Source organism: Oenanthe melanoleuca, chromosome 4 (assembly GCF_029582105.1).
Source record: "Oenanthe melanoleuca isolate GR-GAL-2019-014 chromosome 4, OMel1.0, whole genome shotgun sequence".
Classification (NCBI taxonomy): domain Eukaryota; kingdom Metazoa; phylum Chordata; class Aves; order Passeriformes; family Muscicapidae; genus Oenanthe; species Oenanthe melanoleuca.
Window position 1 is genome coordinate 45581332 of NC_079337.1, and position 110934 is coordinate 45692265.

Here is a 110934-nt window from a genome sequence, read left to right on the forward strand (position 1 = left end):
AATATGACATGAAGTTTTATTCTCATTATACAGTATGCATATAACTCCTAGAAGTGATTCAAGCAGAGATGGTACATTCCCAGACTATACCAGCTTTATCATGAGAACAGAATGGGAAGTGAATTATAGTTTCTTCAGTTATAATATCTTAATTAGATACATGTGACAAAATGATTTTTATGTGGAAAACTTAAAATGCTGACTTGTTCCACTTACCACTTATACTGCCACACTTTATATTTTCACATTTAACGTTTTCACATAAACTGGTAACATTTTCAGTAATCCCTACTGAATCTCCTTAATTGCTATATGGAAGAAAAGCAAAAATGTTACTTCAGAAAGAACTGGTGTAGCACTATATTTCAATTAAAGTTCAAATCTTTCCATCTAGGACCAATGAAATTTGTTTAATGACAATGTAATTGGACTTTGTTCTGGTAACAAACAATACCTGTCAGGAAAGTGCTGTCAGTATCCTGGTGGTGTGTGGTGCTCAAGAACATCCTTTCCTGGCTGCTTTTTGAAGACCTCAGAAGAGCAATAAGAAGTAAATATTTTCTTTCACTTTTACTTCTAGGTCTATACAACCTTGGTCCAGTGAATATTTGCAGACTGTTCTTGTTTGTTCTAAAATGTAAGGAGAAATAGAGATGCTGAATTGCTTGGAACAACTGCACAAAATGTGAAAGGGCTGCAACAGAGGGGTATGAGGAAGGCTGCATGTGAATATAACATGAGCAAGAATGAGAGAGAGAAATTACAGTTGTTTTCTTTCTGGACAGCTACTGTGGGAAGGCAGATAATTCAGGTGCAGTCTATAGGAGTAATTTAACAGAAATGAACAAAAAAAACCTGGCTTTTGATTTCTTGGTTCCTCAAAAATTGCTGAAAGCTGTGGGAGGCAAGTTATTGCAATTTGATTTGATTTTTGTGCAGGAATGGCCACACATTCTTTAGCAATTTATTTCTTGTATCTTTCCCTGAATTCAACACTAGTGGAATAAGTAATTTTCCCTTGAATATATTAGCTCAGTTACTGACTTCCTGCTCTAAATATATACAAATAAAAACTCACTGACAATTATAAGTATGAATTGACTCAAATTCTAATATAATTTTAATTTGAAATGTGAGTTTCAGCACCCAGTAACTTGTTTCCTTGCCAACAGTAACTATGATCTCTTGCTGACAGCTTGTGTGTCTGTGTATAGAAATACAATGTGAGTCTTCAGTAACAAAGCAATAAAGAAATCAAAATGGATAGACAGATCAAATTATACTCCACTCTGAACATAACTGAAGCAATCTGCTCTTATGCATCAGGCCTTGATTATAACTCTAATTCCTTCTCCACATAGTCTGTCTCCTAAATTAATGTGTCAATTCAAGTTCTCTTTAGTCTTGTCCTACATTTGATTAAAAAAGGAAAAAAGTCACATCTGGGCTATATAATTTTAGAATAGGCACCATGGTGACCTTGATTGACCTTATTTTTTGTTTTAGAAATATGCGTATCACATAGTCAAATGAGCTAAAGACCCATTTTCTAAGAGAACTTAGAAATGAGAACGTAATGTCAGTGGAAACAGAGTGAGCCTGATCTGAAATCAGTGTGTAACATTCAATCATACAAGAGGGTAGGGAGAACAGGAGGCATGCATAATCCAGCAGATGTGGTTAGTGGCATGCAATATTCAAAAATGTCTCTGCAAGTAGTATGGATACAGTATCCTCACTTACCACACTTCCCCTTGCCTTACAGTATATAGGAAAGAATGTGCAGCTTAGTGTAATGATCAGTCTGTATACAGGGGAGAATTTATATATGTCAATTGTGAGCCAAACCTGCACAACTGCACTGCTCCAACATGGTAAAAGTTCCACTGGGATGTAGTCTGCTATGCCTTAAAATTCCTGATTTAGACACTTGAAATCCTGAGCTTCCCATTCCAGGATCATAAAAGGTTTTCTGTATAAAAATTCAAATAATTGCTTTCATGATCCTCAGAAAATAAATGCTATCCACACATGTGAAGGTGGGGAGGCATATCTTCAAAAGCTGTGAAGAAGATTTTGTTTGTGGATGTTTATAGGGGAATGGTTGAGGCATTTGTTTTTGTTTTCCTCCTCTAAAGAGTCTAAACAGACTTATATGGCTTACAAAGAAGAAGTACAAGCAAGTCCAAAACAGATGTCAGGTCCCAGTTTTCCCAAACATTCAGCTTTTGTCATTGCTGTAGTGTGTGGATTCCTATGGGATTTAGGCCTCCAAAACATGTTTCTTTACTGATGAGCCCTTCATGCACTGAAAAAGTTCTGTCTTTTCGTTTTTGAATAACTTTAACCTTAGCAAGAAATTAGTTCATTAATAAATGAAGGGGAATTAATTATGGATTGAGAATGGCAAAGATTGAGATTCTCTGCAAAATTTCTTTGTCGAATGTGCACACAAACTAGAAACAAGAAAAGGTCATACAGAAATAATTTCAGGGGATGACAAGGGAGCAAGTGAGGAAACACTTGAAGAAGCAGAGCCTGGGGGGCTTGCTGCTCTGGAGAATTTATGGCATTCTGTTGTGTTCAGGGTGAACACAACCTGTCACTTGCTTGAAAATGGGAGAAAAACGCACCTGTTTGTACTGATTAGTACAAAGTGAGAGTACAGAAGATAGGGATCGAGGCAGCAAGATAATCATGAGCCTTCCATACACTTAACTTCTGCTTCTAGAAGTGTAACAGAATTGTAGCAAAAGCCATCTCTCTGAATATATAAAACCATTTTAGCAGGAAGTGTTATGATTCTCATAAAAAATGCTTTTTATTAGGCATGTTTTGAATTGTTCTTTTGAAAGTACAGTAGAAAATCAGTGGCTGTACAGACTGCAGCAGATGAAATTTGGATTTAATTTCAGAGTTTTATCTCATTCTATGAAATCAGCTGACAAAAATTATTTCACATTTACTTGAAAAGAGTAATACCACATGTTCCAAAAAGAAGTGCTGAAGGACTACCAGAAGTATTAAAAATAACAATATGTCAAACAATATAGTTATTTAATGACCTGTTTACGGTCTAGCAATTTAACAGCATAAGTAACATCTTTTTATGGAAATGGTAAAACATATCCATGAGTTCCAAACATTCAAAGTAACTAGTAGAGAAACCATTGATTTTGAGTCAAAGGACTGGATATTACGGGAAAAAAAAAAAAAAAAGAGGAATAAAAAAAAGAAAAAAAAAGTGACAATATGGAAGGATAACTCTAAAAATGGGTGAAATAATTTTGTGATTACTATAGACACAGTAAAATATAACTTATCACTCCCAAGAGTGTCTTTAAAAAGGAAAAAATATGCACAAGGGAATGAAAGAAAACCTGTCCAGAAACAGCCTTCTCTATTTTGCGGTTTTGGCCTTAGGGTTTGTATTATTTATTATGTTAATTCCACAGGCTTCAGAGAGCTTTGTTTCCCAGAATCGGAATGCCTTGAAAATATATCTTTGGAGAAAACTGTGAAGTTTCCCTCCTCCAAACTATCTCAATTAAAGATTTCATCATGGAATCTGTCCTTACGTGGTTACAGATGAATCAGGCTTTGCTGGAGATTGAATTACCACATACATAATCAGCTTAAGGTGAAGAAGAGCAGCAGAAATAGATGGAGTGACATATGGGAAAAGATAAAATGGCGTTAAAAAATGCATAGCTTGGCTTCAGAAATGACTTCATCTGTGATGGGCTTTGACGATACTTTGAAGCTATTGGGAAAAGTGTGAAATAAAAATAAGGAAAAAAAATGGTGTGAAACTTAGAGTATTTTTGTTTACACCAAGATTGAATTCAGCCATATGTTTTCTGTAGAGGTGGCTGTACATTCCTTTCAGGCTATATCCACTAGATTTTGTGCTCTGTGAATAAAGACGGTATACTGACCTAATATTTCACTAGCTCTTTGCCATCCATATCTCTGCCCAGATCACATTTTTATAGGATGTGGAAGATTGTTATGGTCATTCAACAGATAGGAAGGCTTCCAGTGTGACTGCAGGCAGTATCCCAATGCAGGCTTGTGCACCTGCAGAGCCCAGTGGAAAGCCATGCCAAGACTATGAAATATAGTATACTCGAAGGACTGCAATTACCTAAATTGGCTTGTAAAACTTTACTCCAGAAGGGTGTGGCAGGGCAGGGAGTTGAACCTGCTTGGCTCCTCACTTCCCATGTTGATGCTACTGTGTCATACTTCCTCCCTCGAGTTAGACGCATGATTTTATTTGGGGCATGACATGATGGGAGATATTGCTGTGGTATGGAAGCAATCCTATCCTATGAACAGAAATATCACTCAATTAAGCACTTTTACAAACAGGAATAAGTACGCAGTTAGTCTTGTGTTTTCTTCTCAGTGATGCCTGGTGGTCACCTTTCCACTGTGGCAGTTTTAGTTAAGAGTTGGCTTCCTGGGAGCTGGATGTCTTTTCCTGTTAGTTGGCTGTTGCTTGTTAATGAGTGAGCTGCTGCTTCACGTTTGCCGCTTTCTTTTCACAGCTCTCATCTTGTTTCTCCAGTTGACATGTCAGTAGACTCCCTGACAACATCAAGTATCCCCTTGTGTTACCTCTGCTTCTCTTGCTGCTCTTTCCTGTGCCTGGCATTTTGGTTCTTGTTCATCAGGTTTATTGTTTGGAACAAAAGTCTGCATATCTGTGCTGCTTATATTTCTGAGTTTTTATTGAGCTGTTTATGTTCTGTTGTATTGTTTGCCTTAAGATCTAGAATTTTACTAAAGACAGGTGGGCTATTTTAAATTTTTTGTTGCATATTTATTGTACATAGTAAGGCAATGGGTAATTCTGGGTATGCTGTGGTGGTTAAACTATGTATGCTTTATTTGTGCAAATGCTTTGGACATTTTTAGAGTTTATGTTCCTAACCAGCTCTCTGTGAATTTTATTTGTTAATGGTGTTAACAAAGACTTAAGACTGGACTTTATAATCTATTTCAGAAATGCAATATAGGTAACATAATTAGGCTTCTTGATAAGGAAGCAAGTTCTGTTTTCAATTGAAATATATAGGTTAATTATCATGGAATGTAGATCAGAGACACAGCGCAACAAGACTTTGTTTTTCAAATTGTGATCTTCAGATGTCAATATGTATTTTTCTATTGACTGTGCCAATGAACGAATGAATGGTGTATTTTACAAAATCACACTTTAAAGTAGGCTGCTAGTAGTGTCAAATCTTTTAGAAAAAGAATTGAAGCCAGAGTATTTGCCTCAGTGGAGAGCATTAGTCGTGCATTGATGGGCTCCTCTAAAATTTTCTATCTGTGTCACACTGTTCCATTTTTGTCAAAAAGGGCTCTCTGCTTGCCCTCTGGAAGGTGTCCTAAAATTATGACTGCTTCATGTATGCTTATAATTATTTCTGTTCTGAGGAACAGAATAACTCTTAGGCGACTAAACAGCTTTTGCCTTTACATGCATGAACCGTGCTTGAGATGAAATGGTAGCAGCATGAGAGAAAATGCCCTGGGATGTAGTGATTTCTTTTTTCATTTATTCGAATTTCATTAGTACTGTATGTGTACTTTATTGTATTGCCATTATGTATAGTAATAATATGACAGCAATAGCTCATACTAAATTATTACAAAGCCCTGGCTTACAAGGGGTCTGCAGTAGCACTGACTGTTGCTTTCCTGATCACCAGCACATGACTAAAAGGTTAAAATCATGTGACATCCAAAACCAATGCAGCTGGTGGGACCTGGATGATAAAGCCATCTTTGCTCGTCTGAGCCTCAGTTTTGAATTAGGCACTAAGCCAAAAGGAACCTTCTGACTTGTGCTGGAGGCCAGGGTGTTTTTTATCTGGAGTCAGTGGGTAGAAGCCCATGACTTGGACATTGAATAGCTGTGTCCCTCTTACCTTTTCATGTCTGTTTTCACAATTCAGACTGCTTGGCTCTTCCCATCCTATGCAGACTAATATGTCAGCTGTTCTTTTGTGCTCTTCCAGAGCTTTACCAAGACTCAGGCACTGTCAAAGCTGTCTGCAGTCATTTGTGTGGGAGGTGTGTGAGGGGACTTACGCATTAACTGTGCTGAAATAATTACTGCATTTGACTTGACTAATAAGTGGTATTTTTTGCCAAGAAAAAATTCTGGACAGGGGATAGAGGAATATTTTACTCATTAAATTCTTTACTCACTAATTCCATGAAAATGAAAATATATAATGCTTTGATGTAAAGAACCAATTACTTCTAAAAGATGTAGGAAGCACTATTTATGAAATAGTCACCATTTATTACGATTTTTTTTGTGCAAAGTTTAAACTCAGAATACTGAAGTCTTTGGAGAATAAAATGTTAAGTAATTCTGCAGTCTTATTTTTTTTTAGATGCTGCAGTTTCCCTGTGTTGCCATGGTAACATACTTTCTGTATAATTGCCAGGCCGCCTTACAGTGATGCAAATAAGTAAAGAAGTTGTCACATGGCATGACCTAGACTTATATTTGAGTGGAGATTTACTGCCCACAGAGCAGCAATAACACCAAAGATATCTGTCACCTGCAGGATAAGGAATTACATGTTGCTGAAGTGCTGCAGAAACAAATGGCAGTGAATGTGAAGTGCTGGGACTTGCTGTTACGCAGAAGGACTAGAAGCCCTCCCCCAAGCCTGCTCCTGCTGAGCTTATTTTTCTTATGGTTTACATGAGTAAAGGATAAGAACTTTTACAGCTAACACCAGCCCCAACCATGTTATTTAGGAATTTAATTTGTCTTGGAGATACAAGAAGTCTGGAGTAAAAAGATGTGCAGAATAAGAGTTATAGCTCTTTACGATAAACATGGCCTCTTCTCTGAGATGAATTAGTCCTGGGATGCAAAGAACTCCTCTCAAAAGGAGGGAAAAAAGGAGAGAATTGTGAAATGGGGAGGAGAAAGAGGAAACCAAAAGGGAACAAAGGCATTAACAAGTTTTCCTTAGTTTCTGTTTGATGAAGGCAGCGCTTACATCTTGCACACTTTCTTCAGGATATTTTTGATGTGAACCACAAATCCCTGGGAATACCCACCCCCTTTTCTTGGCCAAACTTTCTGCCCTCAGTCCTCACTGTATCGTGATGTGTTGCTCCAAAAGGAAGAAAGAACTGGGGTTATATCCGGTAATATCTTAGTGATGAGCCCGGGGCATTTCTGACAAGCAGTCTGAGAGTACTCATCACCATATTCAGCTCAGGATAAAAATAAGTTTCTTAAAATACAAATTTTAAAACATAAAAGTCAGAAAAGAAATAAAAACCCCCAAACCAATAAACCATCACAGAGTGCAGTTCTGCCTCAATCTTGGCACTGCAAGAATTCCCTAGTTGCTCCAAATTACTCATTGTTAGGGCACAGTAACTAGCTCAAATGTTCTGTATACCATTTGCTCAGAGGTTTTCCTCTCTTATTGGACCTCTTTGTTCTTTTTTTAAAATGGATTTTGCTAAAGCTCCCTCTTTCACTGCCTCAGCATTTCTGCTAGGATAGGTGCTGGGGGGATTATCCTATTTTGTTGGGGGTTTTTGCAGTTCTTTCTGAAAGAGGTTCTTTTGGTCTTTGTTAAAACTATATTTCCCCTAGAGTAAGTTTCTCTCATTGTGTTCAGTAGACTTTCTTCTTGGTTTTCTTATGCATGGCTGTGAACTCCTTCTCTTGTGAGGCTGCTTGAACACCAGTAGTAAGAATGATGGTTTCTTATCCCTTGCTACCAGGGGTTAGGTTTATTTTCTCTTTCTCTCCAAATTTGCCTTCTAATTAATTAGAGTTGTATCACACAGATATTTCCACCATGTTCCTTAATTAGTCTTCCTGGCTTCTGGCTCTTCAAATTATTTTAAGTCTGTAAGAGAACTTCATCTTCCTAGATTAGGAGGAAGATTCATTGCTCACGCACAACTGAGAGTTTGTGACTTCCAGCTTTGCATTATCTTCTTTCTCAGAGACCGTATGTGGCAAAATAGTGAAAATAAAAAATCTGACATCTCCTGCTTTCTAGGAAAAGGTCATGCCATTGCAATATGTATCATTGTAATTGTGAGTTATTATGGATACATTATAACTGTTTTCTCCCTAAGAGAGCAGATGTAGAATAAAAAACTAGAAGTGCAAACTAGGGGAGCTACTATACATAAAACTACAGGATAGATTCAAATTACATGTAGCCCACAGCCACATGGGAAGCATAATAATATTTTTTCCTCTTCTTCCCTGCCCGCCCCTTCCTTTTTTTTTTTTTCCCTTGAGGAGAAAAGTATGGTAATTGAACAGCTGTATTTCAAATCATGATTGGATTTCAAGAGTCACTTTTTGTTTTCACAGTATAGTTGCTCTTCGTACTTTTTGCAGGAATGGATTATGGATTGAGCTGGAATGGCAGAATGCAAAAAACAATGTCTGAGCATATATATTATGAGAATATATGTTATACATCCCTTCTATTCAGAAACTGTGAAAACATCACAATAAACATTCTGAGCATGCAAACTGAAGTCCATAGACTTATCACTGACACTCAGGACAGGAAAATTCAATTAATTCTCCGAATAAAAATGACCATGACCATATTAATTCTCTATTAAGCTTGCTTTAAAACTCTGGTTATTTTAAATGTAAGAGTTACAAAAAAAAAAATAGTCTCTGAAGTTTCTGTACATGCCACCATTTAATCAGGAAAATCACTGCAATTCAGAACTGTACTCATTATAATATTTTACACACCCCATTAAAAAGAATGTGTAAGTTGTTTGAAGGCAGAATGATTTTGTTATTGTCTCTATAATGTCAGGTTGGTCTACTGCTTGTACCCAATGCTAATAAAGATAATAGTCTGTAATTGCTATGTTCAATAAAAATCTTGTAAATGGGAACACATTAAATTATTGTGTGAACCTCAGTAAGGTAGATGAAGATTTTCTTATGAGTCTGTTGGGGAAAAAAACAAGTATTTCAAATATAACACAGGAATTTTAAATTGCAAGCTAAGTTTCTTTCCTTTCCTTTCTTATTATATTCTGTTTTGCCCTTTTTCACATTCTTTCTTTTTCATTGTCCATCCTCTGTTGTTCAAATGAGCCAGTGGTACTTAAAATCCCAAGGGAAAATATGAGACATTTTCAACTTATGCCAGCTCTTATTTCATCCTCAAAACTCTAGCAAAGAAATACTCTTCTGTCCCCACTATTTCTGAAATAAAAAACCAGAACAAAACAACCTGTTAATTATTTTTTTACTTTGTTAAAGCAGCTTAAATTTCTATTAGGCATAGCACTGAAAATAATGAAGGAAAGCTATGGATTTCAATTTTGAAAATAGCATAGTTTTTTAGATATCTTTCTATGGGACTTAAGTGTATGAGATCCACTCTAAGAACAGAGTGTGCAGGTACACACACAAAAAGTAATTGTGTACATTTATCTCCCACATCACTCTGGTTCTGCCATTTTTATGACATGAAAACAGAACAGAAATCCAGAACCTCAGTTCTTTCCCTGCTGTTCCTATCAAGGTGCTATTTAGTCTTGGGCATATCACAATGACAGATTGTTTCCATGCTTGTAACCCCTTCTTCAAACTGAGCAGGAAACTATTTCTTACTAAGTCATCTCCCTGGGGTGTGCTAAGGATTAATTGCTGTAAGTGCAGTTCCTGGAACACATAAAGTTCCCTATAAGTATCCATCATTAAATGTTCTATCACTTCAAGTACTTAACTGTATTAGTTTTTCTTACTTAAGTAGCCCCAGTGATATCAGTTTCTATTAATTATTTTTACTATTTTCCATTATCCTTAAACACAAGCTAAATAAATGGCTTTTGCTGTGGAAAAGGAAATTCACCAGACAGCTGCTTTCTTCTGTATTTAAAATATACATACTTCTGTCTTTTTTCATTACTTTATTCACTTACATTTATCTTTGCCAATAAACTTTTTACTCCAGTGATTTTCTGACTCATATTATTTGTATTAGGGGAAGTAGTTTAAAATGTGGGAAGCAGAATATTTGCACAATCCAGTAGCAGAGAAATTAATAAGAAGAGAATCAAAAAGCATCACACATCCTTGCAACTTGCAGAGGTTTCTGTACCTGTTTGAAGAATGAGAAAGGAAGATGTGGCAATGAAGATTTCATGAACCTATGACTTGAGCTGGCAGGTAAAAAATAGGTATGTTTTTTAAACAAATTTCATTAAATGCTAATTAATTTAGCATCCAGTTAAAATTTTGCATAGAAAGTTGTTCTTAAAACTCACTCGTCATCCACCATTTTTCTATTCCTTTTATTCACTAGAGGCCTACCTCCTCTCTTCATGTGTAGTCTTACATATGCAGACAAAAATTTTCTGTCCTGGAGTCCTATTGGCAGAGGGCTCCATTCTCTGATTTCCTATTAGCATTTCAAGTGTATGTACAAAGGTGTCTAAACATAATTAATACATTTTCCAGAACTAAGTCAACTCGTCCTCTTGTCTCCACTCCTTCCACTAAAGAGTGCAGTGACTTCCTCCATTAAGTAAACAGAGTTTAAACAACTCATTTGGTTTAGTCTGCAAAAACAAATAGGTAGAGAGACCTAATGTGATGGTCTAAATTAATTCCTCACCAACAACAAAGGTACCTCATTCTTTCTGCTTGTGTCATTGCTTTTCTGTCTTCAGGATTTTCTTTGTTTCATTCTCATTAGCCATTAATTTTGTAGTATTAGCAATGTCAGGATAACTCCAAATTTAGGAGTCTTCTCTCTCTCTACTTATTTAAAATAATAATAAAAAATAAATTCATTGATAAGTGTCGTCATGAAGCTGGTTAATTACTTAGGACATTCATGGCTAGAGCAAAATAACCCTGGTTCCTGCTGTGTATGAAATGTTCCAACCAAGATGTACTCCATATCTTCCTTGTCTTAAGAAGCATTTATGAGGGCTAGAAACTAATTAAGGCTGAATTCCAGATATGTCAGAACAAGTTCCTTAGCTGGGGGACACATGCAGTTCTATTGACTTCACATTCTTATCTGTAGCCTTAAATTTGAGTACCTCGCTGAATCAGAATAAACTTTGAAGATGCTAAAAGGGGAAAAAAAAGTCCATTTGCTTTAAATGAAAGAATATACAAGATACATTTTGATTTTTGATTTTGGGAAATATATGCAATCTTTTCCCACTACAAAGAATAAAAACCTCAACATATTGAATTTGCCAAGTGCCAACAGGATATTAAGGACTTATTACTTTCCAATTTAAAATCTGCCTTTGATTTGTCTTAGTTCAAAGCCTTAGAGCTGTAATAAATTTCTGAATGACCTTATCTGGTTTCTGATATGTCCTTGGCAAGGACACATATTTGAAGCAAATTAAAATCTTGGACATTCTATAGGAGAACACTTATCCTGGGATTCTGTAAATAAATATCTTGCTTATGAATTTAAACTAGCCTATACTCATGTATCAACCTATTCATATCTCAGAATATGACAAAATATTGAGCATATGACGCTGCCCAGAAACTGATATCACAGGTGTTTGGTACAGCAAAGAACACAATCCACATTTTTTTGTACAAGCAGTGATACATTACTATGCAGCCAATGCTCAACAGGAGAACTTCCACACTCCCAAACAATCATATGAAATGATTAGATGATTTCAGCAGTTTTCCTCACCCCCTGGAGGGGAAACATAACACTGGGGGGTTTTGTGCATTTTCTCTCTTTTTTTTTTTTTTTTTTTCCATCCAAGAGGATCCTGCATTGTAGAAAGGGAAATCGTCATCTGGCTCCAAGCAGTAAAAAATGCAAAGGTGATCAAGTCTGGCAAGAATGACCTGGGTGAAAATAGCCAGAGTGCCTCATTTACTGCATGCTAAGATGGTTGCACCAGGAAAGTACTAATTACAGGTGTGCAAGATGGAAACATCTATGTCCTTCATGCCTCTTGGAAATCTCATGCTTTGCCTGGTTCTGACCATTCTCATCCCGTTTTGACCATTCTCATCCCACACCAAGAGTCTTAGTTGCTCAGAAAAGAGCCTGAAATTATCCTTTCAAATTTGTCTGCAATTCTTCCATGACACCCTAAAAGTTGCACTATATGTACAATTTTACTGCTCTCAGATCATCTTCTAAGAGTGTGGATATGGTTTTCTGGTGGCAGGCTAGAGGTTGATTAAAAGAGCATGCAATTCACTGTTCTTCAACAAAATATTAAGGTACAGTTTTAGTGGCAACTCTCAGATCTCTGGCTAAATTAGGTTTTCCAGTAGGAACCTCTATAGATTCCAAATATGTTCATACATATTAGCAGAAGTTAAATATGTGAGATAAAGATTTTGGCATCATAAATTAGAATTGATACATTCTTTTTGACTTTAGAGTTTGAGCTTGTGTCCTTATGCAAGTTTATTAAAGAATATTCCATTGATTTTGAAGGCCACTGTAATAGGGTGATCTGCTCTCTGTACATGTAACAGCATCTGGGACCAGTCAAACCTGTTAAGGACCTGCTATTTCTAAGAAATCAAATTCTGTGTGTGTGTATGTGCCTTGGCTGGGATGGTGTAAGAAAGAAAATACAGGTTTTCTAATGCTGTGGTTATATGCACATTGAAAGGCATGTTAAAATCAGGACAAAACTTATAATGACTTACCCTTTAAAGTACTTTATGCATAAATTGGGGTCAAAGACAATGAGTTATTTGGATTCTATCTAATGTAACTTTTTTGGTTTTTTAAGCATTATATGTTTTGATGTTAGAAACTTTTTTCCTCTCATGACTTACTCATCATAGTGGTTCACTAACTGATGACAATGATCGTATATCATCCTTTAGGCACTGAGTGACTCTGGAAATGTGGATTTCCTGGCTTCTCCTCAAGAGAACTATATATTGAAAAGACCAAATAAAGAAGATGGGAGAATCGTTCTTAATGGTAGATTTCTTAGGATATCAGTAGGAGAGAAATTATGATTATGGAACTTAGGGTTGACTTCCCAAATAGCTTTGTCCTCACAAAGGTCTCTGAAACTCTCCCTCTCAGGCAGTAATTATTTGCATTAGGAGTCTGAGATACATCTACCAATAGCCTGATAGCCTCGAAAGGCCCAATGCACTCGATTGTTTGCATCAACAAGGAAGTGCAAACAGATTACATGTGATCAGCCATTAGGCTAAAAATTCCTAAAAGCAAGCAAAAACCTCAGGTGACTATTGCTTTTCCATAAATAATGTAGAAAGATTGTGAACCACTGGGGTTTGGTTATGGTCCGACTATTTACTAAGTTTACTAAAAATGGATGTCATGACACCTTTTGGGCACACAATCCATTCTGGAAAATTTATATTTTTCAGATCCTTTTGCTCTTGGATGCACTGGAAGGTGTCCTATCTATGGCTTTTCTTGTCACAATAGATGAGAAAGGCTCTTACTCTTCATGGGTTTTTTACGCAGTCTGTTGTCTAAAAATAAGTTTGCTGCTTGTATCTTGATAGAAAGCTTTTCTCAATCTTGTACTCGCTTCACAAATGTGGGGCAAATACAGCAAATTCAAGATAAAGCCAGAAGCATACACATTCAGATTGAAAATTAATCCTCTTTCTGCAAGGTATGGAGTCCTTGCCTCAAGCTGACAATTAATTGAGTCAATAGACACATAGAATCAGAGAATATTCTGAGCTGGAAGGGACCCACAAGGGTCATCGAGTCCAACTCTTGCCCCTGCCTGGACCATCCCCAAGTCCCACCATGTGCCTGACAGTGCTGTCCTAACACTTCTTGGACTCTGCCAAGCTGCTGCTGTCACTCCTTCCCTGGGGAGCCTGTTCCAGTGCCCAACACCTCTTTGAGTGAAAAACCTTCTCCTGTTATCTGACCTAAACCTCCCCTGGCTCAGCTTCGTGCTGTTTGCTCGAGTCCTGTCACTGGTGTCACGAGAAAGAAGAGATCAGTGCCTGCCTCTCCTCTTCCCCTCACAAGGAAGGAGGAAACTGAGATGAAGTCTCCCCTCAGTCTCATCTTCTTCAGTGACCTCAGCTGTCCCCCATACAGCCTCCCCTTAGGATCTACCTGGGCTGAAAAGAAAGTTCACTGTGGCTAATCAGCGGTTAATGAGAAACAAGTTTTTCAAATAAGAAGTAAAAATTGTGACCTGATAGGTAAATTCCTTTATACACTAGAGTTTGTGAACATATAATTAAACACTTATTCAACTGGGGGCTTGATTTATGGCAGACCAACTCAGGAATACACAATCAAGTTCTAGTCTTGCCTATTTAATTGATTGATGAGAAAGTAACTTGTAATTTAATAAAACTGAAGGCAACAAATGTTTTTAAAGTGTTATTATTTGTCTTGGGATATGGATTATAAAATATGCAGGTTGACCCTCATTTCTTGCTGGATTTCAAGACCCAGGCTGCTTTTCATGCATGGCTTCCTTTTTTTTCGCCCTCCATACTAAATCTCAGTCTTCCTTTTTCAACAGAGGTTCAGCATATTCAGGCTTGAAGTCTCATACACTGTGAGCACTCAGACTGCTTTATTGTGTATTTTTCCCAGAAAAAAAAAAAAAAAAAAAGACTGCTAATGTCAACTCCCTTCTCTGTATCTGTGAATATTTTGCTGCTATTCTTTCTTGGAGTCTCCATACCCACTGTTTTCCATTTCAACATCTAGAGAAATTTTTTAAGGGAATAAATAGCAAGGAGAAAAATCATTACCATTCTTAATTTTTTAAGATATTTGTAAATGTTAACTAAAATCCTTTGTGCAAGTATTTTATTATTTCTTTATGTAAGGTTATGACCATTGAAGAAATTGTTCAGTCAAAAAAACCTCAGAGCAGAAACCATATATCTGCTGGTGACACAAAACTTACTGTGTTTTGAAAGTGAACTCAGCACAGTATCACTAGGACATCATTGAAGAATGTTGCTGTATATTGTTCAGTTACAGGTAATAAATATAAATATGGTATCTAGAAAGAAGTAGCTGAATGATATACTGTATTTATTCTTGATCTTAGAGAAAAGTACAGAATATATTGTCACTGTCTTTGCCTTTTGAAAGGGATTTGGTGCTGAGGCGTTATTTTTACTTTGAAAACTTTCTTTGAACAAATTTCAGTGTTAAAAATCCATGCTGGTAGAGGACAGCCCTCATGCTGGCTGCTCTCCTAAATCAGAATGGCTGAGTGTGCCCCATATGTCTTGGCAGTGAGGTACCTTACAGTACTACCAGAGCAGTTGTGGATGCCCCATCCCTGGAGGTGCTCAAGGCCAGGTTGGATAGAGCTGTGAGCAACTTTGTCTGGAGGAAAATGTTTCTCCCGTGGCAGACGGGTTGGAACTAGATGATCTTTAAGGTCCCTTCCAACCCAAGACATTTTTTTGGTTCCATAATATGCTAGAGCTCAATGAAAAATTAGCAGCAGAAGCATCTCTGGTGGGAGGTGGGAGAAGTGGGAAGGTTGAGTAGGAAAATGCAACAATGCAATTTCAAGATGAAGTTAAAAAGCATTTTCAGGGAAATATCCAAACAGGGAGAGCAATAAAATTTCCAGCATGATGGTAGCAAGGATTAGCATTGCCTAGCAGCTATTCATTTTAGTATTACATGGGAATTATAGCTGTGTGGCAATCCATGCACAGGAAACAATTAGTGCATAAAAATAACATAAATACAAAAAAGGTGGTTGAAATCCTGTGTAACTTCAGAAACCATTCTTTGTCTAACTAGCTTAATTGAATCAGCTATTAATAATGCAGTGATCTTCTGGGAGATTCAGTCCATAGAAATTATTTACTCGATATGCCCAGAAAGCAGTGTCCAAAAGGATAAGCAAAGTTTCACACTACAGAGGTTTCTTTCTACTTCTGTATTTATGGCTCTTCACTGAAAAGGAAGCAGCAGGTACATGCTGGGATCTTACTTTTGATGTGAGATTCAAGGTAGGGCTGGATAGACATCACATCCCAAGAAAGTTTTTCAGTTTCAAATTGACCCATGTATCTAAATCTATTTATTAGTTGTATTTTCAAATCTTCAGGAATAAATCTTTCTTTTGTCAAAATGTATGTATGCAATAGTAGATATTGTTAGGTCCAACAAATCTCTTGTAAATAAAAATCTTGGCTGACAATATACTTGTAAGTTCAGCTGAGCCTGCCAAATAGCTGATGGCTGACACAAAGGCCAGTTCTGCTCCTCCTTATGCCTCCCAGTTAAACACTTTCCTTTCTGGGTTCCAGTACAGCCTCACCATGATGTTAATTTATTAATGTTCAATGCTTAATTTCAATGTTCAATGGCTAATTTATTCAGGGACCTGAGCTGACAGAAATTATGGTACAATTGTGGAATTTGGGGTTTGAAACTGATTCATTGCAAGTGGACAAATGCTAAGGAAATAGTATAAGAAGAATGTTGGGACCACTTGATTGCAGCTGGGGTTTAGTTTCCTTTAGCTGTAATATGAAACTGCCTCTTACTTGCATATAAAAACATATGCACATATGTACATAGATACAAATTAAGAGATTATAAAGAAACAGTAAAGAAACAGCTGTGTCAGTAGAACTGGACATGGGATGGACATAGCTTCTCTGCCTTTATATTTACTAACATCTGTTGTCAACTCCCTTTTGCTGTTTTCTTCCTCTTCTCCCCTAGGACTGGCACATTTCCAAGTGGTATGGACCAGACATTAGGTCAATGTCCTAAGACAATCCATCTCTGTACAGTCTGGGGAAAGAGGGAGCCCTGTGCCATTGACAGAAGAGATGGCTACTGCAGAAAGGCAGATGCTTGAGGACTGTGACTGTAGCCATGGTTCTGTGCAGTGAGTTACTGAGCATTCCTATCGTGCCTCTATTTTGTTAACAGGAGGTCCAGAAACTGACATCAAATATTGGTCTCCTGACTACCAGAATTACTGAATTGATAGCTTGTTATCTGTCCCTGTTTTGGACCATAACATCTCACTTGCTATGTCAGTGTCCTTAAATGTGGACACTTGCCTGCCTGGTTTTATTTAGCAATAGAGACATAGCTTATGTGATTAAGAGAAAAATCTCCAGGGGAAAATGCTCTACATATCCCACAGCAGTAATTTAATCCCAGTCCTTTTAAGCAATAATCACCTTTCATACTCCCTCTAATGAGTCAAGTATTTCAGTGTGCAGGACTAGGTTGAAGGATCCATTCCCTGTGTCTTGTGATTGGTATGAGTAGGTCTTGGCTCTGCAGGCATGAGGTCTCAGCTGTCATTACATGAAGGGGCTGGGCTCTTGGCTGAGAAATTAAGTCACTGCCAAGCCCAATTTATGTAGAGAAAGAAAATGTTGCCCAGCTATTAGTCAATAAACCTGATACTGGCCTTCAAATTACATTTACTATCACATCTGTGAATCTGGCCGAAGTTTTGGATCAGATAATGGAGTGTGTTTCCACACTTATTTTCCTTCCACCAAATCAGCTACTGAAAGAAAATGGAATTTTATCTGAGTCATTGCATGATAAACACTCAGGTCACATGCTGGCACCCTTGCATTCTAGGTGCCTCTAGTATCTAGGATCAACCAGCAATCCTACTGCAGTTAAATTAATAATGAGGATGTGACCTCAAAAAAAACCCCCAAAATCATCTGGACTCTCATGAGTATTCGGAAATGCAATTTTTTGAGATAAAGGCCCTGCTAAATACTGAAAGTGCTTAAAACTTTTCAATGAGTGTTAAAGTTAGTATGTTGTCTCTTGTTCCCCTTGTAAACCTCTTGGACAGGATTTCATGGAGAAGCAGACTTTGGTTTAATTGAAACACATCAGAAGGCAGTGTTCTGGTGTTTTAATTACAACAGAAGGAAAAAACAGCAATAGCAAAAAGTACTTGAGTAGTAATTTCAGCAGGTACATTGGCAGTACTAAGAAATCTCATTCTTGCTTATCATTGTCAACAGGGGGGACATTGTTTCTTCAGCTTTTTCCAGTGAATCACCAGATTATCACAAATCAGTCTCCAGGTGCTACTGAAATAGCATGAATTGGAGAGATGAGCAATTTTCTGATGTGCTCTTTATCTGTTCATTTTAAAATCTGTTCATTTAAAATGGCTTTTTCCAGTGGATAATATGGGAAATTAACTTTCTGTGTCCTCCTGTTGCCACCATAGACACATTATTTCTGGGGAGCAATATCTTCCAGACATACAGACTGCAGAGATTTCCACCACTGCACGTCAGCACAAAGACTGCAGAGTGAATGATTATTAAGTGTCCATAAAAAAAGGATGTTCATTTGGAACAGGGAGTAAATTGAGCTGAGACATGTGAGAGGACAGGATTTCTATCCATTTTCTTTAAGATGCCCAAGCACTTATCCTTGATGAGAGTGAGCTCAGACTGGTCACCATGGTTGAATGTTAAGCACTGAGGGCATGCTCCAGTTTGGTGAAGGTTTTAATTGCAACTAAGCATAAAGACTCAAAATATTTTTTATGTCTCCAGATTCTTTTAAGAGCTAGAATTAAAATCTGAAAGGGAAAAAGTGATCTTCTTTTCCAAGCTCTTAAAGAAAAATATGTATTTTTGGGTAAAGAAAGAAAACACTTGTTCCTTGTACAACTTACCAAGTGTACTTCACCCATACACTTCTGCATAGCAATCTTTGTATCAGAGCTGTCTCAAATATATTTGAAAAAACTGTGTTCTCAGTTAGAAAGCCATAGGATGTCAAGCTGGGTTCCACTGAATTGAGATGTTTTATTACAAGTTCCTTTCATCCTTTTTGAAATAAATATTTCAAGGAAATAAATGATAGCTAATGCCAATAATTCAACATTCCTATGTTCCCATCTCTTCTCTGATGTTGAAACTGAAGCCTCATTTTACAATCAAAGTAGTGTCTTTTGAGTAAGACAAGGACAGAGGGCATGCTATGGATGTATTTGAGAGCAGCTGAAAAAGTCAATAAATTCAAATAAAGTCTCCTTCCTTCCTCATTCTGGTACCCAGACATTTACTTGACTCAACTATAGCTATTGTGAAGTGTCAATCACAAATGTTAAAATGAGATTATTGGAAATGCTTGTTTAAATCTCTTGACTACAAGCAGGCAAAAATAATCCAGGCTGTGATTTTATAGCGCAGTGTTAAAATTTGATTATATTTAACTCAGACTATTTACCCAGTGTAACTCATGTGATCTCTGCACAAAAAGCAGTCATTTATATGTGCAGTAGTGCCTCTGAGATGGAAGCAAATATTGCATATTAGGGCTGAAATGTGCAGTCCATATCACAAGAATTACTGGCAGAAACACTTATGATATGGAATAGCAGTCATGTCTCTTGAAACCACGCAGAAAATATTTCTGTTGATCATGATGACTGAATTTATTAAATGGCTTTTCAGTCTGATTAAATAAATTAATACTAAAGGGAACTTTATTGTGGAAGGTCCTAAATGAACACAATTTACTACTGTAGTTGGTTTCAAATATATCTGACATATTTGTGTCCCTGGCTTGATGAAATTCAAGATTTTTTTTTTTACTCTTGTTTATTTAAACGTTTATTTGGACTGTAATGCTTATTAAACATGTGAATGCACCACAAAAAAATCTTAGAGGGCAATAGCAGAACTATAGCTATAAATTCAGAGGAAGAAAAATATAGCAATGCCTTAGGTTGCCTCTTCCCACACTTATTTTAATGACTAATTATTTAACACACTAATTCAACTGTACATAAAATCATATGTCCCGCATCTTAATACTTTGAAATATATATATATAATATATATAATGATATAATGATATAATCCCTTTGAAACGGCTGGAGAGACATTTGCTTTATATTCTAAAATGAATTTTTATGAAACTTCAACATGCAAATGAGAAGTTGGGTTAACAGCTCTTTTAAATAGTCTAGTGAAATAGCTTTAAAAACCAGTGATTGCTTTGCAAAAACCTCTACACAGCACAGTTTGCATTTTCATGCAACACTTTCCTGTCTCATGTTGCATAAGCCACTGGATTTTGAACTTTTTCTCCAAAAAATGTTTTGTGTGGCTGGTGTGTCAGCCACCTTTGACAATAGGAGCAGCACAAGAAATTCATACACACTTTATTTTACAGTGCATATGATTTGAAGTAATACATTGATTAAAAGGATTTGCACCAATTGGGAATGGAGTGTGTCACCTATAGGCAGAAACTTGGGCATTAAGTTCAAGTAAGGATTTACAGATTTTGGTGTTTCTACTTTGCCAGCTACTTATACACTTTCTGCTCTGCCAAAAGCAGAATGGATGCTGAGCTCTTCTGTTCAATTGGAGCAAGTGTCCTTGAAAATCCAAAATATCCACCCACCACTCTTCAACCAAACTAGACAAATATGAAGCATATGGGGAAAAGAAAGAGTAACTTAACTTTTCTCTATTTTTTCCCCAGGCAAATTCTTCAGAAATCTCAGTGAGAAGTGCAGAATAATAAAAACCCTGTGTGTGTGGTGTTTTTTTTTTTCTTGTTTGTTCTTGGGTTTTGTTTTGGTTTTTTTTTCCTCCAGAACATATGCCTTCTGGAAATAGCTTTGAAGGAAAATACCTTGATAGCAATATCCCTGAATCTTCTCATAATCTGCATCCTGTTTGGCCATTCCTTTTGTTTCTGCATAGCAGCCTATGGTCCCATAACTGAGATGGAGTTACTTCTGTTGGTATATGTGATTGTTCTGTATGTGGGTAGGCAAGTTCCCAAAGTGTCACACAAAAGTAGGACAGTGACTGGGGTGCCCTTATGGGAGCAGTGGGTCAGAATGTATTTGGCAGATAAATATCTGCCTAGAATGTAAGAACCAAGTGCCTCAGTATTTTCTGAAAATAGAAAACAGCTTGATTTTTAAAGTAGTTGTAAGCTCAGGAGAAGATGTAAGGTGTAAGTTGTTCTGGACTCTGTTTGAGCTCTCCCTCTTTCTGCATGCCCTGTGTGTTGAGGTATGGAACATGAGGTCTGGATTCTGCTTAAGTCCTAGTTTGGATACAGCCTCAATTGCCTTTCTCACCACAGGGTGCCTGGACCTAGGGACTGTGCACACACCAATGTCTGGAAAAATGAGGGACAGGCCAGACATGACAAGTCCATTTTCCTCCTGGATGCCCTATGTGAAGTGACAACAGCACATGCAGAAGGCAAATTTATTCTCCAGAATACTACTCCTCTGGCTGTAAAGTACATGAATAAAGTGATTTCTAGATATGTTTGCACTTCACTTTTAGAAATAAAGATATTCTAGTGAATAAAGGATGAATTTCTCACAGTTATGTCCCTTCAAAGTGAACCACCATTGGCAAAGCTCTGGTGAGGAAATACAAAATTGTCTTCAATATATGAATGTAAGTCAATTCTCACCAATTTATTACTGTTTAAATGGGAGCTATATCCTTCTGTCTTTAGAAAGGCCTGTAAAATCAAATGGTACAATTAAAGTAACAGGACACATTCCCTGGTTGATTGCAATCATGATAAGGCTTGGACATTATGGTTTTAATTTGTAAAGTCCATGGGTTCCTTCTCTAAGTGTCTGAGAAATGGAAATGTGAAGTGTTGGCAGGCTTTCACTCACTCTGTATCTCCATGGGGGGATTTTAGAGGTCTGCAAATTGGAAAGTTTGAAACCAAAGTGCATTAGGTCATTATATAAAAGGAGGGAGAGGAGGATGATAAAAACACATATTTCAAAGCCTTATTTGGAGCTCTTGGCCCTTTATTGGAAACATAAAAATATTCAGGTTAAAACAGAGATCACTCCATCTTCATAGTGGTCCAGTCTGCACTTGTAAAATGAAAGAGAGAATGTGCAGAGAGCCAGAGACTTGCCTGGCAGGTAAGGGAGGAAGAGGAAGGGAAAGAAATGCTGGACACTGGCTGACTAGTAGTTTCAGCCTATGCACAAACAGCCTGGATATTGCTGAGACTTAGTTGCACTCTAGTTGCTGTATAATTAATTCATTTAAGCCTGGAAAAATGTCTTTGTCATTTAAAATATATATAAACTTCTCCATCCATTAGGATGCAGCATTTTGAGGTGTGTGCATTTTTGAAAGCTTGGACACTTTACTGAATCTCCAGGTGGACAGCTTCCATTCTGCAGGTCAGTATCAAATCAAACCCCCCTCCCTGGCACAGTGCTGTCCTGGAAATGCCTTTCTGCAATAACTAAGGCAGCTTCTGCTGGGCATAGCATGACTCAGACATCAGCAGTCCCTCTCCTGGCCAAGTGTGTGAACAACTATTCATTGAGCTCCAGGAGACATCCTTTTTTTCTTTTTTTTTTTTTTTTTCTTTTTTTTTTCCCCTTTTTCCTCCCGACACTTAATTGCTTTTTGCTGCAGAAAATCATATATTCTAACTTCGAGTTTTATGAACATCCTAGTACATTTATCTCTGTAATTTGTCCTTTAAAATAGGAGAATTGTCTTTTTTGATTTTTACAAAATCATAAAATAACATTTTGCATTTGGATAAGGACGTGGAAGTGAATTGACAGAAGTCATAAGCTCTTCTGTTAACTGTATCCCATAGTAATAACAGCCCAAAGTAAGAGAAAACTGTTTCTTATTTTTATTTATACTTACCTATTTTTCTTCTTTAACTAATCAAGGTTAAAAACAAGGCTGTAGAATTCACTGGGGAATGAATCCCCTTGTGAAACAAAGGAAAAAGGGCAGACTCCTGACCATTGAGACTGGCTTTGACAGATGACCACACTGTAAGAAATACACAAATGTTCAATTCAGCTTTAATATAGCAACACAACAGTTTTCAATCCAGCTAGCAAACAAACTTTTTTGGTGGACTAAATACTTCTGTCTCTCTTCCACCTGAGTAAAACTGACTTCTCTGTGCCAAAAAGCATTTTTGTTCTCTATTTTCTAGTTTCAATGACATAAATTCTCTGTCCAGGTATCTCTGAATCTCTGGTTTCTACTTTTAGCCTTAGATATCAAAGTTCCTAAATGAATTCATGAGATCATTTTCTTTCCTTATTATGGTCTTCTATTAACCTTTCTCATTTCTCTGAGATTTATTATCTAATCTTTGCTTGCCAGTGGCTGGAATACATTTGCCCTTTGCTCTTGAGAGTTCTGGGTACAGCAAGAAGGATATGGATTCTAATCACATTCACTCTTAAATGACTTTGCTAACATTTTTCATTCATTTTTTACCTTCCATCCCTTTTGGGATGGAAATTAACAATGCATATCTGCTTAATCAAAATCAGGCCTAATCAATCACAGTTTTTTAATGTGTAGGTATAGATGCACACACATCTATGTCATGGTTCATTCTCTCTAATAGGGAAATAACAAATTTGATCAGTAGCATATCATATAAATTACTGTGATGCTGTAGGGTCAGTAATTTTTACTATACAGTAAAATTATAATGAGATGCTATATTATTAATTTTTTTTTAACAAAGACTTTGACAGTTTAGTAAAAATACTTTCCTGTTCAGCAGAAAATCTCCAAACTTGATCTTCATCCATGCATACATTTGCAAGAGCCTTGAGACACCTCACTTATTTCTGTCTTCTGTCAGCATGCATCTTACTCTTCTGAGTTATTCAGAATATATGTTTTTGTAAAATATACAACTGTGATGTCACTGAATCCATATTGAGCCTCCGGGGGAAAATGCTAATCTTACAAAACAAGGGAAAGAACTGTAACTTGTTCTCTATGTCTTTTGGAAGAAGGTAGAGTTTGTTTCAAGCAGCTAAGAAATCTCGAAAAAAAAACCAAACCAACAACAAACCAACAAAAAAAAAAAAAAAAAAAAAAAAAAAAAAACAATGAAAAAACAACTCAGAAAACAAAACAAACAAAAAAAAGAGTAAATTTTGTGTTTAGAAGTTCTAGAGCAGACATGGTAACATATTGAAATACTATATCTTTTATATAACCATAGTGAGCTGACATAGTAAGGTTGCTTGGAAAAGGGCAGGTTTCATATGTAAGGAATCAGTATACACATTATTTGTTTGAAAATAAAATTTTCTGCAATACAGCTCCATCCAAAAACTGGACAGTGCTGGTATTTAAATATCTGTGCAATAGATGCTACCACTGTTGCCAAAATAACACTCATCAGCAGTGTCTGTAGGTGCATACAATAAAGTGTTCTCCTCAGTTTTGTACCATATTTGTTATAAAATTGTTGCTATCATTAATTTGATTTTTTCTTCTGTCACCAAGCAATAGTGCTGTAACATTCAAGATGTACAGAAGTAAAATAACTCACTCTGCTCCTGCCTATAGCTTTCTCAGTCAACACTGTCTTTCAGTAAAAAATATAGTTGAAGATGATGAGGGGTTTCCAGTATTTTCAGAGTTTAACCAAACAATAAGAAATATATCCCAAAACAACAAGCATCCAGAAAAATTATGCTGAAACAGCTCTTTGCTCCCTTTTTCCTAACAACAGTTTTGTTTTTCTCTCTCACAGTCTCCTGTTTTAGCTGTTCCCTTTTGCTAGAAACCCTCTATTTTCATGGGTACATCTATTTGAGATCTGTGGTTACCCACCTCTTTTGTCCTTCAGCAGCCACATCTCTTTTTTGCTTTGATGTTTCCTAAAGACACCTTGTCAGAGCTTCCTACCTCTTTTTGCCCCTCTTTATTTAGCTTTCACTGTAGTAGGCACAAGGAAAAACTCTTGACTTTCTTCTGTAATGCAAGTTATCCTGTCGTTTCCATGGCCCTTTTGGACAGATGTTCCATGTTTCAATTACTTCTTCTGGAACATCCATTTAAAAGTTGATCATTACTGTTTGTGACAAGACCACATAAGCATCCTATACTGAGGTAATAAAACTTTATTTCTCCTGCAAAAATCTTCCTGGTGTGGCCTAGGATCACAATTGCTTTACAGTGCCACTTTAAACCAGTGATTCAGAAGCACCTCTCTTCTCTGTTTCTGACTAAGGAACACTGAATTTAGCAACCATATAAAAGAAGCTCCTTGCAGACATGGGACACACTGTGTGCTGAAGATCCTGACACAGCTGGAGCATCCACCAGACACAGCACCTGAGGGGTACCCTGCATATATGGGCCCCTGCACATGATCTTTTGACAATCTCCCTGCATCCATGTTCCTGTTCATAGTGCAATAGCAGTGGTCACTTTCCCCTGAGTAGGTTTTGAGGGTCTTGAGGAATCTTTCACTTCTGTGAGCACAATGAAAGCTCTTCCTTTCTCTTTCTTGGCTCTTTTTGTGCACAGATTTATTCCTGTTCCCCTTGCCTTTAATGTTTCATGCCTTATGAAAAGAATATAGCCATTCACAAGGTCTCAACTATTCCAGGCCATAAATGTTTCCTTTTGAGCTGCTGCCCTTAAGGTCTTTGAACTCCCCCCAGTCCAGCATTAATTTTCCTGGGTTACTTCTCTTGAGTTAATTAGTTCTCTGTGCTCACTGCCCACATCTGTGATTTGTTTTAGAGGTTTCCTTACTTGCTCAGAAAAGGATTTCTTCTTTCTGCATGTGAGTGAAATGTAAAAATGGTCTTCAGTATTCTGCAGGATTATTAATTCAGGAAGATGAAAATCATGCCATTCTCTATGGGGAAACCTATTATTATATCACCATTAAGTACTGATTAAATATACATTGTCCTTGTATAAATATATTATGTTAATAGTCTTTCCATGATCTTATAATACTTCAGGATTATTCTAAAACTAATAATGTAGAAAATTCCTTTTTTTTTTTTTTTTTTTTTTTTTTAGCTGATAAGGTGTTAATTTTCCCCTACATCCTCAGTCCATCAGATCACAGAAAAGAGATTGTGGACCATATGCAAAACTTTAGATCTTAAATATGTTTCATAAGTACTGTGTGAAAATCATTAGTTTTTTGGGGGACTCATCCTGATACATCCAATATAGAGCAACCTGCAGACAATCTGGGTTTATAGCACTAAAGCCGTGGAGTTACCTGTTCACCCTGCTGTCTCAAAGGTGTGAACATTATCAAGCAACTCTTGTTGCTCCTATTGCCAAATTCCACACTGTTAACAGAATCTGAGCTGCTTTGAAGCTTCCTCACACTTCTTTCCCAAAAAATTGCAGTATATTACAGTAATTGCAGTATACAGATGCTTTCACTCAAACACAGGTATTTAAGTGGAATAATGTGCTAGTTCCTTCCATTCTTCTGTGAAATGCATCCAAAGGACTCACCTTCAAATCAGTGTCTGAAGTGAAAACCCTTGGAAAAAATTATGGGTCCTGTAGAAATCATGAGAATTAGTTGGGGTTTTAACACTACAGCTTGTTTTGCCAGGTGATTGGAATGCAGAGATTCATAAAAAACTTGAGGAAACACAGCAACCATATGCAACTAGTGTCATATGATTATGTTTTACAAAGTGCATTTTGACAGAGTTGAAGTAGAAAACATAAAATAATGAAAACTGCAAACAAGCAGTCTTTGTTTAAATAATATGTTTGAGCAGTATTCAGGATCAACTTAAATTTACTCTTTCATTTTCAGACAAATAAAACCATATTGTGTCATTTGAGAAGACTTACATGGCTTTACAAGAACTGCTTATAATTTTTGGGACTTGTTCTCAATGTGGCTGGCGTATTAGTAAAGTACAAAATTCTTTATTGCCAAAAAATTTTTTTCAGTTTAAGGGATGGAACACCAAAGACTCATTTTACATTTAAAATAATGTTCACAAAATTAAAAGTAATCATAACAATTAGCTTTGAAATAGAAATTTTCCCAGCGTTTTGATGATGTAACACAGGAGCAACTTGAAGCTTGTGATATTTTTCTTAAAATGGAATAGGCTGGTAAAAAATGCAGGAAGAAAATCACCCTGAAAAAGAAAGACAATTAGATAAATAAATTATATTTAAATAATTAAAAAAAAAATCTTTATAGTCTCTTTGAATAGCTTGATCTATTTGACTTTTTTTTCTTTTAATGCATAACATGAATTAATTAGAGGAAGCACTCTGTTTATACTGAATTAAAGATAGACCTGCTGCTGTGCAGAAAGAAAAAAAAAGTATCCCTCATTTCCTGAATGTACTCATGGGGGACTGGATTGAGTCCCTCATGAGTAAAAACTAGAGAAAAAAAAACCTTCTCTGTAATCCAAACTACTCCAATGAAAGTACACGAAAGCTCCAAGTCTGCCAAATTGGGCTGCAGATACATCTCTAATACAAACAGTGCACAAAGACTATCTTGCATGTTTTCTTCAATTTCTTGAATCTAAGCTGTTGGTGGCTTTTGGTAGACTGATTTCTTTTTTTTTAGCTACAGATTTTAGGAGGCTTTAGGTTCAGAGAAATAGAAAGGTCCTTATACAAACAGAACCTCTGCTAGTCCTTTAAATTTTCAAAAAATAAATAGGACTCCATTCAGCTACAACTTTTTTTTTCCTTGAAGAGAAACTGATTGGGAATTGCAACGGCCACATACACTTTTTTTTTTCCTTTTGTGGAAATAATTCTGTTGGGTAAATACCTAATTTAAAAAATACACAGTCAAGGATATGATGATATGAGATTCCTGGTGAACTGTTGCCTGTGGAAAATGGGAAGCAAAAGGGAGGAGTGGAAATTCTGTGAGGACTGTAAAGCTGGAAGTTTAAGCTGTGAGACTTGGTAAATTAAATTTAAAAATTTCTCTTTTCTTCCATGCTCTTCAATCTCTTACATCTCAGATCTCTGTCCTTCTGCCTCTGGTGTTTGTGACAACAGATTGAGATGCTTAGGGAGAGTCAGCACTGGAGCATCTTGCCCCAGCTAACAATCATATTTGTGACATCTGGCCATGCTCATGTCTTCTTTTCAGTACTGTGGCAATTTGGGGTTAGCTAAAAGCTTCCTTCATCAAATGTGCCCTGCACTCCCCAGGTAGGGTGGGGAAGGAGATGTCCCTGTGCATCCACAGCATTCCTTAGGGCTTCCCAGGAAAAAGTGACTTGCAATGCACCAAATCAAGCCTCTGAAGCCAGGTGGCACAGTGAGGAAACTGTGAGAGAGAAAAGGGGAACCCAAACAGGGAACAGGGGCCTGTTGCCACGTTCCCAAAATGTGGCATGAAACTTTCCACCCACACCAGGGACTACTGGCCAGGCCAAGGTGAAAGCCTGTCCAGGTTCTTAGAGAGACAACAGAGACCCTCAGAACGAGCTCAGGGCAGAAAGCCAGGTACCACAGAATCAGTTAAAAAGGACACAACAAGCTCTCTTCTCAAATAATCTTGGTGATGTTTAATGAACTCTTACCCCAGGCACGCCTTTTTGTATGGCTAGCTTGAATAGCACCATGCAGAGCTTTGGTTTAACACAGCTCTTACTCTGTAGACAGCAGCATATTATTTTTATTGCAGATGCTCTCTTGTGTCCAGCAGTTGGTACCTAGACTCTCACAAATACAATACTGTGTTGACATAAACTATCTGCCATGTGCAGCTATTTATACATTCTCACTACATCCGTGAGATATGAGGGCAGCTGTTTTTACTTGAAAATCCCTTGGCACTTACCAGGAGTTTTGACTCAGCTTTGCTGAAATGAATATTAAAATCCAGCCCAGATTTCTCCCCCTTTGGAGCATGGATGGCTACTGCAGACTCACATATGAAAGAGAAAGCATGTTTTGGATTCCCTTAGTGAGTCATTCCCTCTTTCACTGGTGATTCATTGCTTGAAAGGAGAGGAAGGTAAATCAGGGCTATTTATATGAACTGTCCATTTATCTGGTTATTTATTTATTTTAGCCCGGGGCATTCTCAAAGCAATGGAATGCAGCCGTGCTGACAGGGGCCGAGCTCTGAAGCTTTTTCTCAGGCTCTGGGCTGTACTTGGCATTTGCATGTTTGAAGTGAGGAGAGATGAGATGCTGAACCTTCATCCACACACAGATCTCTTGCTCTTAAGCAAGGAAGAGTGAAGGAAGGGCTCATACTGCCAGCCTAGGTGCATGCTAGGAGAAATCTTTGGGTAATTTAGCCTCCTCCAGCAGGACAGGCTGAGAGCCCATCTACCCACATCCTCAGGTCCTGGGGTGGTTCTCATCTGCCCAGCTTGGAAGTTTCCTGATCTCTCTAGCTGTTGGTGCAGCAAGGGGCAGTTTAGGAAACAGCAGGCACTGAAATCCAGCAGTTTGTTTATGCAATTGTCTATATTGTGATTTAATTGTCTCCTGCATAATATGTCATCTGCAGTGTGCTGAAAAGCTAAATTCTTCTTTTAAATGCATAAAAATACTGTAATGGCAGTTAATTAACCCAGATATATATATCTCCATGCTTCTGCAAAATGTGAGGAGACTGCTATAGACTACAGCTACACCCCTAAGCAATTATGTGGTTTATTTTTTTTCCTAAAAACATGGGACATAGCACAACATTCTCCTAGACCCCATCAATGAAGAAGCTACATTTGTGTTAACTCAAGTATGGAGCAATGTGATTTTTTTTGTTGTTGTTGTTCTTGCTGAAGCTAAGCAAGACATTTTATGTTAGAACTCTCTTTCAATTATGTGTTGTTACTGATAGAAGAACACCTCTGTGTGTGTTTTAGCTAACATAAGTCAAAGACAGGAGGAAACTCTTTGAAGTCCTGGGAGGCAGAATAATTTTTAAAATGCAAACTTTTTGCCACCCAAGATAATGTAGTCTTGGATCAGCAACTAAAGCTTTCATGACTAGGAGCAGCTCTTGAACAGACTGCTAACTGTATTCTGGCCATTTTTTTTATGCAGCACCGAAATAAGGTCAAAGGACAAAATATTTTTTTAATAAGGAATTTAGAAAAGCATCTGTTTTTTAAAATTTAAAAGGGCTCTCAGTAGGAATAAACACCCCATGATTATTTTCTGCTCAAAACCTGGCACTGCCAGAACTGCCAGTTTCAGCAATTTTCAGGCAATCTGAGGGTCTGTATTGTGCTTCTTGTTCTAGAGTGAATTGTGCTTATTTACAAAAGACAGTACTTTTTGAACCAGATTATCTGAAAAGTTCATCCCTTAGTCCCTTTGTTTGACATACTATACTCAATTTAGCTTTCTGCTTATTTTAACTGATCTTTCATGTTACTGAATCCTCAGAAGCAGAATTTAAGTAATTCAATAGACATTTTAAACATAGAAATATCACTGCTCAATTGTGTCATCTGCCTACAGTCTGCATTATGGTGCAGGTAAGAGACGTGCAGAAACACATTCTCTAAGAACAGCTCTGAGGCTGATCCTGTGGTCATTGATAAATTCATGTGCTTCAAACATTATTTAGGATGGCCACTAACAGCTAGTGACAAGGGGAGATGAGCCCTTTGCAGAAACAAAGATAACCACAGACAAATGAATCCTCGTATTACCAGGCTGCAAAGTCAGCACATGGCAAATATTTAGGCCACACAAAGTGGCAGAAGTCTAGTGTCTTTCCTTTCTTTCTATTCCTGGAAAAAGGGTTGATTATAACTGGCCCTACATTTGTAAAATTTTCTCTGATTATCAATTGTATTGTAGCAATACAAGGATTTGGTTTTGAGATTTAAAATACCTTCAAAGTGAAACTCAAAGTAGTTCTATGCTGGAGCACTGATCTTTAGAAACTAAATATATTTCTATCTTTCTAGTAAACAAGTTCTACTTGGCTCACACTGGAAACATCATAGATCTGTGTTGCTTTACCTTAAAAACATCTTCAGAGTCCAAGAAATACTTGAGTGAACAACTGAAAGATAAACTGTATTTATACAAATAACACAAATCTAATTATATTTACATAGCAATTCAACATATATTTTATTTTCAGCATTCTGTCTTGTCTACCCAAGCAAAGATCTCATTTTGCTGTAAACTCATTTTTGGCCATAAAGCAGAAAACAGAGATTTGCAGATGAAGAATAATGTTGCTTTTATAAAAGCAGATCTCCCCTTTCTCTCAACTCAGACCGAGAGTGATTAACCAGTTCTATTTCCATGAGCTTTCCTATCCCAGCTGGTAAATGTGTTACATTGTCCTCTGTTGCTTGTCTTACATTTCTCCCAGCAAGGATGATGAGTTTCACTACTCCTGATAGACAGCAAAGACTCCCTGCTCTTTCTGTAGATATCTTTGTATTTGGGAAAACAAAAAATCCTCATGTGGCATTTAAGATCCAAATCTGGGAGAAGTATAATCCTGGGAAAAAAAGAAACATTCATCAATATTTAAGGTGGGAAAGATCTTTTCAATTTCCTGTTCTGCTGAACTTCTCAGTGCACATTGGAAAGCAACTTAAAGCTGATTACACACAGCTGAAATAAAGCTGGCACTGGCCCTTTGCTTTTGCTCTTCAGTCAGGAAGACTGTATGATAGCTAGAGCTTCCAAACAGGCACAGAAACTCTTCCCAATCTCTAAATGACACAGTCAAATTGAAATCTCTGAGTTGCTCAGACCCTTACAATGGTGGGCACTGCATAAAGTTGTAAGATTTTTTGTGCTTCCTTGTTATACTAGCATCTAGTGTTGGATGGTGCATCTCAAAATAATTTCAACTCTGAGAAATTTGGGTTGCAATTTTGCATAAGGAGGAGCTTTGGACACCTGAGTCTTCTTACAGAGATCTGATTTCCATCATCATTTTATGGGGTTCCTGAAAAAAGCCAGCTTCTTCCTTCTTTTTTCTCAGACTAGCAGTCCTGTATCAGCATGATGAGCCAGTCTAGGTAAAAAACTAATTCCCTCCACAATCTTTTATTTCATCATTATTTACAGAATAACATCCATAAAATTACATAGAAATTATGTCTTGGATAAATCTCGAACCTTTGAAATGATATTTAACTACTTAATAAATAGAAATAGAAATTTTAAGAGGATGAAACAGTCTATCAGGAAATTATTATCATATTGAAATAGGTTTTATGCCTTTTTAGAGATAAAAATATTTATAAAAAGCATAATTTATGCTAAAAAGATCCACTGCATATCACATACAAAAATTTCTGATATATCACTTCAATTTTCACACATATGCATCACTTCATTTAACTCCAGTGATTATTGTTTATATCCTTACAGCTCAGAGTGCTGCTGGCCTAGATATAAGGGTGGGGATTATTCTCAAGCAGTACAAAGTAAATGCTGATTACCTCAATCTGCCAATTTTTTTCTGGAAATGTTATACTGCAGAATGTACACCAGATCAGAATTAAGTTCTATTTTGCATTACTTGATTATGTCCATGACAGAAAATGATTACTGTGATCTCCCTAGTGGCTACAAAATGGAGGTATTGTTTCTGAGTAATTTATTTTGTCTGAAGGATGGTGTAATTCTGTCATATAACTGATTCTTTTAAGCACAATTTTAAAGGAAGCATTCAATCTAGTGTTTTGCAGGCTGGATAATGACTAGGCCTTGGCTTAACCTCTCCTGTGTCTCTATTACCTCCAAACTCTAAGAAGTGCTTATGAAATGTTACATACCTACCCTGCTATTCAATTTGTGCTCACAGAGGAAGTCATTCCAATCTCACAGAAGAATTCTGAAACACCATTTATCAGTGTGTGCAGAGTTTCAAGATCCTTGGCAAGGGGGATAATAGGATTGTAAGGTCCTTTGTTTATTTCTCACATTTTTAAAATATCGAAATAGGGATTGAATTCTATTTATATATTGCAGCGAATATAGCACAAAAGAAACAAAACCTTTCAAGTAAAATATTTTATTTATACTTTCAAAGTAACAATTTGTAGACCTGCTGCCTTTCTGTGGACTATTTTAAGCCCTATTTAAACTGAGGGCATGACTCCCCACCTTGCAGGGTGCTTGCATCAGGACTCAGGGGAGCCTCACAAACCCAGGTGATGTGCTGGATACCTGGTATCACTTAGAGTTAATTGAAATTCAATAATGAATGACAGCATTCAATACCATACCACAAATAATAATGCAGAAGGGAAGAAGGGCTCCCTTCTGGCTGTGCACCTGAGGGGGCTCAAGTGCATTTTTTCTAACCACCTAGAGCTAATACATTTAATATTTTTGCAACATAACCCAACAAAACAACAGCACCCCAGCAATACCACAGTTTTCTCTCCAAATACTTTCCAGTTCACTGGCAATACAGATTGTAAGTTTGTGAGCCTAGCAGAAAAACCCTTCTATCTGTTAGTAATTACATTGCCTCTGATTTTTCGTGTTGTCACAGTAGTTTGTCCCTGTACTCAGCTTTCCTGTGATTTGAGATGCCTCACAGGGCTGTCCAACTTGTTTAAAATGGGTTTGAGGGGTTATTTTAAAATTTCAGAGTTGAAGCATGAAGCTATGGTAAATCTCAAAGAACATCACAGGTTATAACTGTGATTAGAGCCAAAAACCCAGCACATTTTTCTTGGGAAAGTCTATGAGCACAAGCTCATTATAAATGCATTCCTACCCCATGTGGCCTTTGAAGAATGACAATATCCTATCACAGCAACAAGGAGCCACTGCGACTGCTCTCCTTAATGAATGTGTTTTTCTATCTTTGATGCAACTTACATATGAAAATTAGATTACAGCTTCACTATTATTATTACTGGAAGTGTGTTTTGAGAAGGATTGTCATGAATATCTGTGGAAAAAAACCAATTCTGCTTGGATTACATAATGTATTTCATACAAGAACAAATCATGAAGACTCTTCAGTTTCAGTGGTTCTTTTTATCCCCCTCCATTTTGATATCTGTGAAGTCACTTTTTCTTAGGACAAGTAGTTAAAACTTGTTTTCTTTACTGTGAGGGTTGATTCTGCATCTAGTATCAGTTGTTAATTCCAAATACGTGGGAGTTACAGGGAGATCCAAATAAGACTTTAGATTGACCATAGATACCTAACTGGCAATGAACAGAGCACATTTTCACATCTGCACAGGGAAAGATAAGACCTTTGTGTCTTAGACACAGCATGGGTTAGGTGGCTGCTGAAAGAGTTTCTCAGATTTCAGTTTTTGCTCCTGTGTCTTCATCTTTGTCATTATCCACCATTTGGGTTGTCATTTTACTAGTTATTCTAAAACAAAGCTGTTCAGCTCATTCCCTCTCTTAGTCTTTCTCCAAGTTACAAAATATCTCAAAGTTGGAAGGAACAAATTGTCTTGATAGCCCAAGTGTTTTTCTTCTTTTGTTTCCTATCCTCTACTGTGGAGTCATTAACCACAAAAGGAGAAGGAAACAAGGACAACTCCAATTGCAAACTGCAACATTTAGGAAGCAGGAACACCCCAATTCTATGGGTAACCTAAGAAATTTCTTTCTCCTTCTCTCCTATTTCTCTCCCCTCACCCCTCTCTCCACACCCCCACACCGCCCCCCCCAAATTCCCTTCCATGTCTGTTCATCCTGTTTCATATGTTCACATTGGAACTAGTATTGATTCAGGACAAAACTGCATCAGAATAATTTCAGTTAAACACAATAAGCGGGCCAGTGACATTAAGAGAGGATAATTGAGTTGGTGCTTTGGGCAGTTAAAGATTGAAAGGAAAGGAGATAGATAAGGATTGGTTTAAAAAGAAAAAGAAAGATGAAATATTATTGCCAGCGTTATTTAATTATTTCCGAATTAAAAATGCAAAATGAGGGTACGCTAAATATAAACCCTTATCTTTAATTATCAAGCCTGTCCTGTTCTACTTGTACTGAAAAACCTGAAATCAATGGAATGAATCCCAGCAGCGATCCAGTTACTACCAGAGAAGGACTGCATATACGAAAGGAGGGCAACGTGCTTTAAAAGACAATACCACAGAAAGTAATGCAATTTAAAGGGGGGAAAAAGGAAAAAAAAATACAAGCGAGGCTCGTTTCCTTGTCAGCCTGCATCCTGAGCTCACATTAAAAGACAGACTTTTCTTCTCTCTGCATTCCAATTAGACTGTGCCAATGGGCAAGTGGGGAAGGGAATGTTAATGAGGGAGCCGGGGAGCGGGCTGGGAGCCGGGGCTGGCGGCTCCCCGCTCCCGCCGCAGTCCGGGCAGCGCGGCGCGGCTCCGGGGCTGCTCCCGGCGAGCGCACACCGACCGGGGCGGCTGGGAGGGAGGGCTACGGAGATGTCTGGTACCGGGCTGGGGAGCGCTTTCCGCCCCGTTTCTCCTTCGCGCCCCGGCGACTCTGCCGCGCCCTCCGAGACGGCAGAAGCCGCCCCGGGCCGGTGTCGGTGCCGGTGTCGGTGCCGGTGTCGGTGTCAGTGTCAGTGTCGGTGCCGGTGTCGGTGCCGGTGTCAGTGTCAGTGTCAGTGTCGGTGTCAGTGTCGGTGCCGGTGTCGGTGCCGGTGTCAGTGTCAGTGTCAGTGTCGGTGTCGGTGTCAGTGTCGGTGCCGGTGTCGGTGCCGCCCTGGGCGGGGACCCCGCGCCCTCTGTGCCCCGCGCCCCGGTACGCGCGGGCACGCGGGCGCGATCCCGCCGCTCGGTCCCGGCACCGGCCCCGGCCCCGCGTTCCCCGCCGCCGCCGCCCCGCGTTCCCCGCCGCCTGCCCCGCCGGCCGGCGGCACCCGCCTCCCCTCCCTCCGCCGCTCGCTCCCTCCCTCTCCCCTCCCTCTGTCCCTCCCGCCTCGGCCCGCTGCTCCCAGGTAGGGTCCCCGGGGGTCCCCGGCCGCCGCAGCTCGTGTCCCCGGGGCTGCCCCCCGCCCCGGGCCGGCGCTGTGCCGAGCCGCTGCCCAACGCGCCGGGCGCTCGGCGGCGGGGGCGGCTCGCCCGCGGTCCCCGCACCGAGCCCCGGCGAATGGCATGACTGTGCCTCCCGCCCGCCCCCGCCCCCCGGCTGCGGTGTGCCGTGCTGAGCGAGGGGTGGTTAAACCCCCATCCTCCCATACATACGGTTCTCGTTTTTTTTTTTTTTTTTGTTCCTTTTCGTCTCGGGGCTTTCACATCACGGAACAGGAAAGCATCTGATGCGCCGGCTCACATGCCACTTCTGATCATACGTTGCCTCCTTGCACAGAGCAGGATCGTTGGGAAAGATGGAGATACAATAAGTTGCTAGTACTGAAAAGTGCTGCGGAAATCCAGTGGTTTCCTTTCTCCAGTGAAGTGACATATTTTCCTCGGGTTAAGTTGAAAGCACTGCTTGGCGGAGACTGACTGTGGCTGAGAGTGGGTTTGTGTTTTTCTTGCACCGTTAGGTTTTGCGAGGAGCAGCGATGAAGAGGAAGCTGGCACTCTCCGAGATGCAGTTGGTTCTTCTCGTTTTATTGGTGTGGCTACCAACAAGGTGAGAGGATATTTAGTTTGGTTGTGTCGGTGCGAACATGTATGTTACAATCTGCAAAGGGTGAGCTTGTGTGAGGGGTTATAAAAGTATAGTATGTAGTAACGTAATAAAAAATCTTGCTTAGCTGTTTGAATGCAGTATTGCACAGTTTCTAGAGCAAATGCAGTAGAATGTAGTTTAAGGACCATAAAAGCCTGATCTCTTGTCCTCCAACGGTTTGTGAATTGATGCTTTATTTCACCATTAAAATAACAATTTCTTTAAATGCTTTTTTGGATCTTAAAGATTTGAGTTACTGTATCCCTGTGATTCTGTACCTTACAAAATGGAGAAATAGATTATCACGAAGTCACACTGCAAATCACTGTCTTTAAAATAATGCTTATGTATTTATCAATATGGACATGCCTTTTTTTTTCTTGATTTTTTTTTTTTTTGGTCAAACATAATAGAATTCAAAACGATGCTTAAGCTTTAAACCTCTAGGTGGAGATAGCATACAACTTCACAATCACATATAATAAAACAATAGCATCATTTATTAATCAACTTTTCTTATGTCATTTAAAGTTCTTAATTTCTAAAGGGACAGCATAAGAGAAAGTAATTTTCATTACAGTATACTTTTGTGTTTCTCACAGTTCCTAAACATGTAATTAATTGTAGTTTGTAACTTTGTTTAGTTCTGGCTGCAGTGGGTCTTGTCCTAATATGGTAAAGATTTTATGCTATATAATGCAAGTTTCCTAAGATTTAGCGACTCTCCAATATTTTTGTTTGTTTCCCAGCGAGCAAAATATTTTCTGAAACTATGTTTTCTATTTCCCTTTCTACCTAACCATGGTGCAGTATTAGTTGAGTCACAGTGGGCCAGATCCTGCAAACCCTACTCAAGTGAGTAATTTTACTGACGTCAAAGAGACTATATGCGTTATTAAAGACTTTGTGCCTAAGTAAAGTTTGCAGGATGCGACTCTAATTTGATGTAATTGTACTGATCTAATTTTTTTATGTGGAATCTTGATTTCAAAAACTATTGTATCTCAAAGAGGAAGCTTAAAAATGGCAGAGACGTATTTTGGTAGTCCATGAGTATAATGATACATTTTACAAAAAGGAACCATCCAGTAATTGCAACTAAGAAAAAACTGACACATGAGTAAAATCACACATGACATTTTCATGGGTTCTTTATAAGTTATCTGATTTGGGTCGATTCTATGGTTTATATGATGGAAAGCACAGACTGCAATGATTTACATTTAAATACTTCTTTATGCTATTGAACTGGGGACCAACATACAGCCTTGTCTTTAATCATTTTATATCTTGCTTTAGAGAAAATATCACCCAAACCTACTTTTGATTTGGAGGAGGAGGAGGAAAACATGCTTGCTATAATGGCATTCAGAATGTCTTCATTTCGAGACGATTAATACTCAAACATTAGGATTAAAAATTTAGGTAGCTGGAAAAGGTGTTAATGATAATGTGTGTAGCATATGATGCTTTACTTCCTTGATACCAACATGCTGATTTTAAGTAGATAACACTGATGAGCTCATGTATTTCACATGCACAGTGCTTAAAATTGTTGGCACGGTAACATTTGCATGTGTAAGGCTTTCTGCGTGTCAGGGTTTCCCTGGCACAAACCCTTTTGGTCTGGGGGCCCAGGTTCTGGAGGACTGTGGAGCTGGCTGGGCAGCAGGTTCCTATTCCAGCCCCTAGCATGTTCCACAGAGATTTGATCCATAAAGGCTGTAATGCCTCTTTCTTTATTGGGGAAGTTTGGAACAATCACCGAGCTACAGATTCTTCTTGATGCTACATTTATGATTCCTTTTTCCATCCAACTTTTATAAGGCTTTTCTGCATCTGATGGAATATCAGCTAGTGCTTTTTATGACAAAGCAGCATTTTAGAAAGATGAAGGCTGTCCACAGCTATCCTGCAGCTTGCTAGTCAGCACTGGTGTTCCCTCCCACCAACTGCTGGCGTCAGAGGACTCCCTGAGCATGATCGCTGGAGTTTTCCCTCATGTTCGTTCTTCTGGTCATGTACATTACATGACCATTGGGTGGAGGCAAATCCACAGGATTTATCCACAGATAGAGTGTACCTAGGTGAGGACAGATAAGACAGAGCTGGAAGGAGGTGGGTTTGTGCATGGGGTCCTGGGTTATCAGTCCAGGAGTGACATGTCACCAAAGCCTGGGAAGCTCTTCCAGGGTTTTGCACCAGCACAGCCTCCACTAATGATGTTGGTGGAGCTTGAAGTAGCACTCACAGTAATGCAACGATGCCTGCAAGTAGAGGCTACTGGAAAATAGCTTCCTGGATATTTTAAATAGTATGCTGTTGACCCTTATATGTCTGAACTTGTTATGTATAAATTGTGTATTCATATACTATGAAATGCACCTTTCCTGTTGAAATGCAGCAAGTAAAGGCCAGCCTGAAAAAATATGCATGTTGAGTGTATGTTAAAACATACTTAGCACCTTCTAAAATGTAAAATATCTATTTAGATCAGTGCTGGCTGACTCCCTGGAAGACGAAGCTAAGAATAACATCACCATCTTTACAAGAATTCTAGACAGACTTCTGGATGGTTATGATAATCGCCTCAGACCTGGATTAGGAGGTAATAAAACCAATTAAAGATTGATTTTAAAAAAATCAATTTTAATGTTCAGATTTTATGCAGTGATATTCTTCCTTCGGGGCTTTTTTTTCCCCTAACAACTGGTATGTATCTTGATAAATTATTTATAACTACATTCACCCAGATGAATCATTTGAAGTTTGAGGAAGATAACATCTATGAATGGAAAGAAGGCACTTTCACACATTTATCTTAAGTAAAAAAAAAAAAAAAGCCTGGTGTTTTAACATAGTAAAACAGAATGTGAACAAAAATAACATCTAAAAACATCTAAAGCTGTTATTCCGGTCAGGGAATTTTGGTTGAACAGGGAATGCAGGCTTAATTCCCTGCAATGCGATAGATGTGTGTTTTCAGAAATCTGCACAAGTGTTTTGTGTGATGTGTATAAATTCCACATTTTAGATTCGTTCCTTGGCCCAGTAAATTCAGTGAAAATGTTGTGATTTTGACTTCTTTGGAATTAAGGTGTCACTGGTAATATGCATTTCATTTCTGGGCACTTTGCACTTTTTTGGGCATTTGGAAAAAAATACAGGAAAAGAGAATATTGGAGGACAGAAGTCACTGCACTCTTGTGCCATGACTGTCAGTTATTTTTCAAAATGTCAGTTCACATTTTGATTTTAAAGCTGCATGCCATCTTATGTCAGTATGTGTTATATAGGCAAGAAATTTAAATAATTTTTGTGTTGTTGAAAATATTACTGCATACAGAAAAATCTCTATGGCATAGGGAGGGGCTGAATAGCTTAGTTTTGACAATATTTTATCTACTATTGTTGTTTATGTGTATTTATGCTATCTAACATGACATGTATGATTCAAATATACACTTCTACTGCTACTACTATGAACAGTTTCAGTAATTGTAATTTTCAACCTGGAGACTGTTTCAGCTTGATGAAACTAATTCTAGTGCAAAATCCTTGGGAGCCATTCCTGTTCCTGTTGATTTCAGGAAGAACAGGCCCAAAGCTAGAGGCATGCTCCAACTCCTATGGAAATTACAATAACAACTCTGATCAAATTAGGCATTAGTTAAAGCTCAGAGTTTTTATCCAGCACTATTCCATCCTGACCTGTGGCTCTGCTGCTGTTCTGGTCCTGGAGAATTGTGGCTTGCATCTGACACAGCAGAAAGTGGGAGCTGACACTGACTGAAACAGTTTTCTCATTAAACATTACTTTTAACCTAGGATGCCTTTTAATTTCCATTTCTGGCCTCTGTACAGTGGAGGCTTTTGAAATATTTTATATTTAAAGACTTTTTAATTTGGATGATACGTGGGACCTATAGCACTGTTGATGTGAGAATTTATATAGTCATGTTTTACTTGGAGTTTTGATTTTTTTGCAAAATACTTAAATTTAAGAATTTAGGCATAGTATACACATACAATGACTTGCAGAAACATTTCGTATCACCAAGCTCATGTTGAATTGGCAGGGCTTTTAAAATTATGCATTTTATTAGAAAAATAATCAAAGTTTTCTTGCTTACAAGGAATGAGTCATTTAATGACAGCAGTCTGCAGTTCCTTTGCATATCAAGTATTTTTTTAATATTGAAATTATATTGTTGAGAAAATGAAATAAAGAAAAAATCGAATGGATTTTTCTTTTATATTTTTCATTAAATTTGCTTCAAAATAACCTCCCTCTTTTTCTTTATGAAGCCTCATAGATAATTAAAACATACTCTGAGAGCAAAAAAATTAAAGAATTAACATCTGTTTTATATTGGTATACATGGCAATCAACCCATGCAGAATATGTGTGAAATGAAACTGTTTCATGCATATTAAACCGTGGTGATTCATGACACATTAATCTTAATCTTCAAGAATACTTCAGTTGTGGATCAATGGATTCTTACAGTTTAAAAGAACACATGTAAATGGCAATTGTGATAATTCATGATACAAAACATACCAAACAAGCCTTTTATAAATAGTGCTTAGTAATTAGGTACTTTAATAATTATAGAATTTTCTAGCAGTTTATTAATTTTTCTATATTGACCTATAGTCTGAAAAGAGAACTGGAAATAATTAGCCTTCTGTTTTTTTTTTTTTTTAACACTACGTGCCTAGTAAGCCCTGGGAATTTCTAAAAGTATTTTTGCAGGAGATTATTGCATTCTGACCATGCCACACATCATTAATTTAAGATTCCTAGTCTCAGTTATGTTTCACTTCCATTTGTATGAATCTGAAAGAGCTCATTTGAAACCAGGCACAGCAGTTTGCATTACTGTGCACGTATCACTACTATGACTGGGATCACAGTTTGGCCTTACATGCTGCAACAGAAATAGTCCTGGGTCTGAGATGAATGCTTCTAAAGTCATCTGAAAGCAAGAGCTGCTCGTCAGCCCACTTTCATTTGCTGTGAAACACATTTTCAGAGATGTCTTACAGCAAGAATTTAGATCATTGTAAACAACTGCTCCTTTAGTAATGAGATGTTTTGGGTTAATACTGGTGTTTTATCTAGTTATTGACCAAGAGAAGGGAAATGTATAGACTTCTTGAAAGACTGTATATTAAATTTAGCTAAGTAAATGTCTGGTTGGCAGGTAGTTCCTGAATTAAAGGATAGATTTTTAATTCATTTTACTGGGAGGCTTGGTGTGAGTACTGACAGTATGTAACTTGGTGCTTTACTGATGCACTTCAAAACTGAGTACTATTTTCTACAGATTGTTGAGGAAGGTTTAACTTTTACTGGTGGTACACCAGTAAACAACTTTTGGCTATTGGCTATTGACTGTTCTAGCAGCTTGGATCCTTGAGGGATGTGTGAACACTACAGTGAGGAAATAATCTGCAAAATGGGTGTGGGCAGGGGGAAGATGCCACTGCACCATCCCCTGAAGGCAGAGGCACCTCATATGGCAGATATATACCCCAACCTACTGCATTGATATGGATAATCATGGGTTTATTCAAGGGCAGATAATCTTTTCTCTGTACTCATTTTATGCTAAGCACAGGAACGCAGCTGGAACACTCTTGACTGCACTTTCAGCTCTGAAATGAACTATTTTACCCAAACATTGCATGCCATTTCTGTTTAGCCATCAAAATAAATTACAAGTTTGACTTCAAAACAAATTTGCTGTATCATTAACATTAATTTGTATGAAATATAGCCGTGCAAATGGCAAGTCATGCAGACCTTAATTGTTTATGATTTTCTACAAATCATGAAGGTATTTTCTTCTTTTTATTTGCTGTAAGTTTGCAAGATAATTAGGGTAACATTTTTTCATAAATCCTTTGCTTTTTATTAGCTTGTTGAAAAGGAAATCCAATCATTAATAAGCACTAGAAATAAGCAAGGAACCAAAATATCTGGAAGTGTTTGAATTATCTGTCTGCTCTCCTCTGCCCCATGAACAGACATGATCATGCTGGATATTCAGTATTCTATCTCCATAAGTTATTCAGACTTCTTTACTTTCTGACATCTGAAATTGGCCTTTTCAACTGCTGTAGAACTTCTCTCTTTTCTACTCTCTGAAACTTATAAAACATAACTGAATAGAAAACTTAAATGTTGGAGAAAAAACCAAACCGAAGTTACAAGGACAGAGGACTGGATTTCATATTCTAAAGTTTCAAGTGCCATATTGACATTGATAAGATCTATGGAAACGTCAAGATCCTTTTGCAAACTGTGGTATGTCTAACCAGCTTCAGGAATGGCATTCTTATTGTAACCAAATAGTTGAATACTGGTTGTTAAAAAAAAGGAGGAAGATAAGACAGTAGGCAGGTGCAAATTAAATGCACTGTGATTCCACTTTGAAGGAACCATCTCTACTTTCAAACGTTCTGATTGCTTTAAGGAAGCATCTGCATTGCATTTCTCATACAGAGACAAAACCCTCTTTTTTCCCAACATTTTCTAAACCAATTGAAGAGGAAAACTGAAGAGAATGGAGGGAGTTTTTGTGGACTATTTCTATCAGAGAGATGGTCAGCAATGAGCACTTGCAGGCATGATCTTTCATCTTCATTGCATAGGATCAGTGTAGTGGTGTAGAATATCAGACTTGGTGATTTAAAGTTGTGTGATATGCTCACCAATATGAGCATGAGGAAAAACCATTTTTCCACAGATTATCTTTGTCTCCTGCCCAGATCAGGAGAGCTGCATGCATGTGTGTGTGTGTGTGTGTGTGTGTGTGTGTGTGTGTGTGTGTATGTGTGTGTGTGTGTGTTTGTGTGTGTGTTTATCAAATAGCTGGAGGTTTTCAGTTGCCAGGAAACAGGCCATGGCCATATGCTGATAATCTAGAATATGTTGAATTTAGGGCACTGTATTTATACATTGCTATGATTCAGAGTTTTTAATGGGCTTTAGAAGAGTTTGTAGCTATAGCAATCCCTAGCTGGGGGACCCTAGCTTGGTTAGTCCCTGAGCCAAACCTAAGAGATATTTGTCAGCCCCAAATACGCTTAATGCAAATTCAAAGTATTGTAAAGGAAGGTTCTCTGACTATTTTTTTTTTGCAGAACACTAGAAAGCTTTCACTACTGTTTGTAAAGGGGAAAAGTTCAAGTCCCCACCTCAGTTCTGGTTGCTTCCTTAGACTTTCTTTGCTCCAGGTTCATCTTTTGGAAATGGTAGCATCTCTCTGCCAGTGCTAGTGCAAAGCAATCCAGAGAAGCACTTGCATCTTCTAAAAGCCCACAGTCTTTGTAGCTATGCTGGGACACAAAGGGGTAAGATGCTGTATGCTCCTCTTTTGGGCATACCTGGAAGGGCCACATGGAATCTGGCCATAACAGTTCTTTCAGAGGAGTCAGCAAGAAACTCAGGTTAATTTATGTTAGAGCTGTGGATAATGTATGTTGGCAAAAAGCATTCCTTGTAAAAAATGGAAAAGCAATAGGGAGGAGGATATGATAATCTCATTAATAACTTATCCAGGGCATCCAGTGCTAAATCCAAAAACAGAACTAACTCAGTAGCTATAAGCATTCCAGAGAATGATTCATTAGGAAAGTAGAAGGATAAAAAAACCCACAGAAACCTCTTTGATACTAAAGAACAAACCAGAAAAAATATCTAGTGTAGGATAGGGACTGAGAAGCTAGACAGAGGTTATTTGGTTATTTATTTATGGAAAGTCTGTGAATAAATCAACAGTGAAGACATAAAAACAAAATTAATGCTACAGCTGTGCAGAATAGTGCAACTGGGGAAAGTGTTGCATGATGCAGAGCAAAAAATTCAGAGAATCACAAAATAAGCTGAGTTGGAATGATCCACAAGGATCATTGAGCCCTCCTCCTGGGCCTGCACAGCATCATCCCAAAGAATCAAATGCTCTGCCTCAGATGAGTTACCAGAAGTGCAGGTACTTTACAGTAGTTATATATGCCTACAGAGGAGCTAGTCTGGGAGGCTCTCCCAGTTCACTCAACATGCATATTTAGTACTCTTTTTTTTATTTAGTACTCTTTTTTTTTTTTTTTTTTTTTTTTTCTCTCCTGGCAAAGCATCAGCATTTGCTTCTAATGCTAGAATTACTGCTGACGACACCAAGGCTGAATTAGAGCTTTGCTTACTTTTGTCTCATCTGCAAGGAAGCCGTGGAAGCAGATCCTGCAGATTTCTGTGCAGCTCACTGGTGCTCATTGTAAATCAGACTGGTGGGGTGGTTACATCTTCCAGCCAGATTTGGTGGACAAAGACATCAAAGCCATCATCTTTTCTCTGTGATGCAGTTATTCTGGGTTATTTAGGAAATGGTGGAGAAGCATGATATCCAAGGTATTTTACTGTTGACTGCTTTCCACTAAGACGTTTTATCATATTAAATCTTGCAATGATGTTTTTTCTATCTGAAATATACAACTGCTTCTCATTCAGGCTGACTAGTTTAAATAGCTAAGTACCAAAGGAATGCAATATTGTAGTTCCAAAGTTTTTATTACCCTTGTGTAATGATACAATTTGCATTAAGCCACCTGAATTGGAAATATAATTATTATTAAATGATCTAACTCTAAAACATTTTCAGAAATATTTAAGCGCATTAGAAATTCATCCAGGATAACTTTGGGGACTTTAATGGATTTAATGGATTTTTACTAGTGGATTTTAACCAAGCAAAAAGTGAATTTAAAATGTAGTAATCAATGTATATCTTGCTTACAATGAAAAAAATTATTAGTCAATCTGTAGAAATGAAGAGATTTTGTAACACAAAATTGATAGTATTCTGGGTTACACTAAAAGATCCTTTAATGTTTACTGCTGTGATACATGGAGTGCTCAGTTTTGTATATTCTTTTTATAGGAGACACACAGAAAATTACATTTCAAATATTTTCTTAAATAAGATATACCAAAAAAAGAGTGGTAATTATGAATGTAATCTATAGAGATCTCTTATTCACTTATATAATCACCTAAAGATATTGTGAAAATTTTGGTGAAGAGCTATTAAACTAGTTTATAATAAAGAAGTAATGGTCTTTGACATTTTGAGTTTAGATGTATAGGATGCAGAAAATGTTTGGAATACACTGCCCTTCACAAAGATGAAAAAATGGACCTTAAGAATATGTTTGATTTAAGGAAAAATGGCAATTATATCATACTGTGATATGACTAGCATCACTAGTGATGTTGATTTCTGCTTGTGTGACAACTAATGTTTAAGCAGATAGTCATGCATAACTTTCGAGACAATTAATTGGCAAGTTTTGAAATTTTATTTTCAATGAAAACTAAAAACTTGAGATTAAATAGACAAGGATAACTCCTTCAGCTTAATTGAGTAGGAAAGGTTGGGATTTCTGTAAACTTTTTTCTTGAGCCCTCTAATGACAAATATACATTTAAATATATTTTCTGTTTTTTAGCATCCCTAAAGAAAAAACTGCCAGGAGGCATTGATTTTGCATAGCACAACAGGCTTGTACTGCATTCAAGGCCTGATTGTGGCAAACTGTGTAACAATGCTGTCTGTCCAAAAAAAATAATTATTTTCTTCCCCTCCTTAGTTTTATTAGGCAAACTCATCTATAGGTCAATGCTGATGATGCAGAGATAATGGCTGCTCAGAGTTGTGGTGGTTTCCATATTTGTGGAGATCCTCACAATTTGACAGAATATGACCTGGGCAATTTGCTGTGTCTTCAGAGATTGCTCTGCTTTGGACTTTCCAAAGGCCCTTTTTAAACTCAGTTCTTCTAAGATTCTTTAGCTGAATTCTTACAGCCAGCAAGACATTGAAATAATGGCTGAAGCTTTCCATCTTACTTGGAAAAGGTGAAAAAAAATTAGCGTGTTAGATCTTGAAGACATAGCTGAGGGAAAAAGTCTGTGTAAATGAAAAGTTTAAACTGCTTCAGAACAGCAGGATGCACAGTGTTGTACAACTCTTGAGCATGTTATTCATAAGGACCCCACTGAAAAATATAAGATTTTGGGCAGGCAGGCTCTGCAAAAATGAAGAGGAAATAGCCTTGTTTATGGTCTTTGCCACATTTTTCCTATAATCACCTTATGCTGAAGTCCTGAGAAGGTTAAATATGTGAAAAGACAGTGTTTTAAAGGACAGGCACTGTATTGAATCCCTCTCAGTTTACTCTGGCAGTGTACAGGGAGCTGAGAAGCTGCACAGCACTGTGTATCCTGGAGACCAGCACCTCCTCAGGAAGCACCCAGGAACCCCTAATCACTGCCCTGCTGAAGTGCCCTGAGACACCATCCAAAGTTCCTCCTGCTTTATCCTTCTGGTTTTATACTGCCTTTTTCTTTTCTAAATACCTATTTTGTCCATTCTTATAAAAAATGCCCAACTGTCTTTTTTGATTTGATGAATTTACTTGATCCCATCTAAGCACAGTGTTACTCAGGTCCAGGTGAGACCTGCCATGTAGATGCAGCTGTGTAGTTTTTTTTTCTTTTCCAAGGCTGGAAACCCAGCCTTGGCTCACCCTCCTCCCAGGTACAGCTGCTGACATCCAGCTGCCTGGAAGATTTCCAGTGAAACTGGATGGGGGAGGTTGGAATGGTGGTAGGTAGAAAGCAAAGATTATCCTTTACCCACAGATTGTGTGGCCTTCCTTTTGTGCCAGCACAGTTCTCTGGTGTTGTTGACTGGTCTGAGACAGATCTGTTCCTTCTGGCAGGACTCCTGACTACATATTTCTGTTTCTCTTTTCTTGCAATGCTACCATTTCATGACTGTCTTTAAGAATAACCTTTTCAATGCACAGTCAAGTGCATCAAATTTTTAGAATTAATAGTGTGAAGAGAGAGAGAGAGAAGTGTGTAATTAGAAAGGATCATGCATAAGGACATTGTATATTAAAAAAAACACATTTCTTTTTTTTTTTTTTTGGCAGTATTTTAATCTGTTTTAATTGTCAGTATTAGTGGCTACAATTAATATTCAACAGTAGCTTCTAAATACTTCAAATAACATATATGAAGTAGAAAAAAAAGCTGTTTTTCAGCGACCTAGCATTAGGGTAATACAAGCCAAGGTGAGAAACCACTATGAGCAAGAAATATGAGAAAGGGAAGGAGGACAGAATAAAAGATGATGAGTTAAGAAGAGAGGTAAAATTGTCTTACTAACCACTGACCACTTTTAAACAACTGGCAGATTTAAGCATTTGTATGATATTTTTTTCAGATATCCTTTGGAAACTCGAAAGTAGAATAGATAATAAATTTTATCATTATGGTATATGCATACATTTAAATTTCTGATATTAGTGTTGGTTCAACAATGAGTCATCTATCTCAAGAAACAGCTACAGAGAATGTGTTGCTGTACTATTCACCGAATTTCTAAATTAAAGCATCAGCAGATTTTGAATTAATACTGTCAAAAGTCTAATAAATTTTAATTATAAGAATCAAAGTACTTTAATATGCCAAGATTAGTCTTTAAAAATATTTTTATATCTGTTTTTTTCCATGTTAGTACTCTAATGAAATTAATCACAACCTAAAGGAAATTTTGTTTACCACTGCCACCCTATTAATAGTTTGCTTTATCATGCAGAGTATTTCACCACTAGTTTGTGGAAATTGTGTATAAATCAGAAAAATATGATTCTGCTAACCTTCCAGAAGTGGTGTTGCTATTTGGGAACCATTTATGTGATTTCTGTGTAGCACACGGCTCCTGATTTACATTCCTTAATTCCTTGCCATATGTTGAGGGCTGTTTAATAATTAGGGCATTTAACACTGTGAAAGCAATGTAAATCAATTCCCCTCTTACCTGGGATTATTGAGCACATCAGAGGACATTAAAGACTTTAGTGAAGTTGTGCAGCTGCAGAGATTGGATCTGGTCTGACCAAATTGCATTCATTTTTATATGCATTCATATTTGGTCCTCCCCATGCATTTCTTTCATTGAACTAGTAGAGATCACATGTCCTTATCTGCAATTTGTTTGGGAAAACCTGGGTGTCCCATGTTCCATCTGCTTAGTCTGTGTTTTTTTACAGACTGCAAATAAAGTATTTTATAATTGTGCACTGTTATGACTAATAGAGTTGATTGAAGGTAAAATTCAGTGCTATTCACATTCACCATTCACATTCACATATGGTTCAATAGAAATCAGTTAAAAACTGATGTATGCTGTAAAATTTTATAGACTGCTTGCATTTATGGTCTTTGATGTGAAAGTAGTTTCCTGGAGTTACCTATCTTCATTTAGCACTTACTTCTGTTTTAATTTTAAAAATTGCATACTCTCTACCCCTTACATACCTAGATGACATGAAAGCAATGCATCTTCTGGCTGAATGATTGCCCTGAATGCTGCTAGTATTTTGTTCATCTCATTTGTTTGGTGCTGATTCTCTCATCCAAGAGAGGTAATTGACTTCCTACTCGTTCCCTCCTTTTTTTTTCTTGTATCCATTCTCAGTTGATCTAAGACAACAGGATCCTCACACCAGTCCTATCAGGAAACTGGGAGATATCAGAGCTTATTGTTATTATTTCCATTCTTTCACGTATGTAAGCCTCTCAGCACAAAATCAGAGAGCAGAAAAGAAATGGAAGAGGTGAGAAAGTCTGTGTTTATATTCAAGAATATAGAGGTGGTTTGAAGGGACAATTCCTACCCTTAATACAGCAGCATAATGTTCTAGATATTTCATTCTGAGTGACAGTCTAAAGGCTTCTGTGGATGCCTGTTTATTCTCACTAGTTGAAATTAGAATCTAAAGGCTCACTGGAGAAGCAGCTGCAGAGAGTTATATTGTGGTGTACATAAATGAGAAAACCAAAGGTTTTAGTCTTAGATGCAATGCTGTGTTTATATAACCCCTCTGCTGTCCTAAGGCAGTCCTTCTATAGCTGAAATGCTGTGGATTGTTTGTGTCAATAGTTTTATCTGAGCATCAAACAGATCTTTTTACCAGATCTCTAAATGTGAACTTTTGGTACTGCATCATCTCATGCAGTTTCTGAAAGGAAAAGGGAAGAGACTTCTACCTGGGAAAATAAATAAACAAATAAATAAATAATTAAAGATTAGAAGAGAGAAACAGAAATGCCTGTTGTTTGAGATAAGGAAATGGTCACATTTTTAATAATCCTTTTCCATTTGCTGGGTGCTAAAAGCTATCAGAGAATTCTTTATGTTTTTACTAGACATTTTGTCTTTAGTGACCATTAAAAGAAAAAAAAATAGGACAGATAATCTGGTTTGCTACTGCATATTTTTAAAATTTTAAAAATATTTTAAAAATATTTTTAAAATAATTGATTATTTAAAAATAATATCTGTAGTAGATATTACCTGCATTTTCATAGTTTTGGCTTAGAAGAATATGCACTTTTAGAAACTGGATTCTGATTAAACTCATATTAGGCATTATTTCAAGTAAAAAAAACCCACCCTATTTTTAAATTTATGCCTGTAAAAAGCATTTTTACATGCTGTTAATTTAATATTAAAAGCCCGAACTATTAGTTTAATATTAAAAGGAGATTCCAGTCCCAAATATATTGCCTTTCCACATATAGAAGCCTAGTGGATTCTCAAAGTTCTGTGGACAGCCAGAGGCAAATTCTCCTGTCACAGACAAAAATAAAAGACAAATTTGAGGCCGCTTAATCCAAGCTCTGGGACTATCCTGGGAGTATGTTTTAGAGGAGATTCTGGGAAACACTGTTATCTGTAAAGCTTGGGGACATTCAAGTGACTCAGCTGTGGGACTTCTGAGTGCTCCAGTACACTTCCTGTAGACACTTCACACAGCCTTAGACTAAAACCTTTTTTACTATTAACTGGATAACAGAAGAATAACTGACAACTCTATCACATGCTAAAATGGGACTTAAAAATTGCTGCATTGCTGTCCATGCCAGTGTTTTTTGCTTATTTGGGAGATGCTTGTTTAAGTATTAAAATGATTCCCTGTTGGATAAAGCCATGAACTCCTTGTCTGTCAGGACTCCTGTTTAGCAGGAAGCTTATTACCCATGACCATCCCCAGAGCTGGCATGCCAAGCAAAAAATGTTAAGAACAAAAAATAAAGGACAGCTTGGCAGCCAGTCTGATTTGTGCTGTGTCTTGACACTGTAACCCTTCTCCTTCCTTCCCTGTGTTTCAGCAGCTGTGAGGCTCAGGAAAGTGTGAGAAAAGCTTCTGTCTACATGTTCTTAAGCATGCTAGGTATTTAGGGTGTTAACATGCACAAAACCTATGGCTGATTTTAGTAATTCCTTTGGTTAGCTTTTTTGAGAATATAGAGTAGTCTGGATAAACATTAATTTCCTGTACTTCATAGATATTTTACCTGGCTTGAAATAGGAACTGCTGCCTGGTTGATAGAAGGATTAGGACACTGTCTAATTTCTTTTTTTTTTTTTTTTTGATAGTGTGTCACAGTCTTCTGAAATACTATTATAGAATTTCATACAGAGTTACCTATTAAAAATGTATTTGAGGATCCTGCTGCAAAAAAATGCATTAAAAGTGCCCACTAATATGCAGCTCTATTAAATAAAGGCACTACCTCCTTTTACCATTGGTTCCTGTCATGCTTGAATGCAAAGTACAAGGCTTGCAAAAGATAAAAGAGCTGCAGCTCCATTTTTAATGACTATACAATCCAGGACTATAATACCCAGACACTAAGCACAGACATTAAAATTAATCTGTCTGAAAGGATCTTCATTTTCAATGCTTTCTTATGTCTGTTGATCTGCAGAGGGCCTCCATCAGCCTTTGGGACTTTGGAACATGTGATTTTCATACTTTGTTCTGATAGCAGCAAGCCTTGGGAAGATGCAGCTTCTGGTGATGTGAGTGCTTGCCCCAGAACAAGCAGGACAGTCCTTCCCAGAGCTTCATCACAGTTTCTGTCAGCTCCAGGGTGGCTGCTTATTGCTGTGGCTGACATCAGAGACAGACAAAATCCAAAGGCTTCTGCTGAAGCTGGTAGTCACTGGGGGAAGGCTTTCTCACTGACTTCAGTGTGCTCTGGCATGACACCCAAATTCCTCATTAAATAATTAACAAGGCTAATAAGCACTGTGACAGAGTCTGTTTCAGGTTAGAAAAAATGGTGTGTAGCCCAAGAATGAAATGCTCTATGTATATCTATGTATATCTATGTATATCTATGTATTAACACAGTTTCCTGGCCATCCCACTGAATTCTGTGGCCATTTTACAGGTGCTTGATGCAGAAGACTTCTGATGTTCTTCCAGGAAATTATGAGAATTTAGGGGTTAATGTTTAGAATGTGGGAAGGTCCTGAAGGGCAGTGTCCTTTCATGACTTGTACTTTCACTGGCTAGTTGATACGTTGCATATTTAATATGTATCTGAACAAAAGTGGCTTCTGAAATCTAACTTGGATAAAATCTAGGATGAGAGAATTTGATTAGAAAAGCAGCTGGGCTATGTGGTGGGCAAGCAAATAAGCTCTCAAAAAAAAAAAAAAGAAGTTTTTGAAAGGTCAATAGCCACTATACAATAGAAGTACTTCTTAAGAAACCCAGACTTTGCTGTGCTATGACTACAAAGAGAAGCTGGAAGCTTCTACTTTTTAAAAATGATACTGCTGTTAGTAGATGTGGTTTGAAATGCAGGAGGGACTGTCAGAGCGAGTGTATTAAATGGGATGATTTATAAATGCTATGACTTGGAATAAAGTACAGAGATTAAATCTGAAATTAGCCTAGAAGTGTAATGCAGCAGAATTTGCCAAGGTGTTCCATGACTCTAAGTACTGAGGTCAAAAAATTCAAACATTTAAAAAAAAGAAGAGAGATAAAGACTTCAGAGTATAAGTTTCTACAATCTGAAATAAATTTGGGAATTTTTCTGCCTTACCTGCATGTTACGGTTTTCTTTCTAATGGCACAAAACTCTAGGCAGAGAAGACAGAAATATGGTCTCATGAGAATAATATCTTTGCCCTCCCTACTTGTGTGATGACACCAATTCAGGTCAGTTCAAATAATTACTGCTCTACTTTCTCAAAGTCTGCTCCCTTCCAGACTTCCAGACTTGAGTGCTCTTTTTGTCTTCCTCTGTCTCATTCTTTAGAGAGTGTTGGGGCAGTCTGGCTCGTTTTAGCTCTGTCATGCTCATCCAGTTGATCCAAACAATGCAGTAGTCCTATCTATTACTCAGCCTGGTGATTATAGACACTCCTCATCCTGATGGAAGCTGTAGTGTCTAAAGGAACGAGGTTTAGTGCTGATGTTCTGCTTTTCATCTGTGTGATGTGGTTTTGGTTTGCTGCCAAATCTGTTGTGTGTTAGCTAAGTTCCTTTTACTTCAGGATTTAAGTAGCCTCAGCAAGATCACATTTCTTCCAACCAAACTCAACTATGTTTTCAATTTCACATTTCTATTGAACATTTTATGCAGCTTTAACTACAAATTCCTCACATTGGTAGTTTATTTTGGAGTTGAATGCTTTAAAATTGTTTTTCTCTTTTTTTTTTTTTTTTTCTTTTTGTTTTTCCTTCATGGTGTATGAGGATGTAATGAAAAGGGAAGAAAGGGAGATTTGGTCGATTTCATGATACTCTTATGAGGACAAGTTTTGTGTTGCTCATGTGTTTAGATTGTCCTTCCCAATGATTTAATTTACTTCTTTTCCACATTTTGTCTCTCACTTTTTAAATTGTACCATAGTGAACACTACTGTTCATAATTACCCAGTTATCACAAGTATTTATACAACCAAAGTGTCCATATTGTATTAATACCTTTAGAATGAACCTGTAAATTGGAGGAATGAATACTCTGTTTAAATGATAGGGAAAAAATCCAAAAAGCTGTCTAGATAGTTAATTGCTTTCTTAATCACTTGGCAGTCAATACCTCTGAGATTGTCAAAATCTTGCCGGAGGTGACAAAAGTCTGTGAAGTCCAACAGTAATGAGTGAGAGAGTATCTAAATATCTTTTCTTTTTTTTTTTTTTTTTTTTTTTTTTTTTTTTTTTTTTTTTTCCCACTGCAAAGAGCCAATTAAGTTATGCACTTTTGGGTTGTTTGAAATCTCTTTCATGTTGAAGTACTGGCAGGATTCAGGCTAGGCACTGGCTGTTGGATTGGCCCAGTGTGATATGAGCTGCACCAGTCAGTACAGCAGCCTTCTCATTAGGGGTAAAGTACATTCCAGCTTAAATGTCTTACTTGCTCCCTACCTGATTTGGAAAAGGGATCTGAGTTCATTATTTCACACTTTTCAAACTGTGTATGTAGACATGGGGCTTTTGATCATTCTGGGAAAGTGGCTCCTTCCACTGGAGATGTTTTACTTTATTTGTAAAGAATAGCTACTTATGTGTCAGAGCATGGACTGAGATCTCCTTTTCCCTGCTGGCCTTTAGAGGCATTCATGGTCTTTGGCCAGTTGCCCCCACAATACTGAGGGCTTAGGTTTGTCAGTTCCCACATCTCCTGGACCCCACATATTGTGGGATTCATTTCTTCCAGTGGCTGGGCATCCTGTGTGGAACATGGCTAAAGCTGTTGAGAGATGTTGGCACATCTCAGAGAAGGTGTGGGCAGAACTGTCTACAAATGTGGTTCTTAAAGTCGATAAACTGAGTAGGAATCTGTCAAGCTAAGTAATTAAAATGCTGAAGAGCAGCATGCAGCTGAAGCCTTTCCTTACCAACAACACATGTGAAAGAACCAAGTTTGGGTCTGGAAACGTTACCAGTCTCCTTTTCATCTGCTCACAGGGGTGCTCCCCCTCTAGAGCTCACGTCATTCCTCCTTTCCTGAAAAGAGCCATGAGAGAAGCTGATAGTCAGTTTTAATGGAAACTTCTAAAATAGAGAGCTGCTCTTGTCAAGTGCATGCTCTAATTTAAAGCAGAGACATGAACTCAGTAGCTTTGTGTCAGGTTCTGTCTCGACCACAAAGGTGAATTTTCTAAGATACAGGATGCTTCCTCAGTCTTTGGAAGGAATTGTTCTGCTTTGTGTAAATAATTAGATCTTGAGCAGAGGCTTCAATTTAACTCTGTTCTATCCCATGAGTACTGGTAGGCTGTGGAATCAGCCTCTTGCTTGTTTTCTTGCTTTCTCTCTCAAAATCTTTCTGGCTCAGTAAATTTGTAATTATTTATAGTTTGAGGAACTTGTTGGGACTTGGTAGAGAGCCAGTTCTTTAGGCTGCTTGGCAGCACTGGGATATTTTTGCCTTAAGGTGGAAATATAAGCAGCCAGGGAATTTTAGGTACTGACAATGTTAGACAGCAATTTAGGAATAAAGGGGATTCAGATAAATATAAGTGCAAAATTTAGTCATCATGATCCGGACCACAGAGACATTCAGATTAATTTTGATTGATTTAAATGGAAACTTGGAGCTTAAATAACTTTGTGGAGCTTGTCCAATGTATTTTAAGAGATAATTTGGCACCAAAATCAGTCTTAAGCTCTATACTTGAGCAACTTTTTCAAATTTGTGGAGAAGGCATATAATAAAGTTAAAACTGCATCTCAAATGCCACTTGTACCCAAGGTTCTTCATTCATAGGACATTTTGGAAATGTCTTTAAATATGTGACCTGAAGTAATAAGGTTTGCAAATTAAAGGTCTCTTGGGAGAGAGGGAAGAAAAAGTAGTAAATATAATGTTTGTATGTGGATCTGCATTCTTCTTTTCAACTGAGAGTTAAGCCTCAAATTTGTTATATACATCTGAAAATTATCTTAGTAATGTGTAGATGTTCTCTCAGCACAGAATTTTTTGTTTTTTCATTTATATCTGGTAATGGTGGTAAGACAGTTCACACCAGTGTCTTCTACATATAGGATAAAGAGTAAATACTGACTATGATAATATATCACATTATTTGTGTTGCAGATGTCCCTACATATCATTCTGTGCACATTTGGTGGGTAACCTACACCTAAAAAAAAGTTGTTAGTTTAGCTAAAAACATATCTGAGAATGTTTTCCCAAGTCATATTTTTTGCTACAGTAGAGAGAGGTGTTGACAGTTAAGCTAAATTCTTTTTTCCAGGTTAGTGTGTTTTACTGATGGTCAAAAACTCTCACTCAACTCTAAAGAAACACTAATATTTAACTGAATTATTGTATTACAGCAAATTCCTGTTATTTTGAACCGTTTTCAATTATTTCAGAATAATGAATAATACTTAGTTGAAATAAAATAGCTTATATGCTGCCCAAGTATTCTTTTAGTGTAAATGACATAGTAGTCTTTATGGCACTGCTTTACAGGGCTACTGAATTTCATAAGTTCTCAATATGCCTTTGGAGGGCCCCTGGTAGACTTTATATGGAGCTGTCAATTTAATAAGTGATATAATGTCTGTTAATAGATATCAGCTCTTCAGAGGTCAATCAGCTGGGGTCTCAGCCTACTGGCTTTCAGTTCCTGTCTCTTCCTCCAGACATTTTCTCCAGAATATATTCTTGTTCCAGTCAACACCATGAGAAATTAAGTGCAGTGTCTGATTCTGGTCTTACTGACACCAATGTGAATCAATAGTGCAATATAGTACATTCAATATAATGCTCAGAGGTATTAGTAGCTCTTACTGGCAAGCTTACTCTACATATACTTTGTTAAAGATGGAAATTTGAAATAGAATCATGGCCCATGAAGAAATTTTCTTGCTGGTAGTTCATGGATAAAGTTAGGCCATTGGGAGTGAAGTGCTGATGTCAAGGGGAGAAATGAATTTTTTTCTTCTCACAGATGACTTCAATTTACAAATTGGAAGTGGTTTTATGTAGGGCATATGAGACTGTTGTAATTTAATAGTGGATAATGAATGAAGATGCTGAAGTAGGATAAATAAAATTGTTGCATAAATCACCTAAACCAAAAATAAAAACGGTAGAACAGGATTTGGAAATATCTGGTTCCCATGGATGTTGCTGCTTTTACAGCTCCGTGTTGCATGACCTCCTCTGACCCCCATTCCCTGCCAGCCAGTCAGTGTCTTGAGCTGTCAACAGAACACTAAGGAGCTTGTCAGATAAGGGCAGCATGTTGAGTTGGAGCAGTGTTTGATGGATTAAGACCCTGGCTGTTTCACCTGTGCAATTTCTGACTTGTATTATGAATGACATTTTCAAGGCCTTTGGGCAGCATTGCCAAGCATGCCCCTGGAGACCATATTACAATGTCAGAACAATGTCAATTCCAGTTAAATAAATTTTATAGAAAAATAATTAAATTAACATCAAGCTTTTGACAGCATTTCCACAAAAACTCAGAAATCTTCAGTTAGGTTTCCTATACACTGCAGCTTGACCTCCTTTTTTTTGTTGTTGTTATTGACACAATTAAAGAGCAGTATTTTATTTTTCTTCTCTCTCTTATTTTTTTTTTTTTGGCCATGCTTTAGCAGCATTTCAGTTACAGCCTTGCAGTGTTCTCACAGGCACTGTTAATTTTATATTTAAGATAATGTTTGTATGAATTTTGTTATAGTATGCATTAGAACTGCATATGTATACTTTTAAAGATCTATCCTACCAAGAACACTTTTGATGGTTTTTGGTTATCTCAAAGAGATTGCCTTCTATTTTAGCTGCCCAAAATTGTATTTACAGCTTTTTTTGACCAAAAATGAAAATTAAAAAGAATTAAAGGTCCAACACAATCTACTATGCCTGTTTTCTTGTGAAAACAGCCTTGACACATTAATCAGTAATGTGGCCAGTTTCATGCAAACAAACATCTGGTACCTTTCTGAAGATTTTCAGTGATCACACTCCTTTTTCTCTTCTTTTAAACATACATAGAATGAGCAATGCATGTTTTGTTCCTACTCTGTGTGAAAAAAGGACTCTAGATTATTTTGGTGAGAGGGGGAATGAGTAATATCCAGATCGTTCTCAAATACGAAAAATACCCTGAAAATTTATTTAACTAAAGATAATGCTTTCTCAGCATTCTTCAGGAAAGGGAGAGCTCTCAGGTATGCAGAATCCTGCATGTCTAGCTACCTCACATCACAGACACTGGAACTCTGTGTACCCTGTCAGGGATGCAGGCACTTGAGAAGGGACAAATGAAAGAAGTCGAAAAAATTTTGAAAACTGCTGTCAGACAGCAGACCAAAGGAACTCATTGAAAATTTAAATGCCTCTGTGGAATCTTAACATTTTGACAAACTGGTAAAGGCTCATGAGGAACCTTTTCATCTGACTTTTCTGATCATCTCCATTACTCAGCCTGGGTTGGTTTAAACTTCAGCCAGTGCAGATTCTCTGCCAAGCAGCCTACTTCAGCTGAGCCAGCTCTTCCACTGAGGAGCAAGTCAGCAGATTTCAGACCATCAGAAAGGATATCCCAACAGCAGGGGAGTTACCAGCAAGGAATTGGTGATGCCACTGATATCAACTCTATCTGAGCTCTGAACCATTTTTCTAATTTTTTGACAAGTCGATGATGTTGACATTTTCCAGTGTGGCTACTTAGTTTTTGGCAAACATCTGTACTTCACATTATTCACACATAATGTAATCCTTCTGCCTCAGCTTCCCAAGTATGGAAAATTGAGGATAATAAAATTATTATCTTCATAGAGGAGTTGTTATAATTAACAAAATCCTAGATGTAATTAAAGTACACAGTAAACATTCCAGTTAGTGACAGAAAAGGATGTATAAATCTCCTGCAATTTTGTATATTTATTGCTTTTTCTTGCTTTCTATTTTTTATTTTTTCCAGTTATGATACCATGTCAATTCAAGTAAGGAAAGGGAATCAGAAGAAATCAGTGCTTGAGAACCATAAACCATGTGCAATATGGTCTTAATAATTACTGCTTTTTTTTTTACTTCCATGGGATGTGCTTTTCTTCCTTCCTTTATCATTAACTTTATTGACTATATTTTGTCAATTTATCTTTGGCTTTCATCATCTGAGAAACTGGTCAGATAGGGCTTCTTTTTTAACATTTATGACCACAGCAAGTTAGAAATGGTGCTGTAATAGCCTTTGCAGAATTTTAGATGTGATGGTGGCAGCTGTGTGTTATAGTCTTTGCCTGAGATTTTTTCCCCTAAAATAAGCATCTTAAATAGAAATTATGTCCTTCCCTTTGCCATTCTCATTATTTTGTATGACTTTCAAAAGCAGTGATTCAGAATAACTTAAGAGCACACAAATATAAATTAATTCACCACCCTTCCTCCAACAGAGGGTTCTTTACAATCTTGACTGTTTTCAATATGGGCCTCCATTGATTTAAGCACTTTTGAAAAACAGGCCTTTTAGTTACATGCTTACATGTCACTAGAAGAAACAGATTTTATAATCCCAATAGAAGAAGATTTGCCTTAACTTCTCTCAAAAAAACCAAATGAGATTTGTATGCAAACATATGTTGCATTGAACATCTTTTAGCTGAGTATATTCCTTGGCTTTTCCACAAGAACTGATGATCCAGAGCTGTTTGAATCTCTGGTGGGCTAAGTCTGATGACTTATGCTGTTCTTGACAGAGTATGAGTTATAAAAACCTGTGATGCCTGCTGGATGAATTTTGATTAGAGTCCATTTGAAACTCTTTGTGCTTCTGAATTGTTTGTGTGACAAGCATATACTCCTTCAAAGCAATAGCTACAATATTTGCTGTAAAAAAGGAGGATGTATTTTTTCTTTTTGTAGACATTGATTCTGAACCCTCAAGTTCAAATTTTTAATTCAGAGGAGCCTTTGTTTTAGCACCACGTAACAAGAAAGAAACAAAGACAAGACTCAGGCTGCTAACACAGATGGTAACAGGAGAAATTCAAGATTTATTACCTTTCAGCTTTTTCTGTCTTTAAGAACTTGTTATCTTAAAGATAGGGTATGCATAGAAACTTCTTAACAATGCAGAATTTGGAAAATAGGAGGCAAAAAAATAATAATCGGCTGTTTCCTCCTTAGTGTGCTTTTCTCTTTCTTAACACAAACCAACAAGGGGAAACTACAGACTGTTCTAAAAGCATAAGTTGTGGTCAATAAGTTTGTTCTCCTCTATTTTCTCTGCTCATTTCTGATGGAAGAGTAGATCCAGAAACTGAATAACAGAAAAGTTGTTTTTTTTTTTTAATTAAAACTTGGAATGCAAGGCAAACCTGAAGATTCCACGTCCCGTAATTTATTATATGCAAATATTAAAATAATTCCTCTGTGTCAAATAATAAATGAGATAAAATAACTGATAGCAATAGAGGGAGGTTACAAGAGGACCATATTTCCAAGCAGTTGGTGGGTGGGGATTGGGCAGGTAAGGATGTGACTTTGTTGCCTATAGTAGTGTTCCTTCAAGTAATACAAATATATTTGAAATTAGCCTTGATACTCTGTTGTTAGGAGTCTTGATTGTCAGTCATATTTTTGTAATACAGTGCTTTTAAGGGAATTATAATTAATATTTTGAGTTGTTATCGCAGTGCAGGCCAAATTTCACAGTTAGTCTGTTCAGCACCATTTTACCTCCTGAAGAGTAGCTCTCTTGTCACCCTCCCATTTCACTCCAGTCTGTGCCAGGTAACCATTTGGACAGAATAATATATTTTTTTAAAAATTTTTTTTCCCCTTTTTCTGGAGAGTCTCCCACAGGCAGCATGAAGTCTCTAGTCCTCTGGAATGCATTTGTGGCTTCTATAGGATACTTCAATCAGACCTGGACTTTATCCTTGTTGAATACCAAAAACAGTGCAGACTCAGCACTGTTTCTGTCCACTGACCTTTGACAAGATTTGTTTGTAAGATGTTTGGAGTAGAAACCAACTCACCTTGTGTAAGGATGCTTCATAAGAGATTCCAGAAGTCTCTGTCATACAAATAAACATATCTCAGGACATGCAGAGGAATTGCAGGGGTCAATCTTTATTTATTTGCTTAAAGGAAGACATGATCCTGGAAAAAAAAGATCCTTTTTGGTAGGAAGGGCTTTATGAAGTCCTGTATTCTAGTGTTTGCCTGAAGAAGGACGTTTCCTTACAGATGAGAACAGATGAATATTCCTAGCTCATACTCCAGAAGTTGTCTGAAATCACTGTATCTTTGCAGCTACATCCCTCTGAAAATGCACTGCTCCCATGCAGCTGCTCATGGATCAGTCCTGGCCTTTTCCTGGTGGCTGGTAGAGACTTTGCTGTCATGACTGGTTTCTCTCAGTAAAGAGCAGGGATTATACTGTTGGCCTCAATATAATTAGAAGTAAAATCTGCTTATATCATGTATTTGTTAAAAGGCAGCTTTTATGAAAACAAAACTATTAACTACCCACATTTAATAATGATTAAATATGGAAATATAATCATAATATAACAGCAGGATCACTTATACAGCAGGCAGTTTTATTATTTTTGGGAATGAGAAATTCTGTGATGAGTCAAATTGCACCTAGTTATATTCAAATTTTTCTTTTCCAGTCAGCAGCTGGCTTTAAGGCAGAGATACTGACTGTCTAGAATGCAGACTAGTTGGCATCTGCTGTAAGAAATTTCCTGTGTGTACCACTCCTCTTAGTGAATATCATTCTATTTTGAGCCTAATTGAAAACTGAAGATAGAAAACTAAGCAATTATTTTTCCCTGCAGTACAATATCTAATATTCTGATTTCATGGCTGTCTGACTGCAATGATTAGGAAGGACATTTTCTCAAAGTGTTCACAGCAATGTATCAGGAGCATTGCATATCAAGGAAAGGAACTGTTATGTTAAAATGTGTGCCACTCAAAACACACACCCAACTGAAAAGTAGGATGCTGTTCTGTTACATTTGGTGCAGTCAATAATTGCCTTTTCTCATCTTTTTCAAAGAAAAAGCTATTAAGGATGTGGAAAGCAGCTTTCAACTAGAAAGGCTTTGATAGGAGAGATCTGCAACAAGTGAGGCAACACCTCTGCAACAAAGGCATTTTGTTTAGGCATAACTGTCCTTCCATGATAAGTCCAAGATGCTGTGGTTGTTTTTGCTGGTAGAGAAATGGGATATATGTGTGTAGAAGCTGATTTTGATGTTACAGTTGTTCAACTGTAGTTGAACAAACTGAAACAAGCTTTTCTGTGGGACAAATCCTTGTTCATTAGCCTCTATGTTAAGTGAAATAGAAGCCCCCAGCATTTACAACAGGATACTGGCAAGGGGTAGTAAGCAAAGAGAGAAACCTGCTCAAAATGCCCCATAATCTTGCATAGAGGGTTAGAAAAAATACTATTAATTTAAAATGTTTGCTTGTTTTTTCTTTTCTTTTTATATCAGACAGTATTACGGAAGTCTTCACTAACATCTATGTGACCAGTTTTGGACCTGTGTCAGATACTGATATGGTGAGTTCCTGAATCTTTTGCATATATGGGTAAATGGTGTAAGAGATGCATAAACTTCCTCTAAACTTGTATTCTTCTTTTACTTGTTGTGGATGAATTTGAAACAATTTCAGTGAAATCAGAAAGTGTCAAACCCCATGTAGTTTGGAATTTGGAAATTGTTTTACAGACTTTACATGATAAGTGTGCTTGTGTTTGCTCTTTAGTTTAGACAAGTAAATCTTCTGACTGTGGCACTGGCTGTACTTTGGTTTATATTCTGGAGCATTCTTGATATGGATGAACTGGATTCCTCTCAGGTGGAAACTTGGAGTGAAAGGAGCACTCTTAATATTGGCAATAGACTAAGGGACCTGATAGGAGTCAAATCTAAATTAAACTTCTTGAAAGACACAGCTTGGAAGCTGGATCATCAACATGATTGTGGTGTTTTACAGATCTGTCATTGGTAATTTGCATTGTTTAGTAAGCATTTAAGGAAGTCAGTGACATTAAAAAAGAAAGAAACTTTTAGAATATTGCTCTGAATTATTGGGAATTGTTTGTAGGCTCTCTGCAAATAATACAGAGATTAGGGAGAATGTTTCACACTGGGTAGAGGCTTCATGGATATAGCTTCTCTAAAAGGGAAGGGAATTGAAGAACAATCTCAAACTGACTTTAACTACCTGTTATGCTCCTCTCCACTTGCCTGCTTTAGGGGAAGGTGGTTTAATTGACTCTGGGCAATGTGTAGGAGAAATTCAACAACAATCTTTTACTTGCAAAATTTAGAACATTGAGATAGAATAAGTGACTTTACAAATTTTAAAATAACATCCAGGCAAAGTAAGTACATCACAAGCTTTATCTTAGCAAACTTAAACTTAGCCAACCTTAACAAATCCAGACACAAGGCACTTACTAAGGCATTGACAGGAATTTTTTAGTCTGGCTTACCATGTATTTTTAGAAGAAAGGGAGAAAAAAAGAGAAAGAAAGGATAAGAGCAGAATGATATAATCATCCATGGATTTAGCAATGAGACTTGATTGTTGCAATTTTGATGTCCTTTGGTCTCACATTATCCTTGCCAATCCTGCAAGAAATTATTTTTGAAGTGCTTTGAACATTCTTTATTATGTATGAGACATATAAAATACTACCTAAGTATATCTGTAGATTACTGAAAATTACTGTTTTTAAAATCAGACAACATTTCTTTTTCTATTAAAAAATTCAGGTTATGCATCATACAAAAACAAGGAACCTTATGATATTATGAACAAGCTTATGAAGCTAAATTTTTCGCAGCACATTGTACATTTTAAAAGTTATTTGCTTACTGACTGCCAGGTAATGATAGCTTTGGAGAATATATTCTGGTGGGGTTTTGTGTTTGTTTTTTGTGTGGGATAGTTTCAGTTTTCAAGCTCTGTTCTGATAGTTATGAATGCACTAGTAAGGCTTCACATGAAAGGCCATTTCATAGGAGAAATAGATTTTTGTTTTTATTACTGTACATGTTGCTGATTCTCTTGAGGTGGTTTTTTCTAATGATTTTAGGTTTATGAAATTGTTCTTATTTTGTTAATAATTTTATTAAAAGTACCCACAGCTATGTACAAAGATGATATGAACATCTTGACCTTGTTGGTCTAGTATCTCATGGCTTTAGAGTGGTAAAGTCTTGCATTTATGGCAGTCCTGTGTAATGGGAAGGTGATATTAATCCACTTTTAAAGATGAATACTGAGGCACAAGAAGACTTACCCAAAGCTGTGCAAGTCATCTTTGCTTAAATGGAAATGCAATCCTATTCCCTCACTCCCAACACACTTTTGACATCAGTGGATAAATGTATGGAGAACTCTGGGTGTTTATTTGCAGAGACATAGACAGTGCAGTAAGGAGCCAGGTCCTTTGATGCTCCAGCCCTAACAGATCTGTGCAGAGGTGTTAATCAAAGCAGAGTGCTGTGCATCAGAACAGCAGATGTTACTCTAATGGGGAGGTTTATTTGCAGATAAGCAGATAGATAAGTAAGAGCAGTTTAATTCTTATTACTACAAGCTTCAGGGTTAATTTAGCTTGTTCTGTTGATAATTATAAAATAATTTTGCCACGTATGAGCAGTCAATTAGAAAATTCCAACATGTGAGCTTTGAAATAATAGCTTCCAAACCATCACGTATTCTGTCGAACATGAAGGTGACATTAGAGTTTTAACCATAAGTGCTTTTTCATTTAGGAGCTGCGTGACTGAATCAATAATGTAAGCTATTATACAGAGGATTCATTGATATTTTCTTCTGTAAATGTTGAAAACTCTGGGATATTATAATTTTTAAAATTTATTCCTTAAAAGACTTCATTAGAAGAATGGGTTTGACCCATGCCCCTGTCCTCCAGAATTTTCAGAGTATCCCAGACTCAGATTTTTTCAGGAAGGTTGGGTCCCAGCCTCTGACTTCCTCTGCTGTCACAATGTGGATGGTGAGGCCCTCAGTCATATGGGGTATTGAGGCTGAACATTGCTGTTGCCCAAAACTCTCATGATTATTGCTGCCTCTAGGATTCCTTCCACTGGGGATTCTTACAGCAGTAAAATCATCAGGTTTGTGACTGCACCTCTTTGCATGATTTATTTTCCAGTTTGTTTTTTCCTCCTTGGTTAGCATCTTGTGAAGGACAATGGAGCTTAGAAGAAAAGAAGTGCTTTGGAAAACAGAAAAGGGACTCACTGACAAGGGAGGTGTTTAATATGCATTTAGAATATGGAAGAAGAAGTGTCACACAGGCAGTGATGGGTGTATAGGAGCTAAGGATGCAGTTCTCACGAAGTGGTGATTCACAGAGTTGATAAAATGTAGCTCTGACCTTTGTTGTTGAATTGCTGTGTTTGTGAGGTTTCTGTTTTCCTCACTAGCAGTTCCCACCCATGGTAATATAGTAAGGGCTTCAATCTGTGATTTAGCATGATTACTGAATGTTACTAGAGTTTTTATTCACATTCACTGTATCTTTCCAGTATCCCAACTTTGCAAAAAAAAAAAATTATGTCCAGGGGAATTTTGTCTTTTACTGATTTTAAGATAGCTGAAGTTGCCATTAATGAATTCAGGAAGTAGAAGCTGAGGCTGAGACTTTTCTGCAAATGCATTTTGACTAAGTTCAAAAGATGCTACTCTCTGTTCTGACCAAAATAGTCAGCTACCAAATCTGTTCACCCTTGGCCAGGAGTCTGTTGCAAACTGTGCTTCAAATGAACAAAAATATTTGGGTATTTCTATAATTTGTGTAAAAAAAGAAAGCCATTGCATGTCAACCACTCTGTTTAATGTCAAATATGCCATGCCAATATATAAGAATTTTCAGCTTCCTTTTGCAGACTAGTGAGAATCAAGAAAGGCAAAGGAAAACATGAGTTTAAATAGATTTTACTTTCACTCTTCTGTCTTTTTGAGCTGTTATTTCTCAGAAATGTTCAAGTTCAGTATTGTGATGCTATGCCTTATAGGCTTCCAACCCAGTCAGTGATACAAATTTATTTTGACATTAGCCTGAGAGAAGAAAAGCTGCATTGTTTAGAAAAACAAACAAATGAAAAATTGGGCAGAACAACTGAAAAACAAAGCATCTCTTAATTTTCTGAAGAGCTATAGAACTAAATTATTATTACAGAAGCTAATTAAAGCATTTATCATCAAATTAACATGTTTAATATTTGAAAACTCAGAGGTAAATGATGAACTGGGTTGGATTATAATTTGTAGGATAAAAAGGATTGAAAATTAAACCTGATTACTTTTCTGTTTATAAAAATTAATTATTAGAAATCTGGTAGACTGCACCATCATTATAAATCTACATGCTGGTAACTTAAATTTCATCACTGAAAGCAATGTATTTTTACCTCTTTTTCTCAGACTTGGTATCTTTCCAGGCTGTCTTGACACCTTGGCTGCACAAATTTTCCCCATAAACAGAGACATAGTAAGTGCTGATGTCCACAATTGAAAAAAAAAGAAACAAAAAAACCAAACAAACAAAAAAAACCAAGTATATAATAAATGAGACCTCTTTACCCCTTGAACAATAGTTATTTTATGTAAGACAGATTATGTAGGTACTGAGACCCTTTAAATAAGGTCTGCTGTGAAAAAAGCTTGGCCAAGATTTAGCAAATTTTGCCTCAGAACAGTTTTTATGATTGTTTTTGAGAGTGGTCATTCCTGCTTTCCTACAACACACTATTAGTAGGTGGCAGGACTTGAATCAGTTTTGCTTGAATATTAATCTAAGAAGCTTTCTGAAAGTTTTATATTTCAACTTGAAGTCTCAGATTTTCATCCTTATTGGGGAGTTTTGTTTACTGTGGTCACACCTTTGTTCCCTAGTTTCTTGATGATAGACTTCCCATTTTTCACTTTGAAGTCAAGGAACAGGGATGTTTCTCTGTAGAGATCATCATACACAGCTAGTTCATCACTACATACACTTCCATCTCATCAGTTTTCAACTGAAATGTCAATGAGTGTTCCTGATTTTTCAAATCAGAATAGAAATTTTCAGTGAAGACTGAAAGTCAAATTCAGAAATAATCAGAAGTGTTACAGCATTCATCACTAGGATGGTTCTTTAGAGAAAGCAACTGAACCTGGAGCCCTGTTATTTTTTTTCTGTCTGTTTTTCTGATTTCCTAATTTCACTTTGTATTTCAGATTTTGTTTGGGATGTTTTTTCCTGTGCAACTTGTTTTTAGCTCTGTTTCAGAGTCTAATTATTGCCTAGAATTCCTTGACTTAAGAGAAGCTTTACAGAGTTAGTTTGATATTTAAGTCTAGACAGAATAAGGGAATGCATCAAAAGATTTTTTTTCAAAAATATTTAAAAAAAGTACTGCAATTACTTTTTTGTAGTTATTATTTGAACTCAGTAAGAGAAGACCAAAGAGTAAAAGAAATGATAAATATTCTTGGACTTTTTGTGTTTTGGGGAGCATTGGGGAACATCTAGATTATGTTTGTATAATTGGTTAGTTTCTGAAAAGTCAATAAACTTTTTGCTTTTTTCCCTTTTATTTTTGGCTCAGGTAATTTCCTTTGCAAGTTAAATCCATACACTGAAATTTTGATGAGACTATCTCACATGATCTCTTTCAGAGTTTCTGTCCTTTTATTCGGTTAGGAAGGCTTTTTCCTCAGTGCAGCATCCTGCCAAGTGGATCAATATTGGAGATGGATTTGTTAGAGGCTGTGTCCAAGCCTGTCACTGCTGTTAGCTCTCTCTCTGCCTTTGTTTGGATTCCTGTTCCTGGCACCAGGCATCCACTGTGTTTCAGAGTTGCTCTTTCTCCATGTCTGAATAAAAAAGGGATAATGGCAAGTGTTTTTATTTTCAGTGACAGCAGTGGCAAAGATGTCCTGTAGTCTCTTTTCCAAGTAATCCCTGTTTGGATCTTTTACAGAACTCTCTTATCCCCCCTTGGTGCTTCTTTTAGACTCAGAGCTCACTCTACATCAGGTATATGGAAAAAAGAGAGAAAATTATTCAGGAAAGGTCCTTTTCATAAATGAATATGGATAGAAAGACATTCTCTTCCCTAGACACTTTCATTCAAAGTAGTTAAACACATTTTTTTTCCACAGTTTTTTAATATTTTATGTTTAGACTAAATGCTTAGACAAAAATGACTGAAGTTGACAGATTAGACAGAAATAAAAGGCTTGAAACGAGTTCTTCAAATAGTGAAAAATTGTGCTGCAATTCCCTAGAAACATTCCACATATTCTTGATGGTATTAAAGGTCATATGTATCTGGCAGACATTACTTATGTATTTAAAAATGAATACATGTTCCTTTGAAATGCAGTGATGGGATTGTGTTTCAGTTTTTAACAGGGCTGTTAAGGGTTTTGATAAAAAATAGCCAACAGTGCAGTTTCAAACCTCAGTCCTCCTTCATCAGAATGTTTTCAAGGATTCTGTTCACTAGTATGTAGGATCCACACTCCAAACGACCTGAAGGGAATTTCTGGCTGTCTGCTGTTACCTTCTGTGTTCTGTGCTGTGTACACATCAGGAGGTAGGTTTTGGAGAAGAGGAGATGGGCTCAGTTTGTTTATCTGCCGTGAGGTTTGATGCTGATACACAAGTGTGTGTGCAGAGCCTGAATAGTCAGTGCCTGTGATTGGAGAATTGAGGGGGCTCAGAGGAGAACTCTTGCAGTCCTCATATTGTACAACAATTGCTTCTTTTTAGAGCAGAGAGAAGTAGAAAGTGAGGTGGATTGTTGGTCCAGCCTGGTGGGTGGGCCAAGCAAAGCCAAGCAGTGCAGTGATGAGGCAGCTTGTGCAGGCTGGGGTGGTGTGTTAGTCCTGTGTGCCTCTGCACCCTGCACAGATCTGCCCACAGAGACAGCCACCAAGACAACCAACTAATGCTGTGAACCTCCTACTGTAAAGCTAATTTCAGCACTCACTGAAAATATCTGGTGTGCGAGTTTAATAAATTGAATTGCATCACAAACTCATACTCATCACATTGATGAATATCAGGTTATGGTAAGTGTGCATAGACTGGGCAGATTATTTTTCTTTGACTAATTACATTTTTTGAATCTTCTGTCTAAACTCCTTCTTGGTTTTCTTGGAAGTAATTTTGATGCTTAGATGCATACCAATCATGTTAATATTCTACAGCACTAGTTACATACTAAGATTGGTAATGTTTTTAAATAAATCCAAAAGAAAAATTACATGTTTCCTTAAGGCAGATATGAAAACAAGAATGTACATTTTAATTCTTAAAATGATACTGATTTAAACATAAATATTAATATGCAGTTCCTATATTAACTATGTGAGTTTTAGGTCCATGAATCTGCACTATCTCATCAGTGTATCAACCACAGTATTTCTGACTGTTTTAAGGACTCAATGAAATATGTGCCTTTTCCCCTTTGCTTGCTTCTAATTTTTTTTATTTGCCTTTTAAAAGTCTTATATTTTACAGTACTTAAAATTTGTTTTTGTAGTTATATATATATATGTCCCTTAATGGCTTTAAGGGTGGTCAGAAAAAAGACAAATACACTTTAAATAAATGAATAAGAAAAATCTTTACAAATAGGGAATGAGGAGCTCTGGCTTGAACTATTCATTAAACAAAATGTTGTGTTCCAGAAGGTAATTAATAAAATGTTCCGTCTGCTTCAGGACAAGACTGCTTGCTAATGGGCACTTACAATTTTTGAGATATTTGGAACACGTCCATCTATACTCCAGATGCTAAAACTGCCAAAATCTGCCAACCACTCAACCACTTTTGGAAAGGATGAGAGTACATTTCTCGTTATTTGAACTTCTCCCATACAAATCTGGCCTTAACAAAAAAAAAAAAAAAAAAAAAAAAAGAAAATACTTCTGTGTAGTAGGAATGGATTGCTTATACTCAGGTCAATTAAAGCTTCTGCCAGAGATACCAACATCTTTTTTGATGGTGCATAATGTTATGCACAACAACTGCATATTAAAAGAGAAATGAAATTTCCTCACCATTTTATTCTTCTGACCATTGAACTGGCAGAGGGTCAAGAGCTTCTTAAAACCATGGCAAGAACCTCATTGTCTGTACCTAAAATTTCATGTAAGATAGCAAAATATGTATTTGAAAGATTATGTTTAATCATACTGCATTAGAGTCTGCATATGCACCATTTTAGACACAACACAGCAGGAAACACTTTCTTGTCTAGAAATTATCACAGGAATCCTCTGAAGACCTGGAAGTATACTCTTGTGATTTTGTGGAGATAATGCACTATATACTGGAGAGTAGTTAGGTCATATCCAGAGAGAGCAGGGTTTTTTTACAGAAGAATATCTGCAGAATGAATGAAATTAGTATCAGGTATTAATCTGAGTATTTTTTTTTTGAGTCCAGATTTGCCTTTGTCATGGAACATTAGTCTTGACTGAAAAATAAACATTACACAGCATTTACTACAAAGTGGTATATATCAGATATATTGAATAGGAATTAGTCTCAAAATCTTTATGTAGCATCTTTTTGTAGCTGTCTTTTTATCATATTGATTATACTCAAATACTTTCAATACCTGTTTCTTCATTTCTAATATGGTAAACATCAGTAGGGGTATTTATGATCATAAGCAGAATAGATTTGGCACAGAAGGGAACATGGGATCAGTGAATATAGCACTGGATGCAAAGGCAGGGGCTGTATTTTGCTTTAAATAATAATTTTAAATGGACAAAACTGAGACCCCAATACTTCCATTGAAAAAAATGCAAAGAAATCTGTAGAAAGATAAGTTATTTAAGAACTATGTGAGATTTTACTTCTGTTGTGGTAAATGGAAACAGAAGGTGTTTGTCATGATTTGCACCAAACCTTGGTTTATTCCCTGTCTCCATCTTCTAAATGAGATGTTCTGAAATAAAGATCTCCAGCACAGACTGGATGGTGTTACAAAGCCCCCTAAAGGTGAGAGAAATTCAGGTTTTTATTAGTTGATCCCTGGGAGTGGATTAGGGTGAAACAACACTGAATAATCAATGTTTATAAATACATATATATACATATAGACATATATATATATATATATATATATATATACACACACACATATATCCATATCCATATATATATATACTTATACTTATACTTGTAAATATAAATAAATAAATAAATAAATAAATAAATAAATAAATAAATAAATAAATAAATAAGAGTTAGTTTTGGAACATTTTGGTTGCAATGGGAAGGAGGTATGTAGCCATTTTGGTTATTATTATCAATAGCAATAAAGCAATACAAAAGCATAAAATTGACACTGAAGAAAATTTATAAGGAAATGAAAGAAAAGTAAGAAAGGAGAAGAATAGAAAGATATCACCACCCATGGATGCAACAAGATTTGATGTTATTTCTTTGTTTGTTAGACAAGGTGGTGGTCATAGTTTTGATCTGCCAGGGGTGAGGGAAGCCCATGAGACACAGAGTTCAATGGGTTAATATACATTCAGGTTTACATGGGAGCGTTTTACACTGGCTTCTGCAACACCATGGATCTGTTGCAATTGTGGATCATGTGCAGTCCTCTTGTGGAAGATCCCAGAAATGAGTCTGGCAGCTTTGGTCTCCCCTGCCAGACTCAGCCAAGGCTTATTTTCAGCACATCTGCTGAGCTGGCTTTTCTTGTGGATGCATTCCTATCAGCCTTGTTTACTTCTCCTTAGATCTGAGATAATGGGACAATAGCAGCACCTTTATCTTATCTCAAATTCCCATCAGGAGGCTTAACTTTCTGTCCACATTTCCAGGAGTTCACAGAGACATACTGGGGAGAGGGAGAGAGGGGAGTTCTGTGGTCTCAGATGAGCAGTTGCTTCTTTACACAGTTTGCCACGGTGGGCAAAGTCCTTCAGTGATAACATTGACAGTGTTAGAGCCATTAACCATTACCCGTGGGTCAGTCAGAGATTTCTCAGTAGGATCTCTCAAAGCTGCAGCTCATTCTCCTGCTCATTCTTTCCTGCCCATTCTGCTTCCTTTGCTGTTGCCATGCAGCAGGTGTGGGCTTTTGCGAAATGTTGCTGTTTTGATCTAGTGTCTTTTCATGTCTGCTTTCTTTTTTTCCCCTATTTTATTTCTCTTGTAATTCTTTTTATGTATGTTGGAAGACAGTAAAAAAAAAGCAGGATCTTTGAAGTTCTTTATTGACGGAAACATCGCAAAAAAGTTGAGATTTATATTCTCATCTTTTATGTGCAGGGGCGTTTATCAAAAAAACCTGTAGGACATATCACTCTCTCCTGTTGAATTTCAGAGGAATTCTAGTGTCTTAATTCCCTTCAGGCTCTTTTTCCCAATTCTTTATGCCTCAAGGATCAGTCTTACAATAAAAGTGATTTATTGGTAAAGCCCCTCAGATGACAACCACGAGGAGGATCTTAGGACAATTGTTCTCCTTTAATTACCTTGTATTTCTATCCAGATTTCATATACTCCCCTGCTGCTCCTGATCCTCCATGATATTATGCATTTTGTCACTTTCCCTGGTCTGCAACTGAACTGATAGGCAACTTGTTACTTGTAAATGGGATTTTAAGTCACATGATATTTAACAAATAAAACAACATATAAATCAGCAAATAAAAGAGGAGAATTAAATGTGATCTATCATAGAGAAGTGAGCAAAGCACTTGTTATGAGGCAGTGTCTCTAGCAGGGATGAGCTACTGAACAATATCAGGTATAATATCAAAGGAATACATGTCTTAGAGCTTCATAATTTTGTATTAAACAGATGTATTTACTAAAATATTGTTAGAGAATAGAAAATGGGATTAAAGAAAACCAAGCAATTTAATTTTCAACATACTGTTGTGTTAGTTTTGTTTAATATTATTTTAAATATTTAAAATTTTAATTAGAAAAATGACAAAGTTTTATTACATTAATGTACAACCTCTTGGTATAGCTAAAAACTGAGCTTCTGATTTTTGTCAGGTTAGTATCCATAATTTCCAAAATATCTCTTTGCATTTGTTGCTGTTCATGAAAAGAACAGCTTTCTCTCCTGCCCCTGTCATGCTCCTTCGCATAACAAAACTCTCTTTCCTTTATTCTCCTTAGCCTCTGGCCCTGACCTGGAAAAGGTCCTCTCAGCTCTTTGACTCACAGACCAAAGGAGCTGAAGAGAGCTGTCTAGTCAGCTCTCCTTTTGTGTCGCTGTATGACTGATGGAGAAGAACCTTAAGCCTTGTTAATCAGCACACAAGGGAGCCAGCAGAAGATGATAGAGGCTGATAAGTTCCTTGAATTCACTTTTATATTGAAATCCCTTAAAAATTTTATATTGGTTAAATTTTATCAGGCCCTGTCCATTCAAAGTAGTTTCCTTGAAAATGGTTTTTGCAGAGCAGTTGCAGTAGTGCAGACTGTTGCAGCATACTAATATTTTGAAGTCATAAGAATAAATTTTGTACCTGTCCAACAAAACAGAATTGCTCCAAGGTAGCATTTGCCAATATGCTGAACACAGTTTGCTTCCAACATAGTTTTTAAGCTCTCCCATTTATATGCTGTGCTGACAGAAACAAAACACTAAATGCATTTACAGTTCCATTTTGAAGATTGCTGATGAATTTACATTATCAATGTCTAATCAGTTTTTTGTTTGTTTGTTTGTATCCAGTAGTAGCCAGCAAGCAACTGAACACCACCAAAACCCACCAGATGGGATACCCAGCACTGGTTGACACAGGCATCAGTCTGTTTTTGCTTGCATTGTTCTTTCCCCAGCTGTTCTGCCTCCCCAAGATTAGGCATCAGAGTAAGGTTCACCAAGACAGTGTGTGTCACCTGTTAATCATCAGCTGCTTTTCCCTGCCTATGTACTTTTATTCATAAAACTCACAACTCTACAGAGCCTTATGTTCCTCTTTAGAAGAGTCTTGTATCACTCTCTTGTATATACTATACCCTTTATGGATTGCCTTGTTTCTTTACTTCCAGGCTCAGCCATCCTCCATGCCCTTGAAATGCTGGGTTACTCTACAGGAGAAGATACTGAAAGAACTATTTAGTGTCCTGTATATTTTTTCCTTACTTTCCTTTCTGTGTTTACTGAAATTACCCTCTTGCAGATACTTTGTGTATCAGATACAGAAATCTAAATATGGAAAATGTTCAATACAAAAACAGCAACTAGCAAGCATGAAGAGTGTCATACTTGTAATACATTGAGTTCCTGCTTATTATTCTATACAATTTTTTGTGATGACCGTTCCCCCTTGACAATTTTACCAAAGGAGTTTTGCAAACAAGGCTTTTCTATTTTTGTTCTCAGAAAGCAGATTAGTGTTTCATGGTGTCAAAAAAAGCATTTGTTTATTCCATTACAGGAGTACACAATAGATGTTTTCTTCCGTCAGAGATGGAAGGATGAGAGATTAAAGTTTAAAGGCCCAATGAACATTCTTCGACTGAACAACCTAATGGCCAGCAAGATCTGGACTCCAGATACATTTTTTCACAATGGGAAGAAGTCAGTGGCTCATAACATGACAATGCCAAACAAGCTTCTACGAATCCAGGACGATGGGACACTCCTGTACACCATGAGGTATGTCTGCTCATCTCTACTCAAGCTATTTCTCAATGGCATTTTTCCATTGAACAATTAAATCAGGTTTCAGGAGAACCTTCATTTGTTTCATTTCTCTCTAAGCAGAAAGAAAGCTAGAAAAATATTTTGTTTCCAGTTCTGTTAAAAGTCTCTTGGCTGATAATGAGTTAAATCAGTTTTCCTATGTATGCCTAAGTTTTCAAATTTTTGTATTGAAGATATTTGAGACCTTCAGGTAGAGTCTACCAACTCTGTCTCAGAATGATTGAAATAGTGTAGGAGTTTAGCCTGTTACTGCAGCTGTTGTACTGAATATGTGAGCCTATAAGCAAATTTTCATTAAGACCAGGGGCAATACAAAAACAGTGCAAGAATAAAGAGGTAATAAGGTCTCAAATTCTTTCCAGCAAGAGCTAAAGGGAAAATATGTCTTATGCTGTAATTAGTTTCTTTATATCTAATGAAAATATTTAACATAGAATTTTAATTTTTCCATCTTGTGCATCATTTGCAGCTAAGATAAATATTGAGCTGGTAAAATGTATTAAATTTGCTTAAAAAATAGAATATAGGATACAAAAAATTATAAAAAATCATGTGTACACAGATATTAGTAGCATTTTTATAAGACTGATTTCTTTTTTGGCAATACTTTTGGTAGTAATGTTTCCAGAAGGCCCTGACTTAGGGTTTTTTTTTTGTTTTTCTTGGAAAATACTTAATAAATTCAAGTTGTTGTGAACATCAACTTAAAATCCCCAGTCTAAGTAAGATAGAAAATGTGAGTTTCAAAGTTAACATATACTGTGGTACTTTTTCCATGCAGCCATGCCGTGAAACCCAGTTTTACTACACAGCTCTGAAATCCTTGGAGTTTGGAGTGTTGATGGATAGACTGCTAATGATATTGAGTGATGTGGTGGAGAGATTCAGGAAAGTTTGCTTGAAGTAAATTGAGACTCCTGTATTGTATTTTTGCTTTGGCTCAAATCAATATTTGAGAATTATCTGTATAAGCTGACTGAAATTCTCTTCCTCCAGAGGGTATAATAACCATATACTATAAAGAATAAGAAATAGTGTTTGAAACCATTATGGAGTATAAGCTGGGTCAGGTTAATTATAATTAACTAAGCCTTTTTTTTAACTTGTAAGTTGGTTCTCAGGGTATGGGATTAATGTGTACACTGATCTAACTGTTTTGCCTAGATTTTGAACAGCTATTTTTTATCATATCTACATAAAATGATTGTGTGATTTACATCAGAGGCTCATGCAGTTCTTTCCTTTGCCTTCAGCTGTTTGCTGATTCTTATCTCTTGGTGCCCCTTGAATTCAGATAAACATTCCTGGGGAGTGGAGGAATAGAAATATGAAATATTTTTTGTGGAAAGCTAGGAGAAAATAACAGAGTATACAATGACTAGGAACCACTGGGAGTACAGAAGGATGTTACTGATGTTTGGGGCTGGATGAAGAGAAATAAAAGGCATACAGAAGAAATCTCTACCCAGAGGAAATTTGCAGAATAGGAAGGAGAAACACAGGGTTTTGTCTTAGCTTTTTTTTTTTTTTTTTTTTTTTTTTTTTTTTTTTTTTTTAATTAAAAATGATGAGGAAGTCCATTAAAAGCTTTCTTCAAATTGTTTTAAATTCTTTTTTATTTTACTAATCCCCATAAATGATACTGGAATATTGCTGAGGTTTTTTCATAAAATGAGTTAAAGTGGATGCTTTATTAACATACTGTTACACTTTACATAAATATAAAGAATAATCACTAGTAGAATGAGCAGCAGCACTCTATTAAAGAACAAAAATATTTTTGCTCAGTATTTTCCATTAAAACTGTAAAAAAATTAAATTCAAAAGTTTGGAGTAAGGTTTTTTGGCAAGTTAATTGTATTTTAGATGCTTTTTAAATAAGTCTTTAAGAGCCATATTAGCACACAAGTTCCTCAGAATATTATGAGAAGAAAATTACTGTTTTTAACAACCTGGAATTACTTAATTTGTATTTTTCTTTAAATTACCTTTTTTCGAGGTCAGCATTTCCAGGTTCTTGATGTGATAAGTAAATGCCTTTCAAAGGAGCACATAAAATGGAAGAAATAAAAGCTGATTTAAATTCTTGTTAGCTTAATATAAAATTTCAATTCAGTCTACTAAATCAGCATGAACTCAGTTCATTTCTGTGGAACTGATTTTTTTGTCCTGTTAAATGACTTAAATGCAAAGAGGTCTTTTGCTTTTTAGGCTGACAGTCCAAGCTGAATGTCCAATGCACTTGGAGGACTTCCCTATGGATGCTCACTCATGCCCTCTGAAATTTGGCAGCTGTAAGTATCTAATGTGAAGTACAGCCTTTGGTTGGTGAATATCTAACATTTCTCAGCACAATTTTGTTTCAGTAAATTGTTACATGAGAAATGTAAACCACAAAATGGGACTTAAAATGAAAAAAGTAACCTGACCCATCAGAATCTCTTTTCTCTATTCAAGTGTTGTGTCTTCTAGTGCATTTTAAAGATTTCATTACTCTAGTTAACATTAAGAACTTTGCACCTGATCAACACTGCACTGGTCTGCTTTCATTGCAGTGTGCAGATCATACTGACACAGAACTGGATGCATACAGCCTGTGTAGTATTAACAGAGAACAGATCAAAGACTTCAGTGAGTGGGTTTTTCAAATTTATCCTGACTATTTAGTTCCTCTTTATTGTTAATGAAATTTTTAATGTTCTTAGTCAACAAGGGTAATAACAAATAGCTTTATGTGATAAAAAATTTCATTCTTTAGTGCATCTGCATGCTACAGGTGAAATTTGACCCCACTGGTATTATTTTTAACAGCAGCATTATTTCACTTTCTTAGTGAAATTGCAGCCATTCTTGTTCTTCTTCATTATATATATTTCCTGAATTTTTTACACTAAAAGCTTTCTTTTATTTATTTTTTTTTTCCCATTGGCTGCAGCCTACATTCTCTGCAGGGCCCAGGAAAGGAAATTGGGTTTTTTAGAGGAAACAAGTTAAAACCTATAAATTCTGGCTGACTTTACAATAATTGTAGCAACCACAGAATACAAAACAGGGGATATGCTGCCACTAAGGACATCATTAACCACATGATGCTTGTCATAGCACTGTGATCTCTGCACACTCTCTCCAGTATCCCTTTTCCTTGGAGTTTGTAGCAAATTAAACAAAGCTGCTCTTCTGATGATGTTTCCACACTTGAAGGAAATCTTAGCTATGGAGATAAAAAATCATTAGAATGACTACTATCAGCATCATGGAGCCTTTTCCTGCCCCCTCAATATTATATTTGTAATACATAATGCAGCCTAAATAACTGACACTAGAGGTGTCAGGCAAAATTGGCTACTGGCTAATAATATTTATATAAATGTGCCCAGCAAGGCATGTTGGATTTATAAGGTGTTGCAGAAAAAAAAAGACTCATATGTAGCCTCAAAACAACTTGAAAACTCCTGTAATAGTGAAACTCATACTCAGTCCAAAAGGATACTTTCTTCATGAGCAGTTTTAAGTTGGAATCCCTTATGACTAGGTGTATTGGACTTTGTGTGAACCACTTCCTTTTTTCTCTTTTTTTTTGGTCTTGATTGTTTGTTTTTCTTGCCAGCTTGCTGTTTTTTCTCTCTCTATGGTTTTCTAATAATAAGAGGAATTCTAAATGTGAGCACTGTGATTTTTAAAAAAGTGTCTTTCATTTCCCTCAAAGTCACCTGTGCTCCAGCCTGTTGGCACCTTCAGGGGACTCTTATTTCTGTTCATTTTGAATGGCTTCACACACATTCTATTTCTTTACCTAGGACTCATTTCTAGACAACTGTCCATTTTTCAGCTTTTGTTCTGGGATAGAATCTGAATGATGAATAGTGGTGAAAATAAGCAGGAGTCCTGAGGATTTTGGTTTAACTAAGGCAAGTTTGCCAGTGGTATATATTTGTCACAGCTCTTCATGTGCTGCTAATCTTGTGTTGCTAGGAGGATCATCAGCATTTATGAATGTCTCTTTTCATACATAAGAGAAAAGCCAAACTGAATGTATGGGAGAAGCTGCAGCTTAATAGATTGCTTTTCTTTATTCTTTTCAAAAAGTCTAGCTGACAGTGAAGAGAATGGAGACAAATCAACAATTTGCCATATTGCTGGTTTGCATTAAAGCAGAGATATTTTTGTGGAAAGCTTGAAGGATAAATGGGAAGTGTTAAAAATCTCTACTTTCTACCCACTTGCTAGATTTTCTTAGTCATGCAATTTATGGCTAGTTGCATGAAGAAGCTACTTTCTGAGAAGCCTCTAGAGATTTCTCAAGTGAAAGTGTTTGCAGACCAACAGTAATGATGCTTTACTTTTTAATTGCACAGCAATTATGGTGTGAGATTTAAAATGTACTTGCCTTGGTCAATCAAAATGAACACACACCTTCTTCCATCAGTGGTTTACCCTTTTCCTTTTATATTCCATTTGTTAATAGATATTAGACTGGAAAAACTTTCAGGATATACTAATTTTTTTTTTTTTACTTACTGGAGAGGCTTAGTGCTGTTTAAAATACAGTGTTGAATTACTTTCCTATAGTTTATTTTGAGAGACCAGGCTAAATGTATATTTGATCATGAATGTACTGAGAGAGCAGCCTGTTTAATGTTGGTGTGTCCCCAAAATGATGTCAACTAGTGAAATTTAAGAGGGTAGGCAAGACAAGACACCAGGATGTTGTCACTGCTAGTCTGGATTTCAAATAATAATAAAATTCTTGTGATACATCCTCAAAGGTGAGAATGGAGAGACAATGGAAGGTCAGAACTACACAGGAATGAATTTTTAAAAATGTTGTGTCCTAAATCTTGCAAATTGTCTCTGTTTTCATCTGCCTTATCACACATATAGTATGTAATTTCTGGCAAGTCTTTTAACAGTGTAGAATAGTTGTTGTTTGTAGTTTAATAGAAATAAATTGTGGTTAGTAAGTGAGTGCCCTGTTCCCATGCTGCAATAGGCACTTTACAGTAAAGCTATTTTAAACAGCCAAAGATATTTTTTACCACATAATTTTAAATTCTTTGGAGTTGAGTTTTTTATTTGAAAAATGAGTAGCTCTTGTAATTCTGTGAGTTTTGATGGAAGCTATTTAATTTAAATTGCTGACAAAATATTTTACCTTGTTTCTCACAGATGCATACACAACTTCAGAAGTGACATACATTTGGACTTACAATGCTTCAGATTCAGTGCAAGTGGCACCAGATGGCTCAAGACTGAATCAGTATGATCTTCTAGGCCAAACAATTGGAAAAGAGACAGTTAAGTCAAGTACAGGTTAGTAAAAGATATTTTGGAGAAAAAGGCAGTTACTGGCTGTGAAAACTATATTCCAGGTGGTGTTAAAGGCTTCTGAAAAAGAATGTTGCAGAATGTGATCTATTAGGCATGTACTGTACAAGTAACACAAAACAGTACTTCACTGATTCTTTCAAATTATAATTAACTGGTGATAGCAGAGGAGAACTTACCCTCAGTTACTGTTTTTTAAAATTCTATCTGGAGCTCCATGGTAAATCCTAACATTTGTCCCAAACCCAGGGGTGGGATATTTGTTAAATTTCATATTGCAAATGACATAGATTTTGTCTATTGAATGGTAAACAGACAGGTTTCAACCATGTTTCCCTTCCATCATGTTTTTGACATTAAACACTGGATTATTCTAGTAGACTCCAGACTTTTCCTGCACAGCTGGGCTGTGATGGACCCCCATGAGTTCTTTCTAACCATGATTAAGTTCTCTGAGAGCTCTGGTGTGAATGCAGAGTTGCTTATGAGCAGAAGCCTTCAAGGCTGAAGTACTTGTCAGTGCATACAAGGGTTCCTGGAAGTTCCTGGACACTCATCTTTCATGGAACATGGTGGGAATAAGAAATAGCTGTACTCAAAATCTTTCTTATATTCTATAGGATGCTTTCTATTACAAAGTACCTTTGGTACAATATAACCCTAGAACTTTTGGTTCATGTAAATATAGCAAACTTTCTCTTATCAAAGAAGTGGAGTTTTTTAAGATGATAACTTTTGTTTCATTGTATTTTGTTTGTCTGTGGCATCTAGGTGAATACACAGTAATGACAGCTCATTTTCACTTGAAGAGAAAAATTGGTTATTTTGTCATTCAGACTTACCTCCCCTGTATCATGACTGTAATTCTGTCTCAAGTGTCATTCTGGCTGAACAGAGAATCTGTGCCTGCCAGGACAGTCTTTGGTGAGTATACTGACTAGCATTAGCTCTGTTTGCAATAGCTGAAGATGCTAGAAAGTACTTCTGAAGTAAATGAATAAAGTATTCATTCAAGTTCAAGTGCTTGTAGAATGTGACATGATTTCTAGTCCAAACAATTTTCAACTGCATCTTACACATCTCCTGAGAATCCCAGAGATTTTGGAAATTAGTACATACAAGTAAACTGTCCTCATATCGACTCTTTTAAGAGGAAAATAAATCATATAATAGAAAAATATTATTAATGTTTCTATTTAAAAAGTAAATTTAGTAGACTTGGAAATATCTTACCTTGGTATTATCCAAGTATTCTGGTACTTGGTAGATAAGCAAATTTCTAACATTATTTGTAAATGAGGCAAATTAAATTTGAATTTGTTGAATTACTTGTATTAAAATTTCAAGTTGAAGTTCTTTTAAAGAAACCCTTTTCTAGAGTTTTGGGCAAGACTTTTTCACTAATTCAAATTGGAGATTACTGTGAGGCAGCAGACAGGTTCAGCAGAGCAGTAGAAATGTGTTTCTCAAAGTAAGAAATGTCTTTCTTATTTTCAAAGTAAAGTTCATTTAGTTTGTTTGCTTTTAAAGAAAAAGAGATTAGCACAATAAAATGAATGTCTGTGTGGAATCAGCCATCTAAAATGCTGCATAAAATTGTGTGATTAGTCATCAGTAAACTCTTCAAAAAATAGGCCAAACTCAAATGCATATTAAGTATGATGCACAGCAAAGCATTTACTGTCACTCCTGGTAGAGAACATGCCACCCAAAGCATTGTGAAAATTGCAGGTTTGAATATGAGTCAGATGAAATAGGTCAGTGGTTTCAGTGGGACCAGAATTCTACCATGGTTTTCCAGGCAGCTATCAGGCAGATTTTTTCGTCCCTCCTCAAAATCTTCTATGAATTTATCCATTTTTGATTATGAAAATGTACACTCCTGTTTTCCAGCCTTGCAAGTGCACTGTCAAATCCTTCAATGTCTCTGTTTTTGCCCTTTTCTGTAGCCACTCCATTACATTGAGCCACTCCAGGACAGTGTGACTAGTTTCTCCAAAATAAGTCTCTCATCTGCTCTTCCTAAAATGCACTTTCTGTTACTGTGTCCCTGTTAACAAGGCACTCCATCCAACAAATCCCTGGGATAATTTTCCTGAAATGTGTCCCTTCCTGCACACCTCTTCCTTGTTCTTGATTTATTTTTTGTGTAATTTATATATTTTTTAGAAATAAGTGGTGTCTGCATGGCAGCCTGCTGCTTTGCTCTCCTGGAGTTTAGCATAACGTGGATAATGAAGTGTCCTGCTTCAGGGTGTCTTGAGGAAGGGCACAGGAGGGCTGAAAGAACAGAATCACACCACTCAGTGACATGAAACCTGAAAGAACCATGGGTTTATTGCAGACATAGCAGTTTTGTGGTAGTATTTTATTCCTGCTGCACAGACATGCACCCTGTGTGCCACTGTGTCCCCTCCAGGCCAGGGTAGACTGGCACCCTGCACCCAGGGAAATAAGCTGCCAGTTGGCTCTCTAAATACACATCCTCTAGTGGATCTCCCAGTTGCTCTCCATACCTGCTGGCAGGAGCTGGCCCTGGGATTTCTGATACCCTCTGCTCTCTGGCCTGAGTGTGGTACAAAAATGCACAGTTTGTCAGATTTCATAACAAAGGTTGTGTATTGCTCTTTGGTGGTTTTGGACTGCACTGAAATATTCTTGTTAGAGCTGGGCTGGTACACTCAGTGTTTCATCTGGGTGGTACTTTGAAGTAGACTCCATCCAGTGACAAAAGAAGCCCATGTTACAGTAATAATGCAACAAGCTACATTCAGCAGGGAATATAAAAATTGTAGGGGGTATTCCTTTACACTTTTAGTGATTGTACTTAATTTTTGGTTTTTATATGGAGTAGTCACTTGCTAGACACCCATCTTTGCATTTTATATTAAATATATCTATAATAAAATATAATTAAACAGAAGTCATTAGTTTTGACAAAGTGTTTTTGAAAAGGAATAAAAATCAGTGAGAAATTTATTTCAATGGTCTTCTTGAGAGCTGAAGACCAGCTACTGGAATACTGTTCCTTTTAAAGCAACATAACTTCTAATTATTCAAAGCACTACTAAGCATGTATTACTTCATGGGTGAAAGAAGTTGCTTTTTCCTTTCTATTCTCATGCAATGTGGTTTCATGTTCTAGGTTAACACTAGGGGTTGGTATAATGAGGCTTATTTTACAGTTGAGCTCTTTAATCTCTTTTCTTTATGGCACCTACTTAATATTGTTGACCTACCCTATCCCAAATGAATTATGGCCTAATGCTATATTGCTTCAACTTTGCTTAAATTATTGGAAGAAGAAAGTTTTGTCATTGTTGATTAGATAAGTCTTGAATGTGTTTTCTCTAGCAGATAAATCTGATTGCATTCTTAATGAAAGAGAATAAGACTCGTTCATAATGCCTTCATTTAGTGCAAGATTACAATCTGTTTCATTTAGTAATGTGTTTATTGTTATGTATCTAGTGTCAACAATATTAGCAAAACTAATCTTGTGCAGCTTATTGGATTCTTGCTTAATTTTTAATGGGTCATAGCATTTAGAAGTATTACATATTTGAATAGCAGCATTAAATGCAGGTGACAGAAAATCAGGAATTAGTTTTCTTAGTTGCTACACTTACCTATGTTTTAACTCACATGGAGTATCAATGATAATGATAAAATAAATGTAGTTAGGTATATATTCTTTGTTAACTGAAGCAGGAAAGAACATAAATGGTCTTAATATTTATTATATTGTCCAAGATGAAGAATTTTAAATTCGCATAGCTATGTTCTTTTGTCAGTTCACTGTGATAATTTTATTGTTACTCTGAGTTCCTGTGTCTTTTTTTGCTTGTTCTTGATGTGGGTCCTTTCCATGGGGTGCAGTCCATCAGGAGCAGAGTGCTCCAGCATGGGGGTCCCCTGTGGAGCTGCAGGTCCTGCTGGAAGCCTGCTTACCATTGTGTCAAAACCTCCTCCAGGCTGTTCTTTCATAGCACACAGCTGCCTCACCATGGTTTTCACCACAGACTGCAGGGGGATCTCCTCTGGTGCCTGGAGCATCTCCTCCCTCTTCCCCTCCCTCTCCTCTGGCCTGGGTGTCTGCAGAATCTCTTGGGTGTCCTGGGTGTCTTATGAATCTCTTTGGGTTTTAGACCAGGTTGGGATATCTAATTACCAAAACACATTTGCAATTGCTGTTAATGAAATAAAACAATGAGATTAATTTCCTAAATTATCATAATGCCTTTCCTAAATTAAAAAAAAAAAAAAAAGTTTATCAATCCTTTTGTGGTATGTTCTACAACCATTATGTGTGACTTTGCAAACTTCTGTGATGAAAGGATAAAATGGTGGGAGAAGTAACCTGAAATTATAGGATATAAAGCACATTTAAAACATTTTGTACAAAGTATTTGCAAAGGTTCAATGCCTCTTTATTACAGAACTGTTCTTTGGTAACTCATTAATTAGGCTTTTCCCTTTCAAAGGAAGTGTCCACATTCTAGCACAAAAGGCTAGGATATGTTTAGTTGACTAAAGTCTCCTCAAATAGAAAAAAAATCAGCTGATACACAAGAGGTGAAATTAGGGTCCAAAAATTTGTCCCTATCAAGGAGTACCTTGACTTTTGCACATAATGTGGGCATAAAGTAGTCCTCATGACAGATTTTAACTTTAATATGTATGTGTTATCTGCTCCAATTTCCACTCTGTTTCTAGACAGTTCTAGTTTTTCAGGTTACCTTTTCCACTGCTACAAGCATAACAGAGCTGGTATTTTCCAAAGGTATAAGTTTAGTGCCAGTGAGAAGTGTTGAATTTGCAGCTCTGGAAAGGGATTTTCTCTCTCCAGGAAGCAAATGCTGTTTCAAAAGCAGCACCATATATAAAAGAAAAACTAAAAAATCCCAGGCAAGGAAATAGCTCCAGTCTTGGCTGGAATGGATAAACCTGTAGTGATAGAAGATATTTGGCTTTATAGGCATGCAGTGCTGAGAATGAACCTTGTAAGGATGTTTACTGTTGAGTAAAAAAATGATTGGGCTTCTTTGGATAAAGGAAATGTCAATGGTTTATTTTTTGGATCTTTTTCAAAGACAAACTGATGACTGCTCATGGTCCCTTACAAAATAATATGTGACTGTTTCTTCTGGCATCAATTCAGTTGCCACATCTGCTGGGTGCTGGGCTGTAGAAGATAGTTCTTGACCTGTATGTAAACTGTGTTTTTTCTACAATATGCAGTCTTTACATAGCCTTTTAAATATTTTTTTGACTACTTTATTGTAGGAGCTACAATCTACTCACTGCTCTTTATACCAGTTTTAGTTCACTGGTGTTATGAATTAGATAAGCAATGAGGAGCAGTTTAGTTCTGATCAGTGCATGGGTTTTGTGGGGTTTTAAGTTAAATCTTTGTGAAATAAATGAGTTTTGTTGTACAAGTTGACCATGTTCTTCCACTTTAATAACTTTTCAATCCTCTCAGGTTTAGCACTGGTGAGGAGGCAGGTTATTTCTGTTCAGTGGTTTTTCATAAAAAAGGCTTGATAAAACTGATTTTTCAAATGAACTATAATGTGCAAAACCATCTGTCTTTTCTCTGAAGAATAATAGCAATATAAAAGGACTGGAGAATCCTGAACTGACAGATATTACAGATTAAATTTTCTGTCCAATTTTTTCCCATTCACTTCAGGTTAAGTGACTGTGGAGCTTGAGCATTACTGAATTTACAAAGTGAAGGAATAAATTAAAGTATGTCAGCAATGGTCTGACAGTGTGCTGCTTGATTAGCATTTGGGTCACAAAGTGGTGTAACTTGCTGAACTTTTTAGAGAAATTGTCAAGTGGCAGCAAGTGGTAACAAGATATAAATTCACAATGTTTTAAATGAGACTAGGAAAGGTCAGCAGTAAATCTTAAATCAGATTTCTGAAGAAGTCAATGTGGTTTCCAGAAGATTAATTTATTCTATAAAGTGGGATTTAAACTGAGCAGTACCTTAGCAACTGTATATATTTACATGCAGATAAGGTCACCTTATATCTGAGAAACATTCACTTTACTGATAATTCTGTATAATTATAATGATTTATCTGCAGCTCAGCACTGGTGTTAAAATTTACATGTGATAATTTTAAATGTAAGATAGGCTGTCTTTTCCCTGAGGTGCTGAAAATAATTATGCCATATGTTCTGTGAGTGTTAGGAGAGACTAAGTTTTTACAAAATATATCTTGTCTACAGATTTTCATAGTGTGATAGCTGCTTCCTTTCCATTGTGTAGGCTAGTAGATACCAACAGTGTCATGGCTGATTCCAGGCCAAATCCTTCTTTAACTTCTTTAGTTTATGGAGGCTGAAAAAACAGCAATTAGAGGTTTATATTTGCTAAGGTGTTTCAGTACTGTGTGACTCAGCAGGATGTTTCTGTGTGTTCTTCCCCTGCTGCACAGACCACAGAGAGCCCTGAGGCTGAGTCCACCTAGCTTTGCTCTGCCACCCTTTGTAGCACCTTCAGAGATAGAGTTTTTTACTGAAAGGATGAAAATTGTGAAGTCTGAGGAGGTCTCAGTAGATGTAATTGCTGCCTCTCTTTCACACAGTGGTTAAAATTGCTTCTTCTCTTGAAGGAAAATCAGAGCTGAGTCGATCCTCCAGAACCCAGGTGGCAGATTGCTGACAGCAGAAGATCTGGCTTAGGGAGAGTGACTTTACTTTCTCTTGGGAAGCCTCCTACACCAATTTTATGAGTGTGCATTTGTTGAAGCTGTGATGTGCTGTTACTAATATTTCTGCCACGGCATCTCCTTTGCCTGTCACAGTGAAGTGTAGGTTTGCTGATCTGTGCCAAGTATATCACTTTGTGTCACTTTTCATTCTGGAGACGTCCTTAATGGTGTGCCACAAAGGGAATAGTTTAGTTTGTGATTCAGCCTGAGGTGGGAGAACTGATTTACTTAAGGATAAGGCTATGGATTTCTGCTTGCTAAATCTGATTCAGAAGTTCTTCTCTTCCTTTCCTCCCATGTAACTTCTTCCTGATTCTTTTGGGAGGGATTTTTTTTTTTTTTTTTTTTGCATTTACTGGGTCCTTCTTGTGTAAAAAGTACAGCAAAATTCTTTAAGTAACTACCACAGTGAATGCACAACCTTCCTGCATCACCAGCTCTTGTCTTCTGATACATAATACAGTTACAATAATCTGTCATTTCAAATCAATGCTGTTCTAGAAAACAATCCATGTTACCTGAATGAGAACTTACCTTGTTTTTGTCTTTGGGTATGTTACTGAATGGTTAGTAAGACAGCTACTTTAAAAAAGAAAGAAAAGAAAAAGTTCTCATAAAAAAAGTATATTTGTGTGGTAATTTCAGTAAATATGGGTGCCTGACCTGCAGCAGTTGCAGAGAAGCCAGCTACAAAACATTAACCCATTATTCATTATTAGTATAATGTTGCTAAATATTATGAATCTGTGAAGAAATTATTAATTTTTTCCTTAAAATATTTATTTTTTAAAAGAAAAATTCTGTAAGTAAAATCATCAGCTCATTAAAAAGGGGAAGTTTAGACAAAAAATTGAACTGAAACAATTTCAAAGGAAAATCCAGATTCAACATTTAATGTAATTTAAGCAATATTTGTCACCAACTTAGAATAAAAATTTGCACTGTGTTTCAAAAACATACCATAATGTTTTTTGGTTTATTTTTGCTAACATTCCAAAGCCAAGTGAAATTGTTGATGTTGTGTTTTTGTGTCCCCTTGCAGGAGTAACAACTGTGTTGACAATGACAACACTAAGCATCAGTGCTCGGAATTCACTCCCCAAAGTAGCATATGCAACAGCTATGGATTGGTTTATTGCAGTTTGTTATGCATTTGTATTCTCTGCATTAATTGAATTTGCAACTGTAAATTATTTCACAAAACGAGGATGGGCCTGGGATGGAAAAAGTGTAGTGAATGATAAGGTAAGTCCTAAGGAAATAGTCCTATTTCCAGTCAATTACCTAAACCAGCTCTAATAATATTGTTTTGATATTTTGTTATATAAAAAAAGAGAAAGATGCTTTAAATCAAAATAATGTAGATGTATTTTCTGTCCTGAACAGAAATATATCTGCCCTTATGTAGCTAATCTCATTTGGTCTCACTAATCCAGATTTAGTTATCAAGAACTTTTTTTTTTTATATTAGGAACTGTCTGTCTTGTTTTTTGGCTCCTCAGATACAGCTGTTTATCTGATAATTGATAAAGTTTAGTCCAGATTATATTGGTTGACCACTTTTTAAATTATTTTTTTTAATTCAATTGGGTTGGAAATAAGAAAAAAATACATAAATATGTATATTAGTTTTCATGGTATGTAAGTTTTATATAAATAAATTAAAATCCATATATGTAAGTACTATGAGTAAAAAAAATCTAGAACTTCTGAACACTTCCAGTATTCTTAAACTTATTGCTAATGATAGCTAGACCCTAATTTTAAAGATAGCAGATGTACAAAATTCCTCACATATGATATATTGATGCTTTTAGTACACAGAAACAGTCATGCCTTAATTTTCTGGTTTTTATAATGGTGTAGCCATGATGGAATGAAGACGTTTTAACCTGATGGAATTTCTTATTTCACAAACAGAATGAGCTGCTGACACACCTAAATTTGTACATTTGTAAATTTTCAGTTTAGAATTGTAATAACACAGAACAATTATAAGCTCACTCATTTTGACTGACAATATATTTTATCATTTTTTCCTATCTCAGTCCTTGATTTTACCAATGAAAACAGATTTCTTCTGACAAATCCACAGATTTCTGTGATTCTTTTTAAAATAGGATAGAATTTTATTGCTTTCTAAATGACTATAGTAAATGTATATGTAAAGTATACATAAAGTATATGTAAAGGTTTCATTAACTGATTTCTCATCATTTTGAATGCACAAAGAAGCAAAATGCTCAGTTAATAGTAAAGGAGAATAAGAAGACATGTTTGTTCTTTATAATTCCCTGTAGTAATTGTAGTAATGTAGGGATCCCTTATAAACTCTGATCATCCTCTGCTTATTCCTTTCAAGTACTACAGGGTTGTCTCATGATCTTAGGAGTGGCAATTGTTTAACAGCTGGGCAGTATTCCTTCCCTAGGAGTGACAACAGTATCCATTATAATCTAAGGTTTATATACCATCCATATGTCCAGTTCTCTACTTTTTTCAAACTGACTTGACAAAAAGCTAAGCTTTTAACATAGTCATAGTTTCTCATACAAAAATATGACTCAGCTTTATTATGCAGGTCTCATTAATGGTATTGCAGATACCTTTTAAAAACACAGTAATTGTGTCTGAAAGGAAGGACTTAGAGATGAATTAAAGTGTTCCTCTCATAATTTGATTTGGTAATTTGCTCCTTTTTTTAGCTGAATGCATCTGTACACCTAAAGCCAGGCTTACTCTTCACCAATTAAAATAAAATATGTTTCCTCAGTGACAGTCACCTGTGTTCACATTATATGGAAATTCTTGTCTAAATGCTGTTGACATGGAATTTGCCTCACAGAAGAGCAGGTGCAGGAAAAAGCTACATATTTGATCAACTATTTTTCTCCAGTTAATAGGGAACAATACTGAATTCCCAACTGATTCCCAGATTTTTCTTTTTATGTGACACCATCTCATAAGACAAGGTATCTTGGGCACAACATCTAACCATGAAGATCTTAGCCAGATTTTTAGATGGCACAGATAAATATCAAATTAGATGTAATTTAAAACCAAAATTGCAAATGAAATAGATGCCTCCCAGTGGAAGTAAAAAATTGAAATGCATATTTATGAGAAATGTCAAAAGAATTCTCTTACTTGTGTCACTTCCATCAGATTAAAAATCGAAACAAACCAATACAACTGATGAGTTCTTAAATGATCCAGAAGTTAACTATTTCTTCATCTGCTTAATTCTGTATTTTGTGAAAGAGATGGATTAAATCTAATATTTATTTGCTTGTCTCTAAATTACATACGTATATTTTAAATTACATTGTTTTATTGTATTATGTTTTATATATAAATGATATATGTTATATTTATATATATGTAAATAATATCTATATATTGCTTCCTGAGAAGCTGCCTTCCATTCTTTCCTGTAGGTTATTAGAGATTCCTTAGTCTGAGATTGCTGCAAAGCACTGGATCAATTTACAGCATTGCAATCTTATTGCAGAGCTAGTCTGTGAACCTTTGTATTAGCCTAAAACCCCAAGCCTGTATTCATTCCCTACACATCCCTGTGCCCATGTGTGCTCATGGACTCTCCATTGAGCTGCCCCTGGTTGAACTTCAGCCCTTTGAAAGCATTCACAATCCCATAACAACACACAATTGGTGAAGCTGGACTTGACCTCTGGAGATCATTAAATTTATCTCCCCTTCTGCAAGCAGGGTCAGCTAGGGATGGTTGCTCAGGGTCATTGTCCTGGTATTTTTTTTAATATCTTTGAAGATGAAAATCCCACAACCTCTCTAGGTAACCTGTGCCAGTGCTAGATCATGCTCATAGTAAAAATTGGAGGTTTTTTAATACTAAAGTGGAATGTTCTGTATTTCATGTGCCCATTGCCTCTTGTCCTTCCACTGAATTTCACTAGGAAAAGTCTAATCTTCTTTTTTCTCATATATTTGCATACATTGATAAGACTTCCCCTGAGCCTCCTCTTTTCCATATTGAACAGCCCCAGCTCTCTTGGCCTTTAATATTTCAGATGCTTCAGGCTTTAAATCATCTCTGTGGTCTTCCACTAGACTAATTTCCTTGTGTCCATGTCTCTCTTGAACTGGGAGGGACAGAAGTGGATCCAGCAGTCCAGATGTGCCTCCCAGAGCTGAGTTGAGGGGAATTATCACTTCCCTTGGCTGGCTGGCAGCACTCTGAAATTCAGCCCAGGAGGCTGCTGGCTTTTGTTTCTGCAAGGGCTCACTGCTGACTTGTGTTCAACTTGGTGGCCACCTGGACCTCCTGGCTTTTTCTACAAAGCTGCTTTCTAGCCCATTAACTTCAACCTGCACTGGTGCATAGCTTATTCCTCCTCAGGTGCAGGACTTTAATTGCCCTTTTCTGAGCTTCATTAAATGAATTCCATCCCACTCTCCTTATCTTCTGCCATTTTTTAGATTCTTAGTCCTGCTTTCATCATTGTTATACGTTTTTTAACCAATAATTTATGAAAATCAGAAATAGTTTTATGGCTAAATCTCAACTCAGTTCTAAAACTATCAGTCTGGATTCCTTCTTTTACTTAATTGCAATCTCTTTTTGACCTCTCTATATGTGTGTATATATATATATATATATATATATATATGTAGGTGCAAACACATTTCCCCAGAGCCTCTAAAAAATGTATACCCTTACGTGAAATTAATTTATTTATTAGTGGTATGTTATGACGTGCCCAAATAATAGTCATGCTAGTTTTATGGGAGAAAGGAGGCCTAATTTTAATTTTACTACAATGGCATACAATCTTCATAGAAAACATTGTAACTGACTTGCAATTCTGTTGTAAGGAGACAGATGCAAAGCCACTACAGAAAGACCAACTCTTTTCCAGTTATGCTTACAATCACAGTATCAGAGACTTCCTCACATAACTTCAGTAGGGCATTTGATGGTGCAAGAGCAATCTTATGTCACCTCAACCTTCTTTTTGGATAGACTGGAAGTGTCTTTATATCTGAATTTATCAGCATGGTTTTTATTTTGAGATGCTCACTTCTTTCTTTTACTTTTGAAATTATGTTTTATTAAGTCTGTTCGGGCAAATACACATGAAATATTTAACTTCCTGCTGTCTTCCAATAGAAAAAAGAAAAAGCATCTGTCATTAAGAAAAACAATGCCTATGCAGTGGCTGTTGCCAACTATGCTCCAAATATTACCAAGGACTCAGTGCTACCAACCATCTCCAAGAGTGCTACAACTGCAGAACCCAACAAGGCAAAACCAGAAGCAAAGCCACAAGAAGCAAAGAAGACGTTCAACAGTGTTAGCAAAATTGACAGAATGTCTAGAATAGTTTTTCCAGTCTTATTTGGTACTTTTAATTTAGTGTATTGGGCCACATATTTAAACAGGGAGCCTGTCTTACTTGGCTTTGCACCATCAACCTAAAAGCTGACTTGCACTGAGGACTTGCAGCATCATTCTAATCAGATAGGTTGTTCGCTATGTACAGTCCGACTAATAACTGCTAATCTGTGAACCATTATGTACAGTGTGTATATAAATGTTTTGTCTGTGTGTCTCCAAAGGAGGGGCACAGTGTTAGTTCATGGGTCTGTAAACAGATAGCACCCATGGCAAATACAGCCAGCTCTTTAAAAAGTTTAACCCAGGGGACTTCTGTTGAACTAGAATTCAAATATACAGAATTATATTCTCTCCGTACAATGAGATGAAGATGTGATCCTACATAATTATTTAGGAGCAGTATTTTTTTAATTTAAAGTTAAAATATTTTTCTATAAAGTAACTAATTCTACTTTAGTGAAAGAAGCTGTCATTTAAAAAAGTGATTTTTTTAAAAAGGTGTAATTGTTTCATACAACAGCAGTGCCCATGTACATAACAGAGTACGGAGGTCGTGCAGTTCTGCTCTTCACAAACATTCTGGATACAAGTTAGACTGAAGAGGTAGTAAACAACTAATATATATGGCAAAAGCCACAACTTTCTTACTTCTGTCCTCTTTGAAGTTGTTAATAAATTTACCTAATTGATTGCAGGGAAAAGGGATAATCAAATTCAATATCAACCAACTTCTGCTAGTTAGATACTTATTTTTTCACTGTTTTATTTATTTGATATTACTAAGCTGGATTATCTGGTTCAGCAAAACTGGATTTTTTTATTATTATTTTTGATTTTGTTCTTAATTGAATTATTTTCAGGTTTATAGAATGACTTAGAAATTTTTCACGTTTAAGTTTATCAGTAATATAATATTTTTTTTTTCTTTGCTTAATGTTTTCCTAAAGCCTGACATTAAAATATTTACCTGTATTTGTCCCAGGAAGCACTGTTTTCAAGGGAAACAAGAACCATGATTTAAGTTCAGGAATATGTCCATATAATAAAAGTTACTGCTGCTTTTGTAAATTGCAACTTTACATTTCGCTGACATAACTTTACAACAACTTTGTATACTAGAAATGATTTTGCTAAGATTTGAATGTTATTTTTTTAATAAAAGGTCATGCATCATCAGTAGGCATCAGCTGTATTTCATATACACAAATACAACAAAATTGGATCTGCCATTGGCAATTTTATAAGAACATTTAATACTATCAGTAAAACTGTTTTTCTTCTGAGCCTTTGCAAAGATTCTTTATGCCCCTAAAGGCCTGGTAAATCATAGCATAAATAATAATTGTGTACTGTATTTAGATTTTAGTATACTTGGCCAATCAAAAATATTTTGATTCACACATACATTAGCAGTTATTAGTTGACCTTTAAAAAAGATACACCTTTATGATGATGTCTTCTAGTAGAGACATATGTAGTCGTATAGTGTCATTTATTGCAGTTTTGTACAGTAACTTGAGTATAGTGCATAAAATAGATATGTTCAGAGTTTAAAAAAAGTTGTACAAATATTTCTAAAATCAAATAAAAGAGTATCTTAAGACATGGAAGTGTGCTAAAAACAACAAAGAGAAACACTGCTTTCTTTTGCTGTTTTATTTTCTTGCTTTTTCTTTGCTTTTGATGTGATTCTGTTTTGTACTTTGTGTGACAGTATAGATGCCAAGGTCACAAATGCATATTATAAATAGAATTAATAGTTAAGACAGAGTTGACATCAGTAAAATAAAGACATTTAGTAGGTTATAAAAGAAAGGGAGAAGCATGGACAAGGTGTGTATCCCTTGAATTCCCTCTAATTAAACTGTCAGACTAAACCTTTCTCATCAACAGTAGCTTAAAAATGAGCACTTTACTCAGAACATTAAAATAAAAATATCCTTATTTTCATATATATTTATATGTAAATGTAGATCTTCCATGTAACATGGAGATGTGTGCAATAGTGTGATTATGAACAAAAGGCTAGGAGGCAAGCAATAAAAAAAGAGGTTTTTTCATGGTATAAGCATGCATTTTTAAAATGTTTTATTTGTAAATTATAAATTTTCCCTTCAACACCACATTGTCCAGGTATGAATAAATATATAAATATGTACATATGTACAAATAATTGTAAATATTAGAACTATAGAAAAATCCCTTCACTTTTAGCTCTGTTTTTGGCAAAGGGCTCTGACTGTATAGTTTAATGGAGGCCCCTGCTAAAATGCTCTTGAACTTGAATAGCTTGATTGTGTTTTCTGTGGCTGAGGGCTCCTTCCTGTGACCTAGTGAGAGTTCTTACCTTCTGTTCATATGGGCAGGATCTAGGCACTCTCCAGACCTCACTGGGTTTGAGAAACAGAGGTTTGTGTTTCACCCTTGGCTACATTCCAGGTACTCAAACCCTTCCCAGTGCTGAACTCTTGTGAAATTCTCCATGCACGACACTGTATAGTCAGAACTCTCCTCATGCCAAATATGAGTGTGCTCTGTCATGTTCAATCACCTGATAAGGAAGGATTTTTGCATCCTTATCCAAGAATGGGACCTTCCCAAAGGCTTTTAATGGTAAACAAGACTTCTCTGGAAAATAACATCTGGGAAACTCAGAGCTGCATGCAAAAACATATCTTCAGTTTGCACAAGAAGCTGTCTCATGTTAGTCAGCCCTGCTGCTACTGCTTTTGTTGGTACAAATATTTTTTCATTCACTGACCCTTTTCTCTACACTTGCTTGAGTCAGTAAAAAAACCAAACAGGCGTTTATCACATGGTAAAATTACATTTATTGCCCACTTGTATAGAAAAGTAGGCATATCTTATAAACTCAGTGAAAAAAAACAAAACCCAAAACATTTTAAATATTTACATGCAGTTATTGAGGGCATTAGCAAGGCTTTTAAATGGGTACTCTCCAGAAAATTTAGTTAGTTGGTCTACATTAAAGCACTCTCCTTCTATGGGAAGGAGGAGTATGCTTTACTGTTTCACTGCTGAAACATTTACAGGGGCCCAACATAAGTTGGAAATTTGTAAGACTATCAATTGGATAAGTGAATATAAATGTAAAAACTTAAGTGAATGGAAGCATCGTGCAAGGAATACCAGAATACAAAAGTTAGGCCTTATTTTCTTGTTGGAGGAGTCTGAGTCATTTCATTTAGTATAGAATTCATGTCTGGGATTTAAAAGCTAATGCCACAAATCTATGTGCCAAATATGAAGAGGTTTCCTATAATTTGAGTAAATCTTGCAGGTCTTAAATACTTAATGTGGGTAGTATGAGTGAGAAAATGCAAGTCACTTCTCTATCAAGGACTTGCACATGGAATCTGCCAGTGAATTTTTTGGTTGACATATTAATCTAATTTACTTCTCCCATTTTTCTTGGGTCAGCATGTCATATTTTATGACTTAAGAAATTAATAAAATAAATACAAAGATAAGACACTGTGGTAAAGATAGATTGAATTACAGTAATTCTAAATGAGGTTTATGAATAGGCCTCCAGTGTAGTACTGGGGCACATATTTCTGGATGCATGTGTCAGTTAATTTATAAATCAGCATGAGAAGTAGAGATCAGCACAGTTTATCAGGTAGGGTTGTCTGCTGGAGACTTCATGACAGAAGAGTAGCTCTGAAACTCCTCAATTATGCTGTGGCCAATTAAATTACCTCCACCTGTCATATGTTACCTAATTCAACTTGTAACTGCTGCATTGTTGAGCATCTTTTAAAAAAATAGTAGGGTAGGCATTCTGAGATATGAGCTTTAGTTTGGAAGACTACTCATACCACTAACATTATTCTAAATTAAGAAGCCAATTTGCCCATACAGTCACAGAAAGAGCATCTAGAGACCCATCAGGAGCCTTACTGAGCCACCTTCCCTTCCCATGGTTACAGATAACACACAGCGTGGTGAGACTTTTCAAAAGTAACCAAAAACTGTCTGAATGAAGTCAACCAGAAGCAGCAGGGAGGAGGTAGGGATGTATGGGGGAGGAAAGGAGAAAAGAGAGCACACAAATAAATGGCTTTGTTACCATGGCAGTGGAACGTGACATAACTGAGGAAGAAGTCACTGAGGGAGGTAATGTGTATTTTTGTTTCAGCTTCAGGTCTGAGCCTTCACTGCCACATGTGAGTTGTGGACAGTAACTTCTAGAGCACATAAAATGGAAATACTTGCATAAATTCTACTGAACTTGAGGGACACTAGTTGTGCCTTTGAAAGGGAGAGGCCTCTGCTGACTGCTTTGTGAAAAGAGACCATGCAGTGCTGTGTGTCTCCTGCTGTTTGGAACATCCTGGGTGGAAGGAGAAAAGAAGGTTCAGAAATTAAGTAGAATTTTGTTAATTCTACACTTTGTTTTCTTAAGAAGCATGGCTTTCACTTGAGCACAGAGAGTCAGCACTCATCCTCCATACCTCTCATTCCTATTCTGAAAGCTTAGTGCAAGGTTTTGCCTTGGCCTGCACAAAATAGATGAAGTCTGTGCTGCTGGAAGCACTCCTAAAAAATTTGTATGAAAGATTATTTCAGTGTGGATTTGAAGCTATCATCATCTATGCCCAATTATGTGCAGACACATAATGCTAAAATTTATAAAGCCATGCAATGAGTTTTAAAGTAGAGGAAGAAAACATTTTAAAATAAACCCAGTAAGTGAAATAGTTTCATTATAAAAAACACAGAGTTTGACAATTATACAAATGTCTAAATATACCTAAATAGACTCCCTGAGTGTGGTATAATTTCATGTCACATATAAAGTTTTCCTCTCACACACATTTGAATGCTAAAATAATTATGTGAGTTTATGTAAAAGCCAGATCACCCTTCAGCCTTGAGTAAAGCAAATGATTCTTTATAAGGCAGTGTTAGCATTCCTTCCATCTCATCCCAGCAATGATGGACCTCCTGCTAGAATGCTCTTAGTGTGCAAGATAAATTCAAGCTACATCTCTTTAATATCTCATATTTTTTCTTTTTAGTCAAGGAAACCTCCTTGTCTTTTCTGTAGATGACCCAAACTCCCTAACAAATAGAACTTTAAGTTATTTTCTGAATCCAGTTATTAATTATGGTCATCTGAGAATCAGTGTTTGACTTTAAGTCTTTAGCAGTAGAAGTTAAAGGCTCAAAAATTTGTTGCAATGCATGGCATGTGTTAATCACATGAAATGTTTTTTTCCTCTGCTTTAAACCACTTACTTTTCCAGAGTTAGATCCTTCTAACTAGTTAGATCCTTTTAACACATGTTTTTTGGGGTCTGTGACTATATCTTACTGGAAGAGGATAATTGAGGGCTTGACATCTCTGATGGAGATCAGGGCAAAATTTGCACTGAATTTAAAAAAACTAACTTACATTCTCATCAAGTTTCATTTCTGTCAATGAAGTCAGTAAGGACTTTTACAGAAAAGGAGTACACCTAACTACACCTGGGGTCTCCTTTGGATTGGGTTGTCAATTCTTTAATCCATGAAAATAAGCCCTTAAAAGAAGTGTCAACCATACTGAAATACAGGACTTACATCTATTTCTTCCTTGATATTTATTAATGCCCTTTAAGAATATTTTGAAAGTGCTATAACTTAGGATGAGGTGATAACACTAACATAAAGGAATTTGGAGGATACTTTAAAATATGCAAGATGATGTATACTCTTCCTCTCGTGTTGGAGTCTACATAAATATATATGATTATATTTTTATTGCTGGATAATTTAGAAGTTCTATTTTGCTTTCAAATTCTTTACATAATGATGTGAATAAGGTGTTCTGGAGTGTGTCCTTATGCATTCAAGGTTTTTAATGATTGCAATGAGTGCTTTCATTCATCTGATATTAAAAGGGGTGAGCTTCAACAGCTTGAAGTGTTATATTTGTTTTCCAATACTTTATCCATAAACTATGCCATTGAGGATGGATGGAAATAAGATATTACTTTGATCAACTGCTTTTGATATTCTTTATTAGATGTTCATTTTGGCTGAATTTCTCAGTTTATAGGCTACTGTAGCTTAGCAATAGCACGGAATGCAATGTAGTACTTTACATCTGTTAGAACACATATGCACCGTATCTATAAACTGTTTAAAAATCACTTCCTAAACTGCACCTCTTCACCCTCTCCCCTCCAAACAGCCACTTTACTAGGAAACATTGAAGGCACTTTAATATTAATGGAAGTGATTACCCTAAATGCTGTTATTACTTGATTAAAAATAGTAAAAATAAAGTGGTCTCTGATTCATACATGGTTTGCAATTTCTCAGCTGGGCTGGAGTCAGAAAACATTTATGCATTGTATGACAAATCTACTTTAGTGAGTCACTTAGGTGTGAAAATGTATAGGACTTGGAAAATAGGCACTCCCAGTATATTAAAAAGAAATAAGGGAATGAGAAGAATGAAACCAATAATTTTGAAATTAAACACCAGTCAAATATGCACAGCAAGAAACTGCATGATAAATGTAAGTATACTTAACCTTGAACATCAATGTCATATAAAATCTTCTGGGTGACAGTTTACTTATTTAGTAGGTTTCATAGTTATAAATAATTAAAGAAGATGATAATATTCTGTAATTTGTGACCTTGTTTTAACTGGGAAAATTGTTACTTTTCTAAAATGTAAAAGAAATAACTGGATTTATGTTTGAATGTGTCACTGCTTGCTGTTGAAGAATATTTATTAACCACATGCAAAATATTGCTTAACATTATCTTTTTGTACTTCTTATTAAAGTTAATTTAAATATAGCACATTTTGTATTTTTGTTTTTAATGCGTTGACAGCACAAATATTTAATTTCCTTCATGTCTTTTCTCTTAGGACTTGTGTGGGTTTTTCATTTTCTTGTTTTTAAACAACCCATTACAGCCTCTATGAAGGTGCTTTTTTATTAAAGACAGTATTTCCCAAAGGAAACAAACAATATATTGTAAAGAAAATATTCCTCAGCTTGGTGAGAGTTTAACAGATTTCCTCTTTATATAATGAGAATACCCTCATATATTCATATTACAAATGGCAATGTTTCATATTTTCTGAAGGTTATAAAACATGTTGCTGCTGGGTATACACTAACAACCAAATGATGTGGAGCATAAGAAACCTCCTACCAGACAGCTTAATTTGTCAGAGGGAATATATAGGGTAAAAAAAGCTTACTTAGAAACAAACAAAAGACTATAGTAAGGTGCAGATTTGAGTTTGATTTTCTGTTTTAAAATAAGCATTCTGATTCCAAGTCTTTCAATGAAAAAGCTATAGATTTTTCTGGGATGACCCTTTCTTTTCCTATAAAGTCACATGTTCTCACAAGAAACACATAAATGTTCTTCATGGGTGATGAAGAGCATGACATCCTTCTGTCCAAATTGGAGAGACATGTGTTTGAGATGTGAAACTGGCTGGATGGACACAGGGTTGTGACATATGGCTCAATGTCCAGGTGGGGGCCAGGGACAAGAGGTGTCCCTCAAAGCTCTGTTTTGGGATTGATGCTCTTCCATATCTCTCAAGGACACAGACAATGAGATCCAAGTTTACCCATGGCACAGATCTGAGCAGTGCAGGTGACACAGTGGAAGTAAGGGATGCCTTTCAGGGGGACCTGGACACACTTGGGAAGCTGGTCCAAGGGAACCTTGTGAGGTGCAGCAAGTCCAGGTGCAATGTGCTGCAGCTGGGCTGGGACAGTCCCAGACATCAGCCCAGGCTGAGAGAAGGGGTCACAGAGAAGGGCTTGGGGGTTCTCATGGGTGAAAATGTGGCCACGACCCACCAGTGTGTGCTCACATCCCAGATGGCTAATGGCATCCTGGGCTGCATCAAAAGCAGCTCCAGGAGGGGATTCTGCCCCTCTGCCTGCCCTGGAGAGACCCCAGCTGGAGTGCTGTGTCCATCTCTGGAAGTGTTCAAAGCCAGGTTGGATGGGACTTTGAGTAACAGGGTCTAGTGGAAGGTGTCCCTGCTTATGGCAATTTATGGAATGCTGAGGAATTAACAGCTATCCACTAAATATAGTATAAAATAGAGTATATTTTTTCATGAAACTCTTAATCCAAAAATCAGACTGCAATGAATAAGGATTTTGTTTCATCAATGTGCTTTATGTATGGATAAGAAGCAAACAGGGCCCTGAGTAATATTTGCAGAGTTCACAAGCCATATGGGAGAAAAGAACCATTTAAGTAGATCCAGAGTGGAAAACATTTTGAACATTTTGTCCTGTGCATTTGTGGTGGATAGGAGTCAGACTAAAAGTGAAAGATGAATATTCATAACATTTTAAATATTGAAAAGCAACCCAGCTTTCAAGTTCTTTGCAGATCTTTTGAGACCCTGGTATAACTTATTAAAGAGGAAGGAATTTAATGTCTCTTCAACTTTCCAAAGTTTAGCATCACTTTTTGCTAATGCTGGACATGAGTGACAAATACAATGAATGTGACAGTTTTATGAAGATTACTGTTTCCTGTAGAGCAATATATTTAACTTCTGCACTCCTCCCTCTCCCTAACCCCCCACCCCCAAATTAATTGTTAATATTGGAGGAAGTAAGAACCAGCAGTATAAATTGCCATCATGTTGTGGCTTGGTGTAGTGCTCTTAAACCTCTCTGATGGAACACATTTTCCTTCCAAACACCTTGCTGTTATTCCTTTCTACCACAGCCAACTGACCCTAAACAGGTTAGTGTTCTCAGAAAAGACAGTGGTGGGAGTTTAGAGTCAACCATGCCTCAAGTTTCATCATAGGCAGAGTTCAGCTGTTTTACTGTAGGTTGTATAGGTTGTATAAAAACACATTAGGTCAGTATTTCTATTTTTAAAAAAAGGGTTCTGACAGCATTTATACACTAGGACGAGTGCCCAGTAATGAGCCAGTGATCAGGTGATACTGGGAACATCAAAGGCTAGATCCATCTGGCAACTCTGCCATCTACTAATGTGAGAGTAACTTCATACCTCACACGAAGACATAGTATTAAACATCCCCCAAAAAAAGAGTTGAAAAAAACCAGGGAAATATAGGAGGCTCTTGAAGTGCATTGATGACAATTTCCTGGCTGAGGTGGTGGAGGAGTCAAGGAGCTCATGCAGCTCTGGTGACCATGAGATGGAGGTTTTCAGGATCCTTAGAGGAGGGAACAAGGCAAAAAACTGGATCCCAGCCCTGGACTGCAAGAGAACAGACTGGCCCTGATCTCTGCACAGAGCTAACTCCATTCACAGCCCCAGGCAGCAGGGGTGGGCTTGAAAGGATCCCTTGGTAGATGGCTCTGGAGACAAAAGAGGTCCACAGCATCTGGTTGATTTTCAAATACATTCTTCTCCAACCTCAAGCAAAGTCAACTTGGCAAGCAACAAGTCAAGCCAAAGTGGCAGGAGGCCTGTATAGATGAGTTGGCCTTGACTAAACTCAAATATGAAAAGGTGGCAGCAAGGCAGGGTGGCCTGGAAGGAATAGAGACACTGAATTTTTAGAGACAACCATGGGAAAACAAAAGTCTGAAGATGGGAAGAAAGAAAATATTATTCTTACCTTCAGAGAGGGGTAGCAGGAGGGTCTAGTGGCCTACAGGTAATCTTTACTTTGATTCTTGATTGTTTTGTTTGTAATGAAACAAATACTCCTGGAAAATATCCTCCTGGAAAATACTTTCAAACATCCTAAAGACAGCACACCCATTGAACTCCATGTGTGTGACATTCCATGTGAAAGTCTGGCATCAAGGAGTCTATCTTTTCCAGCAGTACTGGTAGTATAAAATTACTGTTAGGTGCTAGGATTTTTTCTGATTCTGCAGATATTTTTTCCTACATTAAGGAGTTTTGGAGAAATTAGCTGTATCTCTTGTATTCTCACAACAGTCAACACAGTAGGCAGCCCTTCACCATTGTCCCCTTCCTTACCTTGTGTGCTGATGTCTCATTTTGCCTTAGAACAACAGTTGCTGTTCCTTGCAGCTGCAAAGAAAGCCTCTGAGATGTATGGTCAACATCAGAAGACAGAGCACTCCCTGAATCTGCAGACAATCTGGCTCAATAGATCACTTCTGAGAAGTGTCATTTTAGTGTGTTGTGCAAAAATCACTTAATCATTTAATTGGTACTCCAATTAAGACAATTTAAGTAATTTGAGCATGGAAGAGGGTTTGTTTCCCCTGCTAGGCTACAAATACATATTTTTAACTTTAGTGCCTAGGAGATGGGAAAGACAAAAATCATAAAATATGAGCCAACTGAAATTTAGGCAGTGCTGCACCATAATGAATCCAAAAGAACTGAGTTTTGAAGGTTGTAAGGCAAGGAAGGACATATTTAAAAGTACTTTTTGATGTTATAAAGTTATAACTCATATCAGCAGCACAAACACCTGCCCTTTAATAAGGACTTTTTCCCATGGTAGAACACATGCTAGAATTGCAGGCCCATTGTGGTGTTGGTGAGGAGAACTCTTTTGCCCATTACAGAAAACTGGTGTTGAGAAGGCTTTACACATGTTCCATGATTTTAGTAATTTCTTCTGTATTGAATGACTAGATCTCTTATTAAAATTTGGTATCTTATGTTTATGACTCTAAAAGTCCATGAAAGTCTTTTTAATGCCAAGATGCTGCAAGTGAATCAACATTTTGCCTGCTTTCCATTCTCCATTTTCACAATGAAAATTTCAAAATTGTCCATTCACTTCCATACAAAATTCATGGCAACAAGATGATTTCTGTTTATTGTGAGCTAATTACAATGTCATAAGAAGATGACTACTTGAAATTATTGCCTTTTCCTCAACTCATACATCACACTTGTTGCTAAAGCCTAAGTATTTATGTTTGAAATGTAATTTCTTTGTTGACAAATTATAATAATGGCAAAACTTTCAGAACCTTTGAGCATGATGCACATACCAATATTATTGTAATTATTCCACTGTTGATGAAATAGTGATAACTGAATAACCACAATGAAATGAGAATCTGCTATGAGTAATATTTTGTCAATTTTAGCAGTGTATTTGGGTTATGACAAGAAATATGCCTCAGTTTGACTTCCCTCACTAACTCCCATTGCAGATCTTATTCTTTTCCACTCAGAGTTTCTACCTGGTTTTATTGACTGGATTTTTTTGTAAATAAAGTTGAGTAAACTATTCCCTTTCTACATAGAAGTATTACTTCTGACACTTGTTGGGAAAGATGAAACAGGAAAACTTTACAAATATAAATGCTCAATTTTTTTTTTTTTAATTTAAGTCGGCATTTCATTTCTCACTGCTGTAAATACTCCTGAATCCCTTACACCTGATCAAGCACCAATTGCTATATCCTTGCATCCAATTCCATTTTTCAGGAACAGTTAGTTTTCTTTCCATTGTGCTAAGTGGTGCAATCACAAATTAATACTATTTTTCAGAACATTTTTAAGTGTCCTTCATCAGAATTTATTTTGATTCATGGCAAAGGAATCTTATAAGTTTCAAATCTCTGATTAATGATAGATATATTATTCACACTGATTAATGGTTTAATTTGCAAGTTCATTTATTGATTACAATTTCTAAAATGTAGACCATATGTAAAATCTGAAACAAAAGCCTGTCTGCCTAAATATTTCTTCAGTGGAGTGGTGTCATTGCATATCATAATTATGTATCTGTATTAGAAGGATTTACCACTGAGATGATAAAGTCTGCTTCTTCTCTATTGCTTGAGGAAAACCATAGATTTGAGTGTGGAATTAAGTGCAGCATTCTGCTGCAAGCAAACAGGAAGGCTGGAGTGGCACAGGGAAATAAGAATTTTTGACCTGGTGAGCACCTGACCTTATGATATATGTGATGTTCCTGTTTGAATAGCCTACATGTTAAATTTCATTTAGAGAAAAGACCAAATTAAACATTATTAAGTACTAGTCCTTCACCTTTGTGTCTCTTCAGCTCAGACCTCTGCTTGAACTGCAGAGCAAGCCCTCCCAGGTTGAAGGGGTGTGGTGTGGGGGTATTCCCACCTTGCTGAATTCAGAGGCTCCCTGTGATGGAGACTGTCCAGGGGCAGGCCCTGGGAAACCCACATTTGTTAATGGGGTAGTGACCCAAATGCAGAATGGGATTGTGACCTGAATGCACAATGGGATCCTGTTGAAGCAAAACCCTTTGGTTCTCATGTCACATCTGATTTGCCCTCTTGCCATATGGTGGTGACTCTCCTCAGGTTTAAATTGTGTCCCTCTTCACAAAGCACTTTCCTGCCCTGCTGGGCTGAGAGGGCAGGTCTGCTCTGCACAGCTTTGGCTTTCCCCTCCCAGTTCTCTGGTTCCCCTCAACACCAACAGGCACCTGGTGGGGCCACTGTAGGAGAGCAAAGCTTGGCACCTCTCTGTCCAGCACCCTTTGGTGTTCTGGTGACCTGTGGCACTTCATTTGGTTTGATACATAGCAAGTGAGCCACCAAAATCTGCCTGGGGCAGCTGGGAGCCCTGCTGACCACCTCTCATGGGGCAGGTGCACCAATGGAAGGTCCACAGCTATCTGCCATGTGGCCAGCTCATCCATAAGCTCAGTTGCAGTCCCAAAGGAGCTCGATGGGATGCAGTGAGGATGAGGCCAGTGCTCTCTCCTCCCCCTGTAGTGGTCTACAATGGTGTCTTGTTGCAGCAAAGAGAATGACTTTCATAGGTGTTGTACCAAGAATTGTTTTCAAGATACCTAATCCAGGATCAGTGCCAGCAGTTAAGCCTGAAGGCATTGTCTAACCTTCAAGGACCATTATTTTTCATAGTTTGCCATTTTGCATAAAAGCTTTTAAAATATAAAGAAATGTTGAGGCCATAAAATAACCTGGGTATGTGTTTAACAGCCTTTTGACATGGTATCTCAGTGAATTCCCCTACCCCATGCACCATTCTCCCCCCTTAAAAATGGTTTAATTTAAAGAGCAAAAAGCTGTAACACATCTGTTGTGTGGTACAGTACCACAGAGGATAAAAGAAAATGAAATATGCAAAGCATCTATGAAAATAATTACTTTAATTGAGAAATAATTGGAAGGAGAGAAATTGTTCAAGTAGAATACTTCAGGATAATGACTCACACTATTTTCATAGCAAATTACAGAAAAAATCTTGGCAATTTGGCAAATTATTTGTATGTTTGAATATTTTGAATGGATTTTAAAATTAAAATGTTAGAAAATGTTCGTGTTTCTAATCTAAACTGCCTCCCAGTCTGACCTTTAAAGAATTGATGCTTATTATTTTCTTTTTCACTTCAGAAAATCTGACTATGTTAAGGAACATGATTTATTGATAATCTTTTTAAAAAGCAGTTCAGCAGAAAGTACAACAGGCATATTTCTAGCCAAGCTAGAAATATAGTCATTTCAGTAAAGTCTTAGATTAGGGTTAAAAATGTAGATTGCACAAAGCAAATTGCATACAGAAGCATGAAAACTAAGTTTCTCATTCATAGGGAGCACCTGTAATAAAAATAAGTTAGATAAGTCTTCCATGAGAGGGATCACTAGTTCTTTAAGGACTGCTTTTGAAGTAATCATCCTTGATATTTAGAAAATAATAAGGAAACCTGTATAAGTTTTCCATCTCACCTGCTCATGCAACTGTGTAATACTCTTTAAAGCATAAAAATATTTAAGAGGCACCTGGATTTCAATAAATGTTTTTTGGGATAGCAGTATGTATTTTCATTTCATGGACTATTTCCTTCATTGTGAGTCAGAAACACAGTCTAGGTAATTGTCATTAGCTAGATAATTGGGGAGTAACTCAAAGTTATCTGACACAGAAAGCATCAGGGTGTGAATATCAGTACCTGTATTATTTGTGAATAATTTAAAATTAGTATTTGAGTGTTTAGGAAAAGTTATTGCAATTTTCAGCAGGCAATATTTTGAGGCAACTCACATCCTAATGCAATCACTGAATAAGCAGACCCTTGACTTAGCATCTTGCCCCAAGCAGATGAAGGTGCAGATGTGCAGCTCTAACTTGGGCATGGTTCCTGCTGATAGAGGCACACATAAGAAAGATGATGTGCAGATTCTTTAAAATTAATGAAGAAAAAATATTTTTTGTGAATTTTTCTTCTTCTATACTGTTTCCTTCCCCAAAACTTTAGTACTTGGATGTGCTTTTTATTTGGAAGCTATCCCACAGAGATTTTGGAAGAGGGGGCTGTAGCTGATTTGACTTCATACTTAACAGGGAGCTCGTGTTGCAACTGAGTTTTAGAAAATCTTCCTCTACTTGAAATGTGTCCCTTTTATTCTTGCAGTCTTCTATCAGATTACAAGGGGCTATATAACAAAGGAGAGATTATGTAATAATGTGCCACTTCAAATAAAATGTGTTTCATATCCATTCTTCAGTACCATATATCCCTTTCATATAGTCATATTTCAATAGTCTTACTTCACAGTCACCATAAATAAATTCAGGGTTAGATTGTACCTCTCAAGGTGACTTGTTCAGGATAAAGGCAGTTGTTATTGTTTCAGCTCTTTGTAGTGCATGTACAAGGCAAGGAGGGCTTCATCAAAAGAAAAATACTTTATATTTGTGCTTTTTTGCTCATAATAGAAGGACAAACAGAGAGCTATTGAACTTGTACTTTCTCAAAGAAAACTTGCTAAACAACTGAGGAAGAATACCTTTTTACAAAACCAGTTTGTTTAGATTCCACTTGGTTAAGGGATTTTATTTGCTTTTGTTTTTCCTAAAGCATTTCATCCCAATGAATGTTTCCTTAGTTTAGTTGAAAAGAATGTTTTTTGTCAGGGTCAGGATTTTCCAGTACTTTTCCACTTTTTTTACACCTTCAAACTTTTCTGAAAAGAATTTGTTTAAATTCCATTCATTTTTGGGTTTTGGGGGTTGTTTTCTATTAGATTTGATGTTGGTTGTTTTCCTGATATGTTTCATTCTAGTGAATTCCTTCTTAGCTTAGTGAAATGAATTTTCCCTTGGATTCAATGCATAATGTCATATTTCTTTCTATAAAAGTATGAGAGCTTACAAGAGCATTTCTGAGTCCCCTATCTCCCCTCCAGCCCAGGGAAGATTAGATTCAATGCACCTCTTATTTGTGAGGCACAGAACTCTGGGGAAGAAACATTTTTTTGTTTACAGAAACTTCTGCATGCACTGGAGCTAAGTCAGGCAAAATAACAGGCAAACCTCAACTACATAATACCCTTTGCAGATGGTTTGAAGGTATGAAGGCATAAGCATTTATAATATATGTAAAGCCATAATCCTTTCCTTAGCTTCTCTGAATCATCTGAGAAATTCTGCCTGGTTCCTGCAGGCTGGCTCAGCCCCTGGCTCGGGGGGGATACCCAGAGGTTTTTGGAGCTGCAGATGGGTGCAAAGAGCAGAGGGAGGCTGCCCCTCCTGCAGGGCAGCAAGGGCAGGGAGGGAGCTGCCCAGCTGCCAGGCTGCTTGCTGTCTCCTCTCGTACTTGCAAACTGACCAGGGCTGCATGTAGGTTAGTGTGACCCATCCTTCTGCAGCAGAAAAAAAGGGCTGGAGTAAGATGAAATAGCAGCCATGAAAGTTATCTCAAAAATCCCTGGTGAAGAATTATAGTGAGCTTGTTGGAGACAGTGGGAGAACTTATCAAGACATCAAAGAGAACATGCAGTTAAATCAAGCACAGAATCCATATCATTAGATGTTTTTTTCTATAGAAACAAAAATTTGCCTAGAGACAACTCAAACCCTTATTAATTCCCAGAAAATCCCATGTTAGTACTCTAATAAAGATGATGGAGTACATTTGTTGTGTTAATAAGATAGCCAGGTGCCTTAGAAGCACTTTTGGGAATAAAATTCCCTCTAGATGCATCAGATGTAAGCAATCACTTTACCTGGTGCATTGTGGCAAAGTAGCTTTCTGTATTTTTTTCATTGAGAAGCAATTGAGATTGTTTAAGTATTGGAATAATATAGGAGAAAATTAGAATTGTAGCAAATGTTAAATAGCCCTAAAGGAGCTTCTTGGCTCAGTAAACTCACAATATTTTTATAAGAGATATTTAACTTAAATTTATTTAAGATATTTTCTACCTCTTCCAACTTGCATGGTGTTTCAAATTATTACTGAAACGTTGTGTGGGAGTGTATATTAATTCTTGCATATTGGACTGATCTCCAGGGAATTCTCTTAAAGCAGATCACATTTTAGCTCTTGATAAAATACAGCTCAGAGTTTTACAATTTCCTTTCCTTCAGTATTTCCATTCCCAGTTCAGTTAGTATGAATTGCATGAAAAATAATTTTATCTTGTTTGCCCTTTACCTTGCCTCACAAGAATTCTCCCCACTTATTTTGCATGCACAAAGAATTCAACTGTACTTTCTTGTCTGAGCAGGAAGAGTGAAATGGTCCCATCACTTCCTTCTCTAGAAATAATAGCAAAGAAAGGTCAGCCTCAAAGTCTCATTTCCTTGGATACCTTTTCTTAAGTTTGATTTTGGGATTTATGAAGCTTTTGCTAACCCAAGAGGCTCTTCCCTCCAACATTAAAAACCTCCTGGGAGCCTGCAGTGCCCTGCTGCTTGTACTGCAGCCATGGAAGAGTAATTGCAGGGGTATTGTTCCTCAGTTCTGTTACACATTTGTAGTACTGGTAAGTTCACCTACACTACTTGCTGCAGTTTTAGTTGTGTTTTCATTGGCATGAGCATTTTATGTTTTATTGGCAAAGTAACATTTCTAGCTCGTTTTCTGCAAGCAGTTAATTGTTTTGTTGGGATGTTAGGGCTGCTGCACAATATCCTGTCACCACAGCATCTTCAAGATGCTGTGTTTAAAGCCCAGCTGGTAACTTTGCAATTAATTTTAAGTGAGAATGGTTTGTTTTCCATTAGAGAAGCCTTTACACAGCAACAGGTAGAGTTGGGAGATGACTAAACATTAGCTAAGCTCAGTCCTGCATATTGTAAACTATAAGAGAGCACAAGCAGCCTTTTTGTTATCCCAGACACTTTCATTTAGTGTATGAAAAAAGGCTTAAGACATAGATTAATACCCAGGTAGTGACTTTGCTCTTCAAGAGCTGTCTTTCAATATACTTGTTTGTCTACTACAGCATCCAAGAGTTATTTTTTTCCTAAAAGGACTTTTCACACTTAGATGTCATTTCAGTCTTGAAGAACTATTACTTTAATCTGCTGAATGCTGGATAGTCCCTAAGGGATTTCAGGACACCACTTAAAGTCAGCTTTTATAGGTCTTTGATGCTTTATGACTAAGACAGTTTTTTGAAGTGGAAAGAATGTCTACTAAGTAGATACTTATTATATACAAGAATTATGCTCAGGCAATTCAGAATGGGGAAAGTAACAAGCAAACATATTAATAATTTGCAATATTTAATCACAAGCTACTGTGTTACTCCTTTTAAAAGAAATTTCCTGAAGATATTCTTCTTAAAAATTAGTGATTTATGTTAGGATGCAGATTATTTAAGAGCTCTGTAAAGGAATCAGACACATCAGGGAGGTAAAAAGATATGGATTCTCTGGAAAGGACTTTTGCAAGGTTATGTATTCCAGGAGGTCTGCTATAGATTATTTAAAAAGTGTTGTGGTATGCAAAGTAGTTTGTTGTCTTTCAGTAACTCTGTCTCGGTCTGTCTGGCTGTGATTTTTATAAGGGATTCCAGCAAATTCATTACACGAGCATTTATCACTAATTTATAAATACTTGGTTTATGTAGTATGCCTCTACTTGTGAAAAATTATACTCAAAAAACCTCAAAGATATAAGGCACAATTTTTCAGTTGATTTCCTCACAGAAAAACCTTGGAACTGTAATTTTAGATAGAATTCTTCTGCAGACAGGAGGAAGTAGGTCTTTCTGTGCAAAAGGGAGGAGTTTGATCTCAGGTGCCTTACAGGAGCATTGGAAGAGGAACTGCTGAGAGGACAAGAAACCCTCTGGGCAGATTTGCACCAAGATGAGATTGCATCTTCTTCTGCATTTGCAGCAGCTAGAGCATGCAGGCCTTCCAGAGATGGCCAGGAGGTCAAACAGTGTCTGTAAGAGCAAACTGAGGGTGCAGGTTATTTCTCTGTGTGTCACACAGGGTTCTCACTCATGTGAGTTAGGAAGTGCCACTCAGTGATGGCAGCTTGTGCTCCTCCCTTGTGCCCTTACCCTGTGCTGTCCCTGCTCCTTTGCAGAGCATCAGGGTGTTAGGACAGCCTGTGGCAGGATTCCTACTATTCTCATTTTGATTGTTGTGGCATCAAAAGTGATGAAACACACCATTCATATGTGCACAGCCTTTGTTAAAACAAAAGCTGTCCTATTAATTTATCTATCATTACATTGGATTAATATGTAAAGAAGAATAAAATACTTGAGATATGCCATGTAATTTAAAAGAGCAGTGCATTCAAATTACAGTTAAGGGTAAGGCAGCAGACCAAATGCTTTGTGTAGTGCACCTGGGTAATGAAACACACACCTCATGCAAACTCAGGAATTTACTGTTAGTTCAATTAAAGAATTAGAAATCTAATAAAAAATTTTATTACTAATCTAGCTGCAATGATACTAGCACATACAGTTGGAATTAGCCAATTAAAACAATTTATCATTTAAAATACATTTGTTGAACAGAGATTTCCTAGTCTCTTTTACACATGCCTCTATTATTCTGTGTCTGTAGACAGATGGAGTTACTGTTAAGCAGAATATAATAGGAGAATGTAGCTGTACTGTGGGTCCAGCAACTGAGGTGCTTCACTGACAGGAAAATGGTGGTTATAGCAGGAATTCTTCCTCATAATTTCTGGTTTCACTTGGTATTATATTTATGTGTTTGCTAACAAACTTATTTGCTCTTTCTTCAATGGTTTGCACATTCCATGTTATCATTGGGTTTTAGTGTATATAGTGTGTTTTCCATGTCTTAGGTACTTGACTCTTGCTGCCTTTTTACATCCAGTACTACCCTGGTCCACCACCCTTAGAGTTCTGATGCCATCCTTCTTTTTCACTTTCAAGGCCCATTCTGCATCTTGTGGTGAATTTCTGGAGACCACTGTTTTTCTCCAAAAGCCTGGAGCTGTTCCTTCCCAGTAATGTAGCATTATATCAGCACAATCCAGCCAAGCACACAGCCTCAGTCAAGGGTAACTCAAGGGTTCCTGCCACAAGGAGGAATCCTCTATGGGCAAATCTATTTGCATGCTGATATGTTTTGGCAACTAGTTGTTATTAATATCTATTAGTTATGGCAGTATCACTGTTACTGTAAACTGCTTTACCAGAGGAGGGATTTCAGTCACTAGAAATGGAGTAGCAATTTTAAAAAGTTTTCAGTGCATTACTTTTGGTGTTTATAACTTGTCAGTATGAGTTAGTAGCTTCTAGAGCTAAGGGCACATTTGAACAGTTGAACTCAAATCC

The 110934-nt window shown here is 36.8% G+C and overlaps 1 protein-coding gene across 2 annotated transcripts; it reads left to right on the plus strand.

Annotated features, from left to right (window-relative positions):
• The first annotated feature begins 35084 nt into the window (after positions 1-35084).
• On the plus strand, positions 35085-98244 carry GABRA2 (gamma-aminobutyric acid type A receptor subunit alpha2). 2 transcript variants are annotated; one of them, XM_056490582.1, is made up of 10 exons: positions 35085-35179; positions 36243-36331; positions 38863-38978; positions 61742-61809; positions 73725-73945; positions 76205-76287; positions 79160-79303; positions 80090-80242; positions 87092-87294; positions 91199-98244. In XM_056490582.1, the coding sequence occupies exons 2-10, from the start codon at positions 36261-36263 to the stop codon at positions 91505-91507; spliced, it is 1368 nt and encodes a 455-aa protein (XP_056346557.1). In that variant the 5' UTR covers positions 35085-35179; positions 36243-36260; the 3' UTR covers positions 91508-98244. The 2 variants fall into 2 exon arrangements, with proteins under 2 accessions (XP_056346557.1, XP_056346558.1); XM_056490583.1 differs by lacking the exon at positions 35085-35179 and adding an exon at positions 35676-35690.
• The last annotated feature ends 12690 nt before the right edge of the window (positions 98245-110934 follow it).

Excerpts from the sequence above, each read along its gene's own strand:
- GABRA2 (XM_056490582.1), top strand. The coding sequence starts at position 36,261 with ATGAAGAGGAAGCTGGCACTCTCCGAGATGCAGTTGGTTCTTCTCGTT. Across the intron at positions 73,946-76,204 it reads ACACTCCTGTACACCATGAG|GCTGACAGTCCAAGCTGAAT; the intron begins GTATGTCTGCTC and ends TTTGCTTTTTAG. Across the intron at positions 76,288-79,159 it reads CCCTCTGAAATTTGGCAGCT|ATGCATACACAACTTCAGAA; the intron begins GTAAGTATCTAA and ends TGTTTCTCACAG.